This window comes from Odocoileus virginianus, unplaced genomic scaffold (genome assembly GCF_023699985.2).
Source record: "Odocoileus virginianus isolate 20LAN1187 ecotype Illinois unplaced genomic scaffold, Ovbor_1.2 Unplaced_Contig_7, whole genome shotgun sequence".
In the NCBI taxonomy this organism is placed as follows: domain Eukaryota; kingdom Metazoa; phylum Chordata; class Mammalia; order Artiodactyla; family Cervidae; genus Odocoileus; species Odocoileus virginianus.
In genome coordinates this window covers 1,862,878-1,970,846 of record NW_027224324.1, presented here as the reverse complement: position 1 = coordinate 1,970,846, position 107,969 = coordinate 1,862,878, and the positions used below count along the sequence as shown (strand labels likewise).

The window sequence follows — 107,969 nt, the reverse complement described above, 5'->3', positions numbered from 1 at the left end:
TCATAATTAATTCCATAGAACCCTATGAATAAAGGATTCAACTTTATCTTTTGTCAGATGGCTATCTAATTGTTTCAATACTATGTCTATCTTTATTTCATTAATTTTTCAGATTGAAATATAATTGACACATAACTTTATATTAGCTTCAGGTGTACAACATAATGATTCAGTATTTGTATACATTGCAAGATGATAATCACAGTAAGTCTAATGAATATTCATCACTTGCATAGTTATAATATTTTTTTCTTGAGATGATAACTTTAAAATCTCATTTTACAGTCTACCCCTTTAATTGAAAGGGCTACACTGATAGCTCAACTGGTAAAGAATCTGCCTGCAATGCAGGAGACCCTGGTTCGATTCCTGAGTTGGGAAGATCCCCTGGAGAAGGGATAGGCTGCCCACTCCAGTATTCTGGCCTGGAGAATTCCATGGACTATATAGTCCATGGGATCACAAAGAGTTGGACACGACTGAGAGACTTTCACTTTCACTTTAATTAAAAATACCGCCTTTGACATATCCTAAGTACTTGTATGTATTTGAGTCTATTTCTGGGTTGTTCTATTTTGTGTGATTGATCTGTCTACCTGTTCCTGCCCTAACATGTTTCTATTTTATTTATTTGAACATTACTTTTTTAAAAAATGATTAACAGGTCTAATCAGTTATCATTGCACTTATTTTTCAGTTTTCCTAGATATCTTTACTTAATTTTTACACAATAACTTCAGGATTAACTTACTGGATTCTGCTGCTGCTGCTGCTGCTGCTGAGTCGCTGCAGTCGTGTCCGACTCTGTGCAACCCCATAGACGGCAGCCCACCAGGCTCCCCCGTCCCTGGGATTCTCCAGACAAGAACACTGGAGTGGCTTGCCATTTCCTCTCCTTCTTCTAAACATTTGCAATTTAATTGAAGTTGCACTGAATTCATAAATTAGATAAAATTACATATTGAAAATATTAAAAATTTTCTACTAAAGAACATGTGTTCCAGGTTATGTTTTTCCTTGGATCTACCTTGTGTCCTCTAGAGTCTTGTAAAACTTTCCGCATATAACAGCATATCTTCACTCCTAATTTGATTTTATTTGCCTTTTGTACCTTTCTGAATTTTTTTCTGTTTTTCTGAATCAGCTTTGTAGATCAGTATTTAAATCTTAAAAGGAGTGGAGAATTGCCTAGTTTTACTTATATATTTGGTCTTAGCTTTTATAATATTTTTTCTATCTATAAATCTTTTTCACTGTGTGATCTGTTTACTTTATTAAAAAATATATAGTTCTAAATCTTAGGAAGTTTTTATTTTTGTTCTAGTGGTTTCTTCAGTTCCTGCATGTTCAAAATCACCTACAATCTCCAAACTTACTTCAAATTTTCAGATTGTACTTTTCCTCCCCCTTTTTGTGTCCATCTCTCACTTTACTTATTGTACTTATGTTTTGTATTGTATTATGTATTATTATTGTACTTATGTATTGTACTTATGTTTTGTGGTCTTCTATGAGTTTTCAAAATTTCTGTAAGACAGTTGGAGTACAATGTTATTATCTTTCATGTCATTATCTGAAATGGAAACTGATGCTGAAGCTGAAACTCCAATACTTTGGCCACCTGATGCAAAGAACTGACTCATTAGAAAAGACCCTGATGCTGGGAAAGATTGAAGACAGGAGGAGAAGGGGATGACAGAGGATGAGATGGTTGGATGGCATCACCGACTCAATGGACATGAGTTGAGTCCAACTCGAGGGTAAACTCCGGGAGTTGGTGATGGACAGGGAAGCCCGGCGTGCTGCAGTCCACGGGGTTGCAGAGGTGGACACGACTGAGCAACTGAACTGAACTGAAAATGGAAACACTGAGCCTCACTTTTTCAGTTTATGGCCTATTCATATGATTCTGTGCTAATCATTTTTTCAAATTTTTAGCAATTATTTGGTTTTCTTGGACCATTGGCAGGAGCTTCCAGTGGAGGAAGAAATGAGCCAAGGTATCATTCTAAAACTCACAGCTTAGAGGCTCTCTTTTCTGCTACTAGACCCGAGTTTTTCACCTTTGGTAGCGTTGACATTTAGCACTGGATGGTTCTTTATCCCGGAGGCTGTCCTGTGCATTGTATGACACTCTCTCCAGTGTCACAACCAAAATGTCTCCTGACATTGACTGATATCGTCTAGAGGACAAAATTGGGCTGGGTTGAAAATCACTGTGCTAGAGTGATAGACTGTTTCTTTTTAATCTGTGCCACTTCCTCTGACAGCCAGAGTCATATTCACTTCAGGAGGGCTTTTGCCACCAGCCAAGGCTTTTCCCCCATCTCCCCTCTCCCTCCCTGAGAGGCCTCCTCTCGAGCATCATCAAAAGTTATCAGTTCGCCTCCCAAGGTGATGAGTGCACATCTATCAGATTTCTGCTTTGCTCGATCTTTTAAAGGTCTGCCACCTATGTGCTCCCTTGGCTCTGGTCCTCACCTTTTTCCTTCTCAGCCTCTCTCCTCAGTGTTTGGCTGAGTGTGAGTCTCATTCAGCCCTGAGCTCTGCTTACGCTCAGCGAGATCTCTGCAGCTCTCTCATAACGAAACTGTCTCCTTCTGGCAGTGGTATTTTCTAGAGATCTCTGGAATTTGCTCCCACTAGTATCCAACACTCTGTTCCTCCATCTTGCAGTTTTCTTGTCTCTGGCTATGGCAACACCTCCTATCTGTAATCTGTAGTTTGGGGGTTCTCTATATTTTCTTGTTTTATAGAAAAATGCAGTGTGTGGGAATTTTTTGTTTCCATTTTCTGCCCCCTCTCCCTTATTTGTCTATATAGATTTGAGGGGAAGCAGGACAACTTAGAAACACATTGCCTTTGTTCTTACTAGAAACAGAAGTCATGAAAATGTACTTCAAATATTTTTTTCTTTGTAGAAAAATATTTTTCTGTGGTGAATAGGGTGGATTGGCACATGTCATCCATTTAAACTCCTTCTGGCGAATCTTCCTATACTGCCCGCAAAAATGTCTAGAGTCTGGTTTGAGGATGTGGCTATCAGAAATAACCATTTAAGGCCAAAGAGGCAGAGGCATTCTGCCTACTGTTCTGCTTTTCTGCCAGAAGTACAATTGTTGAGGCATGGGATTTTTCTTTAACAGAAATCTGGTATCTAGTCATGCACTTTGTTGACAAGATGCAGTTATGGCCGTAACAGTGTCATGACCTCATACCTGGATCTTGGCTAAGGCAGTGTGCTTTATCTTTTTAATTGTGGTAAAACACATGTAACATAAAAATTTACTGTCTTAATTATTTCTAAGTTTATATTTCAGTAATGTTAAATGTATTCATGTTGTGTGCAACCAATCTCCAGGACTTTTTCATCTTGCCAATCTGATACACTATACCCATTAAATAGCAAGTCCCCATTTCTGTCTCCCTAGAGGTGGCACTAGTGGTAAAGAACCTGCCTGCCAATGCAGGAGACATAAGAGATGTGGGTTCAATCCCTGGGTCAAGAAGATCCCCTGGAGGAGGGCATGGCAATCCACTCCAGTGTTCTTGCCTGGAGAATCCCATGGACAGAGGAGCCTGGTGGGCTACAGTCCATAGGGTCGCAAAGAGTCAGACACAACTGAAGCAACTTAGCAAGCACACATGTTATATATAGCACCCTGAGCCCAAGCTTCAGTGCACTTTTATTTGTCAAAAGTAGAGGAAGCTCTCCCCTCCCTTTTCCTAGGGATGAACTTAGAAAATGTTGCTACTGAAATGAGCTTATTGATATCAATGCAGATGATGGTGGCAAAGGCTGAATAGAAACTCTTAATCACCAGGGCTAAGATAGGCATGGTTATCACAGTAGGCAGCAGGGTAGAAGTAGTAATCAGAAAGGTTTTACCTGCAGACAAACTTTGGCAATAGCTACTGGGTCAATAGGCATCCTCAAACTGAAATAGAAAAGCAACTGGCCCAAATCTTCTATAGTACTCTAGATCTTACCAAAAAAGCAGCCTGACTTGAATGATCTCAGCAGAGAGGGATGGTTTCTCATGCAATTTTCAGAAATTCATTAAAGTACATTTAAGAGTACATTAAAGGAAAAGCGCTGTGATGAACCATAAGGTTTGTTTTGTAGATATTTAAGCTGTGTGTGTGTGTGTTAGTTGCTTAGTTGTGTCCAACTCTCTGCAACCCCATAGACTGGCAGCCCACCAGGCCCCTCTGTCCACGGGATTCTCCAGGCAAGAACACTGGAGTGGGTTGCCATTTCCTTCTCCAAAAGGAACTATAGAAAGAAAGTGAAGTCGCTCAGTCGTGTCCAACTCTTTGCGACCCCGTGGACTGTAGCCTACCAGGCTCCTCCATCCATGGAATTCTCCAGGCAAGAGTACTGGAGTGGGTTGCCATTTCCTTCTCCAATTAGGCTGTACTTCACTAAAAGAACTTGTGACTGTTTATTAAAATTGTTGTGTACCTAGACTTTTCAAGAACTACTGGCTCTATTTGGATGCTGAGGCTTCCTGTCTAAATAGCACTGCATTCTACCAAGTACAGTTGGGGCTTATGGTGCTCAGGTGACAAATGGAGTTTTGGCTTGAGGCTGCCTTAGTGGACGCAGTGACTCCACAAACATACCCTGGTTATTTCCCCCATTTATGAACGTAGATCTTAAAACAGAAACACTTGGCAAGTAGTAGAATATGTACATTGGCTCACTAACTTCTGAAGTAGAGGTTATTTTGCTGAAACTGCCAAGAGGAAGCATTAGTAACCACCCTGCCCTATCAAAAGAGTTAACTAAGTGTAATATAGACTTTCTGGGTGATTACAGACGTTAATGTCATCTTTAAACACTTGAAATAAGCAGAAATGGTGTTTCCTAGCATGTTCCCTTTCAACTTGGTATTTGGTTCTAGAGAATAAAAAGGAATTTTTCTGAAATTAATAAGGCGCTGACTCAAATCATAATTGCTGTTCCAGATGTGCTCTGTTGACGGCACTGCTGTAAGCATCTGGTATGCAGCCATCGATTTGGAAAATGCTTACACTGAACCAGCTGCAAAGACTTCTCATGCCCAGAGCCAATCAGAGCTGGCAGCTTTATGACTGATCTGGAAGAGAGAACTACACACACAGATTTATGTATGTAATGTATAAAATATGTTTAATATTTTATATATATATATATATATATATATATAGGGCTGGCCAAAATGTTTGATTGGTGGGTTTTTCCATATGATGTTATGGGAAAACTTTTTGCCCACCCCCAACTCCACTGACACACTCACACACACACATCACAATTGTGATGTACGCTGCTTTCAAAATCCAAATCCTTCATAAAGGCCTTTCAAGTCTTACACTTCTTCATATTCGTGGAGTCGGAGTGGGGCAGCAATTTATGTTTCATACTTTCACTTTGGAGATCATATTCTGATATTTCCCAGGCTCCAAAAGGATCCTTGAGATTGAAAGACTCTGCACTTTCCTAGGTTATATCTCTTTCTGACACATAGCTATTTTACTAAGGTGTTTAGGAAGTTAGGCTACATCCTGCTCCTAATGGCCTATTGAATGATATCATCAGTATAGCTGATCAGCAGGATGTCCTGTGAGGTTGGTGATTCTATTAAAATGTGGCTATTATTTTAATGTATAGCAAAGACTTTTATCTATTTTATTTTTTGCTTATTTTATTTTAAATTATTTTATCAAGATAAAAAACTCATGACATTAAACTCATCATCTTTATTTTTCTGTACATTCACATTGTGCAATGGATCTCTAGAAAGTTTTCATCTCGCAAAACTGCAACTGTACGCCCAATAAGTACTAGTTTTACATGAGCTAATAAATGTAAAAATAATTTGTAAATGAAAGAAATTAATAGTTTACTTATCTTTTCATCTCTATTCTTTCAAAAGAAATTTCTTCACTCTAGTGAAGTGAAAAGTTCGCAAATTTCTTCACTCTAGTCATTGGGGGAAAATATCCTACTTCATGGAAACAGTTAATCCTAACACCTTCCTTTCTGAGTTTTCTGAACCATTTGCCCATAAATTATCTCCTCTCTGGCTTGTATCTTCAGTGATACACTCTGTACTGGCTCCCTTTCTTTGGACTACAACATCCTTAAAAAAAAAAAAGAAAGAAAAAGAAGCAAACGAGCAAGGACCCCCCCCTTTTTTTTCACTAAGAAAAATGTCTGATCCTTAGACTTTCTCATCCTGTGGCTTTAACTTTACTAACTTTTAACATTACTACTTTCATATACTTCCCCCTCTCTATCTATCCTGCTGTAATCCATCTCCCACTCCACTTCTAATCTGAAGTTGGATTATTAAAGGTTGGCAATAGCCAATAATCATTTAAAATAAATATGAAAAAAATTTACCCTCCCTATATTCATCTTCTCCGCAGCTTTGGTCACTGTGAACTACCCCTTTCTGATTATCTCTTTATTATTTCCCTACTGTCCTATAAATGCCCTGCCTCCAAACACCTGCCATGATGCTCTGTAAGAATACCTACAACCTAGGTGTTTTCCTAGTGAGAAAGATGTAACTCATTCTAAATCTGAAATATGTGAGAAGAATTGGGATTCCTTGATGATATGCTCTGCTATCATGATGAGCAGCAGTAAGAGGTAGAGAATCTGTAGAAAAGTCTTTTAAAAGTAAAACTTTTTGCACAACTGAATATGCATGGCTAAAATACCCCATGTGGTAACATACTGTAGTTCAAATGTTGGGATGCAACTCATTAGAGGGTATCAATTTTATGTGTTGCATCCAGCATCTTTAAAATAAATAAAATATAATTTAAAATAAAATATAAAATACAATGCATCATACATAGTAAAGGTGAGCATTATTTTTAAAAATTCCTTTTCAGTTTTATACATATACACACATATACTAGGTCACAATGTAAATATATTTCTTATCATAGACAGAGTTTTAAAGGTGTGAAAACTCTTATAGATAATTGATTTCAAAGAATAACTTTATTTACTCCTCATAAAGGAAGTAGAAATAGTTATTAATCAAAAATGGGTATGGAAGGATTCTTTGTATGTATTTCTTTCATAGAATAAGGCCATTCCTAACACTCCTTTTGATGTAGAAGGGGCTATTGAATCATCTGATGCTACAATGTTTGTCCAGTAGCATCTAAGATTCAGGGCAGGTCACATAGACTAACTTAAATACAGACATTTTCCAGAACCAGGGTGATTATTATTTATTATAAGTTACTGAGATGTCAGGAAACTAGATTATGGCATCCAAGCCACAAAAAACAAGACCCCCAGTACAGCTGGGTCTGTTCTAGAGAAACAGGTTTAGTTTTCCCTAATTCCAGTCACAGACTTTCCCACATAACTAGTGGTATTCATACAGGTGCAACAGGAGTGTTAGTTATAACACATATTACCCCTAGTCCTGCCAAGACAAATCAAAGGCTACGTGATTATCCATGATAATCCTTGCTAGTAAATTTAAATTCATTTTGGGAGCACCTCAAGAGTACTTAACAATGCTACAATAACTTCTTCCTGGTTAGAAGCAAATTTCATTCATTTTTTCTAATTTATCAAATTTCATCCATTTTTTCTAATTTACGCCTACTGTTGGAGTAACAGTCCATGCACCACACATGGAGCGGGAGCCTGACACCCTTATGTACCCTTCAAGTAGCTCTCCTAAGCGGTCCTTATTTCACTCATTATGGAGGTATCTAGGTATTCCCTGTGGAGAAGGAAATGGCAACCCATTTCAGTATTCTTGCCTAGAGAATCCCGTGGACAGAGGAACCTGGTGGGCTGCCGTCCATGGGGTTGCACAAAGTCAGACATGACTGAAGTGACTTAGCATGCATGCATGCATTGGAAAAGGAAATGGCAACCCACTCCAGCATTCTTGCCTGGAGAATCCCAGGGACAGAGGAGCCTGGTGGGCTGCCGTCTATGGGGTCACACAGAGTCGGACACGACTGCAGCGACTTAGCAGCAGCAGCAGCAGCAACAGGTATCCCCTGAAAGTCTCTAGCTATTATGCTGTGTATACAACATATGTATACACATATGTATATATATGTGTATATAAATATGTGTATATAAATGTGTATACAATAGAGTTTTGAGCATCTTAAGTAATTAAAGCCTGGTGTCCACATAAGAGGGGATTTCCAGGTGGCACTCCTGCCAATGCAGGAGATATAAGAGATGCGGGTTTGATCCCTGGATCGGGAAGATCCCCTGGAGGAGGGCATGGCAATCCCCTCCAGTATTCTCACCTGGAGAATCCCATGGACAGAGGAGCCTGGTGGGCTACAGTCCAGGCCATTGAATCGCACAGAGTCAGACACGACTGAAGCAACATAGCACACACATGGCACATGTCCATGTAAGAAATGGTATCTTAATATGGCATGGATTACCAGAAAAGGAGAGGGTCAATTATTGACCCCCTGCATTGGCTGGTAGTTTTCATGAGTGAATTAAATAGGTCGTACAAAGCTGATTGGAGAATATTAATAGTAATAATAATAATAATAATAGACTATGACAGCCAAAATTGTCAATCCAGTACTTATTCTCAATCTGGTGAAGTCAGTGCCATGGAAATGGCTGTATAGATTTCAGGAGAATTATTTTGTTGTGTTGTGGTCTGTGTCTAATTTCCTTAAGGCTAAAGATTGGCTTAATAATGTGAGGAAACTTCAAGTACCTGAAAAAAACCATTGAGAGGAAATATGCTTTCTGATATTGCAAACTAATAGTTATTAGATTTTTGTCAGTAGGATCATATGGGAGAATAACAGATCCAGTAATCCTTTAGAGTCTCTCTACTTTGCTGATAGAGAAAAGTTATAGGAGGCCAAACTTCTGAAAATAATGTGTATATGTAAAAACATATTGATAAACTATTTGGGGGCAATTCTAGGGATTACCAGAGTACAAAAGCAAATAAGATTAACAATAAAGAAATGATAAATAGGAGAGCAATTCTATCAGAAAGATAATCTTGCTGCATACTCTAAGATGGGAACAGTTTACTTTGTCTTATCATCAGCTTGATCTAAAGATATTGGGCTAATAACCTTTCTATGATTACCTTCAATCTTCTGGATTCTGAAGAATCCTTGGTTTAAAATGTCCTCATGGGACAACCTCAGGGACCTCTGGGACAATGTGAAACGCCCCAACATTCGAATCATAGGAGTCCTAGAAGAAGAAGACAAAAAGAAAGGCCATGAGAAGATACTCGAGGAGATAATAGCTGAAAACTTCCCTAAAATGGGGAAGGAAATAGCCAACCAAGTCCAAGAAACCCAGAGAGTACCAAACAGGATAAACCCAAGGCAAAACACCCCAAGACACATATTAATCAAATTAACAAAGATCAAACACAAAGAACAAATATTAAAAGCAGCAAGGGAGAAACAACAAATAACACACAAAGGGATTCCCATAAGGATAACAGCTGATCTATCAATAGAAACCCTTCAGGCCAGAAGGGAATGGCAGGATATACTTAAAGTAATGAAAGAGAATAACCTACAACCTAGATTACTCTACCCAGCAAGGATCTCATTCAGATATGAAGGAGAACTCAAAAGCTTTACAGACAAGCAAAAGCTGAGAGAATTCAGCATCACCAAGCCAGCTCTTCAACAAATACTAAAGGATCTTCTCTAGACAGGAAACACAGAAAGGTGGTATAAACATGAACCCCAAACAACAAAATAAATGGCAACGGGACCATACCTATCAATAATTACCTTAAATGTAAATGGGTTGAATGCCCCAACCAAAAGACAAAGGCTGGCTGAATGGATACAAAAGCAAGACCCCTATATATGCTGTCTACAAGAGACCCACCTCAAAACAAGGGACACATACAGACTAAAAGTGAAGGGCTGGAAAAAAATATTCCACGCAAACGGAGACCAAAAGAAAGCAGGAGTTGCAATACTCATATCAGATAAAATAGACTTTCAAATTAAGTCTGTGAAAAGAGACAAAGATGGACACTACATAATGATCAAAGGATCAATCCAAAAAGAAGATATAACAATTATAAATATATATGCACCCAACATAGGAGCACTGCAATATGTAAGGCAAACACTAACGAGTATGAAAGAGGAAATTAATAGCAACACAATAATAGTAGGAGACTTTAATACCCCACTCACAAATATGGATAGATCAACTAAACAGAAAATGAACTAGGAAACACAAACTTTAATGGACACAATGGACCAGCTAGACCTAATTGACATCTATAGGACGTTTCACCCCAAAACAATCAACTTCACCTTTTTCTCAAGTGCATACGGAACCTTCTCCAGAATAGATCACATCCTGGGCCATAAATCTAGTCTTGGTAAATTCAAAAAGATTGAAATCATTCTAGTCATCTTTTCTGACAGTGCAGTAAGATTAGATCTCAATTACAGGAAAAAAATTATTAAAAATTCAAACATATGGAGGCTAAACAACACGCTTCTGAATAACCAACAAATCATAGAAGAAATCAAAAAAGAAATCAAAATATGCATAGAAATGAATGAAAATGAAAACACAACAACCCAAAACCTATGGGACACTGTAAAAGCAGTGCTAAGGGGAAGATTCATAGCATTACAGGCCTACCTCAAGAAACAAGAAAAAAGTCAAATAAATAACCTAACTCTACACCTAAAGCAACTAGAGGAGGAAGAAATGAAGAACCCCAGGGTTAGTAGAAGGAAAGAAATCTTAAAAATTAGGGCAGAAATAAATGCAAAAGAAACTAAAGAGATCATAGCAAAAATTAACAAAGCTAAAAGCTGGGTTTTTTGAAAAAATAAACAAAATTGACAAACCATTAGCAACACTCATTAAGAAACAAAGGGAGAAGAACCAAATTAACAAAATTAGAACTGAAAATGGAGAGATCACAACAGACAACACTGAAATACAAAGGATCATAAGAGACTACTACCAGCAGCTCTATGCCAATAAAATGGACAACTTGGAAGAAATGGACAAGTTCTTAGAGAAGTATGACTTTCCAAAACTGAACCAGGAAGAAATAGAAGATTTTAACAAAACCATCACAAGCAAGGAAATCGAAACTGTGATCAGAAATCTTCCAGCAAACAAAAGCCCAGGACCAGATGGCTTCACAGCTGAATTCTACCAAAAATTTAGAGAAGAGCTAACACCTATCTTACTCAAACTCTTCCAGAAAATTGCAGAAGAAGGTAAACTTCCAAACTCATTCTATGAGGCCACCATCACCCTAATTCCAAAACCAGACAAAGATGCCACAAAAAAAGAAAACTACAGGCCCAATATCACTGATGAACATAGATGCAAAAATCCTTAACAAAATTCTAGCAAACAGAATCCAACAACATATTTAAAAAATCATACATCATGACCAAGTGGGCTTTATCCCAGGAATGCAAGGATTCTTTAATATCTGCAAATCAATCAATGTAATACACCACATTAACAAATTGAAAGATAAAAACCATATGATTATCTCAATAGATGCAGAAAAAGCCTTTGACAAAATTCAACATCCATTTATGATTAAAACTCTCCAGAAAGCAGGAACAGAAGGAACATACCTCAACATAATAAAAGCTATATATGACAAACCCACAGCAAGCATCACCCTCAATGGTGAAAAATTGAAAGCATTTCCCCTGAAATCAGGAACAAGACAAGGGTGCCCACTCTCACCACTACTATTCAACATAGTTTTGGAAGTTTTGGCCACAGCAGTCAGGGCAGAAAAAGAAGTAAAAGGAATCCAGATAGGAAAAGAAGAAGTGAAACTCTCTCTGTTTGCAGATGACATGATCCTCTACATAGAAAACCCTAAAGACTCTACCAGAAAATTACTAGAGCTAATCAATGAATACAGTAAAGTTGCAGGATATAAAATTAACACACAGAAATCTCTTGCATTCCTATACACTAACAATGAGAAAACAGAAACAGAAATTAAGGAAACAATACCATTCACCATTGCAACAAAAAGAATAAAATACTTAGGAGTATATCTACCTAAAGAAACAAAAGACCTATATATAGAAAACTATAAAACACTGATGAAAGAAATCAAAGAGGACACAAACAGATGGAGAAATATACCCTGTTCATGGATTGGAAGAATCAATATTGTCAAAATGGCTATACTACCCAAAGCAATCTATAGATTCAATGCAATCCCTATCAAACTACCAACGGTATTTTTCACAGAACTAGAACAAATAATTTCACAATTTGTATGGAAATACAAAAAACCTTGAATAGCCAAAGTAATCCTGAGAAAGAAGAATGGAACTGGAGGAATCAATCTGCCTGACTTCAGACTCTACTACAAAGCCACAGTCATCAAGATAGTATGGTATTGGCACAAAGACAGAAATATAGATCAATGGAACAGAATAGAAAGCCCAGAGATAAATCCACGAACCTATGGTCACCTTATCTTTGACAAAGGAGGCAAGGATATACAATGGAAAAAAGGTAACCTCTTTAACAAGTGATGTTGGGAAAACTGGTCAACCACCTGTAAAAGAATGAAACTAGAACACTTTCTAACACCACACACAAAAATAAACTCAAAATGGATTAAAGATCTAAATGTAAGGCCAGAAACTATAAAACTCCTAGAGGAGAACATAGGCAAAACACTCTCCGACGTAAATCACAGCAGGATCCTCTATGACCCACATCCCAGAATTTCAGAAATAAAAGCAAAAATAAACAAATGGGACCTAATGAAACTTAAAAGCTTTTGCACAACAAAGGAAACTATAAGCAAGGTGAACAGACAGCCCTCAGATTGGGAGAAAATAATAGCAAACGAAGCAACAGACAAAGGATTAATCTCAAAAATATACAAGCAACTCCTCCAGCTCAACTCCAGAAAAATAAATGACCCAATCAAAAAATGGGCCAAAGAACTCAACAGACATTTCTCCAAGGAAGACATACAGATGGCTAACAAACACATGAAAAGATGCTCAACATCACTCATTATCAGAGAAATGCAAATCAAAACCACAATGAGGTACCATTATACGCCAGTCAGGATGGCTGCTATCCAAAAGTCTACAAGCAATAAATGCTGGAGAGGGTGTGGAGAAAAGGGAACCCTCTTACACTGTTGGTGGGAATGCAAATTAGTACAGCTGCTATGGAAAACAGTGTGGAGATTTCTTAAAAAGCTGGAAATAGAACTGCCATATGACCCAGCAATCCCACTTCTGGGCATACACACCAAGGAAACCAGATCTGAAAGAAACACGTGCACCCCAATGTTCATCGCAGCACTGTTTATAATAGCCAGGACATGGAAGCAACCCAGATGCCCATCAGCAGACGAATGGATGAGGAAGCTATGGTACATATACACCATGGAATATTACTCAGCCATTAAAAAGAATTCATTTGAATCAGTTCTAATGAGATGGATGAAACTGGAGCCCATTATACAGAGCGAAGTAAGCCAGAAAGATAAAGACCATTACAGTATACTAACACATATATATGGAATTTAGAAAGATGGTAAAGATAACCCTATATGCAAAACAGAAAAAGAGACTCAGATGTATAGAACAGACTTGTGGACTCTGGGAGAAGGCGAGGGTGGAATGTTTCAAGAGAACAGCATTGAAACATGTATATTATCTAGGGTGAAACAGATCACCAGCCCAGGTTGGGTGCATGAGACAAGTGCTCGGGCTTGGTGCACTGGGAAGACCCAGAGGGATTGGGTGGAGAGGGAGGTGGGAGGAGGGACCGGGATGGGGAATACATGTAAATCCATGGCTTAATTCATTTCAATGTATGACAAAAACTACTGTAATGATGTAAAGTAATTAGCCTCCAACTAATAAAAATAAATGGAAAAAAATAAATAAATAAAATGTCCTCATGGAATGGATGTCCAGTGGTCCAGGGAAGATGATTTGTGTTTTTCAAATTAGAAATCAGAAATCCAAGGGTTCCTAGGAGCTTACCATGGTACTATTGTTAACAATATCTGATAAGATAATTTTAATCAAAATTTGAGGGCCATCTCCTTCTAGAAGACTAAATCTCTGGATTTTAAATCATTCAGAGGCTAGTTAGTAGGATGGGGAATAATATATGGAAGCTGCTTACGCTTGCTGATATTAGGACTGGGTATGTGAAGTGACCGACAAGGGATTAACCTCCAAAATATACGAACGGTTCAAAACAGCTCAAAAAACAAACAATGCAATCACAAAATGGGTGGAATATCTAAATAGACATTTCTCCAAAGAAGACATACAGATGGCCAAAAAGCACATGAAAAGATACTCAACATCACTAATTATTAGAGAAATGCAAATCAAAACTACAATGAGGTATCACCTCATACCAGTCAGAATGGTCATCATCAAAAAATATACAAACAGTAAATGCTGGAAAGAGGGTGGAGAAAAGGGACTCCTCCTTCAGTGTTGGTGGGAATGTAAATTGCTAGAGTCACCATGGAGAACAGTATGAAGGTTACTAAAAAAAACTATAAATAGAGTTACCATATGATCCTGCAATCTCACTCCTGAGCATATATCCAGAGAAAACCATAATTTGAAAAGATACGTGCACCCCAATGTTCATTACAGCACTATTTACAATAGCCAGGTCCAATAAAGGAATGGATAAAGAAGACGTGGTACGTGTAAACAATGAAATATTACCCAGACATAAAAATATTGCAATAATGCCATTTGTAACAACATGGATGGACCTAGAGAAATTATCATACTAAATGAAGTCAGTCAGACAAAAACAAATATCATATGATATCGCCTATATGTGGACTCTAAAAAAACAACAAACAATGGTACAGATAGATGTATTTACAAGATAGAAATAGAATCACAGATGTAGAAAACAAGCTTATGGTTACCAGGGGAGAAACTGGAGCAGGAGGAAGAGAGGGAGGGAGAAATTTGGAGACTGGGATTGATATATAAGCACTATTCTATATGAAATGGGCCTCCCAGATGGTGCTAGTGGTAAAGAGTCCATTTGCCATTGCAGGAGACATAAGAGACAGGGGCTTGATTCCTAGGTCAGGAAGACCCCCTGGAGGAGGACATGGCAATCCACTCTAGTATTCTTGCCTGGAGAATCCCATGGACAGAGGAGCCTGGCAGGCTATAGTCCAGGGGGTCACAAAGAGTCAGACACGACTGAAGCGACTTGGCACACACGCATATATAAGATAGATAACTAATAAGCCATGAAATTAAAAGGTGCTTACTCCTTGGAAGGAAAGTTATGACCAACCTAGACAGCATATTTAAAAGCAGAGACCCATTACTTTGCCAACAAAGGTCCGTTTAGTCAAGGCTATGGTTTTTCTAGTGGTCATGCATGGATGTGAGAGTTGGTCTGTGAGGAAAGCTGAGCGCCGAAGAATTGATGCTTTTGAACTATGGTGTTGGAGAAGACTCTTGAGAGTCCCTTGGACTGCAAGGAGATCCAGCCAGTCCATCCTAAAGGAGATCAGTCCTGGGTGTTCATTGGAAGGACTGATGTTGAAGCTGAAACTCCAATACTTTGGCCACCTCATGCAAAGAGTTGACTCATTGGAAAAGACCCTAATGCTGGGAGGGACTGGGGGCAGGAGGAGAAGGGGATGACAGGATGAGATGGCTGGATGGCATCACTGACTCAATGGACATGGGTTTGGGTGGACTCCTGGAGTTGGTGATGGACAGGGAGGCCTGGCATGCTCATGGGGTCGCAAAGAGTCGGACACGACTGAGCGACTGAACTGAGCTGAACTGAATAAGGACCTACTGGATAGCACGGGGAATTCGTCTCAATACTCTGTAATGACCTATGTGGGATAGGAATCTAAAAAAGCATGAATACATGTATACATACAACCTGATTCATTTTGCTGTACAGTAGAAACTAACACAAATTTGTAAATTAACTATATTCCAATAAAAATTAAAAAATAAAAAAAGACTGGATATGTGTAGGAGCCCATTGCAGTGCTTGGCCATACTGGCTTGTAACAAGGATTGGATGTGACATTCCTACATGCAACAGACACTTGTTAATGTAAAAAGATAAAGCTGAAAATAATTGATTTCATTGTCATTAAAGCTAATGAAATGTCTTAGGCCAAGGAAAGTTGAATATCTCTGAAATCATTGCTAACCTTAGTCTGAGAGCTTCATTTATTTGCTCTACTTTTCTTGAAGATTGAGGGTAAAGTTTTTGTTAATAAAAGCTAAGGCTTTGCAGAGTTTTTTTAAAAAGAGCCCCAGTGAAATGTGTGTCCTGTCACTTAGAGATGGGTGATATGAATATTTCCACACATCAGAAACAAACAAACAAAAAATCAAACTAATTTTCCACTATCATCAATGCCTTCATTTCCAGCAACAAAAAACCTGAAAGCATCCTGAGAATTAGCAAACAATGACCAAAACATACTTAATCCCAATTTGTAGGGGTAAAGAGCATTGAAAGTATGCAAAGGAGCTCCAAGGCTCTGATTCCTGTCCACGTCCCATCTTCACAGTCTTGTCAGGATTATATTGGTGGCAAGGAAGACGTACACTGGAAACATCCTTGGCAATACTCTTAAAATTACCTAGCCAATGATGGTTCAATATCCAGATCAATTTAGATATGCTGCTATGAGCAAAATAATGAAACTTCTGACTTGTTTCTAAACTCAGATCATTTTGTATGACCAGAAAACAGTTTTGTAAACACAATTATTTTTAAGTATTGGGCATTCTGATGTTCCCCAAAGTTTTTTCTCTGAATCAGGGGCTTATCTTTAGCAATTAATGATGGACTTTTTGAATCTCTTTGAGTGGTATAGGTGCAATAATTTTAGTTAATTTGCTTTTTAACATAGTGATCAGTAAGATCATTATCATGAGATTCTGGACATTATGCTTTGAATGAGTCTCCACTTTCACTATGGCTAAGTGTTTAACTTGTTTATACTTCTATATGAGTTTCTGAAGAGATCAACTCTTTGATTGAGGAGCATTACCTCATCATGGCCCATCCTGCAAGCTTACCTGCCCATTGGAGTAAATATTAATATCTACTCTTTAAACTCTTGTGACTTGATTGTCTCAGGGGAGAGTGAATAATTCAGTCACTTGGCAGATTCAACTCAACAGAAATTCATATTCTAATGGTGAATTTTGATTGATGAAGTCTAGTCTGCTTAACATGTTTTTTTTCCCCCTCAATTTTAGGTACAAACAAATGAAATCAGGATTATTCAAGAAAATTTGAAAAAATTCTCCCATGAAGATAAAAAAATTAAAATATTATGCTTCCTTAGTCAGAGAGTTGCTGGGTTTGAGGTATTATATCAATGGATAGAGGTATTTATAATGGCCACATGTGTCCACTGAACAAGAAATCCATACTTCTTTTTATTGTTCCTTTGATGTTCTGAGTATCCCGTTTCCAGTATGGGAAGGTGGGGGGAGGCTCCCCATACCTACAATAAGAAGTTCTCAGGCGCCAGCAGGGAGTCCAAGGAGCCAGCTCAGTTCTGACACCATCTACTTGGAGATGCACCAGATTCCACAGGCTGAGGGCTCAGTCCCACGAGGCTGCTCTGCTGCGTCCCCTGGGAAGACTTCAGCCGCCAGTGACAAGCCCAGGCTGTGCCCTGGACTTCTGACCAAAGGGCTGTAAATCAGAGTCCTCAAGACTCCATCCTTGGGCTTGAATAACTTGCTGCAGAGGCTCACAGAACTCAGGGAAATAGTTTATTTACTAGATTACTGGTTTATTATAAACCAGATGTAACTCAGGAACAGCTAGATGGAAGAGATGCTTAAGACAGGTGTGAGAAAGGGCGTGGAGCCCCCATACCTTCTCTGAGCCACTCTCCCAGCACTTCGGTGCGTTTATCAATGGAGAAGTGCTTCACACCCTGACCTTTTGGGTTTTTACGGAGGCTTCTTTACACAGGCATAATTGATTATACCTTTAGCCTCGCTCCCCTCCCCAGAGGTCAGGTGGTGGAATTGAAAGTTCCGACCCTCTAATCACATTGTTGGTTCTCTTGGCAACCAGTCCCCGTACTTAGAAGCTTTCCAAAAGTCACATCATTCACAAAACAAAACACTTCAATCACTCTCAACACTTAGGAAAGTCCAGAGGTTTTGGGAGCTGTGAGCTAAGATCTGTGGATGAAGACCAAACATATATGTGAGGTATACTTTGGTCATCTAAATGATCAAGTATAAATTCTTATAAATCACAATATCACTAGTTTCCTATTGTAGACATTGGGCTATTTCTGGTCTTTTGTTATTAAGTAGTAAAGTCTGAATTCCCTTGAATATTCCACATGTGTCCCAGCTGAACTAAAAGTGGATAGGGCTTCAGAAATTGCTGGAGCAGGGGCAAAAAAAACTGCAGGCAGAGCTTGCTTCTTGGCCCGGGCCCAGCTCTCCTTCTTTGGCTTTAGTCTTGAGCTGGCTTTTCCCATACTGCCTGGTGTGGGCTCTGTAATCAAACTCCACAAGCTTAGATCTTGGATCTACCACTTACTGGTTGTGTGATTTGTGGACATTTCCTATATCTTTTATATTTCAGTTGCCTCATTTTGAAAATGAGAGTAAACATAATTATTATTTTATAGGTTTATTTGGGTGAATTAAATGAGATTATACATGCAATTTACTAATACACATTTACTAGAATTCCTGGAACATAGTAAGCACAGAATAAATAATAGCTTAAGTATTATTGTTGATTTTTTTTCCTAAATAATTGCTGAACCAATCACCATGACTAGGGTTAATTGCTCTTGAAAGAGAAAAATAAGCCCATCTCAACTATATGGATTGAGAATGATAGTTTCTCAAAAAGTATGCTTGAAAGAATGCAAATTTTATATATGTGTATCTGTGTGTATATACATACACATAAACATACAGGCTTCCCTGGTGCCCTGGTGGCTCAGTGGTAAAGAATCCACCTGTCAGTACAGGAAATGCAGGAGATACGGGTTCGATCTCTTAGTGGGAAAGATCCCCTGGAGAAGGAAATGGCAACTCATTCCAGTATTCTTGCCTGGGAAATCCCAATGGACAGAGGAGTCTGGCAGATTACAGTCCATGGGGTTGCAAAAGAGTCGGACACAACTTAGCATCTAAAATAACAACAAAATAAATATGCATACATACACGCATATGTCTAATACATCCTGCCATAATCACAGAGTACAACATAAAATTAAAATATGAATAAAGATACAATGAGAAAGAAGCGATTGATAAGAGATATACTGCTGCTGCTGCTGCTAAGTCACTTCAGTCGTGTCTGACTCTGTGTGACCCCATAGACAGCAGCCCACCAGGCTCCACTGTCCCTGGGATTCTCCAGGCAAGAACACTGGAGTGGGTTGCCATTTCCTTCTCCAGTGCATGAAAGTGAAAAGTGAAAGTGAAGTTGCTCAGTCATGTCCGACTCTTCGAGACCCCATGGACTGCAGCCCACCAGGCTCCTCTGCCCATGGGATTTTCCAGGCAAGAGTACTGGAGTGGACTGCCATTAATGATTGTCTTTGAATGGTTGAATATTGGTACCTTTTCTCAATTCTTCTGTTTTAAACACTGTCATCTGTGTATTACCTTTATATTAATAAAGTCAGCGATAGTACATTCAATAAAATCTTGTTGGCTGCCTGCTAGCTAGGCACTCATCTGGGCATTAGGGAAAGAGAAGTAAGCAAGAGACAAAAAAAACTCTCTGCCCTGTGGAGTTCATATTCTAAGGACAAGAGCACTCTACTGAAAATTAAGAGAAGTAGAACTGGATTTGATAGTAGACCTCTCAGCACAATCTTAACACTTCCCCTTTCAGCTGTGTGCCCTCCTGGGAGTCGCTGAATGTCTCTGAGCCTTACCATGCTGACTTAAGGGTAGGGGTCAAAGTCCTGTGTGACAAAGGGACTGTGACAACTAAGTAAAATAATAAGTAAGTGACTGCTCTGAAGTGTGACTCATCGTAAAAATATGTAAGGTGCAATTATTGTGGACTTTTCTAGGTTAAGAATAATATTATCAAGTTATTTTTATGACAAATTGTGTCTATAGGAAGTACTGAATGATATAGTATTTACTTAATAGGGTGAAGTGCTATATGAATGAAAAATTGTGTCTCAGGTTTTATGCGATGAAGAAATTGGACATTGAAACGTCCAAGACTTCTCTTATTGCTTCAAATTGGAAATATGAAAGAACATTTGGATAATGCTCATAGTAGAAGTTTTTATTATCCAGGAAAGACATCTGATTCCAATCCTGAAAAGCATTTCCTAAATTTTGCCTAGTTTGCTAAAAATTCTATTCAAGTTGGTTATATCATTCTATTCAAGTTGGTTATATCATTCTATTCAAATGGTAATAAGATTCTCTTGACTTAAACATTGTTGAATACATAAAATGTTGCTTTTTTGTTCTGCTTTTTCATTTTCACCAAATATTTCTTTTAGTGATCTCAGGCAAGTAAAGAGTTCATGGACTTACTTACATTATGAATCATAGAATTTTATTTTATTATTCAAAGGAACCCCTCCTTTTACACCAAGGAAGTGAAGCTCCTGAACAAGGAGGTGACTTTCACTCAGTCAGTGAGGTTTCCACCTGGGCAGAACTCCTCGGCTTTTGATTCCCATTTCAGGACTGGCAGCCTAGATGCTGATCCAGTATAGCCTGGCCTCTGAACCGTTTATGCCCTTTTATAAGTTTCACAATATCCTTGGGGCAGAGCACCCAGCTGTATAGGAAATGAAAAGTTCACAGTTACTGTTAGGTAACATTAGTGTTCCCCCCCTTTCATTGAAATGTTAATACTTCTGGGGTTGAATCTTTAAAGAATTTTCCTAGTAGAACTTGTTCTTTCTCTTTTTCTTGGTCCAAGTTGCATTAATTGTCACTCCAATGCTTCCCTTCTAACAATCCTGCTCTGGCATTCAAGAGCAGAGCAATAAAACATCTCACCCTCCACTCTCCTTTTAGGTTAGATTTATATCTTCATTTAGAAGGAAATTAAAGGATATCTTCTGTACTATAAACTTTTATACTTGCTTCTAAAGCAGCCCATGCCATTAGCTTCTCACTAAGATTCTGGTTTGACCCACTACTGTTATTTGAAGTCCCTCAAATCTACATCTTAGAGACAGGAAAAACAAACAAAGCAAAAACAAAAGCTTCCAGTTTCACTCCTGACTGTTTGCAGTGGCGTAAGAGACTACCCCTGGCCTGTTTCGGGCTCTCACTCAAACCCCTGTAACATGGGAGACACAGAGCCCTGGGCTGGCTTCATCTTGCTCTTGCTCTGCAAGTCCTCTGCATTACTTCCCACGTGACCAAAATCCTCAGCAGCATTGTCTCTGCGGAGACACAACATCTTCCCTTGTTGTGCTGCTTGTGGCTTGTTCTTACTTTGAAGGATGGGAAATGTAGAGTTTCCCTTTCTGTCCCCGTGCTGGCACTCATCAGGCCTCACTGCCTTTAGTTTTGGCAAGCAATGCCTTTAGTTTCATCCAGAGGCCTGCAAACCAACCAGTATCTTGTAAGTTTCACACAGCTGTTATTAATGATTATTACTCCTCAGACCCTCAATAAGTAAGAGCGGGTCAGAATTGTTTACCAAAAGAGACACTGATTAGACATGGAAAGTCTTAAAGTACAGCTAAAATAGAAAACTGATTTATAGGTCAATATCTCATTTTAATGTTGTTTTAGTGAATCAGTATATGCTATTTCTGAATTCATGCTCCACATATGTTTAATGATCAATGTTATTGTGAACTGGAAATATGTAGGGGAGTAGAAGTCTATCCTCCTGACCATCAAATTTACCATTGAAATCTGAAATTTATATTTGCATGAAGTTTTGATTATTGAAAATACTTTTGAGAAATAATTATGACCAGCAGGTCAAAGTTTGCTAATTTTGAAATTGTGCTAATGAATAGAGGAGCCAAACAAAGGAATACTGTAGAATTGTAGAATATTGTAGAAGAGCCTCTGTAATTTGCTGTCTGATCCTAGGCAACCTGCTTCATCGTTCTAAGACTGTCTCATTAGCTTTAAACTTAGGGTGGTTGGATTAGCTGAGAGAGCTCTTCCAGGATTAATTATCTACAGTGATCTTTCTCTGTGGTTTTATGACTTGCTAGAAATTACTTGGTGCGGAGGAATGAGAGTGTTTCCACTATGTTTCTGTGTTGTTGACAGGATATATTGTTCATTTCTCATCATTTGAGCCCATCTGCTTCATAACATCGCAGATTTACAGCTCTTGTTTCAAGGCACCCACATTATCTATATTATAAATGTGGAAGATCACAGAATGTTTTTAATAAGTGATGACTGAAATAGCAGGACCATTGCATAAGCTTCTTAGAACAGGCATGTGTTAAAGAAATTAATCACAGAAGCTCAAGTCATGACATTAAGCAGACCCAGAAGAGGGGCATTTACCTTTTATTTGCAAATAGTCATTTTTAGTTGGCTCTTGGTAGAGTATAATGTTTGGATAATACATTTAAACGGTAAAGTTTTCCAGATCCTGATGTATAGGTTATTACTAACACAAACTTTTTCTTCTTTTATCAAAGTAATACATTTTCTATTGTTATTTTGTGATATAGGCATTGAGAAGTCATTGAATTTGCATAGCTTCAAAATGCATGCACTTTTTAAGATTATGTTATAGCTGTGTTTGCAGCAGGTGGGGGGGGGCTTCATTCTGGTTTAAAAGTAGGCAAAGTCAGTGTAAGAGGAAACTTTAGTAAAACTAATGTTAACAAAAAGAAAAAAATTGAAGGCCAGAGTTTTCTTATCTGAAATCAGGTTTAGTTTCAATGAGATTTCCTCTTTTGATCCTGATGTTTGCAATGGTGTCAGCAATCTTGAGTTTATTTATGGCACCTAGGTATAATCTAACTATGTGTGAAAGCTTGGTACCAGGCTTTCCTAATGTCTTGGGGAAAAAGGTCAGTCCAGAGCAGAATCACAGGGGGTAGGAGCTATCTTTGGTCTGTTTAAGCAATAACACATCTAACTAGAGTTAGAAGTGGGTTTCTACAAGAGATAAAAACTTAGAAGTGGATATATAGGACATGTCACTTTGCAGCCCCATGGACTGTAGCCCACCAGGCTCCACTGTAGCCCACCAGGCTCCTCTGTCCATGGAATTCTCCAGCAAGAATACTGGAGTGGGTTGCCATTCCCTTCTCCAGGGGATCTTTCCCACCCAGGGATCGACCTATGCCTCTTGGGTCTCCTGCATCTCCTGCATTGGCAGTGGATTCTTTACCGCTGTGCTACCTGGGAAGGACCTTCTTATAGATAGACATATGTAGGCTTAGTTGCTCAGTTATGTCCGACTCTGTGACTCCATGGACTGTAGCCTGCCAGGCTCCTCTCTCTATGGGATTCTCCAGACAACAATACTGGAAGGGGTAGCCATTCCCTTCTCCAGGGGATTTTCTCCATCCAGGGATCGAACCCGGGTCTCCTGCATTACAGGCGTATTCTTTGCTATCTGAGCCATGAGGGAAGCCCTATAGATAGACACATATAACCTAAATAGGCATTTAAATATGGTATTCGAATTTGGGAATAGATGACTGAGGTAAAAATTAGTAAAAAGCAAAGGATTTCATTGGTCCCAAATCAGCAATTTAGAGTTGTATCTTTGGATCTTCAATCAAAGTTCATGTCATAACCAAGGAAAGGAAGTCAACAGCACAGAAGTAGTTTTCATATTCTTGAGTTTCTGGCACTTAGATTCAATACCTAATAGAAAACTTATCTGACTCTTAAAATTTTGACTTAATATTTGCAGAATTTTCTTAAACAATAGCCGTTACCTAAACTTGAAGATTAAATATTAAATACAGCTGAAATAACATGCTTAAAGGGTTTTTTGTTTGGTAGCATCTTTCTTTTATTAGTTGAAAATGATGAAAAGACATTTGCTTGGGTTTCTGAATCCCATTTGCTCTGTAAAAACACCATCACAGCCAAAAGACCCTACTGAAAGTTGCCCTGTGACAAGCCTAAACAATGATCCAATAGGAATGAAAAGCCAAACTAATGAGTAATGATGTAAAAGGCCAGCTTTCTGCTCTCCCCACAAGGATTTTAATCACAGAGAAATCAACAGCTGTGCCAGGGGTAACACAGGAGTGCTGCCCATGCAAAATAACACCTCGGAGTGAAATGAATTTAAAATAAATGGGCTGGAAATACTGGCTTTCCAAGCAATCAACAACAACACATGCAGGAAAACAGAGCCTTTAATTTGGTTGAGGGTGCTGATCCAGACTTCTCTGCAGCACCTGATTCCAGTGAGTATGTGTGATCCCTGATTAAATAGGAAATAATCTTTCACATAAACTGCCCGTCACAAATCTGGGAAGGCAAGATGGCATTCAGCCCAGGCTCTCATAAGCCCTGTATACATTCCCCACTTATGAAGGATATGTTATCTTGATTCTCTGACTTACCATGGGAATGTAATATTATTCTTTATTGTCATTGCTTTTGTACTGCTCAACTTATACAGAATATTTTAAAGAAAACTCCCACCCCCTCATTCGAAGAGGGCTTATATACTTTTCTCTTCATGATTCTTTTATATGAAGATTATAGTTGAATTTCGATAAATTACCTAAAACCTGCTCTTATTGATCAGCCCTCATATGAGCAGTCCAGATTTGTGGATGAGTACCCAAAGCACTGTTGTGTCAACGAAGAGTGTCACAGATTTTCTCAAATGGTTTCAATGTAGTAAAATAATGTAAAATCCAAAAGAAAAGAGAAAAGTCAGGTTTGGGGACTAAACAGAAAACCTGAGCTTATTTTTTACAGGCAAATTTACAGTTGATCCACTTCTTGAATATTCCATCATATATTGCAAAATGAAAGAGAATCACTCCTGTTGAGGCCTGAAGAAACTAAGCACTTTAATTCACCAAAAAGTTCATGGCAAGATGTAGCTCTTTACACACATTCTAGGCCTTCCTTTCTCAGGGTCAGAGAACTGACCACACGTGGTGGCATTGCCCAGTTTCTCAGGGCTTTCTGCTCAGGGAGGCAGCTTTGGGAAGCTAAAAAGGACCTTTATGTTGGAGTCAGACTTGAGTTCAAGGATCGGTTGAACTGTAATCAGGCAGTTTGCTTAACTAAGCAATTTGTTCCAGGTGACTTTCTTAGTAGGTTGGATGAGCTGGCATTGGTACTTAAGACTGTCTGACTTTAAGCTCGTGCTAATTTGTTTTATTTTCTTTTCAAAGAAGTATGTCTTTGAATGTAGTCAACATAGATGGGTTTAAATGTCTATAAGTTTCATTAGAAGGCTCTATTTCCTTCCTGAATCCTTTGCAAAAGTCTAGCTGCTGCTCACGTCATAACAAACTGGCCCTGCAATGCCTTGGCTCTTGGCTGTGACTGAGTGTTCTATGTCCACGTTCTCCGCTGCTCCCATCTGCTTCCATGACTGCGGTTCTACATGTCAAGCCCAGGTGAGAAACACAGAGGGGGAGAAATTCTACCTTTTAACCGATATGCAAACAGAATCAGGTTCATAGTCTCCTAATCCTAGAGAAACAAGGCTATATTGTATTGGTTCTTTCTCCTTTTCTTATTTTATATAAATTTAAATCTCAATGATTGAAACTGCTTCTAAGTAAGCAAACGTCTTTTACTCCCTTTCCTTGCCAAGCTAAAATACTTGGGATTCAGACAATTTGGGGGCTTCTCTCTGCTGGCTGTACATTGCTACTGCTGGAGCTAAAAGTAACCTCAAGAGGCATCTGCCTCCACTTGGTTCTCAGGAAGAATAGTTTAGTGTTTCCTAGACTAGATTTTCTGGGAAGGCAGTGAACATGTCTTTTTTTTCCCCCCTTTTATATATCCAATACTCAGAATGGTGCCTAGTGCATGAAGGGCACTTACAAAATATTCATTGAGTGAATGAATAATAAAAAATACTGCCTTCAGTGTTAGAATGGTTTATATACTCATTCATTCATTCAGCAAACATCTAGCAACTTTACAGAGTGGATACATTAATTTAGATACTTAGGGGTATATTTAGAACTAGAAGACTTGGATTTATTGGAAAACAATTTTCCAATACTATATATGTGCTGGCAGCATTTTGGAGATTTTTCTAAGGTCATGAAACAACATTATTTAATGTACTTTATTTCTAGAATAGCTTCAGATGGATAGAAAAGGTATGAAGATGGTACAGAAGGTTCCTACATACCCCTCACACAAATTCTCTCATTATCAGCCTATATATTAGTATGGCACATTTCTTTTAATGAATAAACCAATTGTTGCTGTTTAGTCACTAAGTCATGTCTGACTCTTTTGTGACCCCATGGACTGTAGCCCACCAGGCTCCTCTGTCCATGGGATTTCCCAGGCAAGAATACTGGAGTGGGTTGCCATTTCCTTCTCCAGGGGATCTTTCCCACTCAGGGGTTAAACCCACATCTCCTGAATTGGCAGGTGGAATCTTTACCACTGAGTCACCTGGGAAGCCAGTGAGTAAACCAATATTGATACATTATTTTAATCAAAGTCTATACTATATTGATATTTCCTTAGCTTTTACCTAACGTCCCTTTTCTTTTCAAGAATTCCATCCAGGATACCACATTACAATTACTCACCATTTCTTAGACTCTTCTTGGCTGTAACCAGATTTTCCTTGTTTTTGATGATCTTGAGAGTTTTCAGGCATTTCAAGACAATGATTGAAAGTTGTATGATGATTTTCTCATGACTAGGTTGCTGCTGCTGCTGCTGCTGCTGCTAAGTCACTTCAGTCGTGTCCAACTCTGTGCAACCCCATAGACGGCAGCCCACTAGGCTCCTCTGTCCCTGGGATTCTCCAGGCAAGAATACTGGAGTGGGTTGCCATTTCCTTCTCCAATGCATGAAAGTGAAAAGGGAAAGTGAAGCCACTCAGTCATGTCCAACTCTTCTATATCCCATGGACTGCAGCCTACCAGGCTCCTCCATCCATGGGAGTTTCCATGCAAGAGTACTGGAGTGGGTTGCCATTGCCTTCTCCAATGATTAAGTAGGGGTTATGGATTTTCCATATAACTATGAGTAGTCATATGAGTAACCTTCATAGTCAACAAAAGAGTCTGAAATGCAGTACTTGAATGCAATCTCAAAAATGACAGAATGATCTCTGTTTATTTCCAAGGCAAACCATTCAATATCACAGTAATCCAAGTCTGTGCCCCAAATGCTAATGCAGAAGTAGAAGCTGAATGGTTCTATGAGGACCTACAAGATGTTCTAGAACTAACACCAAAAAAAGATGTCCTTTTCATCACAGGGAACTGGAATGCAAAAGTAGGAAGTCAAGAGATACCTGGAGTAACAGGCAAGTTTGGCCTTGGAGTACAAAATGAAGCAGGGCAAAAGCTAACAGAGTTTTGCCAAGAGAATGCACTGGTCATAGCAAACACCCTCTTCCAACAACACAAGAGATGACTCTATACATGGACATCACCAGATGGTCAATACCGAAATCAGATTGATTATATTCTTTACAGCTGAAGATGGAGAGTTCTATACAGTCAGCAAAAATAAGACTGGGAGCTGACTGTGGCTCAGATCATGAATTCCTTATTGCAAAATTCAGACTTAAATTGAAGAAAGTAGGGAAAATCACTAGGCCATTCAGGTATGACCTAAATCAAACCCCTTATGATTATACAGTGGAAGTGACAAATAGATTCAAGGTATTAGATCTGGTAGACAGAGTGCCTGATGAGCTACAGATGGAGGTTTGTAACGTTGTACAGGAGGCAGTCACCAAAATCATCCCAATGAAAGAAGGCAAAGTAGTTTATCTGAGGAGGCTTTACAAATAGCTGAGGAAAGAAGAAAAGCAAGGGAGAATGGGAAAGATATACCCAACCAAATGCAGATTCCAGAGACTAGCAAAAAGAAATAAGACCTTCTTCAATGAACAATGCAAAGAAACAGAAGAAAACAATAGAATGGGAAAGACTAGTGATCTCTTCAAGAAAATTGGAGATAATAAATTGGGAAAGAAGTATGTCAAAGCTGTATATTGTCACCCTGCTTATTTAACTTATATGCAGAGTACATCATGTGAAATGCTGGGCTGGATGAATCACAAGCTGGAATCAAGATTGCTGGGAGAAATATCAACCTCAGATATGCAAATGATACCACTCTAATGGCAGAAAGCAAAGAGGAATTAAAGAGCTTCTTGAGCTCAGTTGGTAAAGAATCCACCTGCAATGCAGGAGACCCCGGTTTGATCCCTGGGTTGGGAAGATCTCCTGGAGAAGGGATAGGCTATCCACTCCAGTATTCTTGGGTTTCCCCTGTGGCTCAGCTAGTAAAGAATCCACCTGCAATGTGGGAGACCTGGATTTGATCCTTGGGTTGGGAAGATCCCCTGGAGAAGGGAAAGGCTACCCACTCCAGTATTCTGACCTGGAGAATTCCATGGGTTGTATAGTCCATGGGGTCGCAAAAAATTGGACACAACTGAAGGGCTTTCACTTGAAGAGGGTGAAAAAAGAGAGCAAAAATGCTGGCTTAAAACTCAACATTCAAAAAACTAAGATCATGGCATCTGGTCCCATCACTTGATGGCAAATAAAAGGGGAAAAAGTGGAAGCAGTGATAGTTTAAATGTTGAGGAACTCCCAAATCCCTGAAGATGGTGGCTGAAGGCATGAAGTTAAGACACTTGCTCCTTGGCAGGAAAGCTATGACGAACTTAGAGTATTAAAAAGCAAAGACATCACTTTGCCAACAAAGGTCCATATAGTCAAAGCTGTGGTTTTTCCAGTAGTCATGTACAGATGTGAGAGTTGGACCACAAAAAAGGCTAAGCGTGGAAGAATTGATGCTTTTGAACTGTGGTGTTGGAGAAGACTCTTGAGAGTCCCTTGGACTGCAAAGAGATGCAACCAATCGTAAAGGAAAGTAACCCTGACTATTCATTGGGAGGACTGATGCTGAAGCTGAAGCTACAATACTGTGGCCCCTGATGCGAAGAGGAAAAGACATTGGAAAAGACCCTGATGCTGAGAAAGATCGAAGGCAGGAGAAGCGGATGACAGAGGATGACATGGTTGGAGTATCCCTGACTCAGTGGACATAAGTTTGGGTAAACTCTGGGAAATAGTGAAGGACGGGGAAGCCTGGTACGCTTCAGTACACCACTTCGCAAAAAGTCTGACTTCGCAAAAAGTCAGACAGGACTTAGCAACTGAACATCAACATGGTAGTTTCATTCCTAGGTTTTTAAGGGATATCTATAATGTTCTCCATACTAGCTGTATCAATTTATAGAGGCAAGGATGAATCTAGAGTCTGTCAGACCTAGGCTCTGTCATAGAGAGTAAAGTAATTTAGAAAGAGAAAAAACAAATATCATATATTAAGGCTAATACAAGGGCTTCCCAGATGGCGCTGATGGTAAAGAACCTGCCTACCAATGCAGGAGACATAAGAGACACAGTTTGATCCCTGGGTCAGGAATATCCCCTGGAGGAGGGCATGGCAACCCACTCCAGTATTCTTGCCTGGAGAATCCCATGGACAGTGGAGCCTGATAGGCATCAGTCCGTAGGGTTGCAAAAAGACACAACTGAAGCGACTTAGTATGCAAGGCACACATGTGGAACCTAGGAAAATGGTACTGATGAACCTATTTGCAGGGTCAGGAATAGAGACACAGGCATAGAGAATGGCTGAACCTGTGGACACATTGTGGGAAGGAGGGTGGGGCGATTTGACAGAGTAGCATTGATATATACACGGCTACTGTGTGTGAAATAGAAGGCTAGTGGAAAGGGGCTGTACTGCACAAGGTGTTCAGTTCCGAGCTCTGTGATGACCGAGAGGGGAAGGTGGGAGGGCAGGGAGGGAGGCTCCAGAGGGGATACGCGAATACATAAAGCTGATTCTCATTGCTATACAACAGAAACTAACGTTAACAGTGTACAGCAATTATCCTCCAATTAAAAAAAAATAATACCAGTCACAAAAATGGAATGCACATTCACACACCAGAAGACAGATGTCACAAATCCACTAAGGGGATGGCGGGTATACACTATCCTAACTCAAATGACTCTCAATATCAGACACACGTCAGAACTAATCTGCAAAATGCCCCGGTGACACGGGGCGCAAATGGGAAGCTTGCCCGGGTGCACACCGGCGAACTTCACTTGGTCTCGACGCTCCTCACCTCATCCAGGTGCGCGCTTCTCTGCCACCAAAGAAAATCATGAGTTGGTAACCAGTGCCAAGCAGAGCAGGTGAGAAATAGGGAGGATCCCGGAAACGAAAGATTTCGGCAGCTGCTAGGAACTACCCCACGATCTCCCTCTCAGGGCCAGCTAGCCGTGAGGCAGCAAGCTCTTCACAGCCCTCCTGGCGTGGTGTCATGGCTGCGGCTCGACCCGGGAAACCCGGGCAGCCAAATATCGCGAGAGCACAGTCGCCCCGTATGGGCGCCAAAGCTGTTCTCAAAAGTGGGGTCCAATAAAGAGGTAAGGTTGCTTTGAAGGAAAGTTTGCTTTATTTTTAATGCTGGCAAGAGCTTTTATAGACAGAGGGAGGGGCTACATGCATAAACAGCACAGTCAGCTCTGACAGTCATGGGAATTATAGCAGCTCAAATCATGGCTGCAGTCTGGTCATTATGTGGTTAACTGTCTACCTGGTGAGGGTTTCGGTATCTATAACAGGGGCCCCTAACCTCTGGACTGCAGACCAGTACCTCCTGTAAAATCAGTGGCAGCCTTAGATTAGAAGTGAAGTGTACAAATCATGCAATGTGCTTGAATCATCCTGAAACCATCCCCCTCACCCCTGGTCCGTGGGAAAACTGTCCTCCACTAAATCAGTCCCTGGTGACCAAAAGGTTGGGGGCCACTGATTATGATATAACTCCAAGGATAAGGCTCAGAGTATTATCTATAGCCTGTAATGAGGAGCTAAAGCCCTCTGACTATGCTTAATGACTAAACTATTATTGTTAATCTTGTTGGATTGTTTTCCTTTGTTTCTGCATCTTCTCACTTCTCTGGTTAAACTTATGCTTTGCCTTACGTTTTTCCACACACAAAAGGCAAGCTGAGAACATGGGGAGCAAGTTCCGTTTAACTGTTCCATTTAACTAAGACAGAAACCAAGATCTGGGTGAGAGTTGTGCTTATTGCTACAGAGGTGACATTTCTTCTATGCTTTCTCACTGACAGAGTATAGAAATATATGTGTGTATACTGATGCTGAAGCTGAAGCTCCAATACTTTGGCCACCTGATTTGAAGAGCTGACTCATTGGAAAAGACCCAGATGCTGGGAAAGACCGAAGGCAGGAGAGAAGGGGACGACAGAGGACAAGATGGTTGGATGGCATCACTGACTCAATGGACATGAGTTTGAGTGACTCCCGGAAGACAGTGAAGGACAGGGAAGCCTGGCATGTTTCAGTCCATGTGTCAAAGTGTAAGACACAAATGAACGACTGAACAACAACAGTACTAATCCACATATATACACATATTGATACATTTTTCTGTATGTGACCAACCACATCTATATTTTTCTAAATATGAGTTTATGCTCCAGCTCTATTTCATCACCATCATATGGATCATTCTAGACTCCTCTCCTTGTTTATCAGTAAACTCCCATTCCAACCTGAGAATTCTGCTTCCCCCATCTGCAATACATTTATCCTATTGGCCGATTCTAGTATTTATTTACAGCAGCATCAGAATTGTTAATACTTACCCCCATGGGAAGCAACTCTACCAGCTGGACTATAGTGCTCGGGTATATTTCTTCTGCTCTTAGTTTTACAACTCCATTCATTTACAAAATTACCAGGTTAGCAACCTGACCCTTCCATGGTGTTGTTTCACATACATTTGTTAGATCCTTTGGCCAAAATCTATATTCCCTTCTGGGATCCCCTGACCTCCTAAATGATTTCTTAAAATTTGCATACATTAAACTGTACTGTTACAAAAGGAAAGAGTAAAAATAAATAAGCTAAGTGATCAACTCATGCAATTAAATGCAAAGAAAGCAAAAGGAAGAAACCAATAGAGATAATATTAGAAATTAACAAAACATAAAGAAACAATTTAAAAGAGTAATAAAATTAAGAACTGCTTTTGCGGGGGGACTAAAACAATTGACAAGCTCTTGGGACGAAATAAGACATAAAATGATAAAGATATAAAATATTTAAAGAATATAATATTATTAACAAATTTGAAACAGTGCGTTTGGAAATTTAAGTAAAATGACAAATTTTAAAGAAAATACAAATTAAATTTTGCTTCAAGATAAAATAGAAAACCTGAGTGAATACTATTGGTAAATAGAATAAATAATCACATTGCTTCAAAGGGAAAAAGAACCAGATAGTTCACCAGTGTGTTTTATCAAGGAACCAATAACTCCTAGCAGTATGCAAATTGTTTCTGAGGATATAGAGAGAAGGAAAGCTCTCTGATTAATTTTGTGAAGCAAAGAAAATCATTATAAGAAAATCAAACAAAGACAAAAACATTCTCATTCTGGGACATGAAAGCATAAATCCAGGACAAATATTGTTTTGTTTATATTCCATATATGGTTTTGTAAATAACTTTATATCCTCTGTGTATTTATGTAGATACACAAAGGTTTTTTTTGCAAATATATATATAAAATCAGGACTTGTAAAAGAAACCAGATGTTGACATAAGTTTATATTTTATCTTACACAACATGCAGATTCAATAATCATTTTTATTATATAGTCTTTAAAAATACTCTCCAAATCTTAGTTCAGTCTTCTATGGATCCCTTGAGAGTAGTTTCAATTTACTTCTTATGGTTACTTCATTTAACCAGAATTTATAATGAGCATGAAATGGGATTTTTAAAGGTATTTGCTCCAGCTCCCAACAGAGAAGAGAGTCATGACATTTAATTCTGAGAGGATTCATATCCTGCCCTCGCTGGCCCAGTCTCTGCCCTCACTGATGCCCGCAGTTCAGTCCCCTACCTGAACACTCCAAAGAGCTGCCTGTGGAGGAGAAAGTCTCAAGGTGGCTTGAAGATGTTTGTTGTTTTCCCCCCTGACAGAATTGTTTGCGAGCGCTGGGTGAATACATAAGAGACATTTTCTTCACTATTCTTACTCCTCACACAAAACTGATTACAATTCAAGACACATGTAGACTGAAGCACTGCTTTGAAATGACTTGGCTCCTTGCTCTCATTGTTTTAAGATGGGTGGAGGGTGGAGGTTTCTGAGGGTGTTCATAAAAGAGAAGGCAGGCGATGGCCTGCTTTTAACCCAACCTCCATGTCACGTGGACTCAGGGACAATTTCTACATGGGATCTCAGCTTTTCTTGCTAATGTCAATTTGATTGGTATGGAACAGGAACACAGATCCTTCCAAAGAGTGTTAGATATAAATGTTAATATAAAAATCAACATAATATTGATTTTATAATATTGAATATTCATATAATATTGAATATTTATATAATTCAATATAATATTGAATAATAATTTTATAATATAAAAATTAAACTTGATTAATCCTTTGTCTGTTGCTTCATTTGCTATTATTTTCCCCCAATCTGAGGGCTGTCTTTTCACCTTGCTTATAGTTTCCTTTGTTGTGCAAAAGCTTTTAATTAGGTCCCATTTGTTTATTTTTGCTTTTATTTCCAATATTCTTGGGAGGTGGGTCATAGAGGATCCTGCTGTGATTTATGTCAGAGAGTGTTTTGCCTATGTTCTCCTCTAGAAGTTTTATAGTTCTGGTCTTACATTTAGATCTTTAATCCATTTTGAGTTTATTTTTGTGTATGGTGTTAGAAAGTGTTCTAGTTTCATTCTTTTACAAGTGGTTGACCAGTTTTCCCAGCACCACTTGTTAAAGAGGTGGTCTTTTTTCTATTGTATATCCTTGCCTCCTTTGTCGAAGATAAGGTATCCATAGGTTCATGGATTTATCTCTGGGCTTTTATTCTGTTCCATTGATCTATATTTCTGTCTCTGTGCCAGTACCATACTGTCTTGATGACTGTGGCTTTGTAGTATAGTCTGAAGTCAGGCAGGTTGATTCCTCCAGTTCCATTCTTCTTTCTCAAGGTTACTTTGGCTATTCGAGGTTTTTTTGTATTTCCATACAAATTGTGAAATTATTTGTTCTAGTTCTGTGAAAATACTGTTGGTAGCTTGATAGGGATTGCATTGAATCTATAGATTGCTTTGGGTAGTACAGTCATTTTGACAATATTGATTCTTCCAATCCATGAACATGGTATATTTCTCCATCTGTTTGTGTCCTCTTTGATTTCTTTAATCAGTGTTTGATAGTTTTCTATGTAGAGGTCTTTTGTTTCTTTAGGTAGATATACTCCTAAGTATTTTATTCTTTTTTGTTGCAATGGTGAATGGTATTGTTTCCTTAATTTCTCTTTCTGTTTTCTCATTGTTAGTGTATAGGAATGCAAGGGATTTCTGTGTGTTAATTTTATATCCTGCAACTTTACTATATTCATTGATTAGCTCTAGTAATTTTCTGGTAGAGTCTTTAGGGTTTTCTATGTAGAGGATCATGTCATCTGCAAACAGAGAATTTCACTTCTTCCTTTCCTATCTGGATTCCTTTTACTTCTTTTTCTGCTCTGATTGCTGTGGCCAAAACTTCCAAAACTATGTTGAGTAGTAGTGGTGAGAGTGGGCACCCTTGTCTTGTTCCTGATTTTAGGGGAAATGCTTTCAATTTTTCACCATTGAGGGTAATGCTTGCTGTGGGTTTGTCATATATAGCTTTTATTATGTTGAGGTATGTTCCTTCTATTCCTGCTTTCTGGAGAGTTTTAATCATAAATGGATGTTGAATTTTGTCAAAGGCTTTTTCTGCATCTATTGAGATAATCATATGGTTTTTATCTTTCAATTTGTTAATGTGGTGTATTACATTGATTGATTTGCAGATATTAAAGAATCCTTGCATTCCTGGAATAAAGCCCACTTGGTCATGGTGTATGATTTTTTAAATATGTTGTTGGATTCTGTTTGCTAGAATTTTGTTAAGGATTTTTGCATCTATGTTCATCAGTGATAAATCTCAAAAATATACAAGCAACTCCTGCAGCTCAATTCCAGAAAAATAAATGACCCAATCAAAAAATGGGCCAAAGAACTAAACAGACATTTCTCCAAAGAAGAAATACAGGTGGCTAACAAACACATGATGCTCAACATCACTCATTATCAGAGAAATGCAAATCAAAACCACAATGAGGTATCATTACACACCAGTCAGGATGGCTGCTATCCAAAAGTCTACAAGCAATAAATGCTGGAGAGGGTGTGGAGAAAAGGGAACCCTCTTACACTGTTGGTGGGAATGCAAACTAGTACAGCTGCTATGGAAAACAGTGTGGAGATTTCTTTAAAAACTGGAAATAGAACTGCCATATGACCCAGCAATCCCACTGCTGGGCATACACACCGAGGAAACCAGATCTGAAAGAGTCATGTGCGCCCTAATGTTCATCGCCGCACTGGTTATAATAACCAGGACATGGAAGCAACCTAGATGCCCATCAGCAGACGAATGGATAAGGAAGCTGTGGTTCATATACACCATGGAATATTACTCAGCCATTAAAAAGAATTCATTTGAATCAGTTCTAATGAGATGGATGAAACTGGAGCTCATTATACAGAGTGAAGTAAGCCAGAAAGATAAAGACCAATACAGTATACTAACACATATATATGGAATTTAGAAAGATGGTAATGATAACTCTATATGCAAAACAGAAAAAGAGACACAGATGTACAGAACAGACTTTTGGGCTCTGTGGGAGAAGGCAAGGGTGGGATGTTAGAGAGAACAGCATCGAAACATGTATGTTATCAAGGGTGAAACAGATCACCAGCCCAGGCTGGATGCATGAGACAAGTGCTCAGGGCTGGTGCACTGGGAAGACCCAGAGGGATTGGGTGGAGAGGGAGGTGGGAGGGGGGATCGGGATGGGGAATACATGTAAATCCATGGCTGATTCATGTCAATGTATGGCAAAACCCACTACAATATTGTAAAGTAATTAGCCTCCAACTAATAAAAATAAATGGGAAAAAAAAAGAAATTCATCAAAAAAAAAAAAAATTAAACTGGGCTTTAGAAACATTTCCTTTGAAATTACAATTGAATATAGTTGCCCGACTGTTAGCATCATGTGTACGTGAACCCCTCAGCAGTATTCCACACTGTGGTGAGTACGCCCACAGAGATACTGATGAGGCTACAGAAAATGCAAGGCCTGAAAGTATTTATGAGTGTTAAAAAAATTTACTCTGATACTTGTTCAAATAGTAGGTAGACTGTTTTTAGGACTGTTGCAGTAGATGTAGGGACTTCTGTGATGGGGTGGTGTGGCACAGAGAGATTGGGCTTAACTCCGGATACAACAAAGACAAGTGGCAATATACAATCAAAGAGCAGGGTGGGAAGAGGAATCAGGGGAGGAAAAGTTATGAGGAGAGGATGGTGATTCTTGGGTTTCCCAGGTGGCAGTAGTGGTAAAGAACCCGCCTGCCAATACAGGAGACACAAGACGCGGGTTCCATCCCTGGGTCAGGAAGGGCATGAAGGAGGGCATGGCAACCCACCCCAGTATTCATGCCTGGAGAACCCTATGAACACAGGAATCCGGTGGGCTACAGTCCATGAGGTTGCAAAGAGTCAGACACAGCTGAAGCAATTTAGCACACATGCATGGTGATTCTTGCTAAAGTGACCTACTGAGATCCTTGCTGAAATCAGGCTGGGGTGATAAGTTATTATCTGGGGGGTGGTAAGGGATGAGAGGCTTCCCTAGTAGCTCAGTCGGTAAAGAATCTGCTGGCAATGCAGGAGACCCAGGTTTGATCTGTGGGTTGGGAAGATCCCCTGGAGAAGGAAATGGCAGCCCCCTCCAGTACGCTTGTCTGGGGAATTCTATGGACAGAGGAGCGGGACTACAGAGGCTACAGGCCTTGGGATCGCAAAGAGCTGGACATGACCGAGTGACTGACTAACTAGAAGGATGAGAAGTTTGGCCAGTCTTCTGATTCTAGGGTAAAGGATTCCTGCTAAACTGAGCTATAAGGGTTCTCGCTAACACTGGGCTATGCAGGCCCTCCTGGGATGGAAACGGAATATCCAGGACTAGGCAGCTCAGAGAAGCCTAATGAGAGGTCAAAGAGAGAGTTTGTCACTTGGGAGAGGATGCCTCTATGCAATAATGAAGACAGGAGACGTCAGTGACGATTCAGGCCTGAATTTGAGGATGGTTTAATATGTAACTGACAGAGACCACCATTGTGTGTTCATATTGATACACATTTTACACATCTGAGGAGAATGTCTGGGAAGAACCAATGTTTAAAAAAGGAGATCAGTACCATTTTTCTAGATTCTACATACAGCGTTAATATGAGATATTCCTGTTTCTCTTTCTGGCTTCCTTCACTGTATGACAAACTCTAGGCCCATCCACAGGCAGGAATAGATGCAGATGTGGAGAGCAGACATGTGGTCACGGGCGGAAGGGGAGGGCGGGACGAGCTGGGAGGGCAGCATTGACGTACGTGGCAGTGTTGGTTTAGTCACTAAGTCCTGTCCAACTCTTTGCGACCCCATGGACTGTAGCCCTGCAGGCTCCTCTGTCCGTGGGATTTCCCAGGCAAGAATATTGGAGTGGGCTGCCATTTCCTTCTCCAGGGGCTCTTCCTGACCCAGGCATCGAACCTGAATCTCCTTCAATGCAGACAGATTCTTTAGCGCTGAGCCACCGGGGAAGCCCCACATGTTAGTGAAGTTGCTCAGTTGTGTCCGATTCTTTGCATTCCCATGAACTGTAGCCTAGCAGGCTCCTCCGTTTCTGGAAGTTTCCAGCAAGAGTCCTGGAGCGGGTTGCCATTTCCTTCTCCAGTGGATCTTTCTGACCCAGGGATAGAGCCCAGGTCCCGCATTGCAGGCAGATGCTTTACCATCTGAGCCACCAGGGAATCCGCCATATGTATACTACTATATGTAAAATAGAGAGCTAGTGGGAGGCTGCTCAGAGCGGAGGGAGCTCAGCTTGGTGCTCTGCGGAGATTTCGGTGGGCGAGTGGGGGGTGAGGCGGGCGGGCGGGAGGGAGGCCCAGGAGAAAGGGGATGCGTGTATGCATAGAGCTGATTCACTTTGTTGTACAACAGACGCTAACACAGCATTATAAAGCAACTATACTCCAATTCAAAAAGAGAATGAGATCAAGAAGGGCGGCTCCCTGACCTGTGGGTGTGTTTGCCGATGATATGGAAGGTTTGGCAGAGAAACTGCAGATGCAGTCGCAGATGCGCTACAGGCCTGTTACAGGAGAGGTGTGGTTCTGTGCAAATACGGAGATTTGTGCAGGTGGCTATTGCGTGCTTGAAGAGTGGCTAGCCCTAAGTGAGGTGCGCTGTAAGGGTAACAGACACGCTGAATTTCCAAGCTGGGTGTGATAAAAAGATTGTACAGCATTTTAATTGTAAAAATTAATTTCACTTGAAATGATAATATTTTTGGTATGTTGAAATAAATAAAAATATGACTAAAACTTTAAAAAAAAACAACCAAGAATGAGCTCAAGCTGACACAGAATGTGGGCCCAAATACCACATTCAATTAAAAAAGCCAGTTGCAAAACTGTTTAGTACAATTTCATATTTGATAAAAACGAATGGTAATAATAAATATTAGTTTATACACAGGGAAGGAAAAAAGTATTGGAATGTAAATCAGTGTAAACTAAGAATTGTTAAAAATAGTTTTCTTTGGGGAATAGAATTAGAGTGAAGTTTCAAGTTATGTTTTAGAAAGTTTTTAGGTTGTGTTTTAGTTTTTATAACAAACCCTACCATAGCAATTAGAAAAAAAATATATTTTTTTAAATGAGGGAGGGGCTAAAGGGACAACAGAGCCCTCCTCTCTTCCTGTCACTGTCTAGGAAAGAGTTCAACCAAAGAAGCCATATCAGCTAACTCACTGATCCCAAAGTTGATACTGGACTCTTCATCGGCGGCTGTTTCCCAGGCAGGATACAGAGTTCACCCGCTTCCAAACTGAGACTATAGTGGTGGCTGTGTGAGTTTCTTAAATGCCAAGTACATAGGAAAAATTTATATGGGAGCAAAGGCATAAAGAAGTGAATCAGGAGACTGTCAGCAAGTACTCAGTGTGCCAATAAAGCAAGTCCTTAGTAGAATGAGCACAAGTCCGGCAAACTTTAAAAGTAAATTTGTGCCAGTGGATTACTTGCAAAGCACAATCAGAAGTTCTTTCCCAAAGGCAGGAAGTGAGAATCACCCCTTCTAGCGTTGGCTTTATTTCTAGCCCTGGATTTGATAGTGGGTTGTGCTCCTGATTAGCTGTGTCATATCAGGGAAGTTACTTAACCTCTCTGACACTTGGTTTCTTCATCAGTAAAACATGGAAAATATCTCCTTCAAAAGATTGTCGTGTGGATTGTCACATTATGACTCAGCTCAGGGCCTGGCATGTAATAAAGTCCCAGTAAGTATCTCCTATGAGCAGAGCACTGAAATATGTACATTGCAGCTGTGGAATAGAGAGCTGGGGGGAAGTTGCTGCGTATCACAAGAAGCGCAGCCTGAAGCTCTAAGGTGACCTATAAGGGTGAGATGGGGGTGCGGGTGGGAGAGAGGCTCAAGAGCGTCGGAATGCGTGTACACTTATAGCCAAATCACGTTGTTTTACAGAAGAAACCAATACAACACTGGGAAGTAATTATCCTGCAATTAAATTTTTTTTTAAAAAAAACCTATAACAAAAGAAAGAGAATATGTAAGAAACAAAAGCCCAAACAACCACAGAGAATTCTATATGCTAAAACACAAATGTATTAAATAAGGGTTTATTGGCCTCACATTACAGACACATTTTACCATATGTAAGCATTACAGCAAGTTCTGTATAATGAGATACAGAAACAAACACCTATAAAGGTTGTGATATAGTATAAGACATCATTAAATGGAGAAATTCTACACAGTAAGAGGAACTTAGTGATCCTTGTGTGTTATTTCTCTGCTGTCTCTAGCTCTTCATATTTATCCATGTCCAAGATAATTTGTTGATAAATGTCCAGGTCAGCCTTTGAATATGTTTTAGCTTTCCTCATTTTTATGAATTTTCTCCTCCTTGTTCTATTCTATAAGTTCACTAATAAGCTCTAGAGCTCACACCACACAGATGGAAACAGAAAGACGCATACATTTGGAGCTAGAGGTGTATCCAGTTTTTAGTCTTCGTGACGTTGAGCACGTTATGTAATTTCTTTGTTCTTTGTCTGTTCAAGGAGAATACAATAATGTCTTCATCTCAGGGTTGTTATGGGGATTAAGTAATTGTATTTCACATGCCTGGCACTCAGTATGAGCTTAAAGGTTGTTAGTTTCCCTGCTTTTCCAAAAGGAATCTTAGAGATCATCACCCTTCTCATTTGACAAATGAGAAAGCTTAAGACCACAGAAGTTTAAAAAACCCACACATCTGAAGTCCCATTTCTACACTCTTTCCACTGCTGTCCTTTCTCTTATTAACTTGTTTAAATTCAATAGAGAAGAGAAAACTCAGTGGAATCAAAAAGTATTCTTTTCCTCTTTTTAATATAGGTAAGCCACCAAGAGACTTTTAAAGTAGGAGTCAGTTTTATGAAAGGTAAAAAGTCGTCTAAGAACTGCTCTAAATCCTCAGAGATATTAAAAACAGAAGTTCTGTTCTTCCAAGATTTCCATAGCAGAGGTAAGTATTCTGTGTGCTTTGGCACCAAGAACTCCGGCACTGAGTATTTATCTGCACATTTCAACTCAGGCCTCCGGAATTCTTGCCCATGGAATTGGCAGAGGAACCAGAGTTCAGTATTCAGAGCAGTCAAGTTCGCGCAGCACACAGCTGTATTTGAAGTCCAGCTCGCTTCCATCAGTCAACAGAACTTGCACAAAATGCAAGTAGTTTAAATTTAAGTGTTGGATTCTTACTCTGCTTTTACATCTTTGTCATCTTTTTCCAAACCTGAAGATCACCCATGGATAAGCCAAGAGAACCCGTGATCATGTGCATGATGGAAAAGAGGCAAAATTGGGCAACCTGTAATTTAGCTCTTGGCCTCTTCATTTAAGGAAGAATGGCAAGCTTTATTCAGCAGGAAGGAGATATTCAATACTACCACTAAAAATAGCTAAAAGAGTCTGTTATTTCTTTAAAAACATGTTTTTAAAATAGTGTATTACCATAGTAAAATTGGTTGAATTGTATTTTTAAAAAAATATGTACATTAATTTGTCTCTCAGTTGTTTCAGTCGCCTCTTTCCCAGCCTCGAGTCAAGTTCTTAGTCTGTTCAGAAGTGCCAGGAGACCCTAACTGTCACCAAGGCCACTTGCGGCTGCTGATACATGGAGACCCAGCCGCTGGAAACAGGCTGTGTTTTTGACTACACCACTCGCTCTTCGCAAGCTGCTAACACAGAAAGCTATATCGGTTCCTATAACTCTTCAATGGTTCAGCCACAATCCACTTATTTTATTCATATGGATCTACAGAAGGGCACAGAATTGGCCAAATAAAGGCAGAGGCCTATGAGACATCGCTGTGGTTTTCAAGAGTAACAAACAGCTTCCAAAACCTGCTTGCTGCTTTGACATTGGGGAACTTTTCCAGCCTGCATGGCAAAAGTAGCCATATGTTAACTTTCTCTATAGGTCCAAGTCCATTTTATAGGAAGAGACAAGACTGAACAGTCAAACCTCTAACCCCGCTATGTATTAATATACTTGGAGCTGTTTATCACAAATAATTTTTCTCAGAAGCAAAATCCTGTCCAAGTTATAACAATATGCACATTTAAGGGTCTTGTCAAGTGTATCTTAAAATAACTGTTTTTGTTTTTCTGTGCTGCTGTATTTATGCAACGTAGGAAGTTTACCTCAAGGGCTAACTATGGACAAGAAATGAACATTTGCTCCTTTCCAAACTATGGTCATTTGATTGGCTATTAATCTTGGCAGTATTTATACAAGAAGAAAGAGACTGGAAACATTTTTCTTCCTAAAGCTCACCAGTTTCTGACAATAATACTGGACTCAAAAACGAAACAATGCACTCATTGCTTCTCTTATTAATAGTTGTAAGATGGCTTTTATTTTTTTTAACTGTTCTATCTGGATCTCATCACCCATAACAAGAACCCATATGCTGTGACTTCTCTGTTTTACACCTTAGTCTCAATTTATAAAATTATTTCAAATTCTGAAGTCTCGGGACATGTCCACATCCTGGGAGGCTGCTTGATGTATTTCTGCTTCAAAATTTCTAGCCTGTAAGTTTCTAAAAGTTTCCAGAAACCCTTATAGTTTTCTGAAAATTCTCTCCTGTAGTGCAATGGGTTGAGGAGTCATATTCATTCTTGTTTCTGCTTTCGAAGGAATTATTTCCAAGGACTCAAGTGTCTCCCCTTGTATGACTCTCCTCCCCTCTGATAATTGATGCCACACGATCTTCGTTAGTATTTGAATAAGGACAATATAGAAATGTAATTAAGGCCTTGCACTGTTCAATCTTGGAACAAACTATTTTCCCATGATGGTGACTGATAGCCTTCAATTTCTTTTATACTTTAAAATAATATTAGAAAATATCTGAAAGAGGTATCAGGGTAGATATGAAAAGTCATTCTAGGTAACTTCATCTCTAAACTTTGATTACTAAACTTAGTTCTCAAAGATGGAGGAAGAGGAATGCAAATAAATAGAAATGAAGGACATCTTGCCCAGATACATGATCAGTCATTCCTAGCAAATAGTGCAATACAATTTTAATAGAGTGGATGGTGATCTAAGTCAAAATTTGTTGTGCCAGGTTCTGTGTTGGACAGAACCCAAATTCTTAATAAAATGAAGCTATCTTAGCTCTCTCACTTTCCTTGATATCTCAGGCCAGTTAGAGAAAGAAAAGTACAGAAAAACTATACTTTCTTCTGGAAGGCTTCTCTGGTGGCTCACTGGTAAATAATCCACCAGCTAATGCAGGAGATGCAGATGTGGTTTGATCCCTGAGTTGGGAAGATCCTTTGGAGGAGGGCATGGCAACCCACTCCAGTATTGTTGCCTGGAAAATTCCATTGGACAGAGGAGCCTGGCTGGCTACATACAGTCCATGAGTCACAAAAAATGTCAAATACGACTTAGCACCTAAACAACAACATACTTCCCTTCACACTCCATTTCCTCTCTGCTCTCATCTCTCCCACTTCCCACCTTCAAAACGATAACAGATACCCAAATCCCAAGCCACTGCATATTTTTCTGGCCAAAACTCTCTGGGAGAAACACGATGATGAGTGTGCCCTGATGTCTCCCAGGTCCCACAAACAACTTCAAACAAAGGACAGCTGAAATCTGGCCATGGTCACTTTGCTTGGTCCTCGGGGGAGGACCCAAATTGACTTCCCAGCTGACTTTACCTCAATTGCACTCTATCTAAGTGGGGAAGGAAGTGTATGGAGATGCTCCAAATGGCCTTGCTCCTCAAGTTAGATGCTAGTTTTATTCTGAAGCCAGTCAGTGAAGAGAGGCAAAGGCGCATAGTCTGGGTAAACTGTTGCATGCCTTGTGAATTGAAGGCATGCTTACAATGCACTGGGTGATCATTAAACGGAGAGTGCAGGGATCTGTTTGGGGTCTCGTCTTGGTTGGGTCTCAACCCTCTCATCTGCAAAATGAGAGCTGAACTAGATGATCTCTAAGAGGTGTTAGTAAAGTGTTGGAAGAGATCCCAATTTGTTTCAGGTCAAACAATTTCCTTGAATTGTATTCAAAACTTGTGTGTATGTGTTTTCATTGAAGATGAACTATTCAGAACCATTAAAAGTGGTTTCAAACTCTAAAGTTCCTCTGAATAATTTTTCATTTGAAGTCACTCTTCATTTGGCTTTTCAGGATATAAAAATCATAACTTTTCCAAGTTTATTAGCAACTTAAATGAGCAATGCATATGTCCTTTCCAGCAGTAATCCTTTGATACATGTTTTAAAAATTAATCTAAACATTGATTATAAAGTATTTTAACTAGGAAAATCACCCACTGTATACTTTTTAAAAATAGATCCTAAATAGTTTTAGGTTAAAACAATTGACTAATGATGTTACAGCCTCAGTTTGTGTGCACATGCAAATCTAGATTGGAATAGTTTCTGTCTTAAAAATAATAGTATTTTTTTTCCTTACAAGTTTGAAGTTGTCAGTTAAGGTTACACACACATTCTTAAGGAAATTTGAAATGGTCTGTAAGAACGAGTTGCTTTGAAATCATAAATACGAAAAAATTTTTATTTCCTTTTGGAAAACGATCCTTAAATTACTCCCCCCTCCCAAGAATTGGTGATTTATATTCTAGTAAGCATTTTGGAGTCAAAGCAATTTCACTACTTACTTGTTTTGACTATGAGAAATTTCTTTTCATTTCTCTGGTCTTCAATTTATTTTTGAACCTAAAAAATAAGATACTGAACTTGAATGAAATTGTCCTCAAAGATCCCTTCTCCTCCATGATACTATGGCTGTCCTTGGGATTCTAAATGCCCTGTTCTCAATATAGCTATTCTGGAGCTTAATGGAGAAAAGATGGTGCTTTCATATTAGCTATGTTCTAGTTCTTTTATTAATTAAGAACAAATTTTCCTTTCTTGTCCTCTGTTCACCTGAATGCTCTTAAAATCTAAACACATCAGGAAATAAGAGAGCTTTATTTTTAATAGGTTTCTCTCTTCTTTTATGAGTGATAGAAGTTTCACAATGTGTATTTAATTTTCCTATAATTTTTAAAAAGGAAATTTCACTGGGACCATGAAAGAATTTTCTGATATATCCAGACTATATAGAAACCACCATTCCAGCTGGCTGAAAAGTAAAGGCTTGGTTAAATTGACTTGGCCTGGTTCCCAGGCCTTTAGCAATATCTGAGAGTTAAGCCCATCACCTTCAGAAGCTGCAATAACTCTTTGATTCACTGTAGTCCCATTTAGCACATTGCTCTATACTAACATATTTGTGAATAATATGAGAAAGTTGATTCTCCTTCCAAAGTCACTGAATTTATAACAGGATAGAACATCTCTGAGACAGTGTCAGTTTTAAAGTTCTTTCAAGTTGGTTAGTTACATAGCCATTGGGGAGGTGTTCTTTCTTCCTTTTTAAAAGTTATTTCAGGTATCAAACTGTTTCATACAAATATGATATATTTTGTTTTGATACCTTAACACTCAGGAATTAGAGGACACATTTTTAGGGGGGATGTTTTCTACTAATGAGGTCTTTTCATAAAGACCACCACTTTCACTCCCCAAGCCAAGGTGATTCTGTACTCCATAGGGATGCTGCTCCTGCATGCCCACCATGTGAAAGGTGGTCCAGCAAGTAGGTGAAAGGTTGTGGTTAAGGAATTACACCTGCCCCACTTGTAGTTACAGACACATTTTATAATTTAGAATCACAGATTTCTACAAAAGACAATGTCATATGATAGAAGGTATCCTGTAACATCATCTTATCCAAATCTACCACACCTAATTTTATAAATAGGAAAGAGGGACAATGGGAAGTAACAGGTTTACTCGAAGCCACATAGCCTAGTTGACTTAAATCCCAGACTCTTGTGAATCCTCATGACACCTCATTCGTAGAACCTGTGGAGTGTGAAACTATCTAAAACTGCCCCTTGTGCAGAACTTTGATAAATGGTTTCTATTATGATTTGCCTACATTTTACCTTATATCTAAGTTACTTCTTAAAGATTCATGAATTATCAAAGCTAAAAGTATGAGACCATTGATGTTACAAAACAGTTGCTTCCAGTTTCCTCATTGCAGTCCTAACTGATGGTTGCTCCACTGCTTCCACTAGAAATCAAAACAGTTATTTTGCTAACATTCAAGCAGTTGGAAAATTCTGTAATATCCCAATTTTTGTACTTAAAAGAGATGCTTATTTTTAAAATAGAGGTAATGTATTTTAGGTCATTAAGGAATATTTCTCAAGCTTGTCCTTTTAAGTCTATTGGCGTGCTTTCAAGTCTCAACAGCCAGCTCCTATTCAAAATCAAAATACAAGTTGCAGTAACTCTCTAATGTCCCAATAACTTTAGAGAGATGCAGCATGCCTTCTGTTAGAAAAGGGTCAAATCTGGTGCCAAATTACATAAAGGCACAGTTTTGGGGACAGAACAGAAATTGAATACACCAAGGTTGCCACTTAGGAAAATGATCAGTATATAATCTAATATCTTTAATTTTATATACATGAATATAATGTATGTCAACTTTGTACATGAGATACATATAGTATTTAAACATTTTACTCAACAGATAAGAATTTACAATAACAATATAACTGACTAAAGAGCTGTCCACTTAATATACTTAGATCTGTACTTTAACAGGAAAAGAATTTAATAGTTTACAATCATAGAAACATGGACATTTAAAACAAGACTTTATAAAATAATTTATATATATATATATATATATATATCCTAGCATCTATTGAGAGGAATGATTTTCATTTGTGGCTGTGTGCAATGAATGGCATATTTTAAATTTTTAGGTAATAAAATAATTTAGAAGCAGTTCATGCAGTGGTCAAAGCAAGGGATGGCAGTTCCTTCAAGACGTCCTCTCTCTCTGACATCAGCGGACATCAGACACACACGCGGTACCACTGGGGCACGCTAGAACAAGTCTCCTCCAGCAATCAGTTACATAAACTCCATCATACACCCTATGATACCCTCCCTTCCACAGTACAAGTATAGGTCACAACTTCTCTTAGCTGGGGGAGCAGTAGTCAGTTTCTACTTAATGCGGCTCTGTCTCTCCTGAAGTATGTGATAAATCTCCATACAAGGTGACTAACAGAACTTTCTGGTTTTCACAACTTTACTCTGATACTTCACCGAGTGCCCTCCATGTCCTGTGACATAAACATCCAGCAGGTAAGATTTCCCAGGCTGAAGGCCTTTAATTGTTTCTGTGGTCACGGCTTTTTGCAGGTTCTGACTGTGGAAATATTTACAGAGGACCTTCTCTGATTTCTTCCTCGTATCCGGGCCCAGGCACTGGTTTTGCTCTCTTTTCTTCTGGTCTTCATTGTAATTATCATCCACTTCCTTTTTGTAGATGCAAAACTTGTTCCTTTCCTGGGTGCCTAGCCAAGCCACTGTGACTGAAGTACAGGTGCGGAGCTTGTCGAAAGCCTTGATGCGCCTGTCCTCAGGAAGAGAGGGAAACGACTGCTTGCTGGGCCGGGTGGTAGCCAGTATTTTCAGCATAGATGCACCCTTCTTGTTTCCCTTCAGTCGGATGAGATACTTGGCTTTTGGTTTGCCTCTCAGCTGAAACTGCCGAATGCCTTCCACATTCTGGGACAAAAGGAGCTTCCCATCTCTTCTCACTTGGATTTGGACGGCGTCCAGACAAGAGTGAACGAAGAAGGTGACCTTCTGGTGAGACGAGACTGGGGCAAACCGTAGAAACTTGGCCCCCTTCCTCTTAACGAACACGTCAGTGACTTTCCCGTCCTTCAGCTCCACCGTCTTCTGTCTGGCTTCCTCCTTGGTCCTGGCAAAGGTGCCCAGGTAAGCCGTGCTCATGTTGCTGTCGCTGTTGGCCACGAAGACGTCGAAGTAGTACTGCGTGTCGGGTTTCAGATCCGAGACCGTGAAGATGTTCTTGTTTCCTATGCAGACCTTCTGAATGTCCGCCCTGGGCCTCGAGTGCGCCTGCCGCCCTAACTTGGGGGAAGGCTTCGGCAGGAAGCTGCGCTCCTTCGCTGAGCTCTCCGCAGCAAACCCGAAGTGCGCAAAGTCGAAAGGGCTGAAGTCCAGGCCGGGCTTGGGGGCGAGCATGAAAGCATCGTCCGCACTCAGCCTGGCTTCCACCGCGCAGAGACTTTTAAAGTTGTGTTCTCTGCTGATGACCACGCAGTACTGGACCGGCTGCTTCAGCACAGAGGCGGTGGGGCTCGGCTTCCAAGCCAAGGTAACCGTGGTGCGTCCCAGAGACGTGACATCAACTCGCGGGTCGTAAGGCAGGTCAGGGTAGGGCTGGTCAGACTCCGGAGTTGTGGTGGCATACACTTTGAAATGCGTGTCTTTCTCTGTTGAAAGAAGCTCCAACTGATATAAACCAGATGGAGAACTAGAAGATATGAAATACTCCACGTCGTTCCCTTTGTAGGAGAAAAGCTCCGTGCCTTCCTCATTAATGATCTGCTGCTTCTGCTGATCCAGAGGCTCTGGATCACCTAAAAGACACAGAAGAGACACAGTCTACATGTCAGGACATGTGCACTACCTTAAATGGTGTTTGTAAAACAATTCAATTTAGTTTTTATCCATTATAAAAAAAATACATGTTCCTGTAGAAATTTGGGAGATACAAGGAGATAAAAAGACTATCCATTAATATATGATCCTTTATTAACAGTTATTTATTAACAGTCCTTTATTAACAGTTTGATTTCTCTCAGGTTTTCTTCTACATGCTTCATGCAATTGATACTATTCTGTTTTTCTCTGTAACTTTATAACATTATCATGTATATACATATCTAGAGAAACCTCCCTTTTTCTCAGTAATTATTATATAATAGAAATAATAGTTGTTAACTTTTGAGCATTATAATAATGCTCTTATATATGTAAGGCTTTCTGATTTTAAATGATTTCTTCAGAATAGACTCCAATTAGTGGAATTTTTAGGTCAGAGGCTGCAAATCTCTTACAGACTAATCCCTACTGTCAATCTGCTTACCAAAAAGATTCTACCAGTTTGCACTTGGACGGCTAGCCATTTCACTAATTTCACTTTTGTTTGTAGGATGGGACAGTCTCATTAGAACATAGGTTATAAAGCTCCAGTAAGAGGATATAATTTTCAATGTGTAGAACACTTGCCCAGGAGGAATGAAGGGAAAGCATTGAAACTAAAATGTTTTCCTTTGTTTTTGTTACTGTTAATATCAGATATCACACAGACATCAACGTGCACATAAGTGAGAGGATCCAGAAAATGACTGCATAGCCCGAGTGAAGTAGATGGTTTCCAACTGAGCACCGCAGGTTGAGTGAGGTGTGTAGAATTTCATGGCCCTAAATCATGTGATGAACACAGTCGTCACATGACTATTCCTTTTCTCTACCTGTCTTATCACTCCCCATATGCTCTTTCAATATTTTCCTAAGTACAGTTCCCCCATTACTGTAGATATCCAGCTTGCTAACATCCTGTCACATCATCAATCTCAAGCCTTACTTAAAGCTAGGATGCCTTTGCCCCTTAAGCGGGGGGGAGGGGCATGGGCAGCATCAACCCAGGGCCTCAAACAGACCCTACTCATTTCTTTGTACTCATTATTTGCTTTCCATCATCTGAATCTTCCTTAAATGCCTAACCTACTCCTCCTTCTGACTTTCTTTTCATCCTGGACTTCGAGGCGGTGCTAAACGCCCTTCTGTTCTCTCTTCCTATCTACCCTTTACTCCCCAGAGATCAGATACTCTCATCCTGGTTGCATATTAGAATTACCTACAGGGGCTTTTAACATACCAATGTCCAGATCACACACCAAGGCATTTAAATTACAACCTCTGAGGCAGGATCCAGCATCTGAAGCCCCACTGGTGATTCCAAGGTTCAGGCAGGACTGCAAACCACAGCCAGGGAAGCTAATCTGAACCTCTTGCCTTTCCCTGCCCCTTCAGTCCCCACACCTGTCTCTCTCAACCATTTTTTTTTTTTAACCAAATCACGGTCATCTGATGTCATCCCCACTTCCCACATCTCCTTCCTCAATGCCCAACTTCTCCTATGCATCCATGCTGTTCTGTCTTACGAAGAGAAGGCTGTATGTCTCCTGTCTTTCAGCCACCCATCCATCCCGAGGTCCGGGACCAGGTCTGGCAGGGTACTCACCTGAACCTTCCCCGCTTGCCTCCTCTGGCAGCTCCTGGAGGCTCAGCTTCCACTCCAAGGGCGCATCGCAGGGCGTCACTGTGACGGACAACGGAGTGTTGTCCTCTTCAACCACAAAGAAATACCTGAGCGAGAGTGGACCACTTCAGATGGGACAACTATCCTCATACCGAACAACCAAGATTACTGGAAAAATCACTTGGTTTAATTTGTGTTCATTTAACAGAAAATCAAACTGGCTATCTGACACAAATCATGATACTTTCAGCATTAATTGTGGAAGTCCATAGCCCAAAGTTCTGCAACCAGATTTACCATCAACATGGTATGAAATAAGTAGATGTTGAACCAAAATGTGTTGATTGGGTGTTACTTGGGTTAAAAATAAACACTTAACCCAGTTTGGGGGTGTTATTCAGCCCAGGCCCTGCCAGTGCAATGTAAGTCACAACAAAGGAATTTCCAGGGACATTACCCTACAGGTACTGCATTTTCCATAAATGTAGTGATAAATTTCTAAGATACTAAGGGCACTCTAAGGCACTAACTATTCCAAAAGATCATTTTTACAGCAATGTCCTTCTAGAATGCATGTTGATCTCTAGCAAAATAACACTGTCTTCACGTTTTTACAATGTTGATGTTGTTCAGTTGCTTAGTCGATCAGTCATGCCCGACTCTTTGTGACCCCATGGACTGCAGCATGCCAGGCTCCCCTGTCCTTCACTATCTCCCGGAGTTTGCTCAAATTCATGTCCATTGAGTCAGTGATGCTATCTAACCATCTCTTTCTCTATAGGGGAATGCTACCCACTCCATTATTCTTGCCTGGAGAGTCCCATGGACAAGAGAAGCCTGGGGACTCCAGTTCATGGGGTCACAAAGAGTAGGACACAACTGAGCGTGTCATAAGAGTTGAGTGATTTTAAAACATTTTAAAAGATTAAAGCATTCTGCTCTACACATTCTCCTTAGATTTTTTAAATGGTCTCAAAAGAACTTTTTACGGAGAATAAAAAATATTGCGTACGTATAACAATGCTATATCTTCTTACTCTGAATAATTTAGATGATTACGTTTATCTTTCAAAGCCTATAATCTTGCAAGGGAGCATACCAGTTTCCTCACTGGTTTCATGGCAAAAGATAAGTTTTACCTCCTAGAGACCGTACCTCCTCAGTATCTCGTCTTAGATTCTCTCCACATCCACCCCAACAGCCTCCCAACCTGACCCCGATGCCTGTCTGCTCTGTCAGTCTCCTTTGCAGTTCCTTTCCCCTCCCTGATCTCTAACCCGCCTCCTTCCAGCCGGTGAACCAAGGCCCTGTGCCAGAACGCTCTGTTCTACCCATGCGCATGTCCTGTGTGAGCTCACCTGGGCTCCAGCTTTAACCTCTTGTATGTTAATGGTTCCCTAATTTAAATGGTCAGCCTGAATTCTTTTTTTTTCATATAATTGAATTAATGCATTCATGGCTGCTCTGGGTCTTTGTTGCCATGTGTGGGCTTTGTCTAGTTGCAGCGCATTCTGTTGCGGAGCACAGGCTTCTCACTGAGGTTGAGTCTCTTGTTGCAGAGCATGGCCTTGAGCTTTAGCTCACTTGGGCTTTAGCAGTTGCAGCTCCCAGGCTCTAGAGCGCTGGCTCAGTACTTGTGATGCACAAGCTTAGTTGCTTCATGGCACGTGGGATCTTCCTGGAGCAGGGATCGAACATCTGTCTCCTGCATTGGCAGGCAGGTTCTTTGCCACTGAGCCACCAGGGAAGCCGCAGCCTGAATTCTAACTAAGTTTTAGAAACAACTATTTTCTTGCTGGGTTTCCCTGGTGGCTCAGCTGGTAAAGAATCCACCTGCAATGCAGGAGACTGGGAGTTCTATCCCGGTCAGGAAGATGCCCTGGAGAAGGAAATAGCAACCTGTTCCAGTATCCTTGTCTGGAGAAGTCCATGGACAGAGGAGCCTGGTGGGCTACAGTCCATGAGGTCGCAAAGAATAGGACACAACGTAGCGACCATACCAAATCCTCTTGCCACTTTCACTTAGATATTACTGAAAATGTCAAACTTAGGGTGTCTAATCCAAATTTCTCATTCTCTCCCCCAATCAGCCTCTCTTGCAGTCTGTCTCTTCTCAGTAAATGACAACCCTAATCTTCCAGTTGCTCAGGACAAACATTTTAGATGTTTTGATGTTTTCTTTCTCTTCCACTCCACATACACTGAATCAGCAGACATTTCTTGGCTTCGTCTTGAAAACATAGTGACTCCCTCACCTTGTTCCACTTTCTCTGTTAACATCAGATCCAAGTCATCATTTTTTCTTTCTTGAGCATTGTAGTAGCCTTCTGAATGGCCTCATTTCTACTTTGACCTCCTTAGTTTATTTACCTCCTTTGAGAAGGCAATATTCTTGTAAGCCTAAATCTGAACACACTTGCTGCAAACCCTCCAAGAGCTTCTTGTTTAATTCAGAGTAAAAGCCGCAGAACTTGCCATGATCTGGGTCCCCAACCAAGCCTCTAAACTTGTCTCCTCCATCCTTTCCCTTCTTTACTCAGCTCCTTGCTCTCTTTGGAGTATTTATGGAACACTATTGCCTCAGGGCCTCTCACTTGCTGTTCCTCCACCTGAGATGTGAGAGTTGGTCCATAAAGAAGGCTGAGTGCTGAAGAATTGATGCTTTTGAACTGTGGTGTTGGAGAAGACTCTTGAGAGTCCCTTGGACTAAAAGGAGATCAAAGCAGGAAACTAACCCTGAATATTCACTGGATGGACCAATGCTGAAGATGAAGCTCCCAATACTTTGGCCACCTGATGCAAAGAACTGACTCCCTGGAAAAGACCCTGATGCTGGCAAAGATTGAGGGCAGGAGGAAAATGAGGACAACAGAGCTTGAGATGGTTGGATGGCATCACCAACTTGATGGACACGAGTTTGAGCAAACTCTGGGAGATAGTGAGGGCCAGAGAAGCCTGCTGTGCTGCGGTCCATGGGGTCACAAAAAGGAAGACCCCACTGAGCGGCTGCATAACTGCCACCTGAGAGGCTCATCCTCCAGCTGTTGACCTTACTCGCTCAGCCACTGCATCAGTTCCCTTCTCAAGCACCATCTCGCCATAGACCTACTCTGACTCTTTATAGAAGATATTACCTTCCTACTCGTGAAGTCCTTCTACTCTTCATTTTTCTTCAAAGCACTTGGATCACTACCTGATGTAATACATATGCCTTTGTTTATTTTTTTTTATTTTCCACCTCTCCTGACTAGAATGCAAACTACAAGAGGGCAGAGCATTTGGTTCAAAACTTAGGAAACAAAATAATTCTTCATAAATATCTGTTGAATTAATTAACGAATAGCTTTAGCTTTTTGCTTTCAGGAAAAAGTGCTTAACTGGTCAGAGAGCCTGGAAATCCCTCGGGGGCGGGACCTCTGCCAGCATCAGTATCCTGCCATCATCCCTGTTGTTCTTTGTGTTTGAACCACGGAGGGCTTCTTTTGTTTTCCAGACTCAACCCCATCTCTGAGCCACTGCGATGTTTTCTCTGCCTGAAATACACTCTTTAGTCTTTACTAATAAATATGAAAAAACAAATAATTTAAATTGAAATATAGTTAATGTACATGCCCTTACTCTAAGTCACTTCTTCACTTCGCTTTCTCTTACGGGTGTGGTTCAGGTTCGCTCACATACTCTGAGTGTCCTATACTTTTCACTTGGGGCACCTGTTAAATTTGTGTAATGTATAAATATACATTTATATTATTATTTGATTTATATCATTTTCCCCACAAAGGCCCATTTAGGGTGCATTTTCTATGTCATTTTATTCCCAGCATTTAGCACAGATTTCTGCATTCAGAAGGTCTTGATAAACCTTTTTAATGAATGAATTACTAAATGAATAAATAGAACAGAAGAATCATAACACCCACTTTATTCTAGCCTGAGGATACCTATGCTTAGAATCTACCTGAAGATACAAAATCTGAATGGAAATATATGCCCCCCCACCCCTATTCAAAGATGAATTAGGAATTGGGGGGTGGAGTTAGGACTGTAGAAGGACAAATAAAGTGAAGCCCCTAAAAAGTAAAAATGACTTGTTCAGAATAAAGATAGATAATCATCCAGACAAAATAACTTAGATGATTGAATTGTTCACAGTATGGAAATTTTATGTACTTTAAGCATCCATAAAGATGTGTGTCAAATGGCTTAGTTTTCAATTCAGTCAGATTTGGACAGTAGAGTTTTGTTCCTTTGGCCAGGTTTCGTAGGTGATATTAACCACATAAACACAACTGAACCTATCTATATTGCAAAGAATTAGGTAAGGCAAAATAATTTCCTTAGCATCATGTAATATAAAAGGTATTCAAAATTTTCTGCTTTTGTTTTTGGTTTTTACATGGGTAGCAGAGCTAACCTGTACTGAAATCCATGTGCAAGTTCATTTATTATCTTCTCTTTTCCTTTCAGTCAAGAAAGTAGTTTGTTTCCCAAAGTAAGCAACTGTGTCTTAGTAACCTGAATACAGGCCATGAGCAACCAATAACAAAGGAAACAATGCCTGCATTCCACAAGGTAATCATTATACATACAAAACATCAGGGAGCCCCTGTAAGTCAGCGTCTTCATATGGAAACACTCATGATTTAGGGATAAAAGATAATCTGAATAAACTTGAGCAATTTGACAAACATGTATTGTCTACCATGCACAGCACCCTTGTGGAAGGGAGCTGCAATCAGAGATTATACGATATGATTTACGAGCTTCAGGTATTCACTGGCTAGTGAGAGAGACAGAAATGTGATAAATATGCTCCAAATTATAATGCCGGAGCTGAGGGATAAACACTCCATGAACCATTTAGACTCTGGAATTTCTGTATAAACATAAGAATAATTAATGAATTTGTTTTCTTTTGCTGTTCTCTGCTGCCAAACTTTATCTGGAGTTTCATCTTTAGCTGTAATATCAACAATGCCTATGCGTATCTCCTGTCACATATTTTAGCTCTAGAAATGACTGTGGCTTCAACTCCTTAACTAGTGTAAGATAACATGACATCCAAATGTAGATATCAAAGTCCCCAATCATTATTTGTGGGGAAGAAAAGACCAAAAGAATGAACAGATGAAAAGTCTGAAAACAGGGTGGGTTCTGAAATCTTATAATAAAAACATGCTACTTGAAAGGAAAAAATGTAATTTTAAGATAGCTCTTAAAACCAAAACTCATTTAATTTTTAAGAGACTGGAAGATCAAGGATAAACTGTTTATTTGATTAAGTGATATGATTACATAATAAAGAATGCTGTCTTTTCAAGAATGCTGCAAAGCAGTGCGCAAGTCCATGTGGGAAATCAAAGAAATTGTTAAAGAAAAATTTGGATTCACTCAAAAATTCCAAGAGACAAAGGATATAAAAAGCAAAATGGTTTGGCATGAATTCAGCTGATTATTTAAGACTAATTTGAATCATTAAAACTGTCTTCCCTGCCCTCCCCTGTTTTCACAGACTAAACCTCTGTAAGACATCAAGCTCCTTCAGTGTAATTATCCTTGCATTTTGTGCTTTTATTTATTCTTATGAATGTCCTTGAAAGAGCATAATTATTTTATGTATTACTGACAAATCATTTCCTAATCTATTACCTTCATTAAAATGGATAATTTCATTCAGGTGGTGCTGAAATGATACCCAAACAACAGGTCACATCAGTCACAAGTAAACTTATTATTTACTATCATTCAGACTGTCCAGATGGCAACATGACTTTGCTACTCAGTGGAAGGGGAGAACCACCTTCCATTCTTAGTGTCAACCAAAACTGAAGTGACAAGAGAAAAATGACCTAATGATCTGCTATACCTCAATCTTTGGAAAATGAATTGTTGATGATGACACATAGTATTATCCTTCGGAATACCAAGGTGCCCAAGTTAAAAGGAGAAATTGTTTATGAAATACGATAAACAGGAGTTTGGGCACTGCAAAATAAATCACTTTAAATATATGTAGTTTATATGATATATATATCTATTTGTATGATCTATATGTAATTTTTTAAAGGTCAAAATATTTAGAAGCATTATATGAACTCAATTTGTTGATGTTGGCATGAAGATAGATGAGCAGTCACTTCTCATCACTGTTTGGTTTGATGCTTTCAAAACACAATCATATAGATCAAAGAAATGTCCTTACAAGACAATGCAAACCCTTGAAGAATCACATGTATTAAATAATTTCATTTATCATCCAGAGTCATACTTAGAAATTTCCTACCACCCAGAAGAAAAGAAAATCTGCTCTTTCCACCCAAAGATCACCATCAGTGAGAATCAAAGAGCTGTCTGGTGACCTGAAGTGGCACTACCATTTTTTTTTTCTTACTTAGAGAAAAATACACAATGCTCTTCAGAGACTGGGCTTCCCTGGTGCCTCAGGTGGTAAAGAATCTGCCTGCAATGCAGGAGAGCCAGGTTTGATCCCTGGGTCAGGAGATTCCTTAGAGAAGGAAACAGCAACCCACTCCGGTATTCTTGCCTGGAGAATTCCATGGACAGAGGAGCCTGATGGGCTACAGTCCATGGGGTCAGAAAGAGTCAGACACGACTGAGCGACTAACACTTTCACTTTCATTCAGAGCTTGATTGCAAATCATCTAAACTAAGTAAGTCTAAAAGTTTCCTTTCTATTTTAGAGACACCCTTTATGAGTTTATTGATAAAGGAAGTATTGCAGGGAGAATACCTTTTAGGTGTGTCTCTAAAGAGATAACTGCTAATTTCAGCTCCATCTGGAATTACTGACGAATCATGAAAAAGTGCCTTGTCCCGAATTTGCATCTGAAAGAGCTCCTCATCTCGAGTAGGCAACTTCTGGGTCCTTGAGCTGAGTGGTAAGAGCAGCCACAGCATCCACCAGCGCAGAGGCACCGTCCTGGGGCGACAGAAATAATTGCTTATGTCAACTCTACAGGCAGAACACTTGGGCAATTTGCAAACTTTCTGATGGTTAACACTACTTTGGTTTCGACAGAAAGAGCTGTATTATGTATTTTGGATACACACACATGAGCTTGAGGGCAACTTTGCCGGTTTGTTTTTCAAAGTATTTCATCGAGTTGATGATGAATTCACCGGAATTTCAGATACTAAACAGATTTTGAAACAAAAGAACCCTTGGTGCATTAACTTCATTGGGTATTGAGACAGAAAATCCCCCCTTCAGTATGGCAGAAGCGGTCATTATAGATATCTCCATACAACCGTCTCAAAGCTTAAAACTTGACAGAAATCACAGAGACCCATTGAGAACCAGAAAATTACCACTGTATGGTTATTTCTATTCTTCCTTAAAATTTGACCAAGAATCCTACATATATAGAAATATTCTTAGTCCACAAACTGAATTTTCATAAATCAGAGATTTTAAAATATTATAAGTTTAATTTTCTTATAGGTGAAACAATTTGTCCAAAATCACAAGGGGAGCTATTTGCCAGTGTCTAGTATTACAGATTTATCAGACTCTTAAACACAACATTTATATATAAACCTTCACCATATTAAAAAGCAGGCATGGATTCCCACTTCAAATCAAGAAAGACCATTGGGAAGTTCTACAGTTAGGTCACTTGCCTTAATCTCCAGCAGAGTTATGTATTTACCACCCTAGTCTAGTGTTTTCATTGAGTTACATTTCGGCATTAATCACTGACTTTTCATTAAAAAGCATAAACAGTCATGGATCACCCTCTAGGGCACCTTGCTGGAAGGATGTTTTCAAGGACATCATCTTCTGCATGTGTCCTCCCAATAGGAAGCTTCAGGTGGGTGAGCTTCTTTTCACATCAACTGCTTGTGAAAGGCTTTGCTTCCTTTGAGGATCTGGTGCTGGTTTTCCTCAGAAAAAACCTCTGAAAGGAGCTGTTTTCCCTTATCTCTTTGACAACATACATCAGCGAATTCAAGCATTAGGGAAATATATTGTTTTTACATTGAAGTACTTTAAATAGTGCAAGAGTCAAATGCAAATATTTGCAATAATTTGAGATGATTTGAATGCCAATTTTGTTTCTAAAAGGCCATTGCTATAGCTATGAGGTCACTTCTACTTAAACCATCACTTGACTTTAATTTTATCCTTCTTTGAGTGCTACCAAAAATATATTCATACAACTGAACATATTTTTTGAAGGGAATATGCTTTTCTTTTCTTTTTTTTAATTAGAGTTTGAGAAGTAATTTTTCCCAGTGAGCTTGCTTGCTCAGAAAGTTCATGTAACTTGCTTTTTCAAAAGTTGTTATCTATCATTGCTCTGCAATTTTCCATATAAAATATCTGCAGTATTTAAGAGTTACTGTGTGCAAAATATGCAGGCATCCCCAGTGGCTCAGAGGTAAAGAATCCCCCTGCAATGCAGAAGATGTAGGTTTGATCCCTGGGTTGGGGAGATCCCCTGGAGAAGGAAATGGCAACCCACTCCAATATTCTTGCCTGGAAAATCCTATGGATAGAGGAGCCTGGCAGGCTGCAGTTCATGGGGTCACAGAGAGTTGATCAAATATGACAGCAACTGAGCATACCCACATGCGTGTGCAAAACACGGTGCTAAGTTCATTAACTGCACTACTGCATTGAATCTTCACAGGAAACTTATGAAGAATGTACTATTCTTACATAAGAATAAGCCTCCTTTAACATAAGCAGAGAAAGGATATAAACCCAGGAGAATCTGACTGCAAAGCCCAAACATTTATCCTCTATAATCTTTCTCAAGAAATAGAGGTTCATATTTCACATCCTTATTTCTCAATTGTATTGAGATTGAATGAAAATTCAATGCCATTGAATGACCAAATGTTAAGAAAGTTGGCTTTTTAGTTTCAGCTCCTAATTAGAAGTGTTATCTTAGGCAATTTAATTCACATTCTGAACCTCAATTTTATAAATGGTTTGGATGGAAGGTTTCTCTAAAATCTGAAAATGAACAATGACTGAACACTAAAATCCTCTTCCCAAATAGCTAGCAGATTCCCTGGTGGCTCAGACGGTAAAGAGTCTGCCTGCAATGTGGGAGACCTGGGTTTGATCCCTGGGTCAGGAAGATCCTCTGGAGAAGGAAATGGCAACCCACTCCAGTATTCTTACCTGGAAAATCCCATGGACAGAGGAGCCTGGCCAACTACAGTCCATGGGTCACAAAGAGTCAGACACAACTGAGTGACTTCACTTTCACTTTCACTTTCACTTTAGGAATAAAACCAGGCCTCTTTAAGTTTCATTAAATAATCTGTCCCTCAGATACCCAGCTGATTGTCAAGGAGGGGAGCCCAAGTGGGGCTGGGGGTGTTAATGGGAGATCACATGACTTACTTAGACATACGTTATATCTATGAAAGATGGCTTGGCGGATCAAAATAAAAACTCAGTGAACCTATTCCAAATAAGTAGGGACATGGTGGAGAAAACTGAATGGAACCTCCACTTGTGACACCTAATCCCTCCCCTTCTGATGCCCTTTGTCCTGTAGCTAACAGAAATATAAAATCAAAATGGAATTTGATATGCTGCTCCTGTAAAAGAGGTGGCAAAGATAAAGAACTTGATAAAGAATCCGCCTGCCAATGCAGAAGACATAAGAGACCTGGGTTTGATCCCTGGGTCGGCACAATCCCCTGGAGGAGGGCCTGGCAACGCACTCCAGTATTCTTGCCTGGAGAATCCCAGGGACAGAGGAGCCTGGCGGGCTACAGTGCACAGGATTGCAAAGAGTAGGACATGTCTGAAGTGACTTAGCACACAACCCTGTAAAGAAATACTCATTATTTCAACATAATAAAACATATTCAGTTTACTTTGCAGCGGCATCTCTGAAACTTTAGCAGAGGAGTCCAGATAACAAAATACATCTCTTTAGAAATGGTTAGAGTTTGACTTTCCATATTTATTAGGAACTTACAGCCAACATGCCAGGGAAGCACTTGTGTGTGAGATACTCAGGCGTGTTTGCCCTAGAACCACTCAAGGGCAGCCTTCCCTCATTAGCCCTGTATTTGCCCTGAAAGCTGTCAACTGCACACAACTGAACAGGACAAGCTGCCCAATGTCCCAGGATATCTGGGATATTTAGGTCAGCCCCAGGGTTAGAGGGCTAGCTAGTTATGACTGGCGGGAATTTTTCCAGCATCCTCAGCTACCTGTGGGAGGAACTTTCTCTTATTAAATCAGCTAATTGTAAGAGATGAATTTTAAATTAATAAGAACAATATTAATACATTTTATTGTGTATGTGATGCATGCCAAGCACTCCTCTAAGTGCTTTATATCTATTATCTCATATAATGTTAGCAACAGCCCTATGGTGTAGGCAATATTATTTATCTCTCCTCAAAAATAATCAAATTGAGGCTTGGACGAGTATGATCACATAGTGATTACAACACGATATGAGGAATATAAAGTCTCAGGAGTGACTTTAAAAGTATGATAAATATGATTATTATACATTCCTCAGCATCAGCTACTTAGCGATGTAATGTTAGGTAAAGTGAACAACTTCAGATGATAGGCTTATGCAGAGTAAGTGATAAAGACAGTTCTTCATGGGACTGTACTTGTCTGTGCATAGGTGGGAAGCAGAAGAACTGACTGCCTTTGTTCCAGATTACCATCATTTCAAGGATGTTTGTGTAGCTCATAGCCTTGAAGATAATGCTTCTGGAGCAAAGAGCAGGCGTGATTATAACCCATCATGAAAACCCAAGTTCCCTAAGCTCAGGGCTGCTCTCTTGTAACAATCCCCACTGTATGCACCCTCTGCATCATCCTGTGAGATTCGGGGGTCAGGGAGCGAGTGGCAGAAAATGATACTGCTGTGGATCTGTGGCTCCTGCTATTGCTCTCAGTAATAAGTCCTTTGTCACTGAGTCTCACGCCACCTCGCATCCAGGAAACTCTGACAGGCTAACTTGATAGCTTGCAAGGAGGGTAAAATCTCAAACGCTTTACAGTTCTCACAGCAAGCTTTTACTTGTTAAGTTGCTTTACTGGCTTGTTGGCTTCACTGGCTCCGGTGGACATTTTTATTTAGATAATCAGCAGCAGAGAATAGAATAAACTTCACCTTTTGCTTTCTTTATACAAAATCATATTTCCACAGCTTCAATTTTATCAGGCCACGCTTTCTGTTTCTGAAACAGTTTTAACCATTTTAATTGGTGTATCAGTTATGGGCAAAACAGACACTTTTCAGAAAAGTGTTTAAAACTAGCATGCTTCCTTTTATTTTTATTGTATTTACAGGAGAAGATGGGTGTTAACTGAACCTATTGTGGTTATCATTTCACAATGCATGTAAATCAAACCATCATGCTGTATGCCTTAAACATATACAGTGATGTATGTCAATCATTTTTCAACACAACTGGAAAAAAGTCAGAACAAGCCTCCAAACACAGGAACTTATATCTATAGGATTATTGTTTTCAGAATGTTATTAATAACATTTGTCTACTGCTGGGGAAAAAAACATGTTCAGTTATTAGGGAAACCTAAGAATTTGTTCAATTTGATCAGGTTATGGGCAGAATTTTTCTAACAAGATGTATTTAAAAGAAGCATTGAATATAGCTAACCAAAAACCTATTATGCAGTCACATTTTGCATATTTTTACAATTTATATTCACTGATTCAAGTTTAAAGTTTTACGTAAGTATTGTTTAAAGGATGAAATTTCATAGAATTTTTTTCTCTACAAAAAAAGTTCTTAAACATTTGACTTAAGAATTAGTCACTTTAGATAAGCAAGGGAAAATACATTCTTAAGAATAAGCCATGGGTAAGCCAGTCTATAACAGACTTTTCTTCTAAGATTACAAAAGTGCCCTCTAATGGCATAACTTTTCCTTTCATTTATTTTTGTTCCTTCTAGGTACCTAGAGCTCATCGAGGTTTAAAGTTTAATGTAAATAATATTCCTCAGAATTTCTCTTTCAGAATTACTACTTCTGTAATGGGTATCTGGTGGGTAATCTAGGAAATGTGTCTGCACATCAAGAAATCTTGCTGTGTTTCTACAATCCAAGGTCTAATTCCAACAGAAGTAGAACGTTGCTAAAATGGTTTTTTGGTTTTTTTTTGCTAGACAGATTGATCAACTTGGTTGCACAATGATTCTCAGCCCAGAAAAACTAAGTGGTATTATCCTATTAAACTGAAAAGATTGACTTCAATTGTTTCAGTTGTAAAGTTCTGATGAATCAGGTACATGGATGTTAATCCAAAATTCTGAGATTGTTCGTTTGGTCAGAGCCTTTCTCCATATTTGGCACACTCCTTCCTATCTTACCTAGGCTGAGGTGAAAAAAGAAAAATGATTTTATATACCTCAACCTCTAACCTAGATTACTGTAATTTAGATTAGTGGAGATGAGAAACAATTTTATCCTTTGGAGTGCCAATGCATCCTAGAGTCAAAGAAGAAATTATTTTTGAAATATAATTGTTCAATGAGATGTATCGTGTTCTATACTTAGAAATACATAGAAAGATAGAGGTTTGGACACTGAAAAGTAAATAACTTTAAATGTTATTAATTTATAGGATACACACACACACACAGAGATTTAAGGTAAACAACTCAGACACATTATATGAATCTATTAGTTGATGTGCTGTGTGTGTGGGTGCATGTGTGCGAGCATGCGTGCGTGCTAGGTCGCTCAGTCGTGTCCAGCTCTTTGCGATCCTATGGACCACAGCCCTCCAGGCTCCTCTGTCCATGGGACTCTCCAGGCAAGAATGCTGGAGTGGGCTGCCATGCCCTCCTCCAGGGGATCTTTCTGACCCAGGGATCAAGCTGCATCTCTTACCTCTCCCTCTCCTGCATTGACACACGGGTTCTTTACCGTCAACGTTGCTGTTCGAGGAAATGAGCAGAGGTTCTAAAAGAAGCACCTTTTACATACACAACTTTATTTCTATATTTGCTGCCCCCTCTCTGGAACGTGAGTGAGCACTACCACTCTAGGAGGATGGAGAGGGACTGCTTTGAAAGGTCTGAGGACCTGACGACTGGAGCTGCTTCTCCCACTTGCCCTTCCACCTTCTCTGCGGGGCTCTCTGTTGCCGGCCCTAGAGAGGGAAGTGGAGAGTGGACCACAGCAGATGAACCGAGGACTAGTTTTAAAGAAAATGCCAGTGAGGAGATAGGAAGCATTTGTATTACTCTAAAAGAGGTAGGGAGTGGAGCAGCTGCCGAATAACTGAAGACACAAATAATTCTAAGACTTTATTTTTTGCATTAACTTGAACTTTTTATTCTATGGGGCTTTCAGTATAGTTAAAAGAAATAGTCAAATTGACCTGGCATATCCTTTTCCCACACACCTTGAAAATTGTAAAATGGTCATATGGTAAGCAAGAAAAAAAATTAAAGGGACCTTGAACAATTTATCAATGCACTGACTAAAAACCCAGGATGACCCTGGTCACCACAAAAAAAACCACAATAGGCCTAAAAGCAAATCAAATGTTCCCCAGAGAGTCAGTAGCAGCTCCCCCACTGTCATTTTGCAAAATTTATCTCCAATTACATAGTCAACTTGGTTAACCCACTGACTCACTTAGTGAAAATAAAAATGTATTATTGGAAATGGTGTAAGCAAGGATAATAAGTAAATAAATCTGGTTAATTATTTTTACTTCTTTGAAATATGTATTAAATGCATTTAACCACAAATCCTAATTGAGAATCTTGTCTTAGGAGTAGAGTGATATTTCAAACCACTAAAAAGCTTGCCTTTAATATTTATAGACTGCTGTTTAGTCACATTATCTTACTAATGTAATAAATTTGCAAGTCTGGTAAATAAAAGTTCTTTCAGGTTTTCATGGAACTGTCCAAGGCTTTCCGAATAGAAGATGTCATATAAATTAAGGCTTCGTGACCTTTCTCATTTTGTGGATTCCTCTGGACAGCAGTGACAGTTCTACCTGCCTCAGAGAAACATGATCAAAGCAAATTCCTCCATCACCTTCCCATTAACCAAGGTCCTGCAAATTCCCGTAGAATATGTGAACATATTTGTAAAAAAATGTCATCAAGCTTTTATAGACATTACAGGGTATAAAACTTAATAAGATCAGATTCATCAGGATAAATAGGCCACATGTAGTACACGGTTAGAAAATTCATTGAGTTATTAAGATTCACTTAAAAACTATCCAATGTGCCCAACCATGTGTCTGCCACAAACATGATATAAATTTACAATGACCAAAAAGAAGGATGGGCATTCTGAATTTACTTGAGACAAATGCATCTGGAATAAATAAAATCTAATGTTTAATTACAGAGACTGGAAAGTGCATGATTATAATTTAGTGAGGATAATTTTAAGGAAAGGTCTGCCGCAGAGATTTCTGTTATTTTCTTTTCCTTTCTAAGTGCAAACATTTAGTCTTTTAACTTCTATTTTTAAACTCGGGGGCATTTGTTTTTGTTTGAATCATCCATGCCACATCTGATAATAAATCTGAAGCATCTGATCTAGCTGTAAAGAAAAAAGTGTAGCTTTGGTCAGGGGAATGGCCCCCCATGTCTGCCAGGATCTGTTCTGTAAGCAAGAAGGGGTGGGTTGTGGCGGGGGTGGGGGGGTGCCGGGGGGTGCTCTGTCTTTGCGCTTTGACAAAGTAAAATGCCCATCCTGGATCTACAGATTCCCTCAAGGTAGAAAAAAAAGGGGAGGGGGACCCTGAATTCCCAGAAGCTGTTTTGTTCTCCTGTCTTTTGTAAACAATGAGAATATTAACTGAGATTAATTGGTTGTCCCTATAAATATAGATAGCCTCTGTTACAGTTGAAAATTTGAGGGAAACAGAGCATACTGTGGTTTGGTATGTTTCCATATTTTTGATAAGGGTGAAAGAAGCAAGTAGAAGTCCAGGGCTCCAGGTCAGCACTGAGTGGTCCTCTGCCCTGGCTGGGTAAGCTCTTGTTCCCTGATAACTTCAAATGCAGCTGCAATATTTCTAACTCCTATGGCCCTATAGAGCAACGCCGGGCTTGGGCACAGAATTCACAGGCTAAAGCTCTCTAAATGCAGGCTGTCATTATAGAGTGGAATGATTAAGGGTTTTAGAGTTCATTATGTCAATAATCTATGGATTAGGGACCTTCACAGGCATTTCAGTGGCAGTGATTCCAACCTCCTCTACCCATTCTCTAAATGACTGCCAACTTTCATTCTGGAAGGAAATTAAATTAGTATGAAAAAGCAATGTAAAATTAAAACATGCCAAAGATCTGAATAAAGTTTCCATTCTGTCATCCCCTCCCCTCTGATCTTCATGGTATGCAGTTCATAGCAGGGCCAAGGCTGGGGCACTTTAATTTTAAAAGATAGCCAAGCCTACATAATAAGAATAGCTTGAAAGAGGATCAGGTTTTAAAATGAAGTAACCTTGTATTCCAGCACCATTAATGCCAATAGAATAATGAACAATAGAAATGGCCAAAACAAATGTACTACAGATAGAGAGTAGTCTTTGATTTAAGAAGCCAGATTCATTTTACCAAAGAAAGGAGTAAATCTCCTAAAATGCATCTGATAGGTGATTCAAAGGTATGATAAATTCAAAAGCAATTTAGAAGATAACGCAAAGTAAAACTGAAACAAGATTCTAAATATCCTCCTCCAATCAGAATTCCCTCTGTGGTGACAGCTGTGATAGCTGGGCTCATTTTCACTGTCTTAGAAACTAATGATTCCTGCAGTAATGAGAGCTCCTAAGGGGGGAATAATGTGCTCGGTTGCTTTTCTTACTTTAGTTTGGCAGCTAAGCCTTATTTCCTGTTGATCTGCAACAAAATGGAGATGACTTCCTGTGCAATGTTCCCCAAAGTTGTTCATAAATGGCACACACCATCCTCCACAGAAATTCAGCTAATGGAACACGGCAATGTGCCAACAGCACCTAGCAGCGTCACATATCCCTTGAAGATGGGATATGAACTGTCATGGTCAGCAGAGTCCCTGCTGTGTGAAACATGCCAAAAATACACTGAAAGTATAGTGACCTTAACTACCCACCCATACCAGTCCACTGTTTACCACTGAGTTGAGCTGATGTTAATTATGCATAAGAGTAAGTGAACACCTACCAAGAGGAAAGGGTGGCTGAGATTATAAACAAGTGCTTATCAGAGCTGGAGTGAAAAATACCCAAGAACTGGTGAGGACAGAATAGGCCTCAGAGTGGAGGTAAGAGGAGAAGAATGAACTAGACTCAGGAAAGGGAGATGGAGGTAGAGAGGGCAGGGAGTTGATTTGATAAAGAACCGCATCAGGAAGAGTTAAACAAACGTCAGCTGAGCCCCTGTATGCGCTGGACGCTGAAGATATGCCACTTGTGCGAGACTTCCTCTCTTCTTGGAGTATTTACAGTCGAGCAAGAAGTGAGGATGAAAATATTCTTATGCAGAGGTGAAGAGAGATCAGCAGGGAACTAATGGCAAAGATCTGTAAAAGCAAAATGCACCTTTCTAAAGAGTGTGAAAGCTTAGCTAAAAGACTATTAAAGACTATAAAACATGGTTTACAACCTGTTTCTTAGCAATTACTGAAATTCCTGGGATTTCTTCAGAACTCATTCTGAAGAGGGTCCTTAAAATGTCACCTCATGTGCCTGAGACCATGGAGAAAGACCCCAGAGGCAAGGACAAGTGTTTCTTCAAGACAGGATACTTTTTCAAAAATCACTGTTTTCTTTTCCACACAGAATCTCTGTCCCTGCCATCCCCAAGGTCAGGAAGCATGGTTCAGGGGAAAAACCACAGACTGAGTGTTAAGACACATCCGCTGTGGGCAGGAGAACCATCCATGATGGAGGCTTGTTCTCAAGGTTCCCTGCGGCTGTGGGTCCATCTAGGGTGAGTGCATCCGATCTCTCACAGAAGCCGGCAGCTCAGCGCAGAAGCGAGGCTCCTCCAGGACACATTGCAACTTGGGTTCCTCTGGATCTAATTCTCAGACAAGAAAGAACAGGCTACGGACAGAGTGAAGGAAAATCAGCCTGCTTTTATGGAAACATGGCCATGCACTTAATGAACTGAATGGTTACTGCTGTAGGTGAACCTTGAGAAAGGGTTTCCACAAGCACAGTAATAGCACAGAAGAGTATCAGTGTGAAAGTCTACTGGCAAGTCAACCCAATTCTCCTTTCCTGGAAATGATCATTAACACACTAGAGGCGGGTTGCTGTAGACTTACTGGAGGTTGGGACTATAGTATATCAGTTACAAATTTGATACTTTTACAGTTATTTCAGCCTGTAAAATAAATTCCTATAAAAGCTCCAGGAAAGGAATTTTCAGGAAGATACTCCATAGATTTCTTAAGATACCAAAAACAAAATATGGTCAAAGGAGCTAAAACTCAAAAGAACAAGAATTTTCTAAATTCTGACTCCATATTCCAAACCAAACTGGGTAACGTCAGAGTCAAACTGTTAGTGGCTCTGCCAAGTCCAATTCTTTGGGACCCCATGGACTGTAGCCCACCAGGCTCCTCTGTCCATGGGATTTCCCAGGCCAGAACACTGGAGTGGATAGCCACTCCCTTCTCCAGAGGATCTTCCTGATCCAGGGATCGAACCCAAGTCTTCTGCATTGCAGGCAGATTCTTTACTGTCTGAGCCACCAGGTTAATAATATGAGGATCCAAAAGAAATATCCTAGGAATATATAATCTACTTATGAAGACAAAAGTTACATACCCAGACACCAGAGTCCAGTCACATCTATATCACTCATTCACTATCTTGTTCCTTAACACCTATGCAATGAGTCCTTGCTGCATGCCTGGCGCTCTTCTGGGGACAGTGGTGACCCTGTGAATCTATGTTCTTGTGTGGGTGACAGCAATATCCAGGTGCATAAATAAGAAAACACTATTGGCTGGCTTTCATTGCCATGCAGAGAATTAAGAGGTCTGTGGGAAAGAGAGTGTGGTGATGCCTACTCTAGGTGTACATTTATTTACATATTTTATTATTTTTCTGACTGTGCCATGTGGTATGTGAAATCTTCTCTGACCAGGGATCAAACCCATGCCCCCTGCATTGGAAGTGCAGAGTCTTAACCACTGGACCACCAGGGAAGTCCTCTAGATAGTATATTTAGAGAAGATTTCTTGGTGGAAATGGCATTTATTCTGAGATGTAAAGGAAAGGAAGCCAATAAAACAAATGTCAGGGGAAAGAGCATTCCTGGCTCAGAACCAGCAGCTGCAAAGGCCCTAAGGTGGCACAGGTGTGGGGTACCGCCGAGAGGAAAAGATGTCCATGCAGAACAGAGTAGGTGAAGGGGAAAGTGAAGGTAAAGGGGACACCACACACAGCCTTGCAAACCATACGAATAAGTTAGGATTCTATCCCAAGTATGATGGAAAGCCCTTTAAGCAGGCCAGGAACCATGGTCTGGTTCATGGTTTTAGGAAAAACTGTCTACTGCATAGAAAATGGATTTGGGGGAAGGGATCATTGTTAAAGCAAAAACCAAACTCATCTTGTAAAAGCAATAAGAACCGGTGAAGGGAAAGCTACTACAGTTGTTCATGGTAGACATGCTGATGGCTTAAACCTCATGGCAGAGGTGGAAAGGAGTGGGGAGATTCAGGATATGTTTAATAGGCAGGGTCAGCAGAATGTGCAGGTGAGCTGGAGGTAGGGAGTGAGGAATCAAAGATAACACCTTGATTATAGGAACCCAGATACAAGAAAAGGACAAAACATAAGTAATAGAGAGATGCAAGAATCAGAGAGAAAGGAGATGAGTCAAGCAGAATTTCAAGCTGGCATCAAATAATTTTTGAGGTGTTGGCTGTCTTAGATACAATTTTTAAGAGTTAATTTTTATACTGGATAAAGTATTAGAAAAAGGAGAAACAAAGATACATAGGCCGGGGTGGGAAGAAGCAAGATGTGTGCATTGATTTCAGTTGTCAGGTTGGGAAAAGGTGGTAAGACATTCTGGGGAGAGGCAAGACACACACACACAGACACAGACACACACACAGAGACACACACACACAGACACACACACACACACACACACACACACACACACACAGAGACACACACACACACACACACACACACACACACAGACACACACACACAGACACAGACACACACACACAGACACAGACACACACACACACACACACAGACACACATACAGACACACAGACACACACACACACATACACAGACACATAGACACACACACATACACACAGACACACACAGAGACACAGACACAGACACACACACCCCCACCCCGGTAGTTGTTTCTTTGGACTATATTTGAGGCTGACTACTTAGTCAAAAGTTCTGGTAAGGAGCTGTTTTCAGTAAGTGAGCAGGAAAGTACGGAGGACAGATATAGAAGTTATGAAGAATATGTGAGAAGAAAACACTGCCATTTGGCATGTGTGACCAGACCTCTTCATGAGCTGTGTCCAGATGCAGAGACAAAGTACAACTTAGAACTTTCTAATGAAGCCACACCTGCGAAGGGTCACCTAACGGACGCCCCGGGGCCCTCTTCTGGCGAACAGCACCAGAACAGTCGAGGGATTCCCAGACAGAGGGACAAGATGAGGTGGACTCCGCAGGTGAGGGCAAGAGGCAGGCAGGCTGCGCGCCCACGGACAGGCAGGCAGAGGCCGTGGGCAAAGCAATGGTGTGACCCCAGCGGGTCACTGGACAGATGCCGAGCCCTGGAGTGTACCAGTCTGAGGGCGGAAAGTCAGCCGTCTTTTCAGGCATCCTGTAATACACATATTAAGCATTCACTAAGTACTGATTGACCAATGGGCCGAGTTTAAGAAGGATTACATCTGAACCGAGATCGTCACTATTTGTTTGGTCTGTGCTGGGTCTCCGTTGCTTCCCCCAGGCTTTTTTCAGTTGTGGCGAGCGGGGACCACTCTTGTTGTGGAGCAGGGGCTTCTCTTTGGGGTTGCTTCCTTCTGCGGAACACAGGCCCTAGGGCGAGCAGGCTCTGTAGTTGCGGTCTGCAGGCTGAGTTGCTCTACCAGGTGTGGGATCTTCCCCAAACAGGAATCGAACCCATGTCCCCTGCATTGACAAGCAGATTCTTAACCACTAGACCACAAGGGAAGCCCCTTGTTACTGGTTTTGTGTGTTAGTGATAGCAAGGATAAAAACCAAAAGATGAAAGCAAAATCCTGTAGCAGGATTCTAAGAATCCATCAATCCCTTCACTCATGCATCAGCAACTGTCCTTTCCATCTATCTCGGAGCAGACATACTACCTACTCAAAAGAACTTCAAGATCTAAAAGGTTTTTTTTAGTTCTACTCATCATACTAACAAAACCAGGTACTTCAATTATCCGAGTTCAGAGATATTCCTGTTCTCAGGACAAACCTGGTTTTAAAACTTGCTCTGGCAATTCTGCCAGCTCTGTCTGCTGAACACATGGGCTGCATCTTCCACAGGTTATGATCAAAGAACTCTTTTATACCCAAGCTTCTAGTGATGTAATAAAAAGTGATATTCATCCACAAGGCAGTGACAACAGAAACCTTTTTAGGAGAGCAAGCATGGTGGAACTGCAGAGCTCACTGGCTGATTCAACAGTTATTGGGCTCTTACTCTGTGCTGGGCACTCCTTGAGGTCTGGAAATGTCGCAGTGAACAAGACGCTTGCGTGAGGTTCTCATGCTTGCAAAGCTTACACTTTGTTGGATTTAAGAGATGCTCCACACAAAGATTCCGGGAGCAGGAGCACTGAGATGCAAATCAGAGTGAAGAGGCTGGAGAGGAGGCCACAGGGAGGGGAAGGCCGGAGGGAGCAGAGGTGGCTGGGTTGTCGGGAAGACCTCTCTGAGAAAGTGCTATTTCAGCAGGGGCCTGATGGAGAGACTAAGCCCTGGAGAACCACCAAATATTGGGGCTAGAAGGGACCTTTACAGACAAGGAAACTGAGGGAGACAGAGGGGAAGGATCTGCTTCATCACCCGGGCTTCACATTCTGCATGCATGAACTGGGCTATCCTGTGGTTTAGCGGTAAAGAATCTCTCTGCAGTTTAGGACCCTGGGGTTTGATTCCTGGATTGGGAAGATCCCCTGGAGAAGCGAATGGCAACTCACTCCAGTATTCTTGCCACAGAAAATTCCATGGACAGAGGAGCACGGTGGGCCACAGTCCATGGGGTCACAAACAGTAAGAGCCTCAGCCACCCAAAGGCTTGCGCCCACATGGGCAAGCCTCAGGGACCACAGTGACAACCACTTCAGGTGGGGAACAGCTGACCAATGTTAACCCCGAGGTGGGGGGGGGGGGGGTGGCTAGGAAGGGCAACACCATGTTTTTTTAAGGTCCATTATCAGATGAAAGAAGGATTAGAAGCCCTGTGGCTAGCCCAGCTAGTCCAGGGGCTGGCAGGGCATGATAGGGAAGGAGGCGGGAACGTGGTGAAATACTTCTCTGATAAAGCCCTGAAACTGAACAGAGCACTTTAAAAAGTAAGAGGTGTTCCGACAGAGAAAGGATGCAGCCCGAATTTCCCTGGGGAGATTCCTAATAGGATTGCAGCAGCCTGGTGTTTACTTAGATGACTTGTTATCTGAGCTCTCTGTTCACTGTCAGTAAGTGAGCTGCTGTTTATTAAGTGACTATTGTGAGTTCCCTGGGGACTTGAAGGGGGATAAGGCAGAACCAGAGTTCTCCTATAAAAACCAGAGACTTTGGTTCTTCTGTACTTTCTTATCTCACTTGAATTATAGCTATTTTTGTTTTTTTTCTCGTCCCTAAAAAAAAGTTCTCATGACACTTATATAACAAGTTTACCAAGAAAGTGCACTTAGACAGAAATAACCTTTTTACTCTGTATATCCTCTACATAGACTTCTTTAGTTCTTGCACAAAGTAGGCACTAAATAAATATTTGCTTAATTTTACTGCTTTGGAGAAGCTTATAGCTGGAAGTAAGGTAAATAACCTCAGATATGCAGATGACACCACCCTTATGGCAGAAAGTGAAGAACTGAAGAGCCTCTTGATGAAAGTGAAAGAGAAGAGTGAAAAAGTTGGCTTAAAGCTCAACATTCAGAAAACTAAGATCATGGCATCCAGTCCCATCACTTCATGGCAAATAGATGGGGAAACAGTGTCAGACTTTATTTTTGGGGCTCCAAAATCACTGCAGATGGTGATTGCAGCCATGAAATTAAAAGACGTTCACTCCTTGGCAGGAAAGTTATAACCAACCTAAACAACATATTAAAAGCAGAGACAATTACTTTGCCAACAAAGGTCCGTCTCGTGAAGGCTACAGTTTTTCCAGTAGTCATGTATGGATGTGAGAGTTGGATTATAAAGAAAGCGGAGTGCCGAAGAATGGCTGCTTTAGATCTGTGGTGTTGGAGAAGACTCCTGAGAGTCCCTTGGACTGCAAGGAGATCCAACCAATCCATCCTAAAGGAAATCAGTCCTGAGTGTTCACTGGAAGGACTGATGTTGAAGCTGAAACTCCAGTACTTTGGCCACCTGACACGAAGAGCTGACTTGTTTGAAAAGACCCTGATACTGAGAAAGATTGAGGACAGGAGGAGAAGGGGACGACAGAGGATGAGATGGTTGGATGGCATCACCGACTCGATGGACATGGGTTTGGGTGGACTCTGGGATTTAGTGATGGACAGGGAGGCCTGGCATGCTGCAGTCCATGGGGTTGCTAAGAGTCAGGCACGACTGAGCAACTGAACTGAACTGAAGGTAATTTGAAATGTCTCGCATTAGAAAGATCCCTAAACGTTCTGGACCACGCAAGGCTGCTGGGGATGGTTTTTGGCTGCTTGCTCCAGGCTGATTGCTAGCTCCAGACCCATTTTCCTTCCTTTCCCAGGCATCTAACCCTCAAGGTGTGGAGTGGCCAACCTGAATCTGGGCTCTGTTCCTGGGAACCCTTCCAGAGCATGGCCACTGGGGGCAGATTAAACACGTGGAACCACTCTGCACCTTAGTTTCCAAGTTTGCTGTCTGAAAGGGCACTGTACCGGAGACACTGCCACTTCAGACATCAAACCCAGTGAGATGGCTGAAGGGCTGCCTTGGATCGGCGCACACCGGCATTGTTTCAGCAGCACCCGTCCTGCCAGCTGCTGAACCAGGGCCCTCAAGTCATCTGAGGTTTTGATCCCCACGGTGCGTGGCCCATCAAATCCCGCCGCTCCGCTGCTCCTCCTCCCGCAGGCGCGCGCTCTTCCCTACCCCAGAGGCCAGCACCTCGCCGTCGGCTTACTCACCGTCCCCCGCCTGCTCTCACACCCGGGTCCCCTGGATCTCTGCTCAGGCCTTCTTCACAGCACCGCTGACCCCGTGATAAACGAGATCTATTACATATCTGCTGAAAAAAGAAGTCAGATGCTTCCCACGAAGCAGAGTCTGAAGGCCGTGCACGCGAGGCCCTCTGGGCCCCAGCCCTCTGCTCACGCAGACGCGCTTCCCGCGACCTCCGGGCGCCTTGCTCACATCCCGGGCGCCTTGCTCACTTCCCCGGCGCCAGGAGCACCGGCCACCTCCGCGGCTGGGACACCGCCGCCCCCTCTCTGGGGGCAAACTACCGTCATGCACTCTTCACTCCAGCGTCTGCAACCGCGGAGAAATCAAGTTGTGCGCTTCTCTACGCTCACACGTCTACTGCAAGCCATTTTGCATGCTGCTTGCGTGTTTTCTTGAGAGCCCGCGTGCGCGGCCACGCGCCCCCTACGGGGGTGACGCAGAACCCAGCTCCGGGCAGAGGCGGGTGACGTTTCCCGGCCGTGTCATGGACAAGTGACGACAACACGGCCAGTTGTTCCTGCTTTACGGAATCTGTTTAACAAGTGCAAATAAAAGCTAAATAGGAAACAAGCTATGAATGCTTTGGACAATTTTATTTTCCCCAATATCTGATGATCCTGAAGCATCCTTCCTCCCCGCCAGCAGTTGTTTTGATATGACAGCATTAAAGCCTGCTTGCTACCAAAGAGGATTTGACTTCCATGCCGAAGCCCAGGACAAAATCACAACAGTAATGTAAAAAAACTGTCCTCACAATACTATCATCCAGTGATAGGTGGGTGAGACAGATATACCAGCGACCTTAAACAGGGAACATGGTTAAACAGTACATTAGTCTTATTTTCAGAAGAAAGGGGGTACATGGGTATGTTGTTCTGGTAAAATGAAGTAAAAGTATTTCAACTCTTTGGCCTTCAAATCCAAGGCCCCAAACAAACTGTACAGTCAGAGCCAAGCCTGCGGAGAGGTGAGGTCACGTTTTTCAGGGACACCGTCTGCGAATGTGCTCGGTCCTGTCTGACTCTCTGCGACCCGTGGACGGTAGCCCGCCAGGCCCCTCTGTCCCTGGGATTCTCCAGGCAGGAATACCAGAGGGGGTTTCCATTTCCTGCTCCAGGGGATCTTCCCGACCCAGGGGTGGAATCGCCGCCTGGCTCCTGACAATCTAGTCATTTATAGAGACTCTCGTCTCGCTGTCTCACTCTCCCGTCTCTTGTTCTATCAATTCAGGATTATATGTTTCTACAAAAACTTGGATTTAAGTTTTGGTTTGTTTTTCTACTCTCTTTCCATTCTCCCCTGTCATGCAATTTTTATGTATGTATTCATTTATTCATTCACATTTGGGGACTGTTAACAAAGCTGCCTAAAATAGAAAATAATCACTGGACTTAGAGGAAGAGGATCAGACTTGGATAAGTTCTGACTGAACAGTTATTAGCTTTTGTACTTTGAGCAAAAGTGCAAGCTTCTTACTTAATCTCTTTGAGTTTCAGTTCCCTCATCTACAAAATGAAGACAATTATTCCCAGGATTATAATAAGATTAAAAATGGTAGACATGAGTGCTCTTTTAAAAGTAAAGAAGGTTCTGTTCATTAACAAATACTATAAGCTAGCTTTCCAACTAGTTGCAAAATTTTATTCAACAGCAAAAGACACATGTTTTGCCTTGCTCTTAAAACAGATACGAGAAGAAGTTTCAGCATCAGATTATTCTACCTTTATTTACCTAATCGATCAGGTAAAAGGTTAGGTTCCTATTTAATAAGAGACTGACTAGAAACACAGAGGAAAGGGTGAGATGTTAAGTTTTTAACAATAATCACACAGACAGTAGGAAACTGTTACTCTTCCCTTTGTTACCCTTGATATGTCTCATCTGAAGACATCAATATTGTTTAATAAAAAAGGTGGACTATAACTGATTCAAAGGTGAGTGTACGTAGGCTTTTTAGGCACTAGATCCAGCAAAGGCTTTAAGAGGCACGTGTTGAGATTAGAGAGTTGAGGATTAGGCTCAGTTCCCAGGATGTTCTGCATTATTATTTCTGGATTAAGAGATGATTGAAGAACAGGACACTCAAAAGGCAGATGATGCAGACAGGCCTCATAGTCACTGTTAATGAAGAGTTTATAGCAAATTATGATGAAATAATACAAACATACACCCCTAGAACCATTGGAAAGATGATAAACTACAGAATAGTGACCCAGTGTAGGAATTCACACCCACAATTATTTCATTCCTTCCTCCCCACCTCAAAAGTAAGAGATATATTTAGGTGTGGTTTTCATTCTTATTAAAATCTTTTTAAGGGAAACACTGAGGAAAATCTGCAGCTGGTGAGTCTTGGGGGTCAAGGGTGTTCATTACTAGATACAACCTACCAAGAGGAAAAGATGCTTCCAAACTGCCTCTTTGTGGTCCTTGCTTTTGTGAGTGTGAATAAACTTTAAACATAGAGTTTTTTCAATTATAAGACTGAATTTGGTGGCTGAAGCATTAATATGGGTGTGTGTGTATAAATATTTTCATTATTTGAATTTACTTATTTCTCATTGTGTTTTAAAGGGCTTTAAACATTTAGGATATTTGGAATATGTGGTATACATGTCTATAATAGCTCTCATTATTCCACTGAAATGTGTAATCCCATCCAACTTTTTGGAAATCACTGTTTTAAAAAAAAATCTTAAAATTGAACTAACTTCAAATCTTACCTCTCAAAAATGTCACATTATTAGTGCAATAATAAAATAATTGTAGTGTAGAATTACTATTTTTTTTGCATGCTGAGTCGCTCAGTTGTGTCTGAGTCTTTGTGACCCCGTGGACTGTAGCCCACCAGGTACTCTGTCCATGGAATTTTCCAGGCAGGAATACTGGAATGGGCTGCCATTCCCTTCTCCAAGGGAATCTTCCCAACCCAGGGATCAAATGGGTGTCCCCTGCATCTCCTGCATTCACAGGCAAATTCTTTACCACTGAGCTCCAAATCAAAATTGCTGGGAGAAATATCAATAACCTCAGATACACAGATGACACCACCCTTATGGCAGAAAGTGAAGAAGAACTAAAGAGCCTCTTGATGAAAGTGAAAGAGGAGAGTGAAAAAATTGGCTTAAAACTCAACATTCAGAAAACTAAGATCATGGCATCCAGTCCCATCACTTCATGGAAAATAGATGGGGAAACAATGGAAACAGTGAGAGACTTTATTTTTCTGGGCTCCAAAATCACTGCAGATGTGACTGCAGCCATGAAATTAAAAGAGGCTTACTCCTCGGAAGAAAAGCTATGACCAATGTAGACAGCATGTTCAAAAGCAGAGACTACTTTACCAACACAAAGGTCCACCTAGTCAAAGCTATGGTTTTTCCAATAGTCATGTATGGATGTGAGAGTAGGACTATAAAGAAACCTGAGTGCCGAAGAATTGATGCTTTTGAACTGTGGTGTTGGAGAAGACTCTTGAGAGTCCCTTGGACTGCAAGGAGATCCAACCAATCCATCCTAAAGGAGATCAGTCCTGGGTGTTCACTGGAAGGACTGATGTTGAAGCTGAAACTCCAATACTTTGGCCACCTGATGCGAAGAACTGACTCACTGGAAAAGACCCTGAAGCTGGGAAAGATTGAGGGCAGGAGAAGGGGGTGACACAAGATGAGATGGTTGGATGGCATCACCGACTCGATGGACATGAGTTTGAGTAGACTCCGGGAGTTGGTGATGGACAGGAAGGCCTGGCGTGCTGCGATTCATGGGGTTGCAAAGAGTCAGACACGACTGAGCGACTGAACTGACTGACTACTGATGTTAAAATGGACTCTGCAGCTTACTGATTTTTCAGTACTAAACCTACAATATATACTTGGAATATGTTTCAAAATTAGAGGGTATATGTCTCTAATACACTTATAACTCATTTTTTAATCTTTAATTTTCTCATTAGACTCCACTTTGTGAGGAAAATATTTTATTGTTTCCTTTTCCAGACAACTTGTTTCTAAAGTATGTTAAAATCTTTGTCTGTTACACACACATATATGCACCAGACACAACAAATAGTGTATCTTAGGGCATTTTAACACCTAGGTTTGGATGGCTGGTCAGTGTAACCAAGAGGAGGGCTCAAGAAAGGAAAAGAGATTTGCCTACAAGAATTGATTCCATAGCTATAAAAGTGAAAGTGAAAGTGAAGTTGCTCAGTCGTGTCCGACTCTTTGGGACCTCATGGACTGTAGCCTACCAGGCTCCTCCGTCCATGGATTTTCCAGGCAAGAGTACTGGAGTGGGTTGCCAGTACTCTTAGCTATATGTAGACTTAATAAAGCAAAGTGATGAACTAGTTTGCCTTTTGTGACTGGGGTAGAATCTGTGCAGTGTTTGGGGGTGTGGGGAGACAGGAGAGGTTTACACCAGACCTTACATATAGTCAGCAATCTTTACTCCATTTCACTTTCAAAAATTCCCCTGATTGAAAAAAAAGCCTTTAGCCTTCTCAAAGGACAGGTGAGGGGCGTTATTTATCTAGTTACTCTTGCTTAAGTTTTGTGTTATTTTAAATTGAATGTGTTCACTCTCAAAAGTTGTTTGGCATGACCTTAAACAGATTTTTAAAGTGGAAAATGTAATCATTTTCCCCTAAAAAATGTCCTAATAAGTGAAACTATCAAAACAAATATCAAATAAACAAAGAAACAAATAAAACAAAAGAAACAAAGAAACATGTAGTACATAGGCAGCCTATGATTAAGGTCTTGTGGACTTATACAATAATAATGGTATTTTTTAATCATTAAATTATTTTTAAAAAACTAAGCAGACTGTGTCCTTGCAAATTAATTTGGCAATTAATCTAAATTTTAAGAAATTTAGGTATTTCTATCAATTTTACTTCTGAAACCAAAGAGTTATCACTTTATTTTAAGTTTGTAAGTTCAGTTAAGTTTATCTCAGTTTGTCTGAAACTTGAGTCTCAGATTTCTCAGTAGCAGGATATAATAACTTCCTCACTGGGTTCCTGTGAAGATTAAGGAAAATGATAGATGTGGAAATACCTTACAAACAGTCAAGGGCTATGATAATATTAATAAATAGAATCTTTTCCATTCACATTGCGAAATCCAAAGCACAGAAACAACTTTAACACATTAATAACTGACGACACTGTAAAACAATAAAATTTTTAAAAATTTCAGAATGTAACACAATATATGTTTTTATGAGCATGAAGATGAGACGTTTTTAACTCTTAAAATACTGAAATATTCAGAACATAATGGAGTACAAGATCTAATTATTGATAACAGGAATTATGAGATGTTTGCACAAATAATCAAGAATACTTTTGAAGACTATGACGACTAATTTAACTAAGGCTTTTTCAGCTACCTGTTCACCTCCTTTCAGTGTCTCTGGCTCCGTAATGTGCTGTCTCCAAATCTCTTAGAGTTGTGATTAAAAAATATATATATATATATATATATATATATATATATTTCATTTATTTAGAATAACTTAAGCCATTCCATACTGAGATCAATATCATAATTAATTACAGTGGATGCAATGGCATATTTTAATTTTTTTCTAGTTAATTTGTGGGCAGGGCTTACCTCTTGTAAAGGCTGATTAGAATGTCATTTTCACTTCAGATTATTTTTACTTCATAGAAGCTATCACCTTGGCCATTTTTTAAATTGTTCAATGACCATATGATATGGTGTGTTACACTGTCTTTTTCAATATATATATTAAATAATATTAAGAAAACTTATTTTCCTTCTTTATACATAAAAGTAAATACAAATAAAGCATCTGCTATTTTCTTCTTTCATCATAATGAGACACTGTGTTTCTGGAAGAAGGAGAAAGGCACGCTGTTAGGGAATGCTGCTCTATAAGGCTGCCACTATCGGAAACTGGATAACTGGTCAGTATAGTTTTAGAGGCAATGGGAAACCTCTGCCTCAGTTGTCTAAAAGAGTTTCCTATATCTTTTAGTTAAAATATTTTAAAGTCAAATATTGATGTGTTTTTAAATCAAATATTCACTGGATCTAACCTTGTAAAAACAATATCAAATGTCCTTTCCAATTCCTTGACACCAAGATTCTGTCTTAAATTCCCACCAAAGTAGGATGAAAGTGAGTTACACAGTTGGTGGGACCCAATATAAGATCTCTTATTCATAAATAAAGAATTTCAAGATGGCAGCAACAGAATTTCAGCGATGGCAGAGCATTCAGCTGAGCACTGGGGTCTCCTAAATGCAGCCCAAGAAGCTGGCCCTGGGTATAACTTACACTGGAACATAAGAAATGAGCATCGATCACCAGAGGAAGGGAACAGAGAAGAGCTATATACTAAAGGCAGGCTGTCTAAAGGAGAGGCTGAGAGAGCCCAAGACATACCCTCTCTAAAATTCTGTCTTAAACTAGCCACATTCCAATCTGGCTTTATCTAGCTATTAACATCTTTGGAAGATATTAGCCAATTGCTGCTTACCCTGTTTCCCATCCCAGAGATATTTTCATATTTATAGGGGGCAGTGAAAAACAAAATTACTTTAAAAATGAACAATGAAGTTTTTTCCGGTGATGCTTTATTACCATGAGAGACCTCCCTGAGGCAGGGTCCCAATACCTCTCGGGCCACGTCTCGGCGGACCGGTTGTTGGTTTATCTACTAGTAGTCAATTCTGCTACTGCGGTTGTTAGAGTGCTAAATTTGTATCTCTCATTAAAGAGGCAATTTTATTTTTCTACAGAAAGTAATATATTTTCATAGCGATTTTAGGATCAGCGCTAGACCTGAGATGCTCTCCAGCTGAGACTTGGAGAGGCCAAGCGTCAAGTGGCCGCTGCGGCCTCCCACTTTGCCAGGCGTTTTAGCCAGCACTGCTGTTTCTGATCTCTGTCGCCACTGCTGGCTACAAATGTCTCTTCACTTACAGGATCTAGTTACTTCTGAATCAACACGATTTGAAGCTTTCGATACCAGGGAATTTTAGTGAATGTTATAATTTAACGTGAAATTACAACATTTACTAGTACTATCAACATACGAACAACATTTAGATTTAAATCATGACATGTATACTAGTATTTATTATTTACCTTTAAATGTATTTTAAACAAGATAACTAAGAAGGATCAAGTACATTGATGTTCATGGGTATGAACATCATATTTGTGTTTGGTATGGCTGATATGGTATGACTGATAATTTGATATTAAATCTGATAATTTAATCAGAAACACATTTTATTGCTGGAATAAAATGCATAATGTTACACTTGGCAATGCCTATGGGCTTAGAGTACATATGACTTGAACAAAAGAAAATAATGAAAGCCATCTCCTAGGTTCACATGCATTGCTAGGGTTTACTTTTCACTGTGATGTGCTATAAGTTGTAACCATCTATCTACTCCAAGAGGCATCTACCTTGGAGAAATTAACCCTAAATAAATCAAGCTCTTTTACATTAGATTTTCCCCTTTTAAACATAATATTTCCATGTAAGTACCACAGCATTTGTCATTTTGTCAACTGTTGAGATATGGTATTATCTATCTTCACATACAAACACTTGTTCATAGTTTCTATAACTTTAAAAATAATCATGGTGATTCCCAAAAGAAGATATCATGCCTCACAAATCTTTCTAATTATGGATTCAGTTTTTACTACTTATTTTAGAAAATGATAAACTTTCATATTTTGTCTAGCTCTATATATACATGGATTTTGCCACAAAGAGCAAGAGGTAGCTATGAAATCTTTTGTTGTTAGTAAAACACCCATTTGAATATAACTCATATGTTTTGGCTATATCTTTTGATTGTGGAATACACTGCTGTTTGAGAGCGCAGCTGGAAGAAGAGGGCTTTGACCTCGATTTCATGTTAAGGAGAAGAAAGACGGACAGACAAAAACTTACAACAGTCACCAGTTCCTTTAGTACTGGCTGAAACCATTTAGACTATTGGTTGAAATCATTTCAGCTAGAAAACAAACAGGAGTGCATATTGCTAACTTGATTTTTGTTATTTGGTTCTTATATATGAGATCTCCACACCGCAGAGGCAGTGTCTAAGTGAAAAGGTTGGACTTCCCTAGTGGCCCAGAGGGGGAAGAATCTGCATGCAGTGCAGGAGATCCGGGCTCAGTCCCTGGGCTGGGAAGATCCCCTGGAGAAGGAAATGGCTACCCACTCCAGTATTCTTGCCTGGAGAATCCCATGGACAGAGGAGCCTGGTGGGCTACAGGCCATGGGGTCACAAAGAGTCAGACATGACTGAGCGTGTCATAGGAGTTCCACTCAAATGAGTTGATTTTCAATCCTGTATAATCATATTTTTGTTATGTTCCTTCTAAACTTTATATAACCCCATTATTTCTAAAAATATTTTTTCTTTTCTCATAACTATGCAAAAGGCAGCAAATTCTTTCAAAAGGATAATTTAAAGAGACATTTGATAATTTAACTATATACATTCTGCCACATTTTTCTTTCTCAAAAGAGTCATTTCAGAATTTTTATAAGTGAAACTGAAAATAAATACTTCAGAGAAATATATGAACCATTAAATATGTGTCATTTCCAAATTTGCTACAAGGAAAAATGAACAAATGAAAGCCAAAATCTATTCACCAACTTACTAAAATAAATCAGTTTCCAAAGGATCTGGAACTTACTGAAGGAATAACATGTAATCTTGGAAGTTTCTATACTTACAACTTGAAGTCTGCAGACTTTAAAGCAAAGTTTAAACCAAATCTAGCTTGGTGAGTTCTTTAAAAAATTGACACTGTAATGGGACCCAATATCCAGCTATTCTGTGGTCAAATCTGCTCCTTCACCCAAAGGGAAAAGTCTAGAGAGACGTATTGCTAGTTTGCTTTTATTCCATGCTGATCAAACGCCTTACTCTTACTTTTTAAAATGTAAAACAAGCAATGCCTTTTTTATTTTGGGTGAATTAATATTATATATTTCATATGCTCCAAATATTTCAAAAGCTTAAAATGTGTGGATGTGTTGGTTTGCAGTTTTTGGTAAAAAAAAAAAAAATCAAAATGGAGGGGACCGATATAGATATAGCATCTTTGAGTTTAAGAAGTGTGTTTAGGAAGTAAGCAGCCAAGAAACCACCTGCTTCTGACACTGGCACGGGCATCGGTGAGATACAGAACAGATTTTCAGGTGTCAACTCAGAAGTGCAGTAGATACATATGCACATCCAAATAAACACAGATTTCACGAAAATGGTGCTGCTTTCCCAAGCAATATAACCTGAACTTATGGTCAATATACCACTGCGTGGCTCAATAAAATATTAGCAATTCTGTTTTTCCATGTCATACTATATGATTCTTTTTTTTTTTTTTCTTTAACCACAATGACAACAAGAGCAGTATTTACTTTTCTTCCTAGGTAGAAATTAACGTGTGGAAGCACAACTGCGTGCATCTTAGGTATCGATTTGCATTGCAATACAGAGGAAAAATAATGCAGAATTTAGCCCAAATTCAGGATTTAAATTGCAAAGTATTTTTAAATGGAGTATTTAAATGTTGGAGACCTTGAATTTTAAAATCTGTTTCAACAGATTTGGTGTGACTGACTATCCAACTAAAACTTTTTAAGCTGTTGCTTCTATTAAATAATTGTGAACCAACAAGGAAGAATAAATTACATTTTTCAGAATAATCATTGCAAAACAAATATTTAGAGACACAGATACTGTTTCAAGGTCAAATGAATAACCTGAACGATCTTTGCAGGTCATGCTTGCCTTTGACCCAGTACAGAAGATCATAGAGCTTGCTTTCTTGCTGGCGTCTCTTGCTGGCTACTGATGTTGGCAAGTTTCAGGCATTACCAGGCTACCACTATGAATGCACTGGCCCCCAGAGCAACACCTGACAAGACAGGGAGCAGATTCGTTTCAGAGAGCACAACCTGGTTACTACAGGCCACCACCTAGTCATGGGGAAGACTAGGAAGAGCATTAAAATAAATAAATCAAGGCAAATTATGTGAAATCATACTACTCATACTGTTAATTCAGGCATAACTGTTCCATTTCTACTATCTACTCATCCATCATAGCAAAAGGAAAAATAAGTTCTGTCCTAAAAATGACAACAAAAATACAATTGGCTTTGAAATAAAAATTCTAATGTGTAGACAGACTGAATAGAAAAAGGAACATAGGAACATAACACAGATACACTTTATTTCTATCTTTCCCCACCTTCTCGTTTCAAATCATGGAGCTTTACAACACATTTCCCCCGCTATCACAGTCTGGTCAGTAAATCCAAGTGAAAAAATGAAAATCTGAATCACCAGGCTCATGAAGCCAATTGAAAAAGTTGCAACATTAAGTTATCTGACCCACTGTGGCTACCTCAAATGAAGCATTCCCTTACATGCCATTATTCTTTACTCTTTAACATTCATACTTTACTACCTGAATGTTCAATAAACTCAGGACAAATAAACTGAGGAAGGGGGCTTCTCTCATTCACAGAAAGGTATTTTTCAATTATATAATTTGCTACATTTTAAAGAGATAAAAGCTGTCTCTGCAAGTGATTAAAAGATGTTTTGTATTCATGGTTTCATCTCTGCTGAAATAAATGTGTAATTTAAACCACACATAATTCATAGCAATTTAGGCCCATTACAGAGTTCTAGCTTCTTTTTTATGATAGTTACTAATTAAAACAGTGCTATTGCCACGCTGAGCCTGCGACTTCGACTTCAACATACAGGTTTAATGAGTAAAATGTCCTGACATAAAAAAGGAAAACAATAATAGGGACAAAGCTGCCAGCTGTTATGTTTCGAGTGTGTGGTAAAGATTAAGTACATTCACTGACGTTAAGAACTGTGCAAAGGAAAAAACATTTCTTTTCTTTAAGGAAGAAGTGAAGGGCTTTTGAGAGAAATACGAAATAGTATTTCTCAAAATTTCTGGGTCCCTCATTCCCAGCTCCCCACAGCCACCCCCAACCCTGTCAATAATTTAATCTCTTCAGAGTCACTTTTAAAGGATAAATGATGGGATATTTTAATATAATCCTGAATATAGGTTTAGATTGAAAATGGGAATTGGGACCATAATTAATTATGTTGCCAAGTTTTTTGAACTTTAAGAAGACAAATTGAGGCAAATGAGGACATTTATATGACTGCAACCTTATAAAAGTTCATGGGTTAAAACTTTGGTAAATTGACAGAATCTTTTTGACATTTGATTAATTCCATATGCAGAAAGAGTGTGAGGAATTAATATCCTTTTGGTGTTTTCACTTTCTGAAACCACTGTAATAAGAGACTGACATAGAATCAAAACCAACTATAAACACTGCCTTCAGCTAGGGTTACGGGCCTTATTATCACTTTTAATAAACAATAATGAGCAATAAATACCTATCGCCCTCAGTACACTCTGGTCTGTTCGCATCTTTGCTCTCGCATCCATCCGTCACGTCTTTCAGGATAATAAAACAATTCAATCCCATCAAATGCCGACAACCGCTCCCTCGGGAGGGATGTTTTATCTCTACTTCTGCGAGCCCGGGGAGGATTTTACTTGTTTGAAGGGGGCGGGGAATGGAGCTGGGTCCTATTTATTTCCATTGACGACTCCCCTGGTTCTCACAGGCGCTCAGGGATCGGGTGGGAGGAGAGGAGGAGGAGGTGCGGAGATTCCCTCCTTCAGAAAAGAAAAAAAGGTTCAGGAAGCAAGGCGGGAGGAGGAGGGGTGGAGGGGGGAGAGAGAGCTTAGTGTGTTCGGAGAGATCAGCAACGAAAAATACGTGCACATGTATTTTGCGCGATTTAGCGGGATCGAAAGATGAAAAGTAAAAAAGAATTTCCAACCCAAGTAAGTTGCTAAAAAGAATTCTGTTACACCAATTAACAAACAAACACACCCAGAAACATTTTCTTAGGTTCATTTCCCGCTCAAGGTCTCGGTTTCTGGGAGCGACTTGTACCCAGGAGCGGGAAATGGGCAGCGCCCCGAAGGGGACCCGCGACCCGCCCGAAGGCCAGCTGAGCCGAGCGCAGAGGGGCCCGCGCGGAGCTCCGCCGGCCTCGGGGACCCGCGCGCAGCGGGCGCGGGGGCTGCGCGGAGTCCTCCCGCCTCGACCTCCGCTGGAGGAGGTGTGCGGTGGGGAAGGGGGCACCGAGGGAGCAGAGTGTACGGAAAGCGTACCCCCAGACCAGCAGTTAGCGAAGCTCCCCCCTCCCCCCAAGAGAACAGCTGGGACCTGGAGCCGCCCGTTCGGGTTCCAAAGAGTCGGGGCCGCCGGACTGCAGCCCCGAAGGGAGGGCGGACTAGAGCGAACCCCAGCTCCCGCACAGACGGGACTGGGGCGCTCCATCTGCGGCGGGAAGAAGCGTGCCCTCGGTGGCAGTTTTGCTTTCCCGGCAAAAGTAGGATCGGGTCACCGGGCCACCCCGCTCGGCTATAGGAAGTTTCTCTAACGAGGCTCGCCTTAACCCGCCAAGGACGCCTGAGGAGCCGGAGCGGTGGGAGGTCCTCCGGGGCAAGGCCGGGCAGAGACCCCGGGAGGGTCCGCCAGGCGCCCGCCCCTCGCACCGGCCAGAGCCCTTGCTTCTCGCTTCACACTGAGACGCGCCCTGCGAGACCCCGGGTCCCGCAGGCTTCCTGCAGCGGCGGGCGGAGGGCACGAACCGGGGCGGGCGGCGGCAGCGCTCCGGGCGGACGGGCACAGAGCGCGTCCAGGCCAAGTCCGGGGGTAAAGGCTCGGCGGCCCCCAGGACGCCGCTGCACCCCGGTCACCCGCCCGCGTCCCGGGCCTGTGCACGCTCTCCCTGCACCTCCGGGGCCGCCCAGCCGCGAAGCCCGCCTGGGGCACCCGCGGGGACCTGCTCCGCGCCCCTGCTGCCCTCAGCTCCTCGGGAGCCGGCGCCCTCGCCCCGCGGGGACCGAGCGCCCGGCGGGGGCCGGAGACGCGCCTCGCCCTCTCCCCGACCAGCCCGCGGGGTGAGCGCTCCTCGCGCCAGGTCTCGGGTGGCGGGGTGAGGCGGCGGGACGTCGGCTTTTTTTTTTTTTTCCTCTCCTCGCTACTTACCTTACAAAATGCATGTTTTTCTGAAGGGAAGAGGAAAGATCCCTCCCTGAGGTGTGGTGTGCGAACAAGTCCACGTCCCCGGCTTCTCCGGCCAAGATGCTAAACACCGGTACTCGGGAACCACAAGGACTTGGAGGAGGAGGCAGATAAAAGAGGAGGGGGAAAAAATGAAATCGCCCGAAGAGTCCCAACTTTGCGGCCGGCGCTGCAAACTTCAAAGGCGGGCGACAACCGGCGGCGCGCGGCCGCCGAAGTTGCTGAGAAGTAGAGCGGGGCGAAGCGCGGGGCCGGGGGAAACCTAGGGCCGAGCGCGCGAGCTGCGGGAGGTCCTTTTAAAAGGCCGGGGGCGTGCGGGGGGCCGGGCGGCCGGAGGAGGCTGCGGCGGGGCTGGGAGCGGCTGCGGGCTCGGCGGACGGCCGCTCGGGACGCCGGCGCCAGGCTGGAGCGCGGCGCGGGAAGGGTCGGGCGCACCCGGCGGCGGCGGCGGGGGCGCGGCTGGGCTCGCTCCGCTCTCTCGCGCCGCTGAGCCAGGAGTGCTGATCTCTCCCGAGTGTCACTGCTGAAGCCCGGAGCCGCTCCCCGCCCGCCCCGCCGCTGCCCGCCCGCCCCCTCCCGCCTCTGCCCACCGTCTCCCGCTCAGTTCCTCCCTCCCTCCCGCTGCGCGCCATCGCGCGCGCGCGCTCACACACACAGACACACACACACACACAGAGACACACACACCCGGCGACCCAGCGCTCCTTAGATAGAGACCCTCGCGGGCGGCATCGCGGGAGACGTACTTCTCCCCTGACCTCCCAGCCAGCGGCAGAGAAGCAGAAGGAGGCCCGCGAGACCCGGTCAGAGCTACGAAACCCAAAGAGACGCGTCCAAGGGCATCGCACTGTCAGGGAGACCCGGGTGCATCATAAGGGGGAACTCGTGTTGATTTGGGGGCGGGGTGGGGAGACCAGCTAAAATCGAGGTTGGAGGCGGAGAGCAGAGTGTGCAAACTGCATGCCTGTCCCACTTTTCCTCCGGCCGCCTGCCTACCCCAGTCTTCAGCCGGGGAGCGCTTGCCCCTTGGCGCACTCCGAGCCTCCTCCGGTTGGAAACTCAGCAGCTGTTTTAACAATTGAAAAGCGGCCCTACGGACCAGTGAGAGGCAGAGCGGTGTGTGAAGCCATTAAGGCTGACTAGGCAATTATGATAAGAAGTTACCTAATTAGCAACCTGGCCTGGGCACAGGAAAACAGAGGGGAAGCGAGCGGGGTGGTGTGCAAAAACCTGGGTGATTTAGTGATCTCACTTTAGCAACTGCGAGCCTAGTTTTCAGCAAACCTGGTTTTTAGTCCCTTGGATTTTAAGTTCTCAAAACATACAGTTTGTTAAGATACAGCGTCAGTAATGAAACCATGAAAAATACTTGCCCGCTTCTCAATGCCACGGAAAAACAAAGATAAGATGAAAATCAGCCTTACCGAGATCATATTGTTCTTACATACCTGGTCACCAGAAAGAGCAGTCCAATGCAACTCCTTAAGTTCTGTGTCTACTGGATGAGAACAGTGCAGTAGGTGGATTTATTAAACTGATTTACTTTCCAAATCACTTTATAAAAGCCTTAGAATTTTTAAACGCTAAAAGGGACACTGAGATCATTGTACATATATTTTTAGCAGATGAGACGATGGAGGAAGTGGATCTCTGCTCAGAAGATCTGCAAGAATGACTTCTGCGCTTATGAGATATGGTCCCAAACAGGTCACTGGAGAACTCAGTAACACCTTTATTAAGTGCCTGTTGGTGATGGTTTAGCTGCTAAGTCAAGTCTGACTATTGCGACCACATGGACTGTAGCCCACCAGGCTCCTCTGTCCATGGAATTCTCCAGGCAAGAGTACTGGAGCGTGTTGCCATTTCCTTCTCCAGGGGACCTTCCTAACACAGGGATCAAACCCTGGTCTCTTTCATCTCCTGCACTGTCAGGTAGATTCTTTACCACTGAGTCACCAGCGAAGCCGCTACTAAGGGCCTACTGTGGACCATGTATGTCTTGGTGCTGATGTTTCAAGGTAGGACATAATGCTGGCCTTTAGGAAGTTCACAGCCTGGCGGGGGGACAGAAGCATCAGTGAAAATGTGATAGTTCTATAAGGTATGTTTGTGCCTGTTTCCATAGGAAGGTGGAAAAAGAAGCAGCTGACTCCCCTTTAAAAGTTTCTCTTAGTAGAGATTTTAGTGTAGAGTTCTGAATATCGAGGAAGAGAATATCAGGCAAACAAGGATGGGGGAGAAAAGAGTTCCCACAAACTGAGAGAAGCAAGTGAAAAAGTCAGAAAAGTGTCAAAGTGCATGGCTTGTCCTGGAAAGCGGGAGAAGTTAGGTGCGGCTGAAGCAAGCAAGGCCAAGCCGCACCACACTCTTTAGGCCCAAAGAGCCAGAACTTTCTGTAGGTGGTACATGGTTGGGGAAACTACTAAGGGTTTTAAACAAGGACAGATTTTAAGGTTTTCAAATGTCATCAAATCCGAGTTTTGAAAAGTTACCACTGGAATCACTGTGGAAGACAAGCAGATGACAGTGAAGAGGTTTATTTCCAGAGAAAAACTTAGGCCATAATTAAGGCAGTGAAAGCACCAGTTGGAATATTAGGACAGCTCAGGAGATGTTTAGGAAACTATATAGCAGGACCTAGTGATTGATTGGACATGGAGCGTCATGGAAAGGAGGAGGAGTCTAGACTGCCTCCCCAATTTCTGGCGGGGGCACATGGGCAGGTGACGGCACCCTTTGCCAAGAGAGACAGTGTGTAGAGAGGAGCAGTTTGAGGAGGGATGGGATGAGTTGTCTTAGACTTGTTGAGCTCGGGAGGCCTGGGGGACGTCTGGATGCAACACTGTATAAGCAGCCAGAAACAACATTCCTAGCACAGACGGTCCAAGCTGGATGCATCCACCAGGAGTCAGCAGCGTTCAGGTATCTCTTGAAGCCAGAGTGCAGAGGAACGCGGTCCAGGAGGGAAGACTGAGGAAGGAACGTGGCAGAACACTGCTGTTCTAGGGCTGGATGGGTACGCACAGCCTTCGAGAGAACCGGATGGGAGACCCAAGAGAGAAGAGGACACCGAGGCGGCGCAGTGATGACGAAGCCGAGGAAGCAAAGCACTTTTGATGAGGGGGAGAGGTGGCGGGGGAACAGTGCAACCAGGCTGAGAAGACACCGATGCTCTCGGCGGCAGGTCTGAGATCTGGACCTAAGGAATCGTTTCTGTTGTACGTGTGCCATGGATCCGGATAATAACAGGGAGAGAAGGTGCGATTATGAGGACAGAGGGTGAAGCTCACTTCTGTAGTACTTTGGCCCTGGAGGAACGGAGAGAAATGGATGGAGAGAAAAGTATTTTCCTTGCTGTACTTTCATTTGTTTTCCTTGTGTGAGACACATGTTCTGAATTTCACAAAGCTGAGGGAGAAGCAGGTGGAGAGGGAAAGTCTGTGAGTTTCTCTGAGGATCAGTCCCTGCCTCAGTATGGTGATGGCAACAGTGCCTGTCCTGTGAATCATACAGTGCTGGTGGAGGTCCGATAAACAGGGCGTTGAGATACTGCTTTAAAATTGCCATTGGGAAGGAACTGAGTCCAAAAGACGTTAAAGTGACTTTCTGAATCAGCCAATCCATGACCGAGGCTCTGGGGAAAGTTCTATAAGAACTTGGTGAAAGATGTTTTTTGTGACAATTCCCCCAAGTATCTCTGATTTTGAACATCAGGATTTGCATATATCAATATAGCTGTCTTAAATATGTGCTCTTGGTAAATCCAGTGGCATTGTATATGTTTATGTTTATGTATGTACATATCCTCAGTGTGTTTTGAGACATTTGGGTGTGGTAGTTAGAACATGCATTACTTAGTCAGACAGACTTGTATTTAATTCTAAACCCTAGTAATTATTTGCTGTGGGACAAGGTTAATCTCACTGAGCTTCAGTGTTTATTTTTTTCAAATATAAAAATGAAATAAATTATAGCTGACTTACAAATATTTTGGAGGATTAGGTAGTAGACTATTCAAGTATTTCAAAGATATTTGATTATATTTCAACTTACTTTTACACTATGAAATTCATGATTATTCAGTCATTTGGAAAAAATTAAAAGTCCAAAACTTTATAAACTTAAAAGTGTAATTAAAGACTTATTTAAGAGACGTCCTCGTCCAAGCCCATGTCTTAAGGCAGCAGTTCTCAAAGTGTGGTCTGCAGTCCCTAGGAAGGGGCGTGAGACCCTCTCAGGGAGTTCTGTAAGGCCAAAGCTATTATCATATTAACTCTAAGATGGTAATTTGCCTTTTTTCTTTTTTTTGCTGTGTTGTCATTTCCATTAATAGTACCAAAGCAATGGTGAGTAAAACTGCTAGCACCTTAGCACGGATCAAGGCAGTGACACCAAGATGTCCTAGGAGTTACTGTCAAAGCCATCGTCACAAATGTCAGTATCACTTAAGAATGTCTTCAATTAAGCAGTGAAAATTATTCATTTTATTAAATTTAACCCTTGACCCTGTCTTTCTAATATTCTAGATAGTAAAGCTAGTGGAGGTGACTGAATTCCAGCTGAGCTATTTAAAATCCTAAGAGATGATGCTGTTAAAGTGCTGCACTCAATATGTGAGCAAATTTGGAAAACTCAGCAGTGGCCATGGGACTGGAAAAGGTCAGTTTTTATTCCAATCCCAAAGAAGGGAAATGCCAAAAATGTTCAGACTACTCTACAGTTGTGCTCATTTCACAGGCTAGCAAGGTAATGCTCAAAATCCTTCAAGCTAAGCTTCAATGATACTTGAATTGAGAGCTTCCTGATGTGCAAGCTGGATTTAGAAAAGGCAGAGGAACTGGAGATCAAATTGCCAACATCCCTTGGATCATAGAAAAAGCAAGGGAATTCCAGAAAAACATCTACTTCTGCTTCATTGACTATGCTAAAGTCTTTGACTGTGTGGATCACAATAGGCTGTGGAAAATTCTTCAAGAGATGGGAATACCAGATCACCTGACCTGCCTCCTGAGAAATCTGTATGCAGGTCAAGAAGCAACAGTTAGAACCAGACATGGAACAACAGACTGGTTCCAAATTGGGAAAGGAGTACATCAAGGCTGTATATTGTCACCCTGCTTTTTTAACTTGTTTGCAGAGTACATCATGTGAAATGCCAGGCTAGATGACTCACAAGCTAGAATCAAGGTTATCAGGGAGAAATATCAATAACCTCAGATATACAGATGATACCACTCTAATGGCAGAAAGTGAAGAGGAACTAAAGAGGTTCTTGATGAGGGTGAAAGAGGAGAGTGGAAAAGCTGGCTTAAAACTCAGCATTCAAAAAACTAAGATCATGGCAAATGGAAGGGGAAAAAGTGGAAGTAGTGGCAGATTTTCTTTTCTTGGGCTCCAAAATCACTGCAGATTGTGACTGCAGCCATGAAATTAAAGATGCTTGCTCCCTGGAAGGAAAGCTATGACACACCTAGACAGCATATTAAAAAGCAGAGACATCACTTTGCTGACAAAGGTCTGTATAGTCAAAGTTACAGTTTTTCCAGTAGTCATGTATGGATGTGAGAGTTGGACCATAAAGAAGGCTGAGTGCCAAAGAATTGATGCTTTTGAATTGTGGTGCTGGAGAAGATTCTTGAGAGTCCCTGGATGCAAGGAGATCAAACCAATCAATCCTAAAGGAAATCAACCCTGAATATTCATTGGAAGGACTGATGCTGAAGTTCCAATACTTTGGCCACCTGATACAAAGAGCTGACTCATTGAAAAGACCCTGATGATAGGAAAGATTAAAGACAAAAGGAGAAGGGGGCGACCCAGGATGAGATGGTTAGATATCATCAAGGACTCAGTGGACATGAATTTGAGCAAACTCTAGGAGACAGTGGAGGACAGAGAAGTTGCAGTCCATAGAGTCTCAAAGAGTTGGACATGACTTAGTGACCAAACAGTAGTGAAGTGAGAGGCACACATGAACTTTTCTGCCACGTACCAAAGTACAGTATTGGTTCTGAATTAAAGCTCCTGTGTAACTGAGTTGTGAGCTAAACCAGCTATTTGCTTTTTTAATTTTTGTTTTATTTTCCCCCATGAAACATGTTTTTTTCTTTAGAGAACAACTCACAGACAAACTATGGTTATCCACACTTAGATATTTGGCAGACTTTTTTAAAAAAAAATTATGTGAGCTCATCACTTCAAGGTAAACAACTGGCAGTATGTATTTTCTGTGAAAAATGTGAACTTTCAAGGAAAACAATATAGAATTTAGAAACTTGTATTTGTCACCATGAACTTGACAGCTTTCCAATACATAAACTATTTTGATAATAGGATTGTGGTCTTTTTAGTTAATGTGATTTTTGATATTATACCATGAAATGTGTTGTCATTTGGAAGACCTGCATAATGCAGTTAGCCAGTATTTTCCGATGATCAATAATTCATGATGTTCTAAAACCAAGCATGAGTTAAAGTAGTATTCAAAACACAAGATAGACTAGTGAATTTGAATATGATAATATGAATAGTATGCTTGTATGCTTTCATATTGCAATTATAAAGCTTAAGAGATTACCCCTTGTTGAGTTTTGGTGTATAACCAAAGAAAAATATACAGAATTATCTGAAAAAGTTATTAAACTGTTACCTCATTTTCCAACTACATATCTGTGTGAAACCAGATTTACTTCAAACATTAGATTGAAACAGGTTAAATATAGAAGTGATAGGAGAATCCATCTCTCTTCTACTAAGTCAAACAATAAAGAGACTTGCAAAAATGTAAAGCAATGCCATTTTTCTCACTGCATTATTTTCTTTGTAAAGTATAGCTATTTTCAGAAAGATGATGTTATTTATGTTAATGTAGGATCTATTTATAGTTGTTTTTAAACAAACTAATAAATTTTTTAAAATTTCCATTTTGATTCCTCATATATTGAATACTGACAGAAATAACCTACATAAAAACGGCTCGGGATCCTCAATAATTCTAAGATCCTCAGTGGTTTTAAGTAGTTCCTGAGAACCACTGCCTTATGGAACAGGCCTAATCATGAAAATAGATTGAAAGATCATCAAAGGCTTATCATAGTATTCTGCCTAATGATTGGCCACCACCTCACATGCATTTATTTGTCCAACATATTTCTACTTAACACAAATGTAAAATGGTAAAGAATCTGCCTGCCAATGAGGGGACACAGGAGATGTGAGTTTGATCCCTGGGTCGAGAAGATTCCTGGAGAAGGAAATGGCTACCCACTCCAGTATTCTTGCCTGGGAAATCCCATGGACAGAGGAGCCTGGCGGGCTACAGTCCATGGGGCTGCAAAAGAGTCAGACATGACTTAGCAACTGAACAACAATAACAGCAGATTTTTATACTAAACTCTGTAGAGTGCTGTAGTAGACATTTCTACACCAGGAACTGGAATGAATCACATGAATCTTGAAGTTTGGATAACACAGTACCATGCCTGGGCGTTCTACTGAACCAGTGCCAGGCATTCTTTAGTTAGCTGGCTCAGTTTCAATCCTTTCCCTACCCCACCCTCTCTATGGCAGAGGTTGTTACACAATTCTTGAAGAAGTTCTCTAAATTCCATTCAAAATTAATGATTACCTCTAATTTGATACCTCTTACACACGGAACCAATGTTAAGTGGAAACACTAGGCCTGAGTCACCCTTCATTCTTCCTGAGGGTATTGATTCATTTAACACGCACATGTTGAGCACCTACTATATGCTGGCACTGTGCTACCTGCTGGGAAGAAAAGGATAAGTAGAACTCCTGCTCTCAGGAATCTAGTCCAGTGGAAAATTTAATTATTATGTGATATAATAAAGAGGTAGTAGGATGCTGCAAATCCATGAGAAAGCTGGAAGTTGAGCGTCAAGGGAAAATTCCTGGAAAAAGTAACATCTAAAGAGAGACACAGAAGATGGATCAGTCCTCTTGGGTTAAAGGATGGGGGTGTGGAGTTTATGAGGGTTTGAAGAAAGAGGGAACAGCATAGACTTTGACTTATTCAGAAAGTATTACCATAAAACACACTACTATAGGAAATTATCTTAATTGTAAAGGTGTAGATAAAATCAACCTATTTTTCTAGAGTTTTAGTTTGTTTGAAAAGTAAGCTGGTTTTTAAAGCATTATGATACATTTAAATACATTTAATTTAAATCAGAATTACCATTATCATACAAAAGAATCACTGGATTATAAAAAGATTAAAGGTTTTATTAGAAACCTCAAACACATTTTTGCATGGCTTTCCAAGATTAATTTAGTACCTTGAAAAAGAATTTTTTTTTTATTCTTACTTTGTTCACAGCACTGAACTCAATACTAAAGAGATACACACACACACAAATCTAAAGCACAGTGTTTGCCCAGGGGACGTGTAGGATGAATTCAGACATATTTTCTTTCCTTCCTTTAGACATCCAATCAGTATTTATTGAGCACCTATTACCTGACAGATCCTGAGGATGTTTTATGAAAAAGACAGGTTGCTCCTGCCCTCAGAGCATAAGCACAATAGTGACAGGTCAGCTGGCTTTAAATATTGGTCACAGCATCAGACACCAAGAGATAGCTGCCAAGGGAACAGCTAAAGTTGCAGGACATGACTTTTTCACTAGTGGTAAAGGTTTGAACATGGAGAGAAGAGTGAGAGCTTCAAAGTCACAGAAATATCACTGGGAAAGCTTCAGAGGTAGGAAACACCAAGATGCGCTAAGAGGGAGAAAACAGGGTAGTTTAGCCAGGATGGGTTTGGTCATGGAATTAATATAGAAAAAGAAATTGCAGATGTAGGTTGGGTAGATTGCAGTGACCAGGCTATAAGATGAGGCTTGCGCTTCATTCCTCTTGGCAAGGAGTAAGCCCTAAACAAAAGAGTAAAGCAAGCATTGTTTGCCACACTTAAGGACACTCCTGGTTCGTAAAAGAGGCATTCTTTTGATTACAGTAAATAGGTTCCTCTTGCGTAAAATCCCTTATTTGTTTCACTTCAAAGTACAGTCTTCCTATCTTGGGGGATCCTTTCCAGCATCCACTGTGAGTACTGAAATCCTCCGATGCTCAGTTTCCATGGTTGGCTTTTTGTATCCGTGGTTCCTCACCAGTTGATTCAATCAACCCAGGCTCATGTAGTACTGTAGAATCTATTGAAAAAAAGATCCAAAATCCACATATAAGTGGACCTGCATAGTTCAAACTCATGTTGTTCAGAGGTCAACTGTATGTATATGCTTCTGAATGCTTTTACTAAATGATATACTATACTTTATCAGTTATGTGATAGAAAAACTACTTATTAAACATTTTTTATTGAAGTATAGCTGATTTACTAAAAGCTAAATTATTTTTAATGTCAGTCTAGAAAAACCTTTCCTGAGTGCCTCTCATGTCCCAGAAAAGAGAATCCACTGGTGACAGTGAGTCTCAGCCAGTGGTATTCCACCACTATTATTTGGCCCAGGCTTGCTGACCAGATCAGCGGGAATCACCGTTTTCGGTTGCCTGCACTGTGGCAATTGCGTATCGATGGCAGACCACGCAAGCCAAGCTAGCAGCACTGTTGTGAGGGTCCTGAAGCTGTTGTGTGCACACACACACACACACACACACACACACACAGAAATGCAAAAAACACAGGGCCCCGTCTTCAGTAGAAAAATAGCTGAAAGAAACAGGAGTGGGATGGTATTATTAGATATAACAGGGAGTCCAGTATTATGTGACTAATACATTCCTATAATTTGGGATCATTTAAAAATTGCTTTATTTTCTACTTCTCATGACTTGTTCAGAAACAGCTAAAAAGAAAATTCTTTCATGGAAGAAGTTTGACCCAAGTGCCTGATAACTACATGCCAGTGATATCATACTGCCTCGAGGCCACTCAGACACAAAGTCCAGTTACTTTTTAAATGTTGTGAGGCTGAGTGGCATCAGACCAAATGGAAAGGCTTCTGAATCAGAGGTCTTGTGCACAGTTTCCTATGTTGCCCCTTAAAAACTTGGAGGCGGTGTGACCTGAAGTTATCTAATCTCTCTCAAGCTCTGTTTTATCATCTGTAAAATGGGAATAATAAAATTTTCCTGAGAGGAATTTTATGGTGAGAATTACACTGTTTTGAATATGTCAAGTGTTGAATACATAAATAGGCACTAAATAATTGCCCTTTCTTATTCCCTGGATTCATCTTGCCTTAAAATGCACAAAACATTTGCCCTGGCCTAATCAGAAAACCATTTATAAGTGAAAAAAAAAATGAAATGAATGGAATCATCCAGAACAGATGAACAGAATGAACAGGATGAACAGAATGAACAATTTCAAGTTTATAAAATGTACTACATATGATACTCTTCCCTTTACAGATTTTACCTAGTTTATTCCTTAAAACAAAGACAGAGAAATGTGATTTTCCACAATTCACAATGAGGACACTGAAGTTTAGGGACACAAGTAACTGAACCTTGCTCTGTCTGACCCTGAAGCCTCTGCTCTTTAACCAGCTCCCCCAGCTGTCCAGGTACATTACTTGGAAGCTTTCTATCAACAGTTTTCACATATTCATTTCTCTTTTTGGTTCTGTCATGTTAATAGGCAATAATAATTATTAAAAAAATATTTTACCGCAGAATTTGAATTGGTGGCTCCTTGGCACTCTATAAGAGCAAATTTAACCACAAGTTCTGTTTTCACAAAGTGTACCAATTCATCAGTTCTAGCCACAGATTTCTCCAGTTACAAGTCTGGAAGATTAAACCAGAGGGAAGTAGCATGGTCCAACCTGATTTAGCTGCCCGAGTCTTTTCCTTGAAAACCTTTTTCGCTCCATCCAGTTGACACAGTATGGGTCCTTCCTAAAGGTCCTGGACAATGCCTTGCCCATGACAAACAGCGTGGTTAGGAAGGCTAACATGATTTTTCAGAACCTTCACATGTGCAGCTCATAGAAAGCACACGTATGACAATACGTACCTTCGATTCAACCAACTTCCATTACAAGGAACTTGTTAACCCTAGAATTCTATTACTTAGAAATAAAGGACATCCTGCATTAACCTTTTGACAGTCGAATTCCTGTTATTAATTGGGTGGTTTCCTTGTGCCTGCGATTGTTACTGCTTACTAGTCCCCCAGGAGCCATCCTTAGTAGGTGCAACATGATGCCCACTTCAGAGAGGAGGCTACTGAGACTGTCAGAGCTTGTCCTATTTCTTGCCAAGAAGAAATGAGAACCCAGGCAGTGCTTTTAGTTATGACACCCCTTTTGGATGGATTCAAGGTAGTTCCCTCACAAACGTGGAGAATGAACTGAAGAATTTAAGAATAAACCAAGTCCAGCCACATCAACACCTATTTTAACTATTTCTTGACATGACTTGGCAACTAAAAAACAAAGCAGTTTGGCTTATTAAAAAACTTTTCTTTGAAAAAATAAAACTTTTCTTGAATAGAATAGCACTATGTCAAAATTCTGTTAGGGTTTCTTGGTGTGCATTAACAGACTCAAACATATTAAATTCTTTTTTGGATTAGCCCACTTAACAAATGAAAATTTTGTCACATTTCTACTTTTAAATACCACATCTAGAAAACCCATGTATTAATATTTACTGCATTGTGCCAAATCAGATTCTATTATAAAGCTAAATAAAGTATGAATCATTACCCAAAAAATTCAAAATCTATATGTGCAAGGTAATGATAAACAGCATTGGTGCTCACGTCCTAAACATAATTGCTCAGCTCTCATATGTTCAACTGAAGGAAAAAATTGTGGTATTTCAAGTCATTTAAAAGGAGTAAAGCCATTTTTCTAGATAATAAATTGTAAATGAACCACCGAAATTATTTTGGGAAAACAACTTTTATTCTGATAGAGTCTGATGTGACTTTGAAAACTCTAGGTGTTATAAAAGAAAAATTTTATTTTCACTAATGTAAATTTAGATTATCTAGTCTAAATCAACTTCATTTCTTCAGATTAATCCTTATATGACATGTTCTCACCATAATATTACCAATTTACAACCTTGAATTTTTCTCTTTTGCTTTCCAAGCATTTTATCAGTAACTATACTTCCAAGCCCATAAATTTCTATTAATGTGATAATCATTACTGGTATCATATCACTTCCAAGCCCCAAACCTTAAACTTCTCAGTCAAAATCTAAAGGAATTCTCAGAGGGAGGGAGTGAAAACTTAGGGGTTGGACATTTTTCTGCAGTTTGAAGAGGCAAGCATCATGAAAATTCAAACTGGTTGGAAACTCAGTGGTCGTCTGAAACACTAAACTCCAAAGAATTCATTTGTACGTCTGTCAAAACATAGAAAAATCATTCTGATTTTGAAAGAACTTTTTGAAGACCTTATCTATGGGGGGAATTTCACACCTACCTATGAGGAATATGTAATTTGTGTTGAACACAAAGTCTCATTCAAGAACTAAAGATAATCTTACATCCGATCAATTCTAGACCAGAATTTTTGTAATTTATTTTGAGTGAGAATGTTCTTAAGGGAATAGGTGCAGGATCCAAGTGCAAAAAACAAGTTTAGAAGTGCTAAAAAGTCTGATTCTCTTCATCTTTACATATTTTCAAACTCCCCACTTTTTCTTCCTCTGTGTTTCAGGGCAAGTCTAGCGAAACACATGTCAGGGAAGAAAAAAATTAGGAGTAAAGGCAATGGGAGATGGGGATAAACAGGAGAGAAAAGAGTGAAGGGAAGAAGAGATAGTAGTTAAAAAACTAAAGGTCAATGGGAAAGTAAAGACAGGTAGTGAGACCATTAGAGCTAAGGATAGTCAGGAGTGGGCATGCAGACAGGGGTTTGAGACCAGAGTGAGGCAGGAAATACAGAGAGGCGAGTGTGTCAGAGGAGCTGAGAAGCCCAAAGAATAAGGGGTGGTGTGTGATCACCCCAAGTCTAGAGGTAACATCACAAAGTCAGTGTTCATGTAATGAGAAAATAACAAGGTGTAACAAACTTTACTGGGAGGCAGAGTAACATCTTTCAAGAATTTCCATCTCACTACCAGTGAGAAAAGCTTCCAAGAGTTGCTTGAAGTTCATGGGCAACTTGAGTGAAAGGAAGGGTGATAGAAGCCTGAAGTGAGCACAACTTTGAAGTTAAAGGGGTCGTCTTGGCAAAAGGAGAGAAAGTAAAGTGAATTGTGTATTTACACCAAGGGGAATTTGAGCCAATATACCTTAAACCAGAATTTCCCCAAAGTTTGCCATATTTCAACACAGTCTTTACTATTACTTACTGGATTTGTTTAAACTATAGTCCTTCATTTTTTGTTTGTTTGTTTGTTTTTCAAAATAGGTTATGTATTTATTTATTTAAAATAGTTTATTTAAAAAGAACTTTAACAACCTAAACAGTAATGTCTGTTTCACATGCTAGTTATAGTTTTTTTCTCTCATACACATTAAAATAAATAAAATAATTGCTACAGAACCACTTAAAATAATATCTCATGCCATTGCTGCTTTGCATGCTTGTAAAGTGAGATAGTCCTAGTCTAGGGGGAAGGCAGGAGGGACTCTTGTCTGATCTACAGCAGTGGGAAGCTCCTGAAAGATCCTAATTCAGTTCAGTTCAGTTGCTCAGTCAAGTCCGACTCTTTGCGACCCCATGGACTGCAGCACACCAGGCCTCCCTATCCATCACCAACTCCCAGAGTTTACTCAAACTCACATCCATCAAGTCGGTGATGCCATCCAACCATCTCTTTCTCTGTTGTCGTTCCCTTCTCCTCCCACCTTCAATCTTTCCCAGCATCAGGGCCTTTTCCAATGAGTCAGTTCTTCGCATCAGGTGGCCAAAATATTGGAGCTTCAGCTTCAGCATCAGTCCTTCCAATGAATATTCAGGACTGATTTCCTTTAGGATTGACTGGTTGGATCTCCTTCAAAGATCCTAACAAAGCAGGAAATATAGGACAGCAATGGGCAGTGAGCCCCCAAAGCCTGAAAGAAACGGGGCAGAAAGGAGGAAATAGCCCCTTGCAATCTGTCATGGAGGTCACCCAGTGTTACTTCTGCCTCATTCTTTTGATCAAAGCCACTCATAAGCTAGCCCAGAGTCAAGAAGCAAGTAAGTAGACTCCACTTCTTGATGGAAGAATCTGTAAAGAATTTGTGGCTATTTTAAATCTACCTCAACTCATATAATCACAGGCTCAAAAACTCAACAGAGAATCATCAACATAATTCAAAAGAGTATATTAATTTGGAAAGTTATTTTTGTGTTCTTTTGAAGTTGTAAAATATTTGGGGCTAAGTTTTACCAAATTAGGTCAGGTAGGAGAAGAATATAGCCACAGTTTTAATCAACTCTCACTTTTATTTTGGGATGCCAATTCTTGTAGATCGTACACACACACAGAAATACACACACACCTCCAGGTCTATTATTGGTTTCTTGCATTATTTTTGTTCAAGTGAACTAGAAAATCAGTTTTATAATATGAATGGGAAGAATGAAATTAAAGGCTAACTTAATTTACTTAAGCAAAAGTAAACACAAAATGACTTATTTTTTTAAGGTATCCCTCAATGGGCGAAACACCTAATTTGGGTATCTCAAGAGACAGCTATTCACTTAGGGTAGAGGAAGTCTGCTTCAGAGTGGAGACGGAGAGAGTATTTATATTCCACCTAATTAATACTTAACTAAGAGTAATATTATGGTGTTTTATCAGACCCTTTTAATAGATTTTTATCTCAAAAACATAGAAAAGAATAATTTATAAATTCTACTAACCAATGTTTGAGAAGCTGTAGAAAGTTCAGAGATCTTCCTAAAATGATGAGGGACTTTTCATTTTTCACCTCATTGCTAGGGTTTGGAAATGATTCCCTTTTTGAAGCCTTATCTTGTATGAGGGTCCCCTTTGAACAGATAACATCTTGTGCCTGATTCTGGGTTTTGCAGGTGGCACTAGTGGTAAAGAACACCCCTGTCGATGCAGGAGACCCAAGAGACGCAGGTTCAACCCCTGGGTCGGAAGATCCTCTGGAGGAGGGCATGGCCACCTCGTCCGGTATTCTTGCCTGGAGAATCTCGTGGACAGAGGAAACTGTGGGCTACAACCCATGGGGTCACGAGAAGCTGGACACGACAGAGCAACCAAGCACAGCCCAGCATGCCTGATACTAAGGTCTTTTCACCCCGTCCCATTCCCCACCTTCTTCCTCTTCCCCACTCTGCGGGGTCGAGGTTGGGTTTGCTGTCAGCTTCGGGCTTGGCTCTGCGTGCATGATGGCGAGTGCAAGGCTGGAGGAGGGGGAAGGGGCGCTGCCTTCCTGAGCGCTTCCTGTTTCACACCCACTGCGGCTGCGGCTTCGCGTGCCGGTGGGCACCACTTGAGCGGGTGGTATTTTGCAGTAGCAGTAATTGCTGCCCCTTCGCGGTTTTCCTAGCCTGTAGTGTCAGCCTCATCACAGCCTGTCAGGGATGCCGGCGTCCTGACCTCGGAGGTCCAGGTCACAGGTCATAGGTCTAACACGGCACCGTGAGTGTGCGTCTCATCCTCAGGGACCTGAGTTCCAACTGCACTGGGCTCCTTCATGCTTCTGACTCCAGGCTCGTAGGGTTTAACAGTTCCACCTCTGTGCTCAGCAGAAACCTCTGCTTTCTCAGTTGCTACCTCTGGGAGACCGCCCCGTTCCCTTTTTGCTCCTAGCTTGCCCTTTCAGTTCTCTGATTCATGGTTATATTAAGTCCTCTCGATTTAACGGACAGAGTTTCTGTCTTCTGATTGGACCCTGACTGAATAAGTGACCAAAAAGTAACACAAATGATCAGTTAAAACATTAATCTTGATTATTTTCAGTGTGATCTTCAAAATTCAGGATGTACCTACCAGAAGATTTTAAACAGTACAATGTTTAAGTTTCAGGGTTTACAACCCTCATTTGAAGTAGTTTAATATTGAAGAAGTTGTCTAGTGTTAAAGCCACATACATAAGATAAGCAGACTTTTCACCTAAAAATGTGGAAGAGTTTGATAATAATGATACTTTTAGTTAATCTGCACAGTAATCTTGTGGATGGGATAGGATGTAAATATTGCATAAAAGTCAAAGATTAAGACTGTTTCAAGTATACAAACAACTATTTCAAGCAAATATAGGGGGAATTCCAAATAAGTCATTTCATATGTATCCAAGTTGAGCAAGGGCATGTAGGAGAAAAAAGAAAAACAACTGATTCTCAATGGCTTGGGGCTTCAGATTGGGTGTGTGAAAAGAGCGACCCATTAGTTACTGTGGTTCTGAGCAGAAGACAGAGCAACTTTGGATTTCACTGTGCCCTCTGCTCCCTGCAGGGGGATTGTGTGCTGAGAAGGATGGCTTTCTCAGGCTTAGACTCGTTCTCAGTGACTGAGCACCTCTTAACAGTGAATGCAGTCAGCAATGCAAGTTGATCAACTATAAGTGTCAGCTCTGGGTGCTGCTGGCTTTTAAAGTGTGAAGCAGAACCTTAACCTGGAAGAAAGTATGGGGACTGTTAGAGAGTTTAATAGAAAGTTACATAATATATTGCATATATTGGAAAGATAAAAATGATAACATCTGTGTTCCCACTGCGGAGTGCTGCATGGCTGGGAGACAGGCGGGGGAGAAAGACTTGACTGTCTACTCATTTGTAATTTTAAAACTGTGTACAAAGTTTATATAATAACTATTCAAAAGTTTTAAGAAGTCAGTTAAATGTTTAATTCATATTTGTATTTCCCTTTACAGTTTCCAAATAGCTCTCACTTCTGAAATCCTCTATACTTCTCACTGAAAGCCTGTTGAGGCAAAGTGGCAGGTTCTTCTTATTTTGTGCATGAAAATCTGAGGGGATAAATGTCTGGCTTCCTCAGTATCATACAAACAATTAAAGCTTAGGTTAAAAACAAGGTTTTCTTGCTCCAAATAGTTTTTTCCATTATACTGCACTGCCTTATATTTGGGCTTCCCTGGTGGCTCAGATGATAAAGAATTTGCCTGCAAAAGCCGGAGACCCAGATTTGATCTCTCAGTTGGGGAGATCTTGTGGAGAAGGGAATGGCTGCCCGCTCCAGTGTTCCTGCCTTATGTGTGCTCAGGACTACAAAACAGATTAGGCAGAAAGACAATGGGCCTTAATAAGACAGAGTTTACAGGCCAAGTGTTGGCCTAGGTATCTGCACCTGTGAGGTTTGTACACCTGGTAGAAAGACTTTCATTGCAGCCTCAGCGACCTGTGGACCAAAGCTCCATGCTATATGAATTAATTCACGTATTCCTCAACTAGCCCAGGGCTGAGGACCTAACATGTATTATATGCTGCTGTTGCTGCTAAGTCGCTTTAGTCATGTCCGACTCTGTGCGACCCCATGGACAGCAGCCCACCAGGCTCCTCTGTCCTTGGGTTCTCCAGGCAAAAACACTGGAGTGGGCTGCCATTTCCTTCTCCATTATTATATGCAATCTTAACCAAAAGATTATAAATAGGTATTCTCCGCATATTGCAGATGGGGAAGTTGAGATGCATAAAAGTAACCTAACCAACACATTAATTTAAAAAATCATAAGGCAAGGATTTGTCTTCAGTTTATCTTTCCCAAAGCCTGTTCAATTTTTAAAGGCATTGGGCTAGTTTGTCCAATGGACACATAGGTAAGTGAGAAAGCTGGTGTCTCAGAAACAGAAGTGTGCATTGTCAGATGTGGTGAGGACTGGATGACGGGGCAGAGAGGAGACCAGTGCTGTGAAAAGTCCAAAACTGATGAATCTAAGTATTATAAAAGGGGCCTGAGCCAATGCCATAAGGGTTTAAAGGAACAAGCAAACTTAATCTTCTTCAGGTGAGCTAGACATGTCTTCATTCATGAGGGAGCAAGAATGAAATAAACATCGCAATTACTAGGAGGTGAAATATGGAGTAGGCTAGGAGTTGTGAATGGGAAGAAAGTAAAATAAGGCAGACGGAATGTGCGAATGCTGTAAGGATTAACCGGTGTTTGTAACATAAATTATACTACTAGAAAACCTGTCTGTTAGCTCCGCTAGGACAGGTCTGTAAGTTGCAGGATCACTAACTGAGCTGCTGGTGACCAAAGCCCCTCCAGGGAAAATAGTACCAAAAATAAATAAATAAACAATTTTAAAATTGTTGCATGAATGCATGTACGAAGACAAGGCAAGAAAGCATGAGAACCTCTTACTCTCAATTTTCTATCATTTTAGGTGAGCTCTGAATTACAATATTATTTTATTGTAGTAATTTATTCAATGCCTGATTGTGGTTAAAGAAATAAACACTACTGAAACACATAGAATGCTAAAGTAATGCTTTGCCACATCAACGAACTCTCTCCAAGTCCAAGGAGAATGGCAGAACCCAGAACTCCTGCTGCCAAATAGAAAAGTCTAGAAGGCTTTGTGTAGGTAGTTTAGAAGAGACGTTTAGAAGAGAAGTCTAGGCTAAAGATAAAAGAGACATACAAAAGTCACTAGTCCAAAGGCATCTGAAACTGGATTAGATGGCCATTCAGGGAAGTGTGTAGACTTACAATCTGAGAGGAAGGCCAAGGCCAGAGCATGATCAAAGTCCACATATTAAGAGATGGTTGAACTCAGGAAGAAACCTAGGTCACAGAAACTCCAGGGAAGAGGCACTCGAAAGAGTGCTGGATGGTCCATAGTATCAGGTGAGGTAGAGAACACTGCCCTCCCGGAAGTTTTGAGATGTGTCCATTGGATTTAGCGACCAGAAGGTCATCAGTGAGCCTTGTGATGACAGCTTCACTTGAGTGAAGGGGATGAAAGTCAGATCACATTGGGCTCAGAAATGAGTGGGAACTGTGGACATGGTGACATCACGTGGAGAAAATGTTTTCGAGAAATGTGACTGGTAAGCGAGATGAGAAATAGTGTGCTCGCTGAAACTGAGTTGGCTTGAAAAGGTTTTAGAAGAGACTTAAGCATGTTTATATGCAGATGGGAAGAATTCAGTAAAGAAGGACAAGAGGCAGGAGACCCTTAAGGAGGTGGGAAGGAGGGTGTGAGATACTGGTGGAAGCATTAGCCTTTACCGGGAAGAGGCAGGCCCTCTGAAGATCAGGGGGATGCAGTGATGCTGATCCAGCCTGTCTCAGGTTGGGTAATGAGAGGTAGTGTGATAGGAGCTTTCAAGATGCCACGATGAATGCATCAGGACTCCAGCCCTCCCTCCGTTTGAAAGAGGGAGATAAAACATATGCTAATAAGTCTGCTATTAAGTATAAAGTGACAGACGACACGAGAGAGTTAGAAATAAAAGGCAAAAATGGTAGCTTACTGAATGGAAAGGTTGTTTCTGACTTGGGATGGAGTAGAATCTCACAAAGGAGGTAAAATTTGAGATAAACCTGGAAATATGTGGGAACTCAGAGGCATTACAGGAAAGTAGTTTAAGCAAAGGAAAGTGAAGGTGATATTTAGGGAATGGAGACTCTATAAGATCTGAATGAAATGTCAAATAGGTGGAATAATAGGTGATAAACCTTAAAAGGTGGAGCTGCATTGAGGAAAGCTACCACGTCAGACCAAGGAATTTGGAGTTGAATTTGTTGTCTGTAGGCAGTGGGAAATTATAGAAGTTTTTTCTGTTTAAAAAGTAGAACATTTGGGAATCAAATTAGAAAGGCATGACAGTGTACTAAAAATAAAGACTTGAGAAACATCAGGTACTAAAAAAGGTATCTTAGGAATTTGATAAATATTGATTAACGAGTGGAGGGGTAATTGGACGGCTGAACAAATAAGGACCATGTAATCATTCTAACACTGGTTTCAAGGGCTCACACTGTCTTGAATTTTCCAGTGAAATTATGTGTAGGGGCTGAACTTGGTTTGGCATGTGCTGCTTATGCCAAACATCAACAGTGTCATCACTTATCAATACATAACACACTGGCCCACCATCTCACAGTAGATTAATTTAGTTTAATTGAATTTAGATTAATTAATTTTAGTCTAGTTTTAGAATTGGAAAATGAGTTTCTATTTTATAAGTGAAATTCATAGTGTGTGAACTGCTTTTGTATTTGTACATATGAGATTAAATCAAAACCTATATCCCTGGGCTATAAGGATGGTTTGATATATACAAATCTGTATAGCACATTAATAGAATGAAAGATAAGAATCATACAATCACCTCAATAGATATAGAAAAAGCTTTTTGACAAAATTCAACACCATTCATGATATCAAGCTATACTATAAAGCTATAGTCATGAAAATAATATTATTGGAGTAAAAACAGACAAATATTTTAATGGAACGAAATCAAAAGCCCAGAAATAAATCCACTTTTAGATGGGCTATAGTTGACAAGGGAGCCAAGAATATAATAAGTAGTGCTGGGATAATTATATATTCACATGAAAAAGAATGAAACTAGACCCATATCTTATACTCAAAAAAATTAACTCAAGATGTGTTGACTTAAATCTAAGACTTGAAACCATAAAACTCTTGGAAGATAAAGACATAAAGCTCCTTAACATGGCTCTTGGTAATGGTTTTCTGGATATAACACCTAAAGCACAGATAATAAAATGTAAAAAAAACAAGTGGGATTATATCAAACTGCAAAGCTTCTGCAGAGAAAAAGAAACTGTCAACAAAGTGAAAGGACAACACTAAGAATGAGAAGAAATATTTGCAAACCATGTATCTGATAAGGGGTTACTATTCAAAATATATAAAGAACTCAATTGCAAAAAAACAAATAGCGCAATTTAAAAATGGGCAAAGGACCAAATAGACATTTCTTCAAAGAATATATATGAAAGGCCAGCAAAACCAGGAAAAGTGCTCAATATCACTAATCATTAGAGAAATGCAAATTAAAACCACAGTGAGATATTACCTACTAGAATGCCATCATCAAAAAGATAAGAGGTAACAAATGCTGGTGTGGATGTGGAGAAAAAGGAACTCTGGGACACTGTTGCTGGGAGTGCAGATTGGCACAGCTACTATAGAAAACAGCACGGAGGTTCCCTGAAAAACTAAAAATAGAACTACCATATGATCCAGCAATTCCATTTCAGAGAATATATCCAAAGGAACAAAAACACTAACTTGAAAAGTTATCTGCACTCCAGTCAGCCGCATTGTTTATAACAGCCATGACATGGAAACAACCCACAAACTAAGTGTT

The 107,969-nt window shown here is 40.5% G+C and overlaps 1 protein-coding gene across 2 annotated transcripts; it reads right to left on the bottom strand.

The window, feature by feature from the left end:
* Nucleotides 1-46,471: 46,471 nt before the first annotated feature.
* Nucleotides 46,472-87,326, bottom strand: NDNF (neuron derived neurotrophic factor). 2 transcript variants are annotated; one of them, XM_020916550.2, is made up of 4 exons: nucleotides 86,707-87,326; nucleotides 56,948-57,136; nucleotides 50,179-50,303; nucleotides 46,472-48,508 (listed from the first exon to the last, which is right to left on the bottom strand). In XM_020916550.2, the coding sequence occupies exons 1-4, from the start codon at nucleotides 86,718-86,720 to the stop codon at nucleotides 47,115-47,117; spliced, it is 1,722 nt and encodes a 573-aa protein (XP_020772209.1). In that variant the 5' UTR covers nucleotides 86,721-87,326; the 3' UTR covers nucleotides 46,472-47,114. The 2 variants fall into 2 exon arrangements, with proteins under 2 accessions (XP_020772209.1, XP_070319959.1); XM_070463858.1 differs by lacking the exon at nucleotides 86,707-87,326 and adding an exon at nucleotides 85,034-85,273.
* Nucleotides 87,327-107,969: the final 20,643 nt, after the last annotated feature.

Excerpts from the sequence above, each read along its gene's own strand:
- NDNF (XM_070463858.1), bottom strand. The coding sequence starts at position 85,125 with ATGGGATTGAATTGTTTTATTATCCTGAAAGACGTGACGGATGGATGC. Across the intron at positions 57,137-85,033 it reads GAGTGTACTGAGGGCGATAG|GACGGTGCCTCTGCGCTGGT; the intron begins GTATTTATTGCT and ends CTGTCGCCCCAG. Across the intron at positions 50,304-56,947 it reads TTTAGAGACACACCTAAAAG|GTATTTCTTTGTGGTTGAAG; the intron begins GTATTCTCCCTG and ends ACTCTCGCTCAG.